This window comes from Ambystoma mexicanum, chromosome 12 (genome assembly GCF_040938575.1).
Source record: "Ambystoma mexicanum isolate Mex_15411 chromosome 12, UKY_AmexF1_1, whole genome shotgun sequence".
NCBI lineage: Eukaryota > Metazoa > Chordata > Amphibia > Caudata > Ambystomatidae > Ambystoma > Ambystoma mexicanum.
The window spans coordinates 285,363,112-285,507,290 of NC_090936.1; the positions used below are offsets into that span (position 1 = coordinate 285,363,112).

Consider the following 144,179-nt stretch of genomic DNA (forward strand, 5'->3'; position numbering starts at 1 on the left):
CATTAAGATCTAAGTATGGAAAACAACTCCTATCAAAAGCAATAGCGGTGGATACAATTCAAACAATATTTTGAAAAGGCTGGAATTAAGAGATTTGTGGATATATTTGTAAAAATGTAATTTGTATTAAGGACAAGACTATTTAAACGGTATTACCCAAATTGTTCATTTACAATTGTTGGAAAGAACAATTGACTCAATTTAAAGGGTCACAATTGACCTTTTCACATATATATATTCAATGAAAAAACGTTGTTAAAAGGGATGTTATGGTTAAGTTGCGCTACTAAAAACCTATCAAATTCAGTAAAAAAACTTTGTTAAAGGGACGTTATGGTTCAAAGTAAAACCGAAAAACCCCTGAAATTCGGCAGCTATGGTAATATAAGCAACCATAACTCGCGCCACCGTGCACCGCTAACACTAACACCCAGGACATCAAAGATGACATCACAAATGTCATTGATGACATCACTGATGACATCACATGGCTGGCTCTCCCTTTTTTTCCTTTACTGACATATCTAAGCCACATAGTTTTCTTCAGTAACAGTCCGGAAGTAAAAATTGAAAAGGTACCATATTTGTAGACTTAGGGTCAAGTCATATCATATGAAACATATATATAGCGGAAGACACAGGCTTGAAAGAGAGCAATCCTTTCTGTGCATGAAGATAATCATTAGAGTTATCAGCACTTTATCATAGTTTTATTTTTATTACTATACCTTCCCTGTATATGCTCATATTTGTATACATTGTACTCACACTCCTTTCCTTAGGGTTCACTGACATCATTTGATACACATACATAGAGTAAGTAGCAGCTTTGAAAAAGAGCAATCATTTCTCTGCATAAAGATAATCAGTTAGGTTATGAACTCTTTCTGCTACTACTTCTGCATTTTTGCTTACTTCTCTGTCCCTGTTAATACTCATATTTGTATGTGTTGTTGTCGCTTTGTGTTTTGTCTGTATTAAGTGTAATTATGTATTAAGTGGGTTTTATTAGCTACTTATTACATGTTAGATTATGAATATCGCACCTTCATCATGTATTCCTCACACACTGCCTAAGTTTCTGCATGAGTTGCTTAGTATACTGGATAGAACTTCATAATAGAATGCTATTTATATCAATGCATTGCTTAATCCACTAATTAGCTCATGATATCATTCAAATGATCCTTGACACTTTTTGGTCAACATTATAAGAATCCCTCCTACAGAGTTTTCATGAAAAGTAAATGCACATGTGATGTCATCAGTGATGTCATCAATGACATGTGTGATGTCATCTTTGATGTCCTGGGTGTTAGTGTTAGCAGTGCACGGTGGCGCGAGTTATGGTTGCTTATGTTACCATAACTGCCGAATTTCAGGGGGTTTTCGGTTTTACTTTGAACCATAACGTCCCTTTTAACAACGTTTTTTCATTGAATTTCATAGGTTTTTGTTAGCGCAACTTAACCAAAACGTCCCGTTAAAGTTTTTTTTACTGAATTTCATAGGTTTTTAGTAGCGCAAGTTAACCATAAACTCCCTTTAATAAACTTTTTTCATTAGCACGCAGACAATATACAAAGATGGAGTGTAAAAAGCAATTTCTCAGGGATGGCTTTACACAGAATGTTGCAAAGTAAGAATTTATGCTCGTTCACAGTGAAGGTCAGCTGCTTCCATTTTTTGCTCGCAGGCCGGAGTGGCCCACGACTCCCACTATAAGGTTCAATTGTTTTTTGACCTTGACAGACAGGGATCGTGCCAAAAGACTTCTTTTGAAGGAGGGGTGCAAAAACGTAAGAGACGATAAGGATGACATTTCTGTAACGAAACCGCTTTTATATATTATATCACTATGAGAAAGATCGTTGGCACAGACGGAGTCGCATTTAGGGACTGCATTATGCATAGACAATGGAAAATGCCAATATAATGTAAGTAACCCTTTAAATTATTTTATACCGGAATATAATAACAATAGCGTGGTGTTAAAGCCTGGTTAAGTTGTACTTGTTCGTTCAATATGGCATATTGTTTTGTACCGCGCACTATCACCGCCAAAGTGGTCCGCTGGCGCTCAGACGGCTCTGAAAAAGGCAGAGGAGAGAGGGTGGGTTAGTGGGAATAAGTTAACATACTCCGTTGCACTATCCTCGCTAGCAAATAGTTTCATGCCCTAATAAATAAAATTAATATTTTTAATGAAGATCGGCTCGTGAGACTAATTTATGTTTTTAAAACAGATACATCCTTCCCTACTGTCAATGCCACGATTTTCAGACCCCGGCCGACGCATTTTTTAACTGCCAGGTGCAGCTCCGAGTAAACAACTTCATGACCCTCACCATTTTATGGGACAATCGCCAAGGACCAATATGCCCTTACGCGGTACTAGCGGCTAGAAGCAACATACCAACCGTTATGGTGGTCTAATGCCTCTTTGTTGGAACAGCCTTCCGATTATCAGTGCGACCACAGTCCTTCTTTTATCATAAACCAACACCCTGTGTAACGCAAGGAACAGCGCGTGACTCAAGATTAACTTTTGCAGATCGACAGCAAAGACAAATGCAAATCGCTGAATATTCTCTAAACATTTGATGTCAAATAAATGTACTTTACGAAATGTACAATCTTGCTGTTTGCTTTTAAATCACAGTTTCTTATTCCGAATTGTGGCGCGCTGTGTTGTGAGATGATCTGTGTGGTTTTTCGGATTCTGTATGAAGTCGCGTAAGAGCAGTGTTGGCAACTCCTTAGTAAGAAAAGTAGCTATTTGCGATCATAAAAGTAGCTAGAAGTAGCTGAATGACGTCATAACCTAATTTGCATAATTCACCAGGTGCATGATGGGTGATTGCCGAGGACATGGTTGTTATAGCCTCTCCTTGAGCTCACCCCTTTTTTGTAATGAAAGTCGCGACTGCACAGATGCAAACTCATTACATCCATATGCATACATTCACATGCAAATGCACTAGTATTTAAATAAACCCCACAATGATTAGGTTGTTCTGTTGTCGCTTCTTAAACGTCTACTGCCATTTTTAATATGCTAGTATTTTATAATCCATAATACCTCATTGTTGGAACAGCCTTCCGATTATCAGTGCGACCATAGTGCTTCTTTTATCATAAACCAACATCCTGTGTAGCGCAAAGGAACAGCGCGTGAGTCAAGATGAACTTTTGCAGATCAACAGCAAAGACAAATGCAGATCGCTGAATATTCTCTAAACATTTGATGTCAAATAAATGTACTTTACGAAATGTACAATCTTGCTGTTTGCTTTTAAATCACAGTTTCATATTCCGAATTGTGGCGCGCTGTGTTGTGAGATGATGTGTGTTGTTTTCCGGGTTCTGTGTAAAGTCGCGTAGGACTGGAGACGACAGGGCGCATTTGGCTACGCACCCTGTAACATCACGGAGAGAGACGGGGAATATGAATGCTTTGATAATGTCAGGCTTAGGGGCGGGAGATATGATTTAGTGTCTCCAAAAACAGGTCAGCCAGGTCGATGGGGCAAGTGATAGGATTATCAAATAATGTCGGCGCACAGCAGCCTGATTTATCGTTTGTTTAGTGAACAAAAAGTCGGTTAAGGCCCATAGGAAATTGTAATGTCAGCGGACACAAGGAGGGCTCTTAGAACACTTTCAACCTGACAACGAACAATACGAACAGCCTTCTCAGAACACCCCCATTTTGTTTAATTGCAAACATTTCAGCACCGCAAGTGTTCTTAGCTTAATTTTAGCTTGCTTACGAACAAAACGGACACATACTCCGTCCTCGGAACACCCCACCATTTAGTTTATATAGAAAATTTCAGAACAGCCGTGTTGTCCGCAGACAAATCGAACACAACAAAAGCGTCTAGTGTTAAGATGGATTTCTGAACTCTGTCCTGGAGGGGCAGAGGTTCATCAGAAGGCCAGCCTAGTTTCTTGGAACAGGGTAACCTCTGGACAAGCCAGACCAATCAGGGTAGCGATCTCGGCGGTCCAGACTAGGTCTCAAGAGGGGTGAGGGTGACTGAAAGCCCGCAATGAGCACACAAAGCAAGGACACTTACAAATTACTCCAAGCAGGTGTTATATTAAAAATATAGACACATTTATTACAAGGCCTTTGTAACATTGACCATAGCGAGAAATCACAATAAAACTCAAGTAAACCAACACATCACAATCAAATACAATATATATATACAATTACCAACGAGTCTAATGAGTGAGACGCACGAAATGTGAAGACCACCTAGATGGGGAGGAAAACAGGCAGTGCGAATAATAGTTAGACCCAGTCCGCCTTCAGAGGCACCTAACTAAAAGGAAGTCCAAGCCCTACGAAGAGTGGAGCCTTGTGCTCAAAAGTACCTGCACACGCTGGTGCCAACGGGCAAAGGGGAGTCTCTTCGAGGGAATCAGGCAGATTAGTTTGATGAACAAATGAAGATGAACAGAGCTCCGCGACTCAAGCGCAGCCTCCACTGTGGGCAGAAGCAGAGCACGAGTACGGAAAGGCGTGCTGTTAGACACAGCGGGGAAAAGCTATGGGCTACTGCAGGAGGACGACCAGTTCCTAGCGATGCTACTCACCGGTCCCCGATGCAGACAGACCCAGGCTTCTCCGCGTCAGTTTCAGTGCTGGCAGGTTCAGATACGAGCAGGGGACGTCTCGGCGTCGTGTAGATTCTGCAGCAGCAGAAGTTAGATTTGAGGATGTCCCAAACGCAGTGAACTCGCACAGTTTGTTACCACAGCAGGGGAACGGAGGGGCCATGTGTATGTCAGCCCAATGTACACTACTCACTTCAGACCTGGGAATGCCAAGTGTACGAATCGTGTGAGAGTGACAAGGACTCGTAATACAACACAACCTGACGGCGGTTACAGAGTGTCATGCCACTTACCTGGGGTGCGGGGCGCATCTGCAGGTCCCGGCACTTCCTGTCTTGGCGCATCTACCCCCGATACAGGTTGGGGGGACCTCGGTCATCTGTGGCTCATGCCGCTTCCGGGTTTGCCCGTTCGCGTGGTTCGCACAGGCGCGGAAGGCCGTGTTTCGCCCTCTGCGCATGCGCCGTCCACAGAGCGCTCGGAAAGTTGCAAGCTTGCTTCTCAAGCCTCGTTTTGGGCGCGTCAGCACCCGGGAACAGCACGGATTGCCTTCCAAGCCTCCCGGGTGCTGCCTGCCCTATATTAAGGGCCAGTTTGTTTGAACAAACCGCGTCTCAACGCGGTTTATTTCCTGATCGCATCCTCGCCTGTGTTACTCTTGAGTAGCACCTGTTCAGCCTTACCAGCCTCTTGTTCCTTGTCCTTCCCTGCTGGTGTTCCTTTCCTTGTCTGCCTCTGGTAGCTCTTGCCTCTTTCCTTTCTTGACAGTCGATTCCCTGGGCCTTCTTCTTCCCGCTCCCTTCCTGCCTTCCAGCTCTTTTCCTTGTTCTGCCCCAGGGTTCCTAGTCCCTCCTGCCTCCTTGCCTGTTGGTTCTGTGCTTGGCCTCCTGCCTTCTCTGGAGTTCTTTGCCTACATATCCATCCACTGGATCTGCCAACTTCAGCTCTCTTCATCAGTCTACTGTTACTTCTGGAGCCTTGCTGTTGTATCCTGCTGTGGATTTTCCATCCAGTCAAGATCCGCCTTCCCTGTCAGTGCTTGCACTGTCCCGACGTCACGCAAATCAGGGAAGTGCGCATCCGTGGCGTTGGGAGCTGGTTCACCACTGACCTTGTTTGAATTCAGGGTAGGTGTTGAGCTGGTTCCTCGCGTTACACATTCAGCAACCATCAGTCGGACAGCCTGAGTACTTCACCACGACCATCAACTGGACGTTCAGGTATTCAGCGCCCACGAGACGCCTTTCTTAACACAGAGCAAGACTCCTGGGTAGTCTGGTCAGTCCACTGGATGGCCCAGAGACACTTCCGAAGGCTTACGTGCAGGAGATGGTGAAGATGCCGAGAATTGTTGTTCCCACTATTCCAAGGGGTCGAAGTACCAGTACAGGCCTTCTTGTTCGATCAGAGGTAGAAAGGGTTTCACCAAGCGACAGCAGTGCAGAGGAGCAGTCCTCCAGCGGGTCACCAGCGATTCCTCGGTTCAGCCTCGTAGTTGCAGGATACTTGGCTCCTGTATTCCTTCAATCGTGAGAACTCAGGAGATCGACATGGTAGTGGTGTTTCCAGCCCCCTCTTATCCACGGTTCCCTTCGCGCCAAAACGGAGGGGACCCAATAGGAGATCTGCTCACAAAACACTCACACCATACGTGGACCTATCATGGACCACGGTGGTCCCAGGCATTCACGACACACTAGACTCTCTGGCATCCATGATGTGTATTGGGACCAGACATCCCAGCCCACATCCTGGAGGCACACACAAGGCCTGTAGAAGCCCGCAAAAGCATCTGTGATTCGCGGGAAAGTACATGCCCAAATAAGGAAGGCCCCGGGTCAGTTCGACCTGGGGAAGGTGAAGGGGGCTAGACGGTCAGTGGGCAGGACAAAGAGCCTCGTGGTCTGGCCATTTTGGGAGCCAGGAAACCATTTTGGGCTAAGCGTGAGAAACTCGCTTAAGCAGCCAAAAGGAGCTCAAAACACAAGAAACGATCGCTGCCACCAGTCCCGTCCGTGATTCACTTGCACCTGTCGTTAACAATCCAAAGAGAGTATCTAGGGCCTGTAGAAGACTAGAGACCCAAGAGAGCAGTAACTTAGCTTACAGTGCCCTCTTGTGCCATGTTGCGCGAAAGCTGCAACATGATAAAAGAACTACGGAAAACGGAAACAACGTTTCCCGGTACTGACTGTCTTAAGGGCATGTCAGTTTCCCCGTAAGAATGGAGCGAAAGCCCAGAGGAGTGTGGCCGAAGGCTGCACTTCTCTGGCAAAGTCTAGATCATAGTGAAAACAACAGCAAAAAGTTTAGGGGTTGCCACATGGAAGGAAAATTACCCACAATTAAGAAACCTTTCCTAACATCTAGCACATAAAAAAAACAGAACATTGAACCTATCTCATACTCGCCCACCCTCCCCAAACACTCTTACACACCAACACACTCCACTAAATACAATTTTTAATCCAGGTTTCACCGAGCTGTCCGCGGTCGTCCGCGAATGCAAGATGGCGGGCGCCAGAGAAAATCTGACGCGCTTCACGCAACACGCCGTCCAATCAGCGAACACGTCGCCTGTCCGCGGAAATCACGCAAGCCGCTCAGCCAATCAGGGCACTGACCGCGGAGCGAACCGGGAAGTCCGCCCGCGGAGCGAACGGAGATATCACTGATTTTTTTGCCTTTGATTTTGGTCATTTTAAAAAAAACTACTGGACGGATTTACACCAAATTTGCAAAAGCACCCATTCGGGACCAAGCCCCCGCTCCTGCTGCAAATTTGGAGTAAATCCGTCCAGCGGTTTGGGCTGTAGGCGTGCGCAAAGTTTTTTTCCCATTATGTCTATGGGAAAAAACAAAAGTTTTGGGACCCCCCCCTGGAACAAAATGAGTGATATCTCCGTTCGCTTCACGGACGGACTTCCCTGTTCGCTCCTCGGACAGTGCCCTGCTTGGCCGAGCGGCTTGAGCGATGTCGCGGACATCCGACATGTTCGCTGATTGGACGGCGTGGTGCGTGAAGCGCGTCAGATTTTCTGTGGGACCCGCCATCTTGCATTTGCGGATGACCGCGGACAGCGAGGTGAAACTTGGTTTCAAAATTGTATTTAGTGGAGTGTGTTGGTGTGTAAGAGTGTTTGGGGAGGGTGGGGGAGTATGAGATAGGTGCAATGTTGTATTTTTTTATGTGCTAGACACATTTGTTGTGTTTGATTTGTCTGCGGACAACACGGCTGTTCTGAAATGTTCGTAAATAAACAAAATGGAATCGGTGTCAAGTTGAAAGTGTTCTAAGAAGACGTGGGGTCCTGGAATGTTCAAAGGGGGTGTCCTGAAGACGTTGTCTGTATTGTTTGTTGTCAAGCTGAAAGTGTTCTAAGAACACTCGCGGCGTCCTGAAATGTTTGTACATAAAGAAAATGGGGGTGTCCTGATGACGCTGTCCGTATCGTCCTCTGGCAAGTTGAATGTGTTCTAGGAACTTCCTTGTGTCCGCGGACATTAAAATGGTTCAAATGCTTGAATCTATGGGTGTGATATGCTGCGGTGTTTGTGGCCAGGGTATAGAATGTTGGGTGCATGGCCATTTGGCCATGCACCCAAGACTCTATGCCCTGGCCACAACCACCGCAGCATATCACACTCATATGCCATGCACCCAAGAGTCTATGCCCTGGCCACGAGCACCGCAGCATGTCACACACATAGTGCCTTATAAGTTTGGGTCAAAAAAAAAATTATAAGGAACAATGTTATAAGCCAGTATGGGTGTGATATGCTGCCATGGTTGTATTTATCATGTTATACTTACTATTTGGTTTAGTAACGGGAGTCCATGTTTTTTTTGTTCATTTCTGTGATAAAAGAAAATAGCATGTTAGTATCAGTATTTTATAAAGACTTATTACATTGTACAATCACATTTTTTTCTTTTTTTTGACCCTCAGATTTAGTAGATGACAAACCAGAGTACTGTGCAATTTGCTCAGTTTCTGTGTTTTTTGCTAAAATCATTGGGTCTGTGGGAGAAAACAAATCCATGTTGGATTAAAAATAAAACTTTTTCTGTTATGCTACAGTTTATTTGTATGTTTGTTTTCAGTGTTTACTTGTTGTTTCTGGCTAATGCTTTATACATTGGATTGTTCCAGTTTTTGGGAGCAGTAAGATATTAGGTATTTGTTTGGATATTGTAAAATTTTGGAGCAGTGAGATACCAGTAGGCGTATTCTGTTTATTTTTTTATATAATTACGTGGTATTGCTTTATCTATTTGGATAGTTCTAAATTTTGGGACAGTTAGATACCAATTGGCGTATTCTAACTGTTTATTTTTTGCTCTTATTTGGATATTTCTAATGTTTGGGACAGTTAGATACTAATTGGCGTATTCGAACTGTCTATGTTTTTCTCTATTTGAGTGGTATTAATTCATCTGATTAGTTGTTGTAGCATCTTTGGGCAGTTAGATAGCTTTTGGAATATTGTGACAGTTTGGGCCTCATCACGACCCAAGCGGTAAGGGGTTTACGGCGCCGTAAACAGCGCCAACCCTTACCGCCTGAGTACGAGGTCCCTTAGCGCCATGGCAAATTTAACACCTGCTTTTAGCAGGTGTTAAAATCCATGGCGCTAAGGGACCATGGAGTTAATTACGCCACCGTAATTTACGGTGGCGTAATTAACGCCTTCCCCACTCCCATTATGCCCTATGGGGCAAAAATGGGAATGGGGAAGGGTAAATGGGGATTGGGGACTTACCGCCCCGCCAAGGTCCGAATGGGGCGGTAAGTCCGCCAACCACCATGGCGTAAACGTAGTTTACGCCATGGTGGTAAAGTCACGGCCCAGGCGGTAACTTACCGCCTGGGTCGTGATGAGGCCCTTTATATTGTTTTACTACAAGTGTACTTAAGGTTTAAGTACAGTTTAGTTATCAAATTTTGGTTTTTAGAACATTAAATAAGCGTTTGTAAGATTTGCTGGTAATCTCTGTTTTAGAGTAACGGTACTATCATTACATTCGAACCATCCACATTTCTTTTTAATATATGCAGTGTAGTGACCTGCATTGGTTGTGGCTCCTGCGTGGTAGATTATACCTATTGTTGTGAAGGTTTTCCTACCAAGTGATATTTTACCATGTGTGAATCCAGTCAGCTTGCAGTTCTTTTTGGTACCATCTGTATTGTAACGTAGAAGCATTAGTATTACTTATTTACTATGTGTTTGTATTACTAACGTGGAGCGATTATCTGAATTGCAGGTCGAACATAATCTACTGTGGTTTGCATTGTGTACAAGTTGCTGAAATGGAGCGGATTCACAATTAGGTATTGATATATACACAAAGCACTCATTGGGGATTTGTTCTTGTGTCACATTGTTGCAGAGAGTGCATGTATGTTTCCACATGTATCTGGAAGATTTCATTTATAGGTATGTTTTTGTTTTCCAGTACTAATAGTAAGTACATTAGAAATTCTTGTGGATCTTCCTGTGAGTTTATAGTGAATTTCACCATTCCAGCACAGTAGTCCAATTGTTGTCTTATTCCATAAACACTATGGCCCTCATTACGACCCTGGCTAAATGCACCGCGGAGCACGGCGGAAAGCTGCCGATAGCGCCATGGAGGATGGCGGATTTTCCGCCCCATGCCGACCTTGGCGGGGCGGTAAATCCCCATCCCCCATTTTACCCTTCCCCATTCCCATTTTTGCCCCATAGGGTATAATGGGAGTGGGGAAGGCGTTAATTACGCCACCGCAAAATACGGTGGCGTAATTAACATCAAGGTCCCGTAGCGCCATGGATTTCTCCGCCCGGAAAAACCAGGCGGAAAACGTTCCATGGCGCTACGGGAACTCGTAGTAGGGCGGACGGGTCCGCCGCGAATAACGCTGGCGTAAACCCACTCCGCCAGGGTCGTAATGAGGCCCTATGCATTTTGTCAGGATTGTTTGCTGCATTTCTGTGAAGTACTAACATTTGCAAACGCAATGGGTCTGTACTGTGTAAGTAAATGTTCTCAACAATTGGTGGTAATTGAAATAGAATATTCATTGCTACATTTGCGTAGCAACTTACACAAACTATATTTGAGAGTTTAAATGGACCAAGTAGTTCTGTATCTGATGGTTTTTTTTGGAGTGTGTCTTCCTTCTTTGAAGAAGTACCTGGTTTACTTTCCCTAATTGATTCTTTTTTGTTTGTGGCACTTGATGAAGTATTACTTTCTTTCACTCTCTTTGGAGGATTTGCAGTGACATCCTGTTGCTTTTCTGTTTGATTTATTTTTCTTTTATAATGTTTTACTTTTTGTGGAACAGAATATGTGTTTAGATGGGGAGTGTATAGTGAACAAAGTCTATTGTATTCTAAAATGCAAGGAATATCAGCGTTTATTTTACTTGCATCAAAGTTGATTAGAAATAGACCCTCAAGTGTACGTAAGCGTGATAGTGCTACGTAGCTCATGCCTTCTTTAAAGACTGTGTTACCAATGTCTATCATTGCTTTGTCTAAGGTAAGGCCTTGTGATTTATGAATGGTGACTGCGTATGCAAGAGTTAGAGAAAATTTTTCTCGCCGTACATACATGTCTTTGAAGAGAAGGAATCGAGCTGTTGAGCGTCCTATTCTTTTTACTTCTGAAAGTTTGTCAAAGAGAATATTGACAAACTGAATTTTGTTGTCACGTGGGTATGTTTGAAAGCCAAAAACTGTACCCAGTGCTCCATTAACTAGCCCTCGGTCCACGTCAAGGTTACGTTTCAGCATTACTCTGCAATTTAAGGATAATTTTAATATCTTTTCCAAGCCTGCTGTGTTTGAGATTGATTTTTCTAAACTATTTAGTCTTGTTGTGGCTTGGTCACACATGGGTAGTGTCATTCCATGTACATCTAGTTTGTCTGTGGCGCTAATTTCCATTATTGGTTGCATTTCTTTACTTAACATTATTTCATTGAATTTGAAACAGCTTGCAAGAGTTGGCATTAAGGCCATACAATTGACATTTTTGTGGGCTAATTGTTCCATAACATCTGTAGCACATGCATTATCACCATAAAGTGCATGAATGTGCCGGGTTTTCAAGATTGCTTCTGCTTCTTTAGAAGGTATACCAACTCTGATACTTTTTAAGATGTTGGCATAAGTGAGATCTGCAGATTGGTGCATGTTTTCTGTTAATTCTCTGTATTGGAAATGTTGCCAAAGGTTGACATTTCCAATGTTGCCAACAGTTTTACGGCAGAGTTTGTGTCCTAATGTTTTAAAAATAGGCTCACCTTTTACTGGTGTCAATTGAAGAAGATCTCCGAAAACAATAATGTGTTTTCCTGCAAAGAGCTCTTCATAGTTTGTTTTGAGTACTTCTTGTAATCTGAGGTGAATCAAAGCCAACATTAGGTTGGACACCATGCTCACTTCATCTATTAGTAGCATTTGCATTTGTTTCAATACTCTGCGTAGTTCCATTGCAGCTTCTGCAGAAAGTTTGTAATAATCTAATTTGTTTTGGTGTTCTACTGGCAGGAGTAGTAATCGGTGTAAAGTGACACCACCTATGTTGTAGGCAGCTAAACCTGTGGGCTCAGTGACAACAGCTGACAGTTTGTTGCTTGTCAATTGTTGAAGGAACTTACTGATGATTTTGATTAGGAATGTTTTGCCAGAACCAGCTTCACCACTGACATACAATAGTATAGGTTTGAAATTTTGACAGGTGCATTCTTAGTTTTCATGTTGTACACCATGTGCAATTTCTTTTGTTACTTCTTGAAAAATGCTACGTTGCTCATTTAGTTTAGCTTTGATTGTAGTATAGTTAAATCTTCTTTTTCTTCATACTGACACATGGTGATTTCTCCTTCTATCATAGCTAATTCTGCCTCATTTGTTATTAGTGGGTCTCCAATTGGTTCTTGGCTTCCTGTGATAGAAGGTTGACTACTGTCAGGAGTGTCCTTATCTAGATGGGCCTGGAGTTCTTCTTCCTGTTGCTGTTCATTGTGCAACATTGTTTTGTACTGTGCAAAGTTTACATCAGTTATACTGCTTTCATTTGCTTTGAAAGCGTCTTCATATGAGTCATAGTTATCTAGTAGTTCTTCTTTCATCCATGGTTTAAAGAGTTGTAGCAAGGACATGTAATATACTTCTTTATGTTGAGGAGTCTTTAATGACAATTTGATATGATTAATTAAATTTGGTTTGGTGAGTTTTACTAAGCTGCCTTCACAGTTTGTAACTTTGTATTTACGGTTTTGTTCATCAGGTTTTATATTATTTTTGTATGTGTAGTTTCGGGCTATGTGGTATAGGCTCATGGTTTCCAAAGTGGTACTCCTGTTTGGGTAGTATGTGTACAATAAATTGCTTTTTAAAATGTCTTGGCTGTTGTGATCTTGTTTGGCTATTGTTTCTATATCTTTGTATGATTTTAGAACTCTTTTTCTAGATTTAGCTGGACCAAAACTTAGCCATACTACATTTGCAGATTTACCATACAATGCAGTACCAGTTAATCGATCCGCTGCTTCATAGGATCCATATTCTCTAAGGCACAGCATTTTTATGCCCAAGCTGTATAATTTCTGAGACATTGTTTTATCTGATGACAGGTCATTCCAGAGGTCTTGGAGCTCTGTCTTTTCTGATTTGGTTAAGTATGCTGTGACATATCGTGCAACTGCAGTAGAATTGTCTGCAATGTACTGCACGTCTATGTTTGCATTCCATAAGTGGGCAATGATTGCATTGTAATCATTGATATATTTTTCTTCTCCTTTTCTTTTTATGCAATATGTATTTTTAGGTGACTTACCTTTAACACTATGTCTAACTGAAGTCATGAGGTTGTTCACTTGACCTGTATTTGTAACTGGTCTAGGGAAACCAAATCGGCATTTGGTGTAGTATTTCCCTTTGTTTTTGTATTTGCGACGACAATATTTGCCACATTTGTGTCTTTGGAATTGTAAAATGTTTGCATGAAGATCACTATTTGCGGATTCTGATGGAATTTCACAAGGGACATATTTTTCAATAAACTGTAAAACAGTGGCATCACTGTCTTGATCAAATTTAGGAGCATCTTTAATCCATAAAAGCATGTGGACATGTGGTGCTCCTCTGGCTTGGTATTCTTTTCTCCAAAAGAAGTGTTGCACTTCTCCAAGGGGAGGAACAGTTTTGTTACAAATAAAATGTAGCATAGCAATGAAGCGATGGTGAAAATATCTTGAAACATTAACAGGATCCTGTGAACAAAGTTCTCCAGGTGTTAGTATATCTATGTTTGTTTTGTTTTCGTTTGATATGCGTAGGAAAGCATGTAAATCTTCCTATGCATATTCTGCACAACTTAATGTAACAAACCAAGTGGGTTGGCCAAGGTTTCTGATCATACAACGTACATCTCCATGACGTTGAAACCAGTACTCTTTATTACCACGCATATTTGCTAATAGATTTGTAAGATTTGCTTGTAAAATATCATCTTTTTGTTGAACTTTTTGTAATAATTGTGTAGCTGTCATATTTTGAAAGTGTGATCCTGATTTTAATATGTGTGCAACTCCGTAACATAAAGTTGCTAATTCACTTTCAAGGAGTAGGTGGAATATGTATTCCACATTTTGTCGAAATCTGGGATCTTCAGAATAGATTCGTAATGAGCGATATTCTGATGCTGATATTTGAATAGTTCTATCATCATATCTTCCTCCTTTGCCAGTAGGAAAGAGTAGAGGAAAATCACGTGCTTCTATACTTTTTTCCCATATGCTGATTGGTGATCCTTTTGTTTGACGCATTTGGTACGTTTCCAGTGCATCTTCTATGGTGTCATTAGAGTGCAATGGATGAATTGTATAATGGTCTAAAGTGTTTGATATTGTTGCAGGATCTAGGAGCTCAAACTGAACAGCTTCTTGTGTCTCTTGAATTATTTCAGTTGTATCTTTCAAGTTTTCTTCAATATTAATTTCTTTGTAATATTCATTATTCTCTTTAAGATATTGCAGGGCTTCTCTAACTTTATGTAAATCTACCAGTTGTTGCCACATTTTTTTGTCTTTTGTAGGTACTCCATTTACCAAGATAATTAAAGATTGCTGCATTGGACGTTGCACTCCTAGAGTGTGCACATTTTCTTTTAGATCTAATGGTAAATACACTACTTTTCCACGAATACCTTTTACTAATTCAGAGGGGGGTAATTTTGCAGTTTTTGATTGAAGGCGTATTATTGCTTGAAATGGTTGCACTGTTTGAATTATGATGCTCTCATATAAATAAAGTTGTTGAAGGGGTTTTGGTAGTGGATATAATTCCAAGTTATTTGTGATAGCACGTGAAGGAGTTTGGTTGTTGTCAAGTTTTGTAGTGCAGTAACTGCAAAGTATTATGGGGTCAGATATTTCGTATTTGTTTTCTACTATAAGGTACAGAGCTAAGTCAAACCATTTAGAATCTTCATTGTCTTCTATTTTGTATGATAGGTCTACATTTTTGTGTTACTTTTATAAAAAGTTCTGCGGCAACATACACACATGTGGTTTGGTACTTCAGCTGAAGTACTTTCAAATTTTAGTATTTCTTTTTTGTATGTGTGTAGTGAAAGGTTGCCATGTGCAGATTTGTTTCGAAGTTGTTTTATAGCTAATTCATCTTGTAAGTGGGTTTCACTTCCAAAATATTTTGTCTGGATATAGTCGATTTCTTCTAGTAGGTCTTTTGCTCTACCATGTAGAAGAATGTTATTTAAATTGACTAGTGCTAAAGCAGGACTTTTAGCTAGTACAGTTTATAAACTAGATTTCTTATACTTGCATGATGTGTTGATATCCTTTTGATATCATGGAAGGGTGTTTTGCAAGTAGGTCCTGTAATGCAGGCCAATTAATGTCCTTGTAGTCCTGTGTACTTGCGTACTGGACAAGCATCCATATTTTGCAGTAGTTTAATTTTGATTTTGTCTTTACTTTTCACATATTGATTGAGGAATTGGCGTAAACACTTGAACATTTTTTTGGGAATGTTACACATTGACGTGCATGGCCATTTGTACACTAGATGTTCTGATTCAGTTGAATGGAGAGGTAAATCTACGTTTTCAGGGCATATTTTTGTAAGGAGTACTTCTTGTTCCATTATGGTATTATTAACTTTTTCATAACCTCGACCACTGCTATGTATGGCAATTGTATTTGTTTGCTTTTCTTTGTAGGCGTCTTCATTAAAGTATGGTTCTGTGCTTGTAGTGTGACTCCATTCACCTCCACAGATATTTAAGAAGTTATTTCTGTTGACATTTTGTTTATTGAGAAGTCTTTTTTGTAATTTAGTTATTAGTTTTGTTAGTGGTTTCATTCTGTTTAACACTAAAATAAATAACTTTCTTTTGAGAAGAAGTGCACTGTCTATCAAAGCTTCTAAGATTACTTTCCTACGATAGGTTTGAAGTGTTGAACCTGGTTTCTCACATGTTTTTATAAGATTTTGAAGGACTTTGTGACGGAACATTTTGGCTAAAATACTTTTCTTGGTATGCTTACTTTGTACTATATCAAGATTTATAGAAGAAGTTTTATTTGTAGTGATAGTTGATTTTCTGTTAATTGTTTTTTGGGTTGTTTTACTTTTTGATAGAGGAGGCAAAGTTTTTGTACTAGAAACTTCTTCTGTTTCACTACATGACTATATTAGCTGCTGTGTTTCAACTTTTTTTTACAAATTCTGCTGTAGATGGATGTTTATGTTGGAGACTTTTCTTTTCATTTGCTCTACTTCTGCGTTCCTTTCTACAGAGTTGCTTTGTGGTAGGCATGCTTTAGGGTCTGTTGAAAAAAATACAGAAGGTATGGGTTGGGGTGTTCTGCAATGCATGTGTGTTGTGTGCATGAGTGTTTGAGTGAGATGATAAAGATGTATGTAATGGTGTGTGATTGTGCATTGGGAAGTACAACTACTAGGGATGGGTATTCTTGAATTAATGTGTTAATAAAATGGGGTTCAGATGACAGAAAAAAGTAAGCCAGTGGTGTGGAGAAGTATAAATAGTATATCTAAAGCTATACAATTAAAACAGTTGTTTCTTCTACAACATCTAAATTCTAGTGGCTGAGTTGGGTAATTTGTGTGGCGAAAAATAGGAATTTTTGGGCCATTCTGCCAGTAAATCACTGTTTAAGACGGGAGGATTTTTGGTCAGAATGGTGCAGAATGTCTATTTTTAGGCACAGAAGTAGCATGAATTAACATTACAGCGTGTTTGAGTAATAATTCAAATATTATGGTAACAATCTACTTACTTTTTTTCTAAAATGAGCAGTTTGCTTCTTAGTTGTTCTTTGTAATTCAAATTCGGCTTCTTATTTTCAGGAGAATGGTCTTCAATGCAATTGTAAAAGAAAGAAATGAGTAATTCGGTTTGTATATAGCACTATTTTTAATTTAGACATAGATTTTTTAAATTGAAATGCTCAGTGCCTTCTTCAAAACCATTAAAAGTATCTTATGACTAACTGTAGGAAAGAAAATATCTCTACTATGGCTTGTTAAAACCATATTGTACCACTGTATACCACTATTCCTGTAACTAAGCTTTTCCACGTAATAGTGAGTCCATGTGATAGCCAGCTTTTCCACGTAAGAGGGAGTCAATGTCATAGCCTGCTTGTCCTATATAAATGTAAGTAATTATATAAATTAAAAAAATTAAAACCAAGTATGTGTTTGTACAAATATTATTCTTTGAGATTTGATGATAGAGTGTGCATGTAATTGTGTTTGATCATATGTAGTCTATATATTTTATTTCAAAAATGTTAGTTTAACATTATTTGCATGTGTGTGTGTGTGTACGAAGAAATTAAACGGTATAAAGGTTTGTAAGTCACAGTTCATTTTAGGAGAATGAAAAAATGATCGTAGATTCATTTTACAGATTCTACAAGGTAAAAGTCGGTTAGAAAATGTGTTCATGTACTGTATAGAAAATATGCATACCTGTAGTTTGTGTTCATGCATATGGATATGGACGAAGCTGCAAGTAGAAATCTTGGAGACTTGTCTAGTATTTCTCATAGATCGTGCTTGCCAATGGTATGAGTCTTGTAGTCCGAGAGATTCACCTTACATTTGCAGTGCTGATCTATGATGATGCAGTTACATGTAGAGGTCTTGGATTTGATTGGTGGATGGTCATGTGATTTCTTAGCTACATCCAATGAGGGAATGGCACAGAGAGTGAAGTGGAAATGGTAGAAGGGCTGTTCATGTTACGATATGTTCGCGGACATGGCGGTAGTTCTAGGACACCGCGTATTACATCCGGGGATTTTGGGGTGGGGAGGCATGCACATGAGATTGAATGTAGCAAGGGATTGGTCGATAAAGTTTAGTGAGTGTGTTGTGCTAGGAGAGGTTTTCTCAGATATTGTTTTTGCTGAGAGAAGAACAGATAGCTATGGCTGAGTGTTTTAAAAAACAGATTGTGTGGATTTTGGGAGACTCGTGGATACATTGGTTGAAGGTGCATGCAGAAAGCTGTGGAGTATCTATAGATCTTGGATTCCCACATGTGGAAGTGCACTGGCATGGAGTCCGTGGAATGAAGTGGCTGGATTTGGTACCTCTCTGTGCAACTTTGAAGATAGAGGAACATCCATACATAATTGTAATTCATTGTGGAGGGAACAGTTTATGACATGTGTCTGGAATTTCTTTGCAATTTGCAATGAAAGAAGGACTTCAGAAGATCATGGACATGTTTCCAAACGCCAAAGTAATTTTTTCACGGATGTGAGACAAATGTGGCTTCGTTTTTTCTCATGTGGTCCAAAAATGGAGAAAGCAAGGCGTAATGTCAATAAGGCTTTTTGTGCCTTCCTAAGAGATTTTGGCATGTCCTCTTTTCACAATGAAAATATTATGTTTCATAGTACATACATTTTTCTCAGAGATGGTGTCCATCTTACCTATGCTGGCAATCAGATTTTTCTGAGAAATGTACAAAATGCATTGCAACCTTTTTTAGAAATGCAGCATGCATTTGGAAGTATGTGTTAAGTATTTATAATTTTTGACATACAAACACCTCCCAAAGGCTCTTTTCAGAGCCACCACTTCCTCCCAGAGAAAAATGCAATGGTTACAATAGGGTAGCATCCCAATTTTTATTTATGTTCACGAACTGCCCGCAGACTTTCAAGAAATAGAAAGGGCCCTGCGTTATTTATCTTTACTTCTGTTTTTTAACTGTGAAAGGAGGCTCTGAAAAGAGCCTGATTTTTTTTTTATTTTTGTTATTTTGTAGTTTTTTTGTTTTTTTACACACGACACACTAGGAGAGGAGGGGAAAGGAGGGCAAAGGTGGGGACACCAACCACAGGGATAAGAAAGGGCGAGCTGAGAGAGGAAGATGTAGAGTGGGTTTTATTTGGGTAGTGAGCAGGTCTTCACGTGCTCTGAGACGATAGTCTCAAAAGCACTGCGAAGTCGCTCCCCCCTGCAGAGTACTGTGTCACAGTACATACATACAAATGTGACCCTCGAAAGGTACGGGTCATCAGAATTCTGTATGGCTTGTGAGGCAGCTTGAGGAAGAAGCTGTCCCAGAGAGGTGCTCCTTGTGGTGACAGGATCAGAAACGGAGGATGAAGTAGAGGCAATCAACCTACTACACTCTTCGCAAGGTACAACCTTGCGAATGGCCCCAGTGTGGAATGAGTTCAGGTGTCGCTTCATGGTCATAGTCCCAAAGCTATACGAACCATGCCTCCCGCTACTGAGTACCATTTTGCACTCATTGAGGGTGACACGGTTCGCCCGAGCCTTAGGACCATTCCCATGAACAGTAAACAACCGCCACACCCAAGAATCACGCCGAGGGCGTGTAGTAGGGTTTTCCTCTACCTCATTCTAATCATCCTCTTATTCCTCCTCTCTATCCTCACTCCTGTTCCCCTCTTCAGGCCCTTGGGAAGGTGGTGGTGGCGGAGGGGGTGGGGGTGGTGCTGAGGCAGATACAGCACCAGGTGGCAGCAGTGGAGCCACAGAAGCCATCAGGTTGAAGATGGAAATCTGCAGGTTGCAGCAAAAATCTCTGTGCTCTGTAGGATAGCCAGAAACACAATGAGAATGAGCTCTAGGGCGTGGTCTTTTATAGGGGTGCTTGTGCTTGGTTCGCGGACAAGCGTGCCGTCCGCAAGATAAATCGAACACCAAAAAAGGTTCAAAAAGTCACAAAAACTATGTGGAAACTTAGGATTAGTATGTGGGATTTGTGGTATGTTGAGTTTTTAATGAGACATATTGCAGATTACTTGGAAATGTACTTTTGAAGTGATCGGGGACACGAACAGTGTCCGCATTCAGAACACGTGATCAGCGTGGGCGCGGTCACATGATTGTTTCATGAGCATGTTCGCTCAGGTAGCAGTTGTCCGCAGGACACCCAATGTACGGACATTGTTTTGCGCATGGATGTTGATGTTCTACGGACAGTGTTCGGGTCCTGAACTAATTAAAAGTGCGTCACACGTAAAACGAACAGTTACGGACAGCTGTTTGTCATCAATGGCATTTGTGATGTCATCTTTGATGTCCTGGGTGTTAGTGTTAGCAGTGCACGGTGGCGCGAGTTATGGTTGCTTATCTTACCATAACTGCCGAATTTCAGGGGTTTTTCGGTTTTACTTTGAACCATAACGTCCCTTTAACAAAGTTTTTTTACTGAATTTCATAGGTTTTTAGTAGCGCAACTTAACCATAACATCCCCCCACATATATGTTACAATTGACCTTCACAATTAGGTCAATTGTGAAAAGGTCAATTGTAATTCGAACAGTTATAAAACGAACAATTCGTACACAACCATTTAAACACTGTTTTAAAAGTGAGTAAAGTTAGCCACACTGAGCTTCAAAGACATTCCACACCTTCTACCCAACAAAGGAATTGTTCTCACTCCTCTGCTGAGAAACTGGCAGGGGTGTGTGAAAGGAACTGGGAGGGGGACTTTAGCCTGTAGCTCTGCTAAGAGACAATCAGATTCTTGAACTGAAAGGGATGTTAGGGAGAATTCTCTGTTTAGGCTGAATTTCCTAACCTAGTGAGTCCCCCAGCAGCTTTGCTGGATTTCTGGAGTTTGTTTTTTCCATCCTGCCAAGAGTGAGACTCTTTTTCTCCCACTCTTGGACATGAATGTGGTTAATTCCTTTGAATGTCAATGTGTTCTATGGGCTATGGGGTCTTTTACTCCATAGGGTCTCATATGTTTTTCTATGTGTGTTACCCCGCACCCTCCGTGCCGTAACACTGGGGCGTCCTAGAGGATCCCCACCATAGACTCCATACCCTGGGACTGACTACTGTCTCCCAGGGCATGTAAAGTCACCATTGGCTTTACTAGACCTAAATTTACTAACAGAACTAGTACAAACCATCCTATTGTGGACCTGCTAGTAGGGATAATTCGATTACCCCCTGGGTCTGTTATTCGAGGGGGCACTGTCCCGTCCCCCCCTCGTCGAGTTTTGGCTGGTGGCAGTGGAAACTACTCGTTATATTCGACCCCGAATATAACCCTATGGGATTCTTCCGATTGTTGGAGGTTAATACTCTTTCTCGTTAATCTCTAACATACCACCGGTTTATTTATCTTAAATAAATCTATCGGTTGGTATTTTCTGCCAGAACTCGGTTTTTAAAATGGCGTCTGTGTTTGTCTCTGTGACTCCTAAAACAAAGGTTGATCCCTTTGTTCCACTTTTGGTGGGCTTCTGCACAGAGGCCCACCAAAGAGGTGCCATTCTGTCTGGGTACCACAGGGGGTGCGGGAGGGGGTTTAGGCACCCTGGACTGAGTTGCCTTGCCAACTCATGTCGCACTCTGGTGTGATTGGCCCAAGTGGTGAGCCACCCCGCTCACCACTTAGCGTGTTTTTATTGACAGCTAGGCTGAATGAATGGGGGTTTTCTGCATAAAAGCAGGGCTTTTGGGACTGGATCTTCAGAAGTCGCCACAGGACCTAAGAATACGACGAGGGTAAAGCTGAGCCAACCTGCAACAACGACACCTCCGGTGGAGCCCTGCTGAACCGACTCACTATTTCCCAACGACAGAGGAGATCTCCCGGCTGGAGAGTCTTCTTCCCCTGACTGGTGGGAACAACCAGTCCCCTTTGCTTTTTCTTCGTTCCAGGACGTAGTGGTCGAATTGCCCTCGCTGAGCACCCCAGCAACCGGATAGCCACTACCCACTGTACCACAACCAAAAGGTGGTGCCTTGTGACAGAGCACTCCACGGCTGGTCTCTTCCCTGGTGGTGCAACGATCTTCAACTTTCCTTCGACGACGAGAGCATCTCTTCTCTTGGCAAAGCCCCGACTTGCATCCACCACCAGGAACAACTGCCCCCGCCGGAGCTGTCTCTCCACATACAAGGTACCGTGTCTGCCTGGCTTCCCTTGTGTCGGTTAGCGTGAGGTGTCTTAATCCTCGCCTCTCCATTGGGTCGCCTCCAAGCCTTCTTAACTTTCTGTTCTGAACTGGTCCCATCTTTCTATAACTATTTGCTACAAAGTGCATTTCCACTGTGATACTTTTTGGGACATATCACCTTGCCTCTCTGCGAGTGGGCCTGGCCTCTGAACTTTGCGATCTACAGTAGACCCTGCCTTACTTGCCTTGCATTTGTTCGTAAAAGTGTTGGTCCCGAGTTGATTTCATACCCTGCCTTTTCTCTCCCGTCCTAATGAATACTAGAGTGCCATCTAGGTTAAAGCATTCACCTCTGTCTGCAAATAAGTGGTGCCGTTGAACCTAGACTTGTCAAACTATTGTTAGGGGGATTGATTTACTTATAGTAATTGTGATTGAAGTTGTTTGCCGTATTAGTGCCAGTGTGTTTTCCATAGATGTGTTTTTATAAATAAATAACTATATATCTTTACACCGAAGCTCTGTTCCGTGTTTGCTTGTTCTACTGTGTAAATTGCCCTATTTTGTATACTCCACATACTGCCTAACTCTTCTTGAGGGAAGTCGGACTGCTCAGCCACAGCAACCAAGTGAATCTGTGTGGTACAGGCTGCTACCAAGTGGGTTTACTGCCAAACACCTGTAGTCCTAAATCTTTTGCAGTGGTCCCAGAGGGAACTGCACAGGTTTCCGCCTAACAAGAGAATGCTAATTTGGGGCGTCAACAGAAACCAGCCCTGGCAGGAACAAGCTCAGGTTGCATCTCTGGCTCAGCCAAATCTTGGAGGCGGGGCTAGACTGAAAATGTGGATTGGGAACGAAAGAAACTATATGTTTGAGAAAAAGACTTATAGAAAATTGTGCCAAACAGGTAAAAATATGGTATTTAGAGGTTATTAAAATGAAAATGTTGCTCGCAAGTAGAAACTACTCTGGAACTTGTGCGATATTCAGAGACAGAATTATCAAAATGTGGACTTTGTAGCTATTGTGATAATGTTAAAAATATCAAACTTTACAGGAATATGCCCAGATGGTATGTGCATGTATGTGGAAAAATTGGTACAGAACTGACACTGAGTAACCAACCAAAAGCGCGACAAACTGTCATTTGTGAACCAAAGCTCAAAGTAATATTAGCAAGTTGGGGATATTGTGAATATGTTTTTTGTGAAAAATAAGATATACTATACAGAAACAAAGGGGAGGGTTTTCTCCCTGGACCATAAACATGACACATCATGACACACTGTTGCTTCTCAAATCAGGGGAGAGGAAATTCTCTGACCTATGGGATTCTTAAAAGGTTGGGCATAGTATAATCAGCCTACCCACCCCCTTGAGAAATACATAAAGAGGGACTGTTGAGGGCACAGAAAGACACACACATTCACCCATCACTGATATACTGGTGAAGCGCGCTGAAGGAGAATCCAGACTCCAGAACTATCCAGACTCCAGAACTATCCAGACTCCAGAACCCTAAAGCAAAAGGCCCAATCCAAAAAGCTGAACCCTTCTCAGCTGGCCTTTAGAATCTTGCAACCTGATTTTAACCCCAAACTTCCACGGGGCCCAACCAATTCAACAGCCTAGCTGTGCTGTTTTGGCTGCTTCTTGCCAAGAACCCTTGCAAGAACCCAAAGATCCAAACCGGTAGAGCAGAGCTGTGCCCAGAACCAACCCGTCAGATCCAGAACCAGAGGCCGTGCAGACCAGAGTGCCTTGCTGAGAGCAGAACCAAGCGCCTGAGACCTGTCCGGTGGAAGCCATCCACGCCATCTAACACCAAAACATGTCACAGGAGCGCACTAGAGGCAAGACTGCCCTGGACAGGGTGAGAAAGCCCAAATTTAGCGACCAGGAGCTAGCTGTACTGGTGGAGGAGGCTGAGACACATCATGAGGAGCTGCAGCAGCGCAAAACCAGTGGCCAGCGCAGAGCACAAATTTGGCGCACCATCAGCCAAAGGGTCACTGCTGTGGGGTGCGTGCCCCGGGATGGGGAGGATTGCCGCAAGCGCCTCAACGACCTGCGTGTGCGAGTCTGCGGCATCCTGTCACAGCACAGGAGTGCAAGCAGGGCCACCACCACCCAAACCCGAACTCACACCTTGGGAGGAGAAAATGACTGCCCTGATAGATGTTGGCACCATTGAGGAACTGGTGGAGCGGAGGCAGGCACTGGCATCAATCCAGCTGCAGGTGAGTCCCACCCCCGAATGCATGCAACTGAAAGTACCACACATGCAGACCCTGAGTGAATGAATGTGAAGAAATGTGTGTGAGGAGCTGCAGACACCCATAAGTGAGGCCTACATCCATTGAACCGTAGTGCTGCCTAGACGACCCTGCACGTGCAGTGCATCAATGTCAGGGGCAGGGGATAGACATCCATAGCCATGGGACAGCTACGTAGAGTTTGAGTGTGCATGAATATACCCCCAAAACCCTGAGCGCAGTGCACCCCAACCACGCATGCAATCTTGTCATTCAAACATTCCCATGCAGTGTACCTCCATACTCACTCACACCAAGCACCACATGGCGACTGAACGAAATGCAAGTTAAATGCGTGATTGATATTGTCTTCAATCCCACTTGTTAGCATGAACTGCATTACACAAATGTAGGTAGCATTGAACTCAGACCACACCCTATGTACCCCACAGGCACACGTCAAACCCAACAGGACGAAGATGATGGGGAGGAGGCCACACCAACACAGCACCCACGGCAGCGAGCCTCCACCAGCACCACCACCCCACAAAGAGGCTGCACGGAAGGGAGATGACCCAGGCCACCCCTCACTTCACCCCAATTCAGCCCTACCAGACGGCAGCAGCACCCACATGCCTGCAGGGAGGCTACCACCAGCTCGCCCCAAGCCACCAGACACAGCCCCGATGCAGAGGGACTGACCTGTGGATCAGAGCCCGACGTGGGAGTTACACCTCCACGTGCTCATCATGCAGGAGGACAGCATTCACCCGGAAGCAGTGACTCAGAAGGGATGGTCACACCACAGGGAACCTCAAGGCCTGGAACACAGCAAGCACAAACCCCACATGTGCATATGCGTCGTGTCCGCACACCACAGATGGACGAGGACACGCCATCATATGGCAGCCCTAAAGACCGGCACACAGAGCCTGGCAGCCCAATCCAAGCAAGCGCCATGTCCCCATGCAGCCCCCCCGACAGCGCACAAGTGGCAGGCCAGCACATGACACACCAGGGGTGCCCTTCATCACAGGGGCAGCAGTGATGGGCTGACTCGACATGATTGAGGCCAAACAGGCCAGGGGAGAATCAATGGCCATGGTGCAGAGCCGGCACATCAAGGCTGTCAGTGCATCTATACACCATGGATGCAAATATATAGCGCGTGACAATGCGCGCACACGCAGAGTCATAGAAAAATGTACCGCTGCCCTGACAGGGTTGAGACAACGAGTGGGGGAGTTGAGCGAGGCAGTGTCAGCACTTGCTGAGCAAACAAGGGAGGGAAACAACCTCATGCGACAGCACATGCAGACCACCGGGTCAGTCCCTTCAACATCAACCACACCCACGGAGGGTTCCCTTGAGCCATCTCCTAGGCGCCGGTATATGCGCCACCTGAGGTCACGCACACCAGAGGGACCCGGAAAAGGAAAGCGCCCACGACCATCCAAGTCATGCACGGCATCGTTGTTGGTGCCCTGATAAAACACATGCACCTATCTGCACAGTTGTGGGTAGTTCACTGGGGAGAGGGGGGATTGTGTGCTGGGTGTTCACTGGGGGGAGGGGGGATTGTGTGCTGGGTGTTCACTGGGGGGAGGGGGATTGTGTGCTGGGTATTCACTGGGGTGAGGGGGGTTTATTGGACTGAAAATAAATCACGTTTGAAAAATCACAAAGCATGGACAGTAGTGATTGCTGACAAATCCAATTTAATGTTGAAGTGACATCTGTTCAATTTACCCATCACCCGTGTTAGAAAAATGCATCAATCAATCCCTATCTGGCCAACCTCCCCTCCCTCGGCCCAAACCTTTGTGCATGTGCAACACCTTCTGGCACGTCATCACCCTCACTCCCATCCTCAGGTGGCTGCACTTGAGCGTCAGGGGGCAGTGGCACATTTCTGCGACAGCAGATGTTGTGCAGAATGGCACGTCAGTACAATTTTGCCAACTTTTTCTGGTGCATACATCATTGCCCCTCACGTGCGGTCGAGGCACCGGAAGCGTGCCTTCAGCAGTCCAAATGCCCTCTCCATGCAGATCCGTGTACGAGCACTGCCAGGGTTGTATGCCCGCTCCACTGCCGTGTGTGGATGACGCACAGGGGTCATGAGCCACGTGTACTGGGGATACCCAAGAATCACCTACAGGGGAGAGAAAGCCGGTATGGGGACAAGGTAAGTCCAGTGGGTGTACAGAGCTCTGTCATCAGTGTCATTTTGCCATACTTGTCATTAGGTCTACAACATTGTGGAGTGTGCTGTTCTACGGGCACAATTGAATCAATGAGGTACTCTCAACTTGGTATGCCTATGTTTCAGGATGTAACAGTACTCATTCACTTGTCCCTGGGTAAGGGGGCCCTTCCATCTACTTCTGCATAACAGAAGTGGCTGCCTCATGTGTCATTGCCATTCCATTTGGCTGCAGTTGCATTTGCTGGTTGTCACTATTCTGTACTGTTCAAAGTGCATTTGCTTGACCATTCTGGGGACAGTGTTTGTGGGATGTACATTGCCATTAATCAGTCTGCTCATGTGTGGTGTGGCAACTTATGGGTTAGATTTTCATTACTGTCGGGTGGGTAGGGTGAGATTTCTGTACTGTGTCAGTGTTGGGAGCCATAATGCTACTCACACAGGAGGCTTTATGGTAGTGGGCCTTCCATATGTCACTGTGCTGCCACATGTCTTTTACATCCTGAATGGGTGTGTTCTGCTGTGTTGGACATGTCCAAGGTTTGTAGTGCAAGCTGCTTGAATGTGAATGCTGCAGTAATGGTGCTGCCTATTGGGAATCATGGATTTCATTGTGTGTGACCAGCCCCATCAGTTGTGGATTGACATGCATTATGGTATACATTTCTACTCACCCAGCAGCCATGTGTTTTGCCCTCGGTGCCTTTCCATGTATGCCGGCAGGGTACTGTTGCGCAGGACCATGGAGTCGTGGGTGGATCCTGGGTAGCGGGCACAGCAGTGGCTGAAGGTGAGGTCAGGACCACATGTCATCTGCACATTGAGGGAATGGTACTGTTTCCGGTTTCTGTAGGCTACCTCATGTGCCTGGGGTGGTACCAGTGCCACATGTGTGCAGTCCAGGGCTGCTATTACATTCGGGACCTGGGCAATGGCATAGAATTGACCCTTCAGCTGGTGCACCTGTGCCTGTGTGGCTGGCAATGCGATGTGCTCGTTCACATGATTCAACAGTGCATCGAGCACCTGTCCCAGCATGGCACTGAATGTGGACTGTGCCATTCCATACATCATGGCAACGGTATGTTGGTAGCTGCCAGTCCCAAGGAATTGAAGCACAGACACAAGCTTCACTAGGGGAAGTACTGCTCTGCTGGTGGCTTTGCGGCTGCCAATGTCGCCCTGGATTGTGTCCAGCAACTGGGTGATGGTTGCCCTGTCCAGCTGATATTCTGTCACCAACTGCCCATCAGTCAGGGACCAGGGTGTTGGCCTGACCCTGGGGATGGCTGGCCGTCTTGCTGGTGCTGCTCTCCTCCTCCTTCTCCTCATCCCCACCACCCCATGCGCTCCGAGGCCCTGGCAGGGTTGGCTGGCCTCTGTAGCTCCAGGCGCAGCAGGTAGAAGTCAACATCAAGGCTCCCGGCTCCAAATGGCAGCATGGTGTTGGTGAGGGTGTGTCCTTTGTAGGCCTCTGATTTGCATTGGTTTCACCTGGGCCCTTATTGATGTCTCCTCCCTGCTCCTGCTGGTGTAATGGTGTTGGGGAGGGTGTGTTGTGCATGGGTGGGTCCTTTGTAGGCCTCTGAATTGCATTGGTTTCACCTGAGCCCTTATTGCTGTGGCCTGTGTTCTGTTACCTCCAGCTTTTTGCTGGGGGTATTTTCGGCGGATTTTCCACCGCTTTTCAGGCGCTAATTGCGCCTACGCCAGACTCGTGATTACTAATGTTTAGCGCGAATGGTTACTGGCGCTTTTACAGCCGATGCTTGTACAGCCGGCTATACTTGCGCCGGCTGTAATGGCGCCGGCGGTATTTGGACTCGTGATACGACGGACCCTTAAAATCGGCACTGATAGCGTTACAGCCGATTTTAAGGGTTACCGCCAAACTCGTGATGAGGCCCATTGTCTTTGATTGAATTCATATCAAGTTTTATTTCTGTGCTTCATTAATTTCATATCATTGAATTTCATTGAACCCACACAAAGTTATTCTCTGCTACATTATTCTTCTCACCCACACTCCTATTGATTAAAGAGATTGTTGATTGTTGTGATATCACCCATTGCTGATCAGTGTATAAATATTAATAAGTGTGATATTACATGGACGCAGTAGCGTCCATGTAGTTATGGTTAAGTTGGTGTTTCCATAGGAAGAGCATTTTTTGGGTGGCTTATAACTTCGCTCCCTCTGGACGAATCCTCACCAAACTTTGCAAAAAAAGTATATGGCCCACTCTGAATTTCTTTGCAAAGTCTGGAGAGGTTTTGTCCAGGGGGGGCAAAGTTATAGGGGGGGTCCCAAAACTTTTGTTTTTTCCCATAGACATAATAGGAAAAACCTTTGGACGGATTTACACCAAATTTGCGGCAGGAGCGGGGGCTTGGTCCCGAAAGCGTGCTTTTGCAAATTTGGTGTAAATCCGTCCAGTGGTTTTTTTTTAAGATGACCAAAAGGTAAGGCAAAAAAATTAGTGATATCTCCGTTCGCTTTGCGGACGGACTTCCCTGTTTGCTCCGCGGACAGTGCCCTGATTGGCCGAGCGGCTTGCGCGATGTCCGCGGACATCCGACGTGTTCGCTGATTGGACAGCGTGGTGCGTGAAGCGCGTCAGATTTTCTGTGGCGCCCGCCATCTTGCATTTGCGGACGACCGCGGACAGCGAGGTGAAACTTGTTTTAAAAATTGTATTTAGTGGAGTGTGTTGGTGTGTAAGAGTGTTTGGACAGGGTGGGGGAGTATGAGATAGGTGCAATGTTGTATTTTTTTATGTGCTAGACGCTTTTGTTGTGTTTGATTTGTCTACGGACAACACGGCTGTTCTGAAATGTTCGTAAATAAACAGAATGGAATCAGTGTCAAGTTGAAAGTGTTCTAAGAAGACGCGTGGGGTCCTGGAATGTTCGCAGGGGGTGTCCTGAAGACGTTGCCTGTATTGTTCGTTGTCAAGCTGAAAGTGTTCTAAGAACACTCGCAGTGTCCTGAAATGTTCGTACATAAAGAAAATGGGGGTGTCCTGATGACGCTGTCCGTATCGTCCTCTGGCAAGTTGGATGTGTTCTAGGAACTTCCTTGTGTCCGCGGACATTAAAATGGTTCAAATGCTTGAATCTATGGGTGTGATATGCTGCGGTGGTTGTGGCCAGGGTATACAATGTTGGGTGCATGGCCATTTGGCCATGCACCCAAGACTCTATGCCCTGGCCACAACCACCGCAGCATATCACACTCATATGCCATGCACCCAAGAGTCTATGCCCTGGCCACAAGCACCACAGCATATCACACTCATAGTGACTTAAAAGTTTGGGTCAAAAACAAATTTATAAGGAACAATGTTATAAGCCACTATGGGTGTGATATGCTGTGATGGTTGTATTTATCATGTTATACTTACTATTTGGTTTAGTAACAGGAGTCCATGTTTTTCATGTTCATTTCTGTGATAAGGGAAAATAGCATGTTAGTATTAGTATTTTATAAAGACTTATTACATTGTACAATCACAATTTTTTCTTTTTTTTTACCCTCATATTTAGTAGATGACAAACCAGAGTACTGTGCAATTTGCTCAGTTTCTGTGTTTGTTGCTAAAATCATTGGGTCTGTGGGAGAATAAAAATCCATGTTGGATTAAAAAAACCCTTTTTCTGTTATGCTACAGTTTATTTGTTGTTTGTTTTCAGTGTTTACTTGTTGTTTCTGGCTAATGCTTTATACATTGGATTGTTCCAGTTTTTGGGAGCAGTAAGATATTAGTTATTTGTTTGGATATTATAACATTTTGGAGCAGTTAGATACCAGTAGGCGTATTCTAACTGTTTATTTTTTTATATAATTTCGTGGCATTGCTTTATCTATTTGGATATTTCTAAATTTTGGGACAGTTAGATACCAATTGGCGTATTCTAACTGTTTATTTTTTGCTCTTATTTGGATATTTCTAAAGTTTGGGACAGTTAGATTCCAATTGGTGTATTCTAACTGTCTATTATTTGCTCTATTTGAGTGGTATTAATTTATCTGATTAGTTGTTGTAGCATCTTTGGGCAGTTAGAGGGCTTTTGGAATATTGTGACAGTTTATATTTTTTTACTACAAGTGTACTTAAGGTTTAAGTACAGTTTAGTTATCAAATTTTGCTTTTAAGAACATTAAATAAGTGTTTTTAAGATTTGCTGGTAATCTCTGCTTTAGAGTAACGGTACTATCATTACATTCAAACCATCCGCATTTCTTTTTTATATATGCAGTGTAGTGCCCTGAGTTGGTTGTGGCTCCTGCGTGGTAGATTATACCTATTGTTGTGAATGTTTTCCTACCAAGTGATATTTGACCGTGTGTGAATCCAGTCAGCTTGCAGTTCTTTTTGGTACAATCTGTATTGTAACGTAGAAGTATTAGTATTACGTATTTACTATGTGTTTGTATTACTAACGTGGAGCGATTATCTGAATTGCAGGTCGAACATAATCTACCGTGGTTTGCATTTTGTACAAGTTGCTGAAATGGAACGGATTCACAATTAGGTATTGATATATACACAAAGCGCTCATTGGGGATTTGTTCTTGCGTCACATTGTTGCAGAGAGTGCATGTATGTTTCCACATGTACGAAATCTGGAAGATTTCATTTATAGGTATGTTTTTGTTTTCCAGTACTAATAGTAAGTACATTAGAAATTCTTGTGGATCTTCCTGTGAGTTTAAAAGTGAATTTCACCATTCCAGCACAGTAGTCCAATTGTTGTCTTATTCCATAAACACTATACGTGTTGTCAGGATTGTTTGCTGCATTTCTGTGAAGAACTAACATTTGCAAACACAATGGGTCTGTACTGTGTAAGTAAATGTTCTCAACAATTGGTGGTAATTGAAATAGAATATTCATTGCTACATTTGCGTAGCAACTTTACACCAACTATATTTGAGAGTTCAAATGGACCAGGTAGTTCTGTATCTGACAGCTTTTTTTGGAGTGTGTCTTCCTTCTTTGAAGAAGTACCTGGTTTACTTTCGCTAATTGATTCTTTGTTGCTTGTGGCACTTGATGAAGTATTACTTTCTTTTACTCTCTTTGGAGGATTTGCAGTGACAATCTGTTGTTTTTCTGTTTGATTTATTTTTCTTTTATAATGTTTTACTTTTTGTGGAACAGAATATGTGTTTAGATGGGGAGTGTATAGTGAACAAAGTCTATTGTATTCTAAAATGCAAGGAATATCAGCGTTTATTTTACTTGCATCAAAGTTGATTAGAAATAGACCCTCAAGTCTACGTAAGCGTGATAGTGCTACGTAGCTCTTGCCTTCTTTAAAGACTGTGTTACCAATGTCTATCATTGATTTGTCTAGGGTAAGGCCTTGTGATTTATGAATGGTGACTGCATATGCAAGAGTTAGAGAAAATTGTTCTCTGCGTACATACATGTCTTTGAAGAGAAAGAATCGAGCTGTTGAGCATCCTATTCTTTTTACTTCTGAAAGTTTGTCAAAGAGAATATTGACAAACTGAATTTTATTGTCATGTGGGTATGTTTGAAAGCCAACAACTGTACCCAGTGCTCCATTAACTAGCCCTTGGTCCATGTCAAGGTTACGTTTCAGAATTCCTCTGCAATTTAAGGATAATTTTAATATCTTTTCCAAGCCTGCTGTGTTTGAGATTGATTTTTCTAAACTATTTAGTCTTGTTGTGGCTTGGTCACACATGGGTAGTGTCATTCCATGTACATCTAGTTTGTCTGTGGCGCTAATTTCCATTATTGGTTGCATTTCTTTACTTAACATTATTTCATTGAATTTGAAACAGCTTGCAAGAGTTGGCATTAAGGCCATACAATTGACATTTTTGTGGGCTAATTGTTCCATAACATCTGTAGCACATGCATTATCACCATAAAGTGCATGAATGTGCCGGGTTTTCAATATTGCTTCTGCTTCTTTAGAAAATGTACCAACTCTGATACTTTTTAAGATGTTGGCATAAGTGAGATCTGCAGATTGGCGCATGTTTTCTGTTAATTCTCTGTATTGGAAATGTTGCCAAAGGCTGACATTTCCAATGCTGCCAACAGTTTTACGGCAGAGTTTGTGTCCTAATGTTTTAAAAATAGGCTCACCTTTTACTGGTGTCAATTGAAGAAGGTCTCCGAAAACAATAATGTGTTTTCCTGCAAAGAGCTCTTCATAGTTTGTTTTGAGTACTTCTTGTAATCTGAGGTGAATCAAAGCCAACATTAGGTTGGACACCATGCTCACTTCATCTATTAGTAGCATTTGCATTTGTTTCAATACTCTGCGTAGTTCCATTGCAGCTTCTGCAGAAAGTTTGTAATAATCTAATTTGATTTGGTGTTCTACTGGCAGGAGTAGTAATCGGTGTAAAGTGACACCACCTATGTTGTAGGCAGCTAAACCTGTGGGGGCAGTGATAACAGCTGACAGTTTGTTGTTTGTCAATTGTTGAAGGAACTTACTGATGATTTTGATTAGGAATGTTTTGCCAGAACCAGATTCACCACTGACATATAATAGTATAGGTTTGTAATTTTGACAGGTGCATTATTTTGTTTTCATGTTGTACACCATGTGCAATTTCTTTTGTTACTTCTTGAAAAATGCTACGTTGCTCATTGTTTAGCTTTGATTGTAGTATAGTTAAGTCTTCTTTTTCTTCATACTGACACATGGTGTTTTCTACTTCTATCATAGCTAATTCTGCCTCATTTGTTATTAGTGGGTCTCCCAGTGGTTATTGGCTTCCTGTGATAGAAGGTTGACTACTGTCAGGAGTGTCCTTATCTAGTTGGGCCTGTAGTTCTTCTTCGTGTTGCTGTTCATTGTGCAACATTGTTTTGTACTGTGCAAAGTTTACATCAGTTATACTGCTTTCATTTGCTTTGAAAGCATCTTCATATGAGTCATAGTTATCTAGTATTTCTTCTTCTTTCCTCCATGGTTTAAAGAGTTGTAGCAGGGACATGTAATATACTTCTTTATGTTGAGGAGTCTTTAATGACAATTTGATATGATTAATTAAATTTGGTTTGGTGAGTTTTACTAAGCTGCCTTCACAGTTTGTCACTTTGTATTTACGGTTTTGTTCATCAGGTTTTATATTATTTTTGTATGTCTAGTTTTGGGCTATGTGGTATAGGCTCATGGTTTCCAAAGTGGTACTCCTGATTGGGTAGTATGTGTCCAATAAATTGTTTTTTAAAATGTCTTGGCTGTTGGGATCTTGTTTGGCTATTGTTTCTATATCTTTGTATGATTTTAGAACTCTTTTTCTAGATTTAGCTGGACCAAGACTTAGCCATACTATATTTGCAGATTTACCATACAATGCAGTACCAGTTAATCGATCAGATGCTTCATAGGATCAACATTCTCTATGGGACAGCATTTTTATGCCCAAACTGTATAATTTCTGAGACACTGTTTTATCTGATAACAGGTAATTCCAGAGGTCTTGGAGCTCTGTCTTTTCTGATTTGGTTAAGTATGCTGTGACATATCGTGCAACTGCAGAAGAATTGTCTGCAATGTACTGCACGTCTATGTTTGCATTCTATAAGTGGGCAATGATTGCATTGTAATCATTGTTATATTTTTCTTCTTCTTTTCTTTTTATGCAATATTTATTTTTAGGTGACTTACCTTTAACACTATGTCTAACTGAAGACATGAGGTTGTTCACTTGACCTGTATTTGTAACTGGTCTAGGGAAACCAAATCGGCATTTGGTGCAGTTTTTCCCTTTGGTTTTTTTATTTGAACGACAATATTTGCCACATTTGTGTCTTTGGAATTGTACAATTTTTGCATGAAGATCACTATTTGCGGATTCTGATGGAATTTCACAAGTGACATATTTTTCAATAAACTGTAAAACAGTGGCATCACTGTCTTGACCAAGTTTAGGAGCATCTTTAATCCATAAAAGCATGTGGACATGTGGTGCTCCTCTGGCTTGGTATTCTTTTCTCCAAAAGAAGTATTGCACTTCTCCAAGGGGAGGAACAGTTTTGTTACAAATAAAATGTAGCATAGCAATGAAGCGATGGTGAAAATATCTTGAAACATTAACAGGATCCTGTGAACAAAGTTCTCCAGGTGTTAGTATATCTATGTTTGTTTTGTTTTCGTTTGATATGCGTAGGAAAGCATGTAAATCTTCCCATGCATATTCTGCGCAACTTAATGTAACAAACCAAGTGGGTGGGCCAAGGTTTCTGATCATACAACGTACATCTCCATGACGTTGAAACCAGTACTCTTTAGTACCACGCATATTTGCTAATAGATTTGTAAGATTTGCTTGTAAAACCTCATCTTTTTGTTGAACGTTTTGTAATAATTGTGTAGCTGTCATATTTTGAAAGTGTGATCCTGATTTTAATATGTGTGCAACTCCGTAACATAAAGTTGCTAGTTCACTTTCAAAGAGTAGGTGGAATATGTATTCCACATTTTGTCGAAATCTGGGATCTTCAGAATACATTCGTAATGAGCGATATTGTGATGCTGATATTTGAATAGGTCTATCATCGTATCTTCCTCCTTTGCCAGTAGGGAAGAGTAGAGGAAAAGCACGTGCTTCTATACTTTTTTCCCATATGCTGATTGGTGATCCTTTTGTTTGACACATTTGGTATGTTTCCAGTGCATCTTCTATGGTGTCATTAGAGTGCAATGGATGCATTGTATAATGGTCTAAAGTGTTTGATAGTGTTGCAGGATCTAGGAGCTCAAATTGACCAGCTTCTTGTTTCTCTTGAATTATTTCAGTTGTATCTTTCAAGTTTTCTTCAATATTAATTTCTTTGTAATATTCAATATTCTCTTTAAGATATTGCAGGGCTTCTCTAACTTTATGTAAATCTACCAGTTGTTGCCAAATTTTTTTGTCTTTTGTAGGTACTCAATTTACCAAGATAATTAAAGATTGCTGCATTGGACGTTGCAATCCTAGAGTGTGCACATTTTCTTTTAGATCTAATGGTAAATACACTACTTTTCCACAAATACCTTTTACTAATTTAGAGGGAGGTAATTTTGCAGTTTTTGGTTGAAGGCGTATTATTGCTTCAAATGGGTGCACTGTTTGAATTATGATGCTCTCATATACATTAAGTTGTTGAAGGGGTTTTGGTAGTGAATATAATTCCAAGTTATTCGTGATAGCACGTGAAGGAGTTTGGTTGTTGTCAAGTTTTGTAGTGCAGTAACTGCAAAGTATTATGGGGTCAGTTATTTAGTATTTGTTTTCTGCTACAAGGTAGAGAGCTAATTCAAACCATTTAGAATCTTCATTGTCTTCTATTTTGTATGATAGGTCTACAGTTTTTGTGTTACTTTTATAAAAAGTTCTGCGGCAACATACACACACGTGGTTTGGTACTTCAGCTGAAGTACTTTCAAATGTTAGTATTTCTTTTTTGTATGTGTGTAGTGAAAGGTTGCCATGTGCAGATTTGTTTCGAAGTTGTTTTATAGCTAATTCATCTTGTAAGTGGGTTTCACTTCCAAAATATTTTGTCTGGATATAGTCGATTTCTTCTAGGAGGTCTTTTGCTGTACCATGTAGAAGAATGTGATTTAAATTGGCTAGTGCAAAAGCAGGACTTTTACAGGACTTTTAGCATAGTACAGTTTATAAACTAGATTTCTTATACTTGCATGATGTGTTGATATCTTTTTGATATCATGGAAGGGTGTTTTGCAAGTAGGTCCTGTAATGCAGGCCAATGAATGTCCTTGTAGTCCTGTGTACTTGCGTACTGGACAAGCATCCATATTTTGCAGTAGTTTAATTTTGATTTTGTCTTTGCTTTTCACAAATTGATTGAGGAATTGGCGTAAAGACTTGAACATTCTTTTGGGAATGTTACACATTGACGTGCATGGCCATTTGTACACTAGATGTTCTGATTCAGTTGAATGGAGGGGTAAATCTACGTTTTCAGGGCATATTTTTGTAAGGAGTACTTCTTGTTCCATTATGGTATTATTAACTTTTTCATAACCTTGACCACTGCTATGTATGGCAATTGTATTTGTTTGCTTTTGTTTGTAGGCTTCTTCATTAAAGTATGGTTCTGTGCTTGTAGTGTGACTCCATTCACCTCCACAGATATTTAAGAAGTTATTTCTGTTGACATTACGTTTATTGAGAAGTCTTTTTGTAATTTAGTTATTCGTTTTGTTAGTGGTTTCATTCTGTTTAACACTAAAATAAATAACTTTCTTTTGAGAAGAAGTGCACTGTCTATCAACGCTTCTAAGATTACTTTCCTACGATAGGTTTGAAGTGTTGAACCTGGTTTCTATCCTGTTTTTATAAGATTTTGAAGGACTTTGTGACGGAACATTTTGACTAAAATACTTTTCTTGGTATGCTTACTTTGTACTATATCAAGATTTATAGAAGAAGTTTTATTTGTAGTGATTGTTGATTTTCTGTTAATTGTTTTTTGGGTTGTTTTACTTTTTGATAGAGGAGGCAAAGTTTTTGTACTAGAAACTTCTTCTGTTTCATTACATGACTGTGTTAGCTGTTGTGTTTCAACTTTTTTTTACAAATTCTGCTGTAGATGGATGTTTATGTTGGAGACTTTTCTTTTCATTTGCTCTACTTCTGCGTTCCTTTCTACAGAGTTGCTTTTTGGTAGGCATGCTTTAGGCTCTGTTGAAAAAAATTCAGAAGGTATGGGTTGGGGTGTTCTGCAATGCACGTGTGTTGTGTGCATGAGTGTTTGAGTGAGATGATAAAGATGTATGTAATGGTGTGTGATTGTGCATTGGGAAGTACAACTACTAGGGATGGGTATTCTTGAATTAATGTGTTAATAAACTGGGGTTCAGATGACAGAAAAAAGTAAGCCAGTGGTGTGGAGAAGTATACATAGTATATCTAAAGCTCTACAATTAAAACAGTTGTTTCTCTACAACATCTAAATTCTAGTGGCTGAGTTGGGTAATTTGTGTGGCGAAAAATAAGAATTTATTGGCCATTCTGCTAGTAAATCAGTGTTTAAGACGGGAGGATTTTTGGTCAGAATGGTGCAGAATGTCTATTTTTAGGCACGGAAGTAGCATGAATTAACATTAGAGTGTGTTTGAGTAATAATTCGAATATTATGGTAACAATCTACTTACTTTTTTTCTAAAATGAGCAGTTTGCTTCTTAGTTGTTCTTTGTAATTCAAATTCGGCTGCTTATTTTCAGGGGAATGGCCTTCAATGCAATTGTAAAAGAAAGAAATGAGTAATTCGGTTTGTATATAGCACTGTTTTTAATTTAGACATAGATTTCTTAAATTGAAATGCTCAGCGCCTTCTTCAAAACCATTAAAAGTATCTTATGACTAACTGTAGGAAAGAAAATATCTTTACTATGGCTTGTCAAAATCATAATGTACCACTGTATACCACTATTCCTGTAACTAAGCTTTTCCACGTAATAGTGAGTCCAGTGATAGCGTGCTTTTCCACGTAAGAGGGAGTCAATGTCATAGCTTGCTTGTCCTATATAACTGTAAGTAATTATATAAACGAAAAAAATTAAAACCAAGTATGTGTTTGTACAAATATTATTCTTTGAGATTTGATGATAGAGTGTGCATGTAATTTTGTTTGATCATATGTAGTCTATATATTTTATTTAAAAAATGTTAGTTTAACATTATTTGCGTGTGTGTGTGTGTACGAAGAAATTAAACGGTATAAAGGTTTGTAAGTCACAGTTCATTTTAGGAGAATGAAAAAATGATCGTAGATTCATTTTACAGATTATACAAGGTAAAAGTCGGTTAGAAAATGTGTTCATGTACTGTTTAGAAAATATGCATACCTGTAGTTTGTGTTCATGCATGTGGATATGGACGAAGCTGCAAGTAGAAATCTTGGAGACTTGTCTAGTATTTCTCGTAGATCGTGCTTGCCAATGGTATGAGACTTGTAGTCCGAGAGATTCACCATACATTTGCATTGCTGATCTATGATGATGCAGTTACATGTAGAGGTCTTGGATTTGATTGGTGGATGGTCATGTGATTTCTTAGCTACATCCAATGAGGGAATGGCACAGAGAGTGAAGTGGAAATGGTAGAAGGGCTGTTCATGTTACGATATGTTCGCGGACATGGCGGTAGTTCTAGGACACTGCGTAATACATCTGGGGATTTTGGGGTGGGGAGGCATGCAAATGAGATTGAATGTAGAAAAGGATTGGTCAGTAAAGTTTAGTGAGTGTGTTGTGCTAGTAGAGGTTTTCTCAGATATTCTTTTTGCTGAGAGAAGAACAGATAGCTGTGGCTGAGTGTTTTAAAAAAACAGATTGTGTGGATTTTGGGAGACTCGTGGATACATTGGTTGAAGGTGCATGCAGAAAGCTGTGGAGTATCTATAGATCTTGGATTCCCACATGTGGAAGTGCACTGGCATGGAGTCCGTGGAATGAAGTGGCTGGATTTGGTACCTCTCTGTGCAACTTTGAAGATAGAGGAACATCCAGACATAATTGTAATTCATTGTGGAGGGAACAGTTTACATGTGTCTGGAATTTCTTTGCAATTTGCAATGAAAGAAGGACTTCAGAAGATCATGGACATGTTTCCAAACTCCAAAGTAATTTTTACACGGATTGCACAGAGACAAATGTGGCTTCGTTATTTCTCATGTGGTCCACAAATGGAGAAAGCAAGGCGTAATGTCAATAAGGCTGTTTGTGCCTTCCTAAGAGATTTTGGCATGTCCTCTTTTCACAATGAAAATATTATGTTTCTAAGTACATACATTTTTCGCAGAGATGGTGTCCATTTTACCTACGCTGGCAAACAGATTTTTCTGAGAAATGTACAAAATGCATTGCAACCTTTTTTAGAAATGCAGCATGCATTTCGAAGTAGGTGTTAAGTATTTATCATTTTTGACATACAAACACCTCCCAAAGGCTCTTTTCAGAGCCACCACTTCCTCCCAGAGAAAAATGCGATGGTTACAATAGGGTAGCATCCCAATTTTTTTTTATGTTCGCAAACTGTCCGCGGATTTTCAAGAAATAGAAAGGGCCCTGCGTTATTTATCTTTACTTCCTTTTTTTTAACTGTGAAAGGCGGCTCTGAAAAGAGCCTTATTTTTTTTGTTGTTATTTTGTAGTTTTTTTGGTAATTTACACACGACACACTAGGAAAGGAGGGGAAAGGAGGGTAAAGGGGGGGACACCAACCACAGGGTTAAGAAAGGGCAAGCTGAGAGAGGAAGATGTAGAGTGGGTTTTATTTGAGTAGTGATCAGGTCTTCTCGTGCTCTGAGACGATAGTCTCAAAAGCACTGCGAAGTCGCTCCCCCCTGCAGAGTACTGTGTCACAGTACATTCATACAACTGTGACCCTCGAAAGGTAAGCGTCTTCAGAATTCTGTATGGCCTGTGAGGCAGCTTGAGGAAGACGCTGTCCCAGAGAGGTGTTCCTTGTGGTGACAGGATCAGAAATGGAGGATGAAGTAGAGGCAATCAACCTACTACGCTCTTCGCAAGGTAAAACCTTGCGAATGACCCCAGTGTGGAATGAGTTCAGGTGTCACTTCATGGTCGTAGTCCCAAAGCTATACGAACCATGCCTCCCGCGACTGAGTACCATTTTGCACTCATTGCAGGTGACACGGTTCGCACGAGCCTTAGGACCATTCCCATGAACGGTAGACAACCGGCACACCCAAGAATCATGCTGAGGGTGGGTAGTAGGGTTTTCCTCTACCACATTCTCGTCATCCTCTTCTTCCTCCTCTGTATCCTCACTCCTGTTCCCCTCTGCAGGCACTTGGGAAGGTGGTGGTGGTGGAGGGGGTGGGGGTGGTGCTGAGGCAGATACAGCACCAGGTGACAGCAGTGGAGCCACAGAAGCCATCAGGTTGAAGATGGAAATCTGCAGGTTGCAGCAAAAATCTCTGTGCTCCGTAGAATAGCCAGAAACACAATGAGAATGAGCTCTAGGGTGTGGTCTTTTATAGGGGTGCTTGTGCGTGGTTCGCGGACATGCGCGCCATCCGCAAGATACATCGAACACCAAAAAAGGTTCAAAAAGTCACAAAAACTATGTGGAAACTTAGGATTAGTATGTGGGATTTGTGGTATGTTGAGTTTTTAATGAGAAATATTGTGGATTACTTGGAAATGTACTTTTAAAGTGTTCGGGGACATGAACAATGTCCGCATTCAGAACACGCGATCATCGTGGGCGCGGTCACATGATTGTTTCATGAGCATGTTCGCTAAGGTAGCGGCCGTCCGCAGGACACCCAATGTACGGACATTATTTTGCGCATGCGTGTTGATGTTCGACGGACAGTGTTCGGGTCCTGAACTAATTAAAAGTGTGTCACACATAAAACGAACAGTTACGGACAGCCGTTTGTTCTTAGCAAAGTTTAATTTACTTGTGCACAATACGGACAGGCATAGCGTCTCAAGCACACCTCCATTTTCGTTTATTTACGAACAATTCAGGACACCACAAGTGTTCTTAGAACAGTTTCAACTTGCTAGCGAACACTACGAACAGGGATAGTGTTCTTAAGGACACCTCCATTTTCGTTTATTTACGAACATTTCAGGACACTACGAGTGTTCTTAGAACATTTTCAACTTGCATGAGAACATTACGGACAGATATAGTGTCCTCAGGACACTTACATTTTCGTTTATTTCCGAACATTTCCGAACAACCGCGCTGTCCGTGGACACCTAAATTGGTTTTACCACAAAGAACTGAAAGTAATTACAACACAATATAAAAAAGTTACTTTATTTAACATATACAAACAATTTATGACTGAGAAGGTGGGGCAGAAACGGAAACAAAAACAGGAGAATTAGGGTTTTCAATATAAGTGGGATCAGGTGAAGAAGGGATGGAAATCTCATCAAAACGTTGTGGTCCATGGAGAGAGTTTGGGGTTAAATGAATGGGATATGGTGAGGGGGGACAAGTACAGGTGGGACAATGGTATGTTGTTGGTGGTTTTAGGTGATCTTCCACAAAGTTCTTTAAATCCGTAAAATGTGCCATAGGTTGGTCCATTTTGTGGGTAATGTGTTCAAGAGTTATCCACTGCTTCTTTTTCTTTGGAAGTTGCAATTTTTGTAGGGTCTGTAAAAAAAATGAATATGTTGAATGTATACAAAATAATATTTATTAATTGGTTTATATAGTAAAGTGTGTACCATTAGGTGGACTATCTTCTAACATTTCGTCTCGTGGGAAATGGTCCTATAGCCAGTCCAGAGTACTACACATTTCTGTGAGAAAACAAAGAAGTAATATGTTTTTTTTTCTAATATAGACAGTTTATAAATATATGAGTAAAATGAAGTGCACTTACTATTTCTGGTAAGATATGTAATCAGTAGTCTATACGTCTGGTCTTGCTGTTAGTTGTGAAGTGTCTGTGAGGTAATTATGTTGGAAGCTACTTTATCTTCTTTTGGTATATTCCATTTTAGAACATATTGGGCCTCATTACGACCCAGGCGGTCCGGAAATAACGGTGGCGGTAAACCCGCCGCCACCGTTGTTTCCGGACCGCCTGAGTCTGACCCCTGCAGGCGGGAGGTGATGTTCCCGCCAGGTTTGACCTGGCGGGTTTAACACCGCCCGCCTGCAGGCGGACGAGGAAACACCATTTGTGATGTCATCTTTGATGTCCTGGGTGTTAGTGTTAGCAGTGCACGGTGGCGCGAGTTATGGTTGCTTATCTTACCATAACTGCCGAATTTCAGTGGTTTTTCGGGTTTACTTTGAACCATAACCTCCCTTTAACAAAGTTTTTTTACTGAATTTCATAGGTTTTTAGTAGCGCAACTTAACCATAACGTCCCTTTTAACAAAGTTTGTTTTACTGAATCTAGATATTGTTCATATTCATAAAAGTGTGATATATATATATTGTTTAATTCATCAAATAAATCTTTTAACTTTGCAAAACAAACCTACTTCTTGGTTCAGTGAGACCGGGGGATTCAAAGAGAGGGGCGTTATATTAGGGTACATCGTCCAGAAATAAAAGAACTTTTGACATAAAAATGTATAAATTAAGGGTTCCAGCTGGTCATCTCACGCTAAGCATTGACTTAGTTGGAGTGCTGGGTTGAAACCACTTACAGATTGGGGGCTCGTCGCGGGATTTCTGGATTAGAAATACCACTTATGACAGTTTAACACAGTGTGCTAACTAATAGGATACATAAATCCTGTTGGGCTACCACGCTGTTTTATGCTGTAAAAGCACCCTTCAAAAGGGAACGCTCTAAGGAAACGGTTTGTTTTGCAAAAATAAAATAAACTTCTGTAAATCAGGAAGGAAATTAATATTTCCAGAATGGCGACATTGGTAGACATCGATATGGCTAGAGAACACCTTTTGCATAAGTTATTTGTGAGAGGTGAATGGACAGAGCAGGATCAGAAAGTGTGGTTGCAGGCAATCACACAACAGATCACTGCAACAGGGTTAGATATACAGAAAGACCATGGTCCCTTACATGTGGCGCTGAGCGAACTATATATGGCCCCTAAGGCCAAGGAAGAACAAAATAAGATTGCCAAGATAGCTGCATATCTATATTTATCTATTGGAGCTATACAGGATAAATATGCTGAAGGCCAAGATCTGGCAAGTAGGCAACCGATGGCGTTAGAAAAGGCCCAAACTGATCTGGACTCTTTTGAGCAGAGGCTGCAGAGGAGCCAGGAGTCGGAAAATGAAAGTAGGCAGTATATAGTCAAAATAAAATAGGACATGGGTATCATGCAGCAGGAAAAGGCAGAACAGGATACCAGAATTCTGGCCCTGCAGAAGGAGTACCAAGAAAGCTTGGACTCCCTACTGCAAAGCCAAAAAAAGCTGGAGCAACAGATCAATTTCAACAGAGCATGCACAGAGCAGGTAGTTACCCTGCAAAGCGACCTAGATAGAGAGAAGGCAGTGAAAAACAAATTAATTCTGAAAGACCTGGACACCCAGGCAGAATTTGATGAAGAGCGCCAGAAAGCTGGTGCGCTTCAAAGACAGAGGGATGACCGGGCGGCACAGAGGCAGGCTCTTACTCAGGAAAGGGACATCTTAGGCCAGGAAGTCTGCTATTTAAAAGAGAAACTGGAAGAAAATCACCTGGCCCTCCAGGGATTGGGTGACCTCCAAAAAGACCATCAAAAACTGTTAGAGCACACCAGGAGGGTGGAAGAGGCTCTAGCAAGGAAGGACCATGCCAGTCTGGACAGGACTCAGGAGGTAACCCTCCTGCAGCAAACACTGGCCCAGTACCCAAAAAGAACCCTGGAAGCACAGAGAGAAAATGAGGCTCTCTGTGAGAACAATGACAGGCTCCACAGGCAGGTAGCCATGCAAGAGAGACTGATAGAGGCTAGTAAGGCCTTGATTGAGGAACAGAAATTTCAGGTTCTTGCATGGCAACAGGGAGCAGGGGCTGGTAGAGATGAGGTTCGCTGGGAAAGGGAAACACCTGAGCATAACCTCAGGAACCCTAGTACCAGAGGCCTTCATCTCTCCCAATCCCTGGACTCTTCCAACCCCATGTCCACTGGTGCACATGAGCCCAGGGCCACGGGGACGACAGATTTCAATCCAATCAGATGTATGGGGCTCATAGACCAGCACCTCCCAGGAATGGATGAACGGGCATCTGCGTATGGGTACCCAAGCACTTTAAAATTTAGTGGGGAACTCCAGGAGAGTAGGCCCACTAAAGGCATCCTAAAAACCTCTGCACAGCTAAGACAGTGGGGAGGGGTACCCATCAAATACTGGGAGCAAGGAAGAATCAGAAGACTCCTCTGAGCGCCCCAGGACATAGGAGACTAGGTCCCCACATTCTGCCAGCCATTCCCAGGCTTGCATAATCCGGGGGAACCTAGAAGACCAGAGGGGCACCTCTGGGAGCAGTGCCTCTGACTCAGAGGAGGATTGGACCAGGGTAACCTGAACCAAGAAAGCCAATAAGGCAAGAAAAGGGCCTTGCTTAAGGACCCCTTAAAACAAATTAATGTGATAAGGAGCGTCATCACGCCTTATCATAAGAACACTAAGTATTCTGTTTGGGAGCACTTAGAGCTCTTTGAGCAGATGATGGAAACTTTCCATTTGAAAGACAGCAGTAGCTGCATTCAGTATGTGAAATGGACCTTCTCACCAGAATACTACAGTTTCATTGCGGGGCTGGAAGACCAAAATCATTCTAGATGGTCCACCTATAGTGCGGCCATCTTGAAGCATTTTTCTGTTCATAGAAATCCCCAAGAGGCTGGCAAGGCAGCCTACAACTTACAATGTGGGGAGGATCAGGCCCCACAAGAATGTGTGCAGGAATTAAAGCGTGCCTTTGCGCAGACTACCAGAAGGATGCGCACGGACACCAAATAATTTGTCAATACTTTTTTTCACGCTCTACCAAAGTACATCATGACCCAGCTAGTGAGAGATTTTCATGAGAAAAGATCGCTAGACTGGGTCATTGAACATGCCACCTGAATTTATGAGGTGCAAAAGCCCATAGAAAGCAAGAATAATCCTAAAATCCCCAAACCAACCAACATCCCCTGCTGCTGCGAAGGTGGCAGAGGTGAAGGTTGCCCCCATTTAAGATTTGGAGATGGGGGGCCTAAAAACTCGCCTGCACAAAATCAGAACAATCCCAAGCCCAGAAGGCCCTCGGGCCAGTCACAGACAGGGAGCCAAGGAGGTAGTCCCACAAACGGGATCCTTCACTCCCCTGACTATGTAAGTCCCCGCTACAAGGGGAATAGACCCATTCTGGGTTATGTGTGGACTCCTCCAGCCCAAGGGGGGGAATACAACCAAACAGCACCTAACCCACGGAACTTCCCTCCTCACTTCCCTCAGGAGGGCAGAAATTCCCCAAATCCTGGACAGAACTTCTTCCCCAGGTACCCACAAAACCCACAAAACTTTTAACCCCATAACAATCCATCCTTCTTTCCCCACTTTCCTGAGCCCAGACAACCTAATCCGGGAGAGGGGAGGCCAAGGGTGGTGGGGTACCCAAATCTTCCAAACCCGGGGTATTATCAGAGAAGGGATAGCTACCGTTCCCGGGATCAGCCCAGAGGTGAAATGAGAACCCCTTATTAGCCTGAGCAGGTTTCCCAGTTAGAGCGCCAGGTCCAAAACATGCTACAGGATCTGGGTTGCATGCTGAGGGCTCACAGGAACCCTCAGATGAGCATGCCGGCACAGAATGCCTCAAACTCCGGACCTGGTGCTCCAGAACAATGGTGGGGGCAGCACCCCGACAACCAACCGGTTCCCAGGGAGGAGGCACAAGGGGAAGGGGGGTGTAAAGCCTTGGAGGAAGCTTCCTTCCCCACTTGTAAAAAGCCCCTGGAAACCCAGGAACCGGAACCAAAATCTCCTGCCCCTGAAAGTCTGCCACCCAAGGAGCAGAGGGGGTGGGGGCAGGAGAAACAAAGTACCCAAACAGACCCATTTTGTGGAGGAGGTACAGATCTTCCAATTTCAAGGAGAGGGATCCTCAGAGGATCCTGGGAAAAGGATCTTTTCCTTCAGATATGGGGGAACTCCTCGCAAAGAAAAATGGGTCCCAAAGGATTCAAATCCAGACTGAGTAGATGTGGGGACTGAGCTAGCACCGACCATCATCCAACCCCAGAACCAACAACAAGAAAATCCCCTGGTTCAAACCCATCCTGGCGACTGCCTCCAAAAAGGGGGGGCAGCCCAGCACTAGAACCAGGGGAACTCAAAACTTCTCCCGTCTCTAGTTGCCACCTCTTTTCTTTTCAGATTCCCTAGACTCCGAACAGAATTCTGCCCAAATCACCTCCCTATCAGTGTCCAAAACTAGAATACTAACCCACTAGTTGTCCAAAAATGTGCATTATCTGTACCCCCTTGCGGAGAAGGAGGGAAGATACTATGCCCCGGTTCAAGTACAGGGGCAGGGTACAATTTTATCACTGGTGGACACTGGATCCCAAGCTACCCTTCTGTCCAAAAAGGCCTTTGATGAACTGAATTCGAAAGGGGGGAGAAATACCAAATTTCTCTCACCCCTCTTCCTGGACAACTTCAGAACTTTGACAGGAAGGAAATTCCCGTCGAGGGGACTGTGGATTTGGACATTAAAATTGAGCGAGACAAGGTGAAACACCCGGTCATAGTTATAACTCCAGAGGCCACCCCTGGTTTACTAGGGAATGACCTCCTGCGAAGGTTGTCACCCCTAATAGACTGTGTAAACAAGGTCCTCTGGACCCAGGACCCAGACTAGCTGACCAATAAAATTGAAACAGAGTGTCACCCATGTTAGTTTAAACGGCACCTGCCACATGGTTGAACAAAAATCTGACCAAGTAGAATTTCACTTCCAGAACAACCAAATTCCAGACGTGACAGTAATAGCACTAGGACAACAAACTGGTGATGGGGGGGTCTTCTCTATTTCTGAAAATCAACCTTCTTTCCAGTTTAAGGTGGCATTACACACTGGAGAAAACACTCTGAAATGCTTTACCAATCCACAATCAAACCTTCCAACTCCTATAGTCCAGAAAGATGAGAAATCAGCTCAGAGCCTGGCTGATATTCAGTAAATTGGAGAGCAGTTGTTCATCCCTGTTCAGTTAAATGAAGGGAAGGACTCTGTTCTCGCCTGAGTGTGTGTGAACAACGGTAAGAGCTTCATCAGCAAAGCCATGTTAAGCCAACTCTCAAAAGACCCAGCCATTCCCACATTCAAACTGATAGACAAATGGGAAATGGATCTGGAAACACCCAAATCCAAACATCTCCTGCCAGGCAGGTGTATGCTCAAAATCTACATATGCAACAAGAGCATAGTCCATAATTGCTGGGTCGTGCGAGACGTCACTGCCGCCTTTTACTTAGGCGGTGATATTCTCAATCGCTTTGCCATTAGTTTGGACCTAATAAACTTCAAAGCTTGGTCCTGATTAGCGGATAATCCCATGGGCTTTGATGACCCAGAGAAAGCATTTAGGTCAGCTCAACTGCTGCCTTATGCTGTTGAAATTCAGATTGGAGAGGAAGTCACCATCCCAGAAAGGACCCGAAAATTCTCCCTGGAAGTGAAAGTTAAAAGAGGACAGAAATTGAAAAACCCTGATGCCTACGTTTATTTAAATGCTTCTCTACAACAGCAAGGGTTGGGGGTAAACCCAACACCACTAGTCAATATAGAACATGACACCATTCCAATAGAGGTGGATAACAGTGACTTAAAGAGTATCACTCTAGCCGCAGGCACCATTATTGGAATGGCAGTTGATGACCAACATTTTTCCATAGATTTAGGAAATTAACTGTTAGGACCAATCCCCAAGGAATGTTTTGACAGTGATAGTGATTAAACACAACAACAGACAGGATCTTTACCCGGCATGGGCGGAACTTTCTGGTGTCACCTCCTGTCCTTATGGTAAGGGGGATGTGACCTGTGACTTCAGGAGGGATGAGGTGATTTTCCAGGTCCATGAGGGCTGCCTTCCCCACCTGAAGCCCCCAGTCCAAATCAGCACTTTAACTAGGGACTTCTCCACCCAGCTGGAGGAGGCTGATGAGATAGCAAAACCAGAAGTCTTTCCAGGCTTCAGGCAGATGGTTGAAGAGAGAGTCAACCTAGCTGATACCTGTGAGACTCTAGAGCAGAAGCAAAAGTTCATCCGTCCAATCCACAGCACCTTTAATAATCTGGTGCTGGGGATATTGTAGCCAAACGGCCAGTGCAGACTCTGCGCCGACCTTAGGGAGCTCAACAAACGGGTCCATACTTCCCGATGGCCTCTTCCCTACATTGACCAAGGGCTGGCCCAGATCCGGGGGTCACAGGTATTCACTGCCATAGACCTGACCAATGGATACTGGACTGTACCTGTCAGTAGGGAGGACCAATACAAGCTGGCATTTACCTTTGGGGGGCAGCATTAAACACATAGACCCGGACTCCCTTCGGATACATGAACTCCGGCAATGAATTCAACATTTTTCTACATAAGGCAATGCCCGACCTGGGAGAGAGGGGTGACCTGGCCTATGTAGATGATGTTCTCATCAAAAGCTCAACTGTGGAGGAACATATAGCAGAGATCTGTTATGTTCTGACCCAGTTGAGGGCAGCCGGAGCAAAACTTTCCTTTCAAAAGGTACAGTGGTGTAGAACCCGGGTAAATTTCTTGGGGCATGAGATTACTCCTCAGGGTCTCTGTCACCAGGAAAAGAAAGTGGAAGCACTCCAGAAATTGAAAGACCCCACATATCTGTGGGAACTAAGGAGCCTTCTTGGACTGACTAATTACAGTAGGAAGTTCATTGAGGATTACGCAGAGATCACAAGACCCCTGAATCATCTTTTGAAGGGAGGGTCAAGTAGCAATGGGGTCCAGAACAAGCCAAGGCAGTAAGACAATTCAAAAGAAGCCTCTCACAGGTGCCTTGCCTAGCTTACCCTGTCAAAAACAAGGAGTTCTTCTTGGAGACAGGGTTCTCTAATACATGCTTGACTGCAGTATTATACCAAAAGCATGACAATGTCAATAAAGTAATCTCCTATGCGAGTAAATCTTTATCCTCCGTGGAGGAAAAATTCAATGATTGTGAGAAGGCACGCCTGGCAACGGTGTGGGCATTGAAGAATTACCGCGCGTTTATCCAGGGGGCACACATCATAGTGGAGACTCCATACCAGACTCTGCAATATCTACAAAGTGACAGAATCCGTGCCGGAAATGTGAGTAATTCCCGAATTACTTCCTGGATTCTGTCAATGCAAGGCTTTCCTGTGGAGGTCAGATATGGCCAAAACAAGAAGAGGCCCCTCGCGCAAGGTCTGGCTGACTTGCATGATTGTGCCAAAGAAAACTGTCTCGAGGACGAGAGTCTAAAAATCAAGGCAACATGGAGGCATACCTCAATTCCCCATACAAATTCTTTGAAGAAGACAAGTGTCAGGGAATGGCCACTGTCTATGTGGATGGATGCTCCTACCATGTTGACAACAACGGGGAAAAAGAACTTGTGGCCGGCGTAGGGAATGCATGGGTGAATGAGACCCCCAGAACCCTCCGCTGGGTACAAGATTGGTCTCCGAAGTAGTCAAGTGGCAAAGTTAATGGCTGTGCATCAAGCCATCCTCACTGCTATCCAACATCAACTCCACAAACTGGTCATAATCACTGATTCAGATTATGTACGGAACGGGTTCGTGGAGTACCTGGTTAACTGGAAAACCAGAGGCATGTTATGTGCTAATAATAAACCCTTGAAACATGGGAAATTAATTCAAAATATTGATGATCTGGTCACCTCGAATGGGATGAGCATCTACTGGAAAAAAGATCAAGGGTCATTCTAAAGTAGAGTGACCAGACAAAACTGGAAATGACGTAGCTGGTCAGCTGGCCAAAAACAGAGCCATCCAAGGGGTTCCACTTGAGATCGAGTCCCTGTTGGGGGAAATCCAGGTCACTGCTATCACTAGGTCCCAGACAAATGCTCACAATGAACTCTCAACTGCACAATGGAGTAAGGAGACCCCAGATGCTGATTTGATTATGACTCAGAAGGGGGATCCAATAATTGGTACGTTTTATCAACACATTGAGGACACTGAGAACTTTCCCCTGACGGATACCGATTACATTGGGAAGGAGGACCTCAGAGTGTTGATGAAATGTCCAAATAATGTTCTGAATCCAAGACGGTTTGTTGGCAAGGAGATCCCTAGCTGGCCATGATCAGTGGGTGGTCTCTACCTCATTCCGAAGCCTGATGTTAAGTCACGCCCATGATGCGGCCACAGCCGGTCATAGGTGGTTTCATACAACATTTGAAATCTTAAGAGAGGTTGCATACTGGCCACACATGCAGCAGTACCTCGACCAATACTTGAAGGGGTGTCTTGTGTGTGCACAATTTCAGCCAACATCCCTCACAGACCGTGCGCCTCTCCAAAAGAGTGGGATGACACTGCCGTGGTCAGATTTACAAGTCGATTTCATCGGGCATGTGATTCGCTCCTCTAGGGGAAACAAGTGCATGTTGACCGTGACATGCTTGTTTACTAATTGGGTGGAATATCTCCCGGCCCCAAACTGCAAGGAAGAAACAGCAGCTGCCCTGATGATCAACCACATCTTTTCGCGTTTTGGACTACCCCAAGGATCGAGTCAGACCGAGGTAGCCATTTCACCAGCGAAATAATGACAAAGATGTGGGAGATACTTGGGGTCAAAAGGAAGCTGCACATTGCTTACTGGCTAGCCTCTAGTGGTGCAGTAGAGAGATAAAATAAAACAATTGTAAGCATATTAAAAATGTTTGTGGCAGATTCTGGGCAAGTTGGGATATTCGATTACCTCTTGTCCTAATGGCCATCAGATCTACCCCTTCATCTGCAACTAAAATGTCACCGTTTGAGCTGATGACTGGGCGCAGGATAGTGCTTCCTCAGCATCTGCTCTACAGAACCCAAGAGCAGACATTGATCAATGCCTCCACAACTCATGAGTATGTTGAAAATCTAAGGAAACACCTTCAACATGCTTTTGCCTATGCTGTGCTAAATCTAGAGAGATCTGCAGACAGCATGAAGACCCACGATGACTTAAAGACTACCAGAAAAGAATACAATGTTGGAGACCAGGTCTACTTATACAATTTCCAAAGGAACCATGCCAAACAGTGCACATTTTTGCCTACCTGGAGGGGTCCTTTTGAAATTGTAGACAAAATCTCACCAGTCGCCTACAAAATCTGCATCCCCAAAGGCAGTTTGGCAGAGGGGGAAGATAATTGGGTCCATATTAACCAACTAAAGTGTTGCCATCCTAGGCACACTCTGCAGCAACTGGAGGAGTCTTCTGGAACCCCAGAGGGGTCACTCCATCTCCTTAAAACTCCAACTATAAAATATTCCATATATAGTCCATACCTTACAACAAAAAAACATTGTGTCCTCATTTATCAAAATGTATATGTCCGCCCCACTACACTAATAGTGGTGGGAAATGTCTACAAATATGTTTTTGCTTTGTCATCCTTGTATTGGAAACCACAAAGAATCAAACCAAGGAGGACAACCCAGGGACCGGGAGCAAAGATCCAAGGGCCCTGGAGTATCGCTCAATACTCACATCAGGAATGGGCGAGGAGAACCGGTAGATCCACCCCTGATGGAGGAAAAGATGATGAATGTTGCCATTTTTGGAACCAAAAGAGATGAGACTGACATCCCAGTCTTGCGATTTCCCATTGATGGACGATCAATGCCAAATCACAAGAGGGGGGCTTGTGGGATGTTTTAACCCACTAGTCCATGCCCTGCAACATTACTGCGCACTGCTTGCATCAGAAACCTCAGAATGGCTGCTGGAAAGCATTATGCGTGCTAAAATCACCCCGAAGTGCGCAGGAAAACCTGAAAAATAGGCCTCCAATCCACTTTTGCCTATGTCAGTGGTAACACACGAGACCACTGCCAAAACTGATCATTTGGCTGCCCACAGAGGAAAATTAAACTATTTGAAAAAGCAGTCCTGCATTGCAAGAGAAACACAGAGCTGCTTCAACATCCGTTTTTCTTGGCTGTTTAATTTGCAAAAATCATGGTTCCCAAACCTCACAAAAGATCCAACCTCCTTGTTGGGTGTTAAACATCACTTTACTTCAAGAATCCATCTAAGTACAATGTCATCAGAAGTACATTTATCGGAAGGAAATCCACATTGAAGGATGCTTGCTTGGAAAAATATGTTAAAAATGGGCGCAATACCGCTGCTCGCCTGTGTCAGAAGCTGGCGAATTACTTATACTGTCATTTAAATTTCTACATTTAGCTCTAAGTATGGAAAATGACTCCTATCAAAAGCAATAAAGGTGGATACAATTCAAAACTATATTTTAAAAAGGCTGGAATTAAGAGATTTGTGGATATATTTGTAAAAATGTAATTTGTATTTAGGACAAGACTATTTAAACACTGTTTTAAAAGTGAGTAAAGTTAGCCACACTGAGCTTCAAAGACATTCCACACCTTCTACCCAACAAAGGAATCTTTCCCCCTGCTCTGCTGAGAAACTGGCAGGGGTGTGTGAAAGGAACTGGGGGGGGGGACTTTGGCCTGTAGCTCTGCTAGGAGACAATGGGATTCTTGAACTGAAAGGGAATGCTAATTTGGGGCATCAACAGAAACCAGCCCTCGCAGGAACAAGCTTGGGTTGCATCTCTGGCTCAGCCAAGCCTTGGAGGCGGGGCTAGACTGAAAATGTGTATTGGGAACTGAATAAACTATATGTTTGAGAAAAAGACTTATAGAAAATTGTGCCGAACTGGTAAAAATATGGAATTTAAAGGTTATTAAAATGAAAATGTTGCTCACAAGTAGAAACTACTCTGGAACTTGTGCGATATTTAGAGACAGAATTATCAAAATGTGGACTTTGTAGCAGTTGTGATAATGTTAAAAATGTGAAACTTTACAGGAATATGCCTAGATGGTATGTGTAACTATGTGGAAAAATTGGTACAGAACTGACACTGAGTAACCGACCAAAAGCGCGAAAAACTGTCATTTGTGAACCAAAGCTCTCCAGAAGATGGGACTTTGACGGATGCGTGCCTCATTTAATTTGGGATGTAAATATGTAATATTAGCAAGTTGGGGATATTGTGGATATATTTTTTGTGAAAAATAAGATATACTGTACAGAAACAAAGGGGAGTGTTTGCTCCCTGGACCATAAACATGACACATCATGACACATCATGACACACTGTTGCTTTTCAAATCATGGGAGAGGAAATTCTCTGACCTATCGGATTCTTAGAGGGTTGGGCATAGTATAATCAGCCTACCCACCCCCTTGAGAAATACATAATAGGGACTGTTGAGGGCACAGAAAGACACACACATTCACCCATCACTGATCTACTGGCAAAGCGCTATGAAGGAGAATCCAGACTCCAGAACTATCCAGACTCCAGAACCCTGAAGCAAAAGGCCCAATCCAAAAAGCTGGACCCTTCTCAACTGGCCTTTAGAATCTTGCAACCTGATTTTAACCCCAAACTTCCACGGGGCCCAACCAATTCAACAGCCTGGCTGTGCTGTTTTGGCTGCTTCTTGCCAAGAACCCTTGCTAGAACCCAGAGATCCAAACCGGTAGAGCAGAGCTGTTCCCAGAACCAACCCGTCAGATCCAGAACCAGAGGCCGTGCAGACCAGCGTGCCTTGCTGAGAGCAGAACCAAGCACCTGAGACCTGTCCGGTGGTGAGCGAATTCCTATCCAAACCTTTGACCAGATCTTGATGGCCCATTCCTATCCCAAGCCATAGTTGTGAGTATTTAGCATAGAACTGTACATAGCCATCTCTTTGTTTTAAGTAATCCTATCCAACCCATTCCAACATATCCAGATTGTATTGTAGAATCTCTTTTGTCTATCCTGAATCCTTCTCTCATCTGCATAATTCTGTGAGAATTGTAGTGATAAATCATCTTTGCGCTAATATAGTTGCTGAAGAAGGCAAGTTTCACAGTGGACAAAGATCAGACAGAGGCGCCTCTGACTAGTGGCTGTACCCTTGGTATCTCGCATCTTCATAGCCTCACTTAGTGTTAAGAAATCCTTGTTTATAATCTTCAACAGCACATCTCTCATTTGAAATTTTAAATGTCAAATTGAAGCTAACATCCTCAGCTTTCAAAAAAACTAAGAACCGCACTCCAACTCCTTATAGTTTTTCTGTAATCGCGCTGAAAAGCTTGCCGCGATTCTGCATTTGGCTCAATTTCATTCCATATAAAATTGCTATTTCTTGCATGCAATTTCTGAATTCAGTTTCCTATCTGCCAGTCATTCAAACATCATTGCTAGGTTCTATCTGAACCTATCTAAAGCGGCTCCCACTAGTTTTGAATCCCATTTAGCGAATTAAAGTCATTTTTAGCATTTTTCAATTAATTACAAATCACATTCAAAGCATTTGACCTGTTTAAAATCATTCCTGTTCTCTCTAAGCTTGCTGGGGAATTGGGATTAAACTGCATTGTTGATTGTATATTCCTGAAACCTGTTTTCCCTCATTCCCTCTCTTCATATTGCATAGTAGGGGGGATTGAGTAGCAACAGGGGGAAAGAGTGATTACATTGTCTTTGATTGAATTCATATCAAGTTTTATTTCTGTGCTGCATTACTTTCATATCATTGAATTTATTGAACCCACACAAAGTTATTCTCTGCTACATTATTCTTCTCACCCATACTCCTATTGATTAAAGAGATTGTTGATTGTTGTGATATCACCCATTGCTGGTCAGTGTATAAAGTGTGATATCTAGATATTGTTCATATTCATAAAAGTGTGATATATATATATATATATTGTTTAACTCATCAAATAAATCTTTTAACTTTGCAAAACAAACCTACTTCTTGGTTCAGTGAGACCGGGAGGGATTCAAAGAGAGGGGCGTTATATAAGGGTACATCGTCTAGAAATAAAAGAAGTTTTGACATAAAAATATATAAATTAAGGGTTCCAGCTGGGCATCTCACGCTAGATATTGACTTAGTTGGTGTGCTGGGTTGAAACCACTTACAAGACGGCACAGACATCCCGATCTCCAGAAAAGTAAAAACGTTAGGTGTTTATCTAGATTTCAGTCTTACAATGAATACACATATTATTGCCCTCTCCTCTTCCACTGCTTATACTGCTAAACTAATTCCATTGAGCCGACCCTTCCTTTCACAACAAAACTGTATCACTCTTGCCAGAACCTTAATACTTGCTAAAATTGATTACTGCAACACACTACTACTAGGGACCTTGAAGAAAAAAATTATTAAACTGCAACTACTGCAGAATAAAGCACTAAGAGCAGCTCTAGGCATAAAAAAGAGTGAACACATTTCTCAACACAGAAGAGAAGTTCACTGGCTACCTATCCAAGCAAGGATTCTGCACAAAATCCTCACAATTACACACAAATGTGTTACAGGCAACGCACCCAACTATCTCAACAAAAGTATCATCCATAAAACCACTACCAGAGTGCTTAGATCCAACAACAATACATTAATTCACATCCCTAAATTCAAGAACTCTAGAACGGGGAAATCTAGTTTCCCAACATCTGCACCCGGAGTATGGAACTCCTTCCCAAACTACATCAATAATGAACCATCACTAACTAAATTCAAGAAACTCCTTAAAACCTGGCTATTCAACAAATATTGAATCCCACTCATGCCCAACAGGCCTGCCAGCCTCAGCGCCCATCCTTGTTTCGGTAGTGACAGCCTCACCACCTGAAATCCACACCCGCAGACAGGAACTAACAGGTATACTTAAGGGGCCGGCCCCTGGTCAAATCCGGCACTTAGCACTGTTTCATTCTCTTGTATGCCTTTCTTTGTCTATATTAATTACCAGGCTATCTCTCACTGCTCTCATTCCTCTATATGCTTTATTAGTTACCACATTGTCCCTCAGGGCATCCACCCTCGGGTTTGCCCCCTCTTTTTCTATATTAAGTACCATGGTATTGCTCATAATAATGCAACATATAATGCAACTGTAAAGTTAACCATGAATATGTATAACCCTATGTAGCTGCAACCACCAAGTCTCATACCAAGTATTCAATGTACAAATTCTTCTACGCCGTGATACCTCAGGGTTTGGGCGTATAACAAATGCAAAAAATAGAATTAAAATAAATAAATCGGGTGTGGCTGCTGGGGTCAAGTCCCAGTAGGTGACGGAGGCAGGGGACACCTCAGCAGTGGTGGGACAGGGTGATGCTACACAGGGGCCATCCTGTAGGGAAGACACCCTGGAGTCATCCATGTTGATTAAGGTGGAGGTGGAGGAGGCCATTGCAGGCTAGCCCATGAGGTCAGGTGGTTGCGTCGAGGAGGGTGTTCATGCTGCAACCCGGTCCCAGAGGCATGATGATGTGCAGGCCATTGTGGCAGTTCCGGCACACAATCCGGTCCCTGGGCCATCTGCTGCAGCAATTGCCAACTTCCAGGATGCCTCCACTCACACCAGCATCCTGATGCCAGCTGATGTGTCCATCCGGGATCATATGCTGCCCCTGCTGGCTGGTCTCATGTGGCGAGTGCAGTCATTCGTGATGATGGACTTTTCCTTGGCCTCAAGCCCAAGGACCACATCTCTCCAGCCCTATAAGCTCTCCACTGGCTCCAGGTGAATGCAAGTGTTAAATTCAAGACCCTCTGCATCATCCACTTGGCTTTCTGGGGCCTGGGACCATGCTACCTTCAACATTCTCTCACTAAATACCGCTCGGCTAGAGTCCTTCAGTCCTCCAGCTCTAACGCTGCAGAGCAGTGGTTTCTTCAAGCAGAGAGTGGGTGGTAGATCTCTTTATTCGGCAGGAGCCTCCCTCTGGAAAGGTCTCCCTGCCCCTCTCACACTTGAGCCGGATTTCCTTAAGTTCCGGAAGATTCTCAAAACCTCTTCTCCTCCTCCTTCCCTCTCCCCCTTCCTCGCTAATGCACCCCCCCCACAGAGATGAGTGTCTGCCTGGTCCCTTCTGAATTCCTCAGTGGCAAGGCCCCCTCCTCAACCAGTCTACATCAGCACCCAGCACTTACCTTCGGGCACCTCTCATTGAACAGACTATTGAATCTGATCCACACCAACCTTCCTTGCCCTACCTCACTCCCACCCCTAACCCGTTAGCACTTACCCTCCAGGCCCACCTAGCACTTGCCCCCCAGCTCCCCCTAATACTTACCTGCACCTGCCCCCTTCCCTCACTCATCCTCTTACCCTCCCTGTACCTTCCCCTCACCCAGTCCTTCCATACCCCCTGCACTTCCTGTTGCTGCACTTCCATTATCCAAATGTCACAATGCCTAGTAGGACCGTGTGTTGTTGTTTTTATCCTTCGCTGTCCCCTACGCTTTAGCCTTGTGGTGCCTGGAAACCCTTTCTGCTGTAAAGGTGCCAAACAAATGCTCAATAAATAAACTAAAAATAAAACATGTACAGACTACTCACAGTCAGCTTGTACATCATCACAATGAGCTGTGCCACTTCATGGCCATGCTGGCAACAGCACTTCTCTCGGGTGAGCTCTGTGGGTTGTTCCATGTATTGGCTCCCTCCTCCACTTCCTCCTCTGTTCACCAGTCGTCCTCCAGGGTGCCTTCCAGGCCACATTCCAGCACGGCCCCCTGTGCACCAGTCCCACCACCGCCGCCCCACCCAGTTGAGCTTTCATCCCTGCCTGAGGTGGGAGTCCTGCAGAAGGCAGATGAGTTGGTCACTGCTACTACACAGAAACCAATCCAGGCACAGGCAGTGAATGGTCAGCAGACCCCTCCGGGCAGTTCAAGTGCTATATGTCCCTGGCCACAGTCATCAAGATGGAGGGCGTACTTTCATGGTTTGCCCTCTGCACAGCGTCAGCAAGTGGAGACCATGAGGATACAGAATGTTGGATGAGTTTCCACCCGAGGGGACATTTGACACAAGTAAGGCAGGAGGACTAAAGGGGGGCCATGTAGACTTTGTTGTCTGTATTTTGGAGGTAACAGAGGCAGCTGGTGGCAGAGAGGCAGTGGGCAAGGGAGGCAGCAGTGATGATGGCCAGGGCTGAAGAGGCGCTGAGGTGAGCAAGGAGGTGGCTGCCATCTTGAAGGTTACTTGCCGGTCAGCAGAGGAGGCAAAGCAGCAGATGGTGGCCAACCTGCAAGCCCTCCAGGCAAAAACGGAGACCCACCTCAGGGAGGAGGCTGTTGCTTGTGACCCTGGCTGAGGCTTTGTCTGAGATCAGAGAGGAATATCTCACAGCCTGTGCAAATAGTTCTTTAGGATTAAGTTTAATTTTTGACTTTTATTTATTTTCTTTCCCTGAACTATTTTCACATTCCTTCCATTTTATTATGCATATAGTTCTATTTTAATTCAGGTTTTTTCATCAGTTTATGCCACACTTCATGCAGTCTATTTTTCAGTCTAAACATTTAGTTTTTCATGTTCTCCCAGTGCATTTGTTCATTGTCGATCATATGTGTTGTGGCCTCACTGTGTGTGTTATGTTGATGCTCTGATGTTTGCTGGCCGAGGTATACACATGTAACTGACATGCAGGAGTGTGGCCATCAGACAGCTTCAGGGTGTACTGGATGATTTTCAGATTACATTCTGTGTGCAGGGGCACTGCGAGTTTGGCATTAGTGTTTTGGTGTTGTTGGAGTAAAGGCTTCAGTTGTGTTGGTAATGGTGTACATACGAGTATGGTTGTGGTGATGTGTGGATGTCTCATAATGATTTTTGTATTCTCTCATTGAGGATAGACTGCCACTTGTTAATGTGTCATGCCACATGTTCAACATGTTGTGTGTTGTATCTGATGTCATCTCTATTTCCTCTGCAAATTTGCTACTGGAGGTGGAGTTTATTGTGCATTGATTTCCTTTAAGGTCCATTGTTGTTTCAGTCTTCCCTTGGCACTTTCTTAGGATTGTGTATGTGCCCACACATCATTTACTGTTATGTGTAATTGACATTGTGGGTATTGCAGTGAGATGTGGCCTCGCTGTGGATGGGTGGCCAGATGGGTGGCCTGGACACATCACTTGGGTATTTTATGGTAGATTGCTGTGTCACTCCCCTTGCCATGGTCACTCACCCACACACATCTGCAGACACAAACTACCTGCTATCATGTCATGCATCACCTCTGCCACTAGAATGCAACTGAGTCCCATGATTGATGTTTCAGTGTGGCAGCACAGACTTCCTGTCTCACTGAGTCACCACTCTCTGACTGGCTTCCCATCACCCCCACACAAGCCTGTCGTCCCTGGCAGGGACTTTGTCACCCCTGCCTCCCTGGCTACTTCTGCATGGTCTGAAATGCCCCCAATCATCTTTGTGATTATGCCCAATCTATGATTCCATGTACTTCTGTCATCCAAGGGCATTCACTTGCAGTGTTTTGGCGCCATTGCAATGGCACATGGGCACTACACACGGGGCACTTTGTAGTGCATTACCATGCCACATGTACATGGGGTGGTCACAGTGTAGGTGGTGCAACAGTGTGCTGTCCAGCTGAGGTGTTGCAGATTCTTGTCTACCAAGGAGTGATAGGAGCTGCTCTAGTCCTGGATTTCACAGCAGTGCTCCCTGGTGATAGTGTTGGTGGAGGATATGTCACAGGTATACTTCATGGTGGATTATTGTCACTGTGATATTAATAATGACAGTAGTATTTATCTACTAATAACTTTGTACTTGGTGTTAAGAAATTTTCAATCGAGCTTATGAAAATCGAGTACACTAGACACAAGTATTGATTGAATAAGACTAAGTGCTAGTTTGAAGTGTTACATGTCATTTTTTAGATGGTCATCCCTCTGATGGGCATTATTTGATTTGTTTTTTTAAAGGGAATGTTTTTGTTAGGCTTTTTCATGTATGTCATTTATTTTTTAGGTTTATGGTGAGGGCTCCAACACAGTTGATTTTATGTTTGGGATTGTTAAGTTTAAAGTGGTGTTGAGTCACCTTTCTAAATATATATGAAGAGTAGGTGTTTCACAAAAAAAAAAAATCACTATGTGTTTAATAATGATTAAATGAACTTTTTGCTCTTTTTGTTGGTTTTATAAATGGATTTTATATTAAAAATGTATTAATAAAAGTATTTTAGAGTCTATATTTATCAAACAGACTTTTAGTGTGGTAATTTCCATACATATGAGTAAAATGTCTTTCTGTTTGCGTGATAGTGACAGTCCTTGCAGTGGGTTGGTCTCTGAAATAGGGGCCCTCGATACTATGGAGGATAGTTTAAAGAGGTGACAGGTCTTTTTGAAAATATTGTTGTTTTTTTAAGGGGCACAGTCCTGTCCTCTGTTATATAAAAATCCCCAGGTCCTTTTTTAGTTGATTAATACTTCATGGTGGAGGCAGACCAGACAAGCTGAGGTAAGTTTCAGCTCCACATTGGACTCCTCGGGGGTCAGACTCTCAGGGGGCTTCCTGGGGGTTGTGGCGGAGGTGAGCGGTTGGTGGGTGGTGTCGGGACTTAAGGTGGCTGCCTGGGGCAAAGGCGGACGGAGGTGAGGAGGGCTGGTGGGTGGTGTCAGGACTTGAGCGGGCTGCCTGGGGGTTATGGCGGAGTGAGGGGGGCTGGTGGGTGGTGTTGGGACTTGAGTGGGATGCCTATGGTAGTGGCGGAGGTGAGGGAGGGCTGGTGGGTGGTGTCAGGACTTGAGGAGGCTGTCTGGGGTAATGGCAGAGGTGAGGAGGGCTGGTGAGTGGTGTCAGGACTTGAGCGGGCTGCGGGGTGTTATGGCAGAGGTGAGGGGGGGCTGGTTGGTGGTGTTGAGACTTAAGTGGGCTGCCTGGGGTAGTGGCGGAGGTGAGGGGGGCTGGTGGGTGGTGTCAGGACTTGAGGGGGCAGCCTGGGGTAGTGGCATGGATGAGAGGAGCTGGTAGATTGAGTACAAAAAAGAAGGTGGGTGAGGCGCGCACTCCCGGTCCTGGTCAATTGAACCTGTTGCAAAAAATAAGTAGCTGGGTCACATCCCAAAATGGACAAATATTCACAGGGTTAGATCCCTTCTGCTGCAAATCAGGTACTCAGTATTAACAGGTTTGGATCCCTTGCTGCAAATCAGGTACTCAGTAATAACAGGGTTAGATCCCTCAGCTGCAGTTCTGTGGTCTGTAGTTGTTCTCCTCCTAGCGCTTTCTTATCTCAAATAATCATCAGGGAGGCTTTTGAGCAGGTGTGTCTAATTAGACTCAAAGGATTCTGGTAGCTGTAGTGAAAACGTTTTTTTCTGTTCAGGTGACCAGCAACCGACACCCCTCCAAAGCACAAGTCCTTCCCAAATTTGGGGGAGGGGAGAGAACCATCTTTATGATTCTCCAAAGTGGGGCACAGTCACCCCGTGGCGCTGCCTCTGGAGCCCGGGACTCCCATAGCATTCAGTACAAAAAAGAAGGTGGGTGAGGCGCGCACACCCGGTCCTGGTCAATTGAACCTGTTGCAAAAAATAAGTAGCTGGGTCACATCCCAAAATGGACAAATATTCACAGGGTTAGATCCCTTCTGCTGCAAATCAGGTACTCAGTATTAACAGGGTTGGATCCCTTGCTGCAAATCAGGTACTCAGTAATAGCAGGGTTAGATCCCTCAGCTGAAAACGTTTTCACTACAGCTACCAGAATCCTTTGAGTCTAATTAGACACACCTGCTCAACAGCCTCCCTGATGATTATTTGAGATAAGAAAGCGCTAGGAGGAGAACAACTACAGACCACAGAATTGCAGCTGAGGGATCTAACCCTGTTATTACTGAGTACCTGATTTGCAGCAAGGGATCTAACCCTGTTAATACTGAGTACCTGATTTGCAGCAGAAGGGATCTAACCTTGTGAATATTTGTCCATTTTGGGATGTGACCCAGCTACTTATTTTTTGCAACAGGTTTAATTGACCAGGACCGGGAGTGCGCGCCTCACCCACCTTCTTTTTTGTACTGAGAGCTGGTAGATTGGTTTTGGGACTTGAGGAGGCTGCTTGGGGTTTGCGGCAAAGGTCAGGGGGATACAGAGGGGGATCCACAGTCTGGGGGCTGCTTGAGGTAGTGGCAGCGGTGAGTGGGCTTGTAGGTGGCATCAGGTCTTGAGGTGGCTGCTATGATTTAGGGGTGTGGGTCAACAGTTTGGCTGCCTTGAAAGTAGGAATGAAGGTCCTGCAGCCTTGATTTACGGGGGCTGCATGCATTTTTCCACACGATGCAGCCTTGACTCATGGGGGGCCACATGCAGTTTCACTGGGGTGAAGCCTTGACTTGGGGGGACCATCCACAGTTTCACCGGGATGCAGCCTTGACTTAGAAAGCATGCAGTTTTGCCGGGGTGCAGCCTTGGAATTACGGGTACTGCACACAGTTTTGCCGGGTTACAGGATGGTGGGGCAAAGATAGACACAAAGGGAGGCACGAAGGAAGGTTGTCATTTGGCAATGTTTTTTTTTGCGTGGGGCCATGTTGTGGGCTCTCCAGGCGCAACTCGATTTACTTTGCGCATGGAGATATATTGCGCTTTGGAATCCATGAATACACGGACTGCGAAAAGAAGATTTTGCGCAGAAGCAGGCGGATCGTTGTTTTAGCGCTAAGTACTTTGTGGGGACTTTGTGCATTTTTCTACGAATCGAGCCCATGGTATCTTATTAAAACTACTTAAAAAGAGAGACTCCAGGACTCTGCGCCAATTAATCAAAATTGTTGTACTTTATTCAAATAGGTGCCCTTGGTGATAACACGTGTTTCGGCTCAGCAGAGCCTTTCTCAAATCTGGGCTAACGTTCCAAACTATATTTTCAACTTGAATTCAAACTATGCCATTCGTAAAGACCAATCTATTTTGCGTCTTCTCGCTCATTAAGCGAGCAATTTTCCTTTTACTTGGGATTAATCCCTGAATTCCTTCCTTAAGCAAAGTAATCACTTGCGTTGTCTAGGCTTGATTGACTTCTTACTGAAACTAAATCTTGTCTGCAAATGTCATGGTTGTTTCCCTGTCTGGGTCTGCAAACAGAATGTTCAGAATGAAGTCAGTTCCAGTAGTTATTGACTGGACTCTACATTTTGGCTGGTTGAGAGCATGACAACAACGATTTGCATGTGCCAATAGAATCTAAGCCTCAACACTACATTGCTCCATTGATACTGACAAACATCGGTCTTCCTTAAACTGCAAGCGCACCTTGTGTAGTATGCAGTTACGTTTATAACTAGTCTTCCTCCTTTGAAATAAGTGCTAGCACAGCTTTAAAAGGCACCTGCGGTGGTTAAGTGACTCCGCTTCACTGCAAATCGCGCGTCTTTCTCTGGTGGAGTCTGCTGGCCTGTGATGTGGACTGGCTCTAATTAGAGCCAAGGCTTTGCCTTAAAAGGCACATTCTCCTTGGAGTATGTCTCGATGTGGCTACGTCCAGCGCGCACTGTTACAAAGTGACGCCGTTCCGCAGAATGTGTGTGGTCACGTACATTCGCCTGTTCTGCCCCACCTGGGCAGCCCTGATTTCCTCGGCAGGCGGAATGTGGGTGTAGCACAAAGAACCCGGAGAAGGCGCGCTTTGTGTTAGGAATGGGAGGGGGCGGGGGCCGGGTGGTTCTTTTCAGGAGATTCGGGGTTAGGTACAGAAGGACAACGTCATCTCCACCAAAAACTATAATTTAAACTGCGTCATCATGCTGGAGGAACACGCATTCAATTCCGGTATAAGAACATGTACAGACGCTCTAATGAACACACGATCAAACATATATATATATATATAGATGTCCCCGGTCAGCAGCCGGTTTGTTATACCGTGTTTACTTTGTCACATAAGTAAGCGTGCGCCTGTTTACTGTGGCTTGAGTTATGCAGCTGAAAGTGCGGCACAGAGACGGGCTTGAAGCTTGCATTATCTACACAGTACAGATATTAAAATCAAACAACAGCCAAAGTTAGGCACTCGTGATTATAAAATGCTTCCGCATGACGTGCAATATGTAATCATTCAATGCGATGCAAGCACTGATAGGAGATATTCTGAGGCAGTTTACAGTGGACTTTTTTTTTTCCTCCGGTTGCACTATGTTGTCCAAGCACAGTTCGTCTCTGCCTGGGACATCCATCATCCCAGATTTATGCGGCAGAGATAAAACACGAAGAAAACAAAATCCTCCCCCTTACGTCAGTGGATTTTAGACTTAAGAAAAGGCGATGGGGACTTTTCCCACAGTGCAAGCATGACACGGTGGACCGCCTCAGAACGCCGCACGCCGACGGGAGCTTAGAGAGTCCACGCCTGGAAGGCAACATTCCAAAAACGGCTCCCTCTCTCAGTCTGGGCAGAGCGAGCGCACAGCTCCCACTGTTGGCCGCGGGCAGCAGAAATGAGACAGCTTTGAGCCGGGGTCACTGCGCTCTTTCCCCCTGTTGCGGGATATTTTCAAGCTGGTGGTTGTTCTTCTTTTAAGTTCATCTTGGGGGACCAAAGGACATACAGGCAGCATGTTGGGTTTTTCATGAACATGGAAAAAACACACCTGTAAACGTAACTTTATTTTCCAGAATTCCACGTGGAATTGTGTTTACTTCACTAGAATTCGGTACCTGCAAAGCTGACAGGAAATAGCGCCTGATCTTGTAAGTTTTCATGCTTAAATGTCAAGAACATCTTTCTTCAAAATTCGGATTAGCTAGTATGTTATGTTAAAAGACATTTTATACATTCGGATTAGCTAGTATGTTATGTTAAATGACATTTTTATAGCGCACGTATTCTACTGATTTAGCCTCGTAGCGCTGTACATGCTTAATTGAATATTAGACGAGGTGTGCCTTTCCGGTTATAAAAAAGCGTTTAATATCTTGTTTTTTTTCAGTGAAAGCACCTGCTTTTCAGAACAAGCCACTATAACATAACTTTATTTTAAACAACTGACAGTGTTTACAGGGACAGTGTTATTTATATTTCAAGTCATATTTCATGGTACATTATTGTAATTTCAGCTGAAGGAAATATGCTTTATGATAAACTGGGAGTGAAAAGGCTTGTGACTGTTGTCCATACATTGAAAACATGACGAGCTTCTTCAAGGATAAAGAAAAAAACGTAATCAGAATACATACCATTACGTCCTTCCATGGTCAATGTCTTTGCATGTGCCACATACTTCTAGTTTTAAGAAATACATGGGTACGTCATCTTTCATAGTGCGTGATGCCCAGGAGGCCTCCGGCCAACAGAATAAACATCTGATGGCGAGTGGCAACAGGGCATGCTTTCAGTGCCTTTGAACATGTTTCGGATACTCCCAGCCGAAGTGCCATTTTTTGCCCCCTCTCCTTTTGAATGGGCCAGATTATGGGCCTAATTCACAGAAGCGTTTTATAATGGCAAAACCCCATTGGAAAACGCTCTGTGAATCAGGGCCCAAGTGTGTTAAAGCCGCGAGGACGCCTCCTAGAGCCCCTCTGATGTTGCGCCGTTGGTGGGGCCCTAGAATGTTCTTATTGGAGCATCAACCTTGCGTGCTTTTCTACGCAGTTGGATCCCTTCAGCATATAGGTGGCAAATGAAGCATATATGCTCAGTCAATTCCTGGCCTCTCTGGAATTCCTGGCCTCTCTGGAATGACAAGCAGTACGAGTCTCTAGACATGCCGATTGGGAATGATGGTTGTGGCAGACTAGAGACTTGCTAAAACGCTACACATTTCATGTACAACGTACAGGTGTCCCAAACGAGCATACAACTACAAGCTGAGGAACGCTCTAAAATTGCCAGACCCCTTTTAACACTGCGGTCATCATAAGGTGACGTAGCTTCAGAAGAAAGCGATCTAAGAGAGTTCCTGTGCATATCAGAGGCGGAGCAAGGGAGGGAAGAGTCTGGAGTGTGAGAACGTGTGAAAGAAAGAGAAAAGGGACTGAGTGACAGACACATGCAGAAGAACACACAGAATCCCGGTTTGGGGATGCATTTAAAAGGGTGGTAGAAATTGGGAGTAGACTGAGCAGCAAAGAAAAGTATCGCTATTATTTGAATGTGAACTCTATGCATGATCACATCACAACAAGGGATAGAGGAAAAGTATGGATGAGAGAGTGGGAAAGTCACATTACTGAATTAGAGTTTGATTTTTCTCAATTTTGTTCTGCTGCCTCTCTTTTTTAAGGAATGTCACCAAGTGGTGGTTTGCTGTACAATACAACATTGAATGAATAATGTTGATGGGTTTACCTGTCGGCATAAGGGATGTTGTGGAAAATTTTAAAGTGTTGTGCTGTAAATAATGTATAGCTTAAAACAGAAAAATTTGCATCAACAAGTGATTTTCTCTTTCGCTTCCAGAATAAAGACAATATTTGATCACAGAGTGTCGACGAGCCCAGGTGAAAGCTCGCCTGATCTTCAGCCTGGTGTTTGACTCCAGATTATGGTGGCAGGAGGAGGATGTTGGCCCGCAAGAGCATCATCCCTGATGAGTTTGTGCTCGCACGAATTGCCGCAGAGAACCTTCGAAAGCCACGCGTCCAGGACCGTCCACCCAAAGCACGCTTCATCAAAAAGAATGGAGCTTGCAACGTTTCACACAAGAACATCAGAGAGCAGGGGCGATTTTTGCAAGATGTCTTCACCACTCTTGTGGACCTAAAATGGCGGCACACCCTGGTCATCTTCACAATGTCCTTCCTGTGCAGCTGGCTTCTTTTTGCAATGATGTGGTGGCTTGTGGCCTTTGCCCATGGAGACCTGGACATGATTAGCCAGAATACAGGATTCTTGGAGCCTTGCGTGACACAAGTAAGGTAAAATTTGAAGGATTTTAGCCTTTTTTATATTTATTATGATATCCAGTCCATGTGCATAACCACATTGTGTTATATTACCCTATTGGGTTTTATACTACACTTTACTGTCATTTGCATTGTATCTTGGCACTCTGGTGGGTCAGAAGGGGAGGGGACTGGTTTTGGCTAGTGGAAAAGGGGGGGACATGCAGGATAGGTTTGCTGTTGTGTTGATGCATGCAGTTCAGCATTATGCAGTTAGTCTGTGGGGGTCTGCTTCTAGGCAGCCCAGATTGAAGGTGCTTCAGGTATGTCCACCCAGAGGGGAGGTTCTTTTGCCATAGTAACAGGAACCATTGGTTGGTACTGCGATGTTTGACATTGTTGGAGAGGTATATTGTTCTGATCTTTGAGGTCTGTTGGGGGTGTTCAATTGCTTTGTGTGGGCAGTATGCATACTATATACTAGAGCATGGAATCTGACATTGGGAGCAGTCCATGGAAACTTCAACAGGCTTTTGGATCATCCATCCAGTGTGACTGTGCCAGCATCCCGATAATGGAGGGTAATTTTGAGGAGAAGTTCTAAGGCACCCTGAAATGGCCGCGTGTAACTAGGAGCGAACACTGTGCAGTTCGTGTTATTAACCATGCTGTAGAAAGACAGGGACAGGACCAGGCTGCACTGGCAACTAAGTCAAAAGTGGCGTGGGATCACTCGAGGGCAAAAACTAAGTGGTGACACATAGGTTTAGAGTTGTAGTGGGGCTCCTGGGAGCACAATCACATCTGGGAAAATGGACAAATCAAAAAGGATTAAAGTGATAGTGCGCAATACAGGAGCAACATCAGAGAGGGGCAAAGTTACAGACGGCATTTGGGCGAAAACCTTTGTGGGATGAATGTTAGCTATCCCAGGAGGAGCAAAATCAGGTGTACACTTGAGAGCAGAGTCACAGCGGAACACTTTGGAGCAATGTAATATAAGGTGAAAAGTAGAAGGGTGAGTTTATTGGCCAGGAGCACAACCAAGTACCGTCTATTTAATTGATATGTCAATCTTGGATGCTTTGGATTTTTAGTTTTGGGTTACCAAAATGAATAACATGAATCATTTTGGTTTGACCTTGATCATCTTACTGGACTACCCCAAATGTTTGCACCAATAAAATGCAAACGCTGATTGATTGATAGAGGTGCACTTTAGTTCCATCTGATTTAATTATATTTCTTTATGGGTTGACTTCTTGTCAAAATATACACCACTGGCCCTATATGCTTAGGGACATCTTTGCTTCGGAATAACCTGTGCAACTGATCTAGTTGACTTATTTGCACGGTTCAAACACTCACACAAGTATATAGACAAGTTGATCAAGGTTGGGCACAGAAAAAGCGCATACAATGCTAAACTAGTATTACTTAGTGAAAGGGTTGAGTAGAGAATGACTCATCAAGTTTCCCTGGAAATCAAACATTTCATACATGGGATAGGTGACCACACAAGTGTCTCAGGAAAACCTCCCCAAAACTCTTCGTGTGTTATCGGTATTACAGCATGGTACCAAAGCTTGTCTGTCAATGCATTACTTACCTTAGAACCCGAGAGGGGCAGCATAGCTAATCGGGTTGCTTGGGATCAGGCTCCCTGAGTGGTTCTACGTACCTTCCCTTGTCATCTGGCACACTCGGAATAGCCCTGGACACCCCCCGCTTGTGGTTCTACATTTCTTTCCTTCCCCTCCAAACTCCAGCCCCCATGAGCCTCTCAGCTCTCTTCACATTACTGGGGCTCCTGTGCGGGTTTGCTGCGTTGGGAAGTGCTGCTGCTTCTTTATTTGCAATGCTTGACACTGCTGATGTGCTCTTTTTATCTCCAAAATCACCGATATCCCTTTCTTAGTGGATTTCTCTAGCCGGATATCATGTCTGCATTCCAACCGCCTTGCATTAGAATTGGTTATTTATATCACGCTTCACGCCCAGAGGTTTCTAAAGGCAGACCCGGGGATCGAACAGGTGTTGCTTAGCGCCATCTTGCTTCCAAGGCGAGCACGTTGCCCCTCCGCCATCCTCCGGAGCTCCATTTTTAGCAGGAACAAGTCCAGGTCCCTCATGGCCGGTCCAGCTGTTCTGCTGTCAAGGATTGAGAGGTGATAGTACATAAAGTGAGGGGTCCCATCACATAATGTCTTCCTGACTGAGTTCAGATGACACGACAAGCAAGCTAGCTACGACTGCACCTGCATTGTAGGCTATACTACACAAGAGTCACTCTTTTGATTAGATATTACCAATGGGAAAAACTTGTGGATTTCATGTGGGCCCAAATACATTACGTTGAAGCTCCTGTCCAATTACTCTACAAAAACGAAGTACAAGATTAGGCGAAGAACCTTGCAATATTTGACAATAACGTTGTGACGGCAACGTCGCACAGGCTAATTTAATTTCTGCTTAAGCGCTTTTTCTATTTTTCAGGTGAGTGATCACACACTGTGCGATTGGGTAGCCCTTTTCTTGTAAACATTGAAAAAAAATCACTACACTACACATTGACAAGCAGATCTAGGGTGATATGATATGGCATTTATAATGCACATATACAAAAGTGTTTAAAGGCGTGACAAGGCAAGCGGGAAACAGAGGGAGGACACAGACAACGATCTTACTAGGCCAGGTGACATTGAGATTGCGCAAGTGCAGGGGAAGGGGGAAGGGGAAAAGTGCAGGGGAAAGGGGGAGGGGACAATGCAGAACATGGGATCAACAGTAAAAATAAATAGAATAAACAAAAAGCAATAAGTAAAAGGTGCAGCGAGCTAGTGACAAGTGCATGGATAAGTGCAGGCATCAGGTGTCAAGTGCTGGTAGGGGACTGTAGGGATACAGAAAACAGTCCACGAGTATGGGTGGCAACCATCTAGTTGTATCTCTTGAGACAAAATATGGCATGTAATGTATTTTTTTGTAGATGTAATGAGATACTGCCACTGACGATGCTTGAAAATAACCTGAAAGAGTCTGATGTTTTAAGTGCTACAGTTTGCAATACTATGATGGTAGCCTAGATGGTGCAGTAAACACATTGCAAAGTGCTATTAGGTAGTGCTGCCTACAAGCAGAAACTACCATAATAGGAAGTGAAAATAGGCTGTCCAAGCTTAGGTCCTCTGCACCTGGATGCTGGCAATGCCCTTTTGAAAGGCATTCAAGCCACTACCATAGCAGCCCGCAGATGTGCCCTACACTGCAGCAGCACGACTCATCAAAGGACTCCCCATATTCGACCACATCGCCCCGATCCTCATTGAACTGTACTGGCTCCCACTGCAAGCCTGTATCATCTTCAAATCATGTTGCATCATCTATAAGGCTGTCACCTTATAGTCCCCAAGCTACTGCACCGACAAACTCAGCATCTCCGGTGACCTGCGATCCAGCCGGAGTAATGGCATATGGATTCTTTAACTCCACTGGTGGAGGAAGGAAAGAACCAGAAAACAGGCCTTCTCTGTCTACGCCCCAAGCCTCTGGAACCTTCTCCCCCCAAAATTAGACTCACTGTCTCTGTCTTCGGCTGGGGCCTCCCTCTGGAACAGCCTCCCTGCCACTCTAAAACTTGAGGAGAACCATCTCTGGTTCCGGAAGCACCTCAAGACCTTCCTCTTTTCTTCTGCCTTCGCTCCCCCTCTCCTCTGCTGATCTGTTCTCTCTTGGCACCATGCCCCTGCCCATCCTCTGTTCTCTGGGCCCAGGTACCTGCTCACCCTGCCACCCTCCCGCACTGCCTCAGGGCCACCCCTTGCACTGGGGTCTGTACCTGTACCCACACAGCCCCCCCCCTTTTTCTTCCTGCACTTATCAGACCTTCCCTGTCTGCTGCCTTAAACCTGGCACTTGCAAATTGCTGGCTGCACTACCACTGTTTGTTGCCTTTATTATTTATTTATTGTTATTTATCTGTTTCTCCAATGCTTCGCACTTTCCACTTCTCCCCCTTCCATGCACTTTTCCCCTCTCCCATGCACTTGCGCGTTCTCAATGTCAATGGGCCTAGTAAGATCGCTGTTTCGTTCTCCCCTGTTGCCCTCCCTTGCCTTGTCGCGCACTGAAACATTTGTGTACGAGCGCAATAGAAATAAAATATCAACATCAATTTCAATATCCCACTGCTTCTACAGTTCAGGAAAGAGCTCACAACTTCCTCTTTAAGGAAAGAATCCCTAAAATCTAAGTCCACACCCTCCACTCTCTTCCCTTCCTGAGAATCAGTGATCTGCCCCTCGCTGTTTCCTCCCCTGGCTGCTTGTACATCCCCTGCTGCCAATTGCCCAACCTACCCTGTTGTTAGTTGCCTGCTCATTTTTCTCTGATTTTCTCACTGTGTTCTTCTCTTCTGATTGTAAAGAGCACAGTTGCTTCCAGAACCTTGTTCAGGAAAACAGGCAGTGGTTATTGTTTGGCTTTTCTGTTTCTGTTTGGCACAAACACACCCACCTAGGATCTCTGAGCCAGCTCTGAGCTTTTTGAGATCTCTGCTGATAGGGAATGGGTTAATTGAAGCTATGCAACAGCTAGACCAGGTCCTGCTATAAGTAAAATGCCATAATCAAATGTGCCTTTGCAGAACTGCGAGGGACACCCTACACAGCCGGGAACTTGGGAATTACAAGAAATGCAAGTAATGTAGCGAGGCATGCACAGATGAAAGCGTGATAGCAGAATTTTACCATTTGGTAAATGGCTTATTCCCGCTACTAACCCGCCGGACGGTTGACGTCAAGGCACTTGCCTTGAAGAAAGAGGGGTGGTTTGATGAACATTGTAGATCTTCAAAGAAAGAACAAATGAATTTCCTCGCTACCAAGTCACTGTTTGCTAAGCCACAATTAAGGGATGTTAGAGCTAATTAGAAATCTGTAGTAAAAGCAAAGAAAGAGGCATTTTTCGAATCAAGGTGGGAGGATCACCTAGATGCAGCCAATAAGGGAGACTCTTCAGTATTCTGGAAGCTTATCTCAGGCAAAGAGGTATCCAGTGATACTGCCCAGAAACGTGGTGTAACCACTTCCAGGCACTATGCTATTAACCATACTAACGTTGATGATTCAGAGGCGGTAGCCCAGGCAGAGGATACATCTCAGCCTGGTGCATGGGGCTTCACCCGCACTTTGGCGAGGTTGAAGAAGCCATTTACAAGTCGAGGGGGCACTAGGTCCAGATTGGGTTCCCATAGACTTGTTCAAGAACAAGCCCTCCGCGTTGGTGCCTGTTTTTAACAGTGATTAAGTTGAATAAGGTCCCAGAATCTTGGTGCAGTGACGCAGTAGTGCCAATTTATAAAAAACCTGGGAGGGAGAATCCAGCACATTGTCGACCAATATCACTTAATGCAGCAGGGAACATGTTTGCTGAATCCCTACTTAAACATCTTCAAGACTGGGTTTTCTGAAACATGGTTATTAATCACCTTTAGGCCGGGTTTCAGCCAATTATGAGTACCAAAGACCAGTGTTTTTGTTTCTTATAGTTTTTGGAGGAAAATACTATTTTATACAAAGCAAATGTTTAGGTGGTCTTCGTCCACTTGAAGACCACTTTTGTTGGCGTCCCTAGAAATGTACTTTGGCAGGTATTTGCGAAGAGAACTTAACCTACTCACCTGATGGCTGCAATTTGACAATTGTACATCGGAAATAAGGTGGTCGTATGCTGGGGCTTGGCAGGGGAGGTGACTGGCTCGTTTGCTGTAGAAATAGAAGTGAGGCAGGGCCGTGTCCTTGCCCCACTCTTCTTCTGCATCTACATCAATGAAGTTATCACCAAGCTGGTTGCAATCTGTTCTGTGAAATACTTTGACTCCTTTATATTAGGCAGTGATGTGACCTCAGCACTGTTTTTAGTTGATGACGCAGTATTGCTTGTCACAACTCCTATGGGCCTTAAAGGCACCTGAGCTAACTTTGTAAGTAAGTGTAAACAGTTAAGGCTGGAATTGAACAAATGCAAAACTGAGGTTATGGTGTTCAGACCTAAATGTTCCAAGCACTGTAACCTGAAGATCGAGGTGGATGCTCATAGGCTAGAACAGGTAGCGTTTTATGGTTACCTGGGTGCCAGGTTTTCAGATAACGGTTCATGGGTTGCTCAACTTGTCAAATCGTCTGTCACTCTGGAAAGGAATAGTGGGGGCATTGTGAGGTTTTCCACGAGACCCCCCTTTAGACATTTATAATTTGGAATCTGTACCCCCAGCATTGTATGGTACAGAGCTATTGAGTTATACCAACTGCCTGACCTTAGCAGAAATAGAGAATAGATTTCTGAAATCCATATTAAGCCTTCTGAGGAGTTTCTATAGGGCTCCATCACACATGGAATGTGGCCTGCGGCCAACAATTGATTCTGTAGGGCTCAGGCTGGTCTTGCGTTGGGATAGGTTATGGATGACGACCGAACTGGCGAAGTATAGGGATGCACTTATCAATGTGCTTGGAACTGAGGGTGGTCAATCCCTTTCTTGGACTGCTCACATTAACCAAAGGTTAATAGCCCTGAACTTGGGTAGTTTGTGAAGCAACCTGTTGGTAATGCCTAGTGGTAGCAACTGATTGGTGAAATATGCAGTCTCACTTTTATTGAAGAAAACCTTTGAGGACTTGTGTCTCCAATTGAGTTCAGGGGTGCAATATTTGCCCCTCGAGCAGGAGCCTGGGTTGGAGGAATGCCTTGATATAGTCCCTCCCCCAACATGCACATGCCATTTTTCTTGAATTCAGAATGAACACGCTAACGGTTGCAAAGTTTATATTTGCCCTGTATGTTGAAATTGTGATGAGACACTAATGTGTTTTATGTTATTCTGTGAGGATTTTAAGGATCTGAGAGCCATGTACCAGTTGCCACTGCTTAGAACAGACTGTATATATCTGCCATGCAGTTGATGCAATGTCCTTCTATAAATCCACCTTTGATTTGAATGTCATTGACTTTGTGGCCAAATGTATCCATATTGCATGGATTAGAAGAACTCATCAGATTCAGTGTGGAGCTGCTGATATTACGAAGCCATGACATCGCAATAAGATACTGAATCTAACTGTAGTTCACAACAGGATGTGTAGGCTCTTCATTGATCAGTTAGGGAGATCTGTGCAATAGGAGCCAGCTAACCAAATTGCCTCCAATCTATTGTTGATGTTTTTGATGAAATCTTTTATTAACTAACGTTTTTCTACAGATGTTGTAGAATGGTTTTAATAATTTGAAAGATTTTTAATCTTATGAGTAATAGATATTGTTTACTTTTAGGTCTTATTAATGTCTGTTTTGTTCTGTTGTTTATTTGTGAATTGTTTGTATTAAGTGTTAGGAAAGATTTCGTTATTGTAGGGAACTTTCCTTCCATGTGGCAACCCCTAAACTTTTTGCTATTGTTTTCAACCTGTTTTCTTGACTTTGCCAGAGAAGTGCAGCCTTCTGCTGTACTCCTCTGGGCTTTCGCTCCTTTCTTACGGGGAAACTGACATGCCCTTAAGACAGTCAGTACCGGGGAACGCTGTTTCCCGTAGTTTCTTTTATCGTGTCGCCATTTTAGTGCAACACGACACAAGAGGGCACTGTAAGCTAAGTTACAGCTCTCTTGGGTCTCTAGCCTTCTACAGACCCTAGACACTCTTATAGGATGGTTTTTGGATCGGTGCAAGTCATTCAGGGACTGGGCTGGTGGCAGCGATCATTTGGTTTATTTTGAGCTCCTTTTGCCGTTCTGAGCACGTTTTTGCCGCGAACACAAAAGGGTGGCCCGGCTACACAAAATGGCCGGACCACGAGGCTCCTTTGTCTAGTCCACTGTCCGTCTTGCTCCCTTTACCTTCCCCCGGGTCAGGCGACCCGGGGCCTTCCTTATTTGGGCATGTAGTTTCCCGCGAAACACGGTTGCTTTCGCGGGCTTCTACATGTCGTTTGAGTGCCCCCAGGATGTGGGATGGGCTGTCTGGTCCCAATACACATCCTGGGTGCCAGAGAGTCTAGGGTGGTGTGAATGCCTGGGACCACTGTGGTCCGTGATTGGTCCACGTATGGTATGTGTGTTGATGAGCGGATCTCCCATTGGCTCCCCTCCGTTTTGGCGCGAAGGGAACCGTGGATAAGAGGGAGCTGGAAACACCACTACCATGTCGATCTCCTGAGTTCTTACGAACCCAGGGATACAGGAGCCAAGTATCCTGCGAACACGAGGCTGGACCGAGGAATCGCTGGTGACCCCCTGAAGAACTTCTGCTCCTCATTGCTGTCGTCCGGTGAAGCCCTTTCCACCTAAGATCGAACAAGAAGGCCTGTACTGGCGCTTCGACCTATTGGAATAGCAGGACCAGCTATTCCCGGCACCTTCATCAACTCCTGCCGTAAGCCTTCGGAAGTGTCTCTGGGCCATCCAGTTGACTGACCAGCTTACTAAGGAGTCCTGCTCTGTAATCGCCGACAGGTTGGGTGGTATTCCAAGTCCGGGGCACGCTCACACGCTTCGTTTGCTTAGCAACCCTAAGCTAGAGGTGAACGGTGCTCGTTTGGCTTGAATACACCCGGCCGTTCCGTTGCCCTGCCGTGGCGACAAAACTGTGCTTGTTTCTTCGATCGGGACGTCTTTTTACTCTGCACGACGACGAGACGTTCCCTGCTCTTCAGAACCTGCCAGAAGCTGCATCTATCGAGGAGAAGCTCGGGCCTGCTTGCTTCGGGGACCGGTGAGTAGATTAGCTAGGATCTGGTCGCCCTCCTGCAGTGCCCCTTGCTTTTCCCCGCTGTGAATACAGCACCCCTTGTCCGTACTCGCGCCCTGCTTCTGCCTCACAGTGGAGGCTGCGCTAGAGTCGCGGACCGTGTTCTCCTTCATTAGAGCTCCCTACAGAGCTGTTCAACGTCCTCCGAAGAGCTTCACCTTCTGCCCATTGGCACCGGCGTGTGCAGGTACTTTTGAGCGCTAGGCTCCACTCTTCGTAGGGATTGGACTACCATCCAGTTAGGGGCCTCAGAAGGCGGACATATCACTCGCATTGGTTCGCACTGCCTGTTTTCCTCCCCCTGCAGGTGGATAACACATTTCGTGCTGCTAATGCTGTGAAACTGTGTATTCTGTATATATATTGGGTGGATAGTGTATGTGTTGGTTTAATATCGTTGTATATTGCTGCTTTTACTGTAGTTATTAGTTTCAAGGCCTTATAATAAATGTGTATCTATTTTTGATATAAACAACTGTTTGGAGTAGTTTGTAAGCGCTCTTGCTTTGTGTGCTCATTGCGGGCTTTCAGTCACCCTCACCCCTCTTGAGACCTAGTCTTGACCGCCGCGATCGCTACCTTGATTGGTCTGGCTTGTCCAGAGGTTACCCTGTTCCAAGTAATTAGGTTGGCCTTCTGAACCTCTGCGCCACCAGGACAGAGTTCAGAAATCCGTCTTAACAAATTGGTGGCAGCGGTGGGATACGACTGAAGGTATCCAGTGTTGCGCACGAGCTAAGGCGTTTTCAGGTTATTCCAACCAGGACACGCAGTAAAGTATTGAATATAACGTTAAAAAGGCCATAGTCCTATCAACAGTATGGAAACGAATACTTTATTAACCTTAAATGCTTCGAAATCTGAAACATTGAAGAAGATGTGTGCGGAGAGAGGGGTTTCCTCTCAAGGCACTAAATTGGAAATGATCCAGAGAATCGTGGCGTGGCAAGAAGCGCAGCTTGACGCTATAACTTCCGAGGACAGTGCAGAAGGTGGTGGGGCTGCTCTCACTGGCAGAACCGACGGTTCTGCCGCTGCACTGATCCATCACGACCACGAGGACAGGGAGGATGTAATGTCTAACGTTTCCTCTGCCAGTGTTGATGGGGAGGCTATGCTTGAATTCAAGAAGCAAGAGCTGCGGTTTAGGCAGCAGGAGCTTGAATTCAGCATAGCCAAACTGAAAATCGACCAGGCAGAAAAACAAAAAGACAGGGATCACCAGTTGGAACTGGCCAAGCTTCAGTTCGCAAATGGGTCCAAGGGTCCTGGACATGGTTCTGGGGCTTCCTCTCATCCACGGTTTCCAAAAGATCTGCTCAGTGTGTATGAGGAACGAAATGACATTATGGACTGGTTAAATGCGTTTGAGTATGCATGCGAGGTTCAAGAGGTTGATAATGCGGATAAGATTGCATGGTTACTCAGCAGACTGCCCCATTCTGGTTGCAGTGCCATTATGGAAATGTCGAAGGCTGAGCGCGCTGATTTTGCAATGTTGAAGCAGACTCTCATTTTAAAGTTTGGGAAGACTCCGACCCAATATTTGAAAAGGTTTAGAGAGTATAAGAAAAAGGAAGGTGGTACTTGGGTGTCGTATGTAGCTGAGTCCCTGAAAAACTTGACTGGCTGGGTTGAAGGTTATAAGGTTTCTACCTTCGAAGGCATGATCAATCTGGTCATGCTGGAACACATTTTTGCTTCTTCTTCCCCGGAGCTTAAGCAGCATTTGGCCGATTCGAAGGAGATAGATCCTAAGAAGCTGGCCATTGCAGCAGATTTATGGGTGTCACATCGAGTGTCCCATAAGGACAAAACTCATCCTGGTAAGCAGGAGGAAGGGAAAAAGTCCAAAGATGTGGAGGGTGGGGAATCTGCTAAATCTTCTTCCCATAAGGGCCACAAAAAGAAAAATAAGGGTAAGCCATCCGAGAACTCACAGGGTAGTGGAGGTTCGCCTCCGAAACAGAACTCTGGTTATAATAAGCCTCCCTACGTAAACAGACCCAATGGGGCTTGTTTTTCTTGTGGAGCAACTGACCATGTGAAGGGGGATCCCCGTTGTAAGGTTAGACCTTTGGGGGTCCACTCCGCTAATCTGGCCTTCTCCTCCTACGAGGAAGAAGAGATTACAGGAGCATCCTTCTCCTCAGACTCATTTCCCAGCGGAATAGAGGCGGAGGTAGTTTTAGTGTCCCTGGGTTCCTGGGAGCCTAAAGTCGCAGAGGCGTATGCTAGGATTCCGGATAATACCAAGCACTACTTTAAAGACAGTGTGCTGATCAATGGAGTGGATACTCCAGCTCTTAGGGATAGTGGGTGCAGTCGAACTGTAGTGGATTCTACCTTGGTAGACTCAGAGGAAGTTGCCAGAGCTACTCTGATGCCCACTAAGTTGGCTGACGGCCCCCTCCGTATGTTTCCCGTGATCCCTGTTAATCTAACTTTAAATGGTACAGCAGTTAGGATTCCAGTGAGCATTCAGAGAAACGTCCCGGGAAAGGTCTTGTTGGGCAATGATCTCAGAGCTCTAGGGCTCGTAGGAGACACTGCCGAAAGACCCTACACACGGTCTCAAACACGGGCAGCATTGGCCAAGTCCAATACGCCGCCCCAGCCGAAGGGGAAACCCAAGGCGAAAGGAGTCAACAAGTCCCGACGGGGGAAAGAGAATATTCCCCCGAACTCGCCTACCACTGCGGTGGAGGGAGTTGGTCAATCGCCCGAGCCTGACGAGGAGGTGGCGATGCCTGAAGTGTTCGACCCCAACGACCATCCTGAACTAAAAGACTTGTTAGTTGAAGGAGGTCCTGATAGGGACGACTTCAGTAAGGGCCAACGTGAGTGCCCATCTCTGGAAGGCCTAAGGAGACAGGCCTGCTCCCAGCTTGAGGGTGAACCTCCTGGGTTGCAAAGGATTTACCAGGAAGGTGGACTCCTTTATAGTGAGCCCACAGAGTCTACAGAAGGAGACCATAGGAGGTTGGTGGTTTCCCTTGCTGTTAGGCCCTTCCTCCTGCAGTTGGCGCATGTCGTTCACCTTGCTGGTCACCTTGGTATGAGGAGGACCAAGCAAAGGTTATCCATGCACTTCTACTGGCCCAAGATGGGGGTGCAAGTAGAAAGTCACTGCAGGAGTTGTGCCTCCTGCCAGTTGTCTGGTAAGGTTGGCGCGACAATCCAAGCTCCGTTGGTACCGCTCCCAGTTGTGGGGGTACCATTTGAAAGGGTAGGGATCGACATGGTTGGTCCCCTTGACCCGCAAACATCCTCAGGCAATAGGTTTATCCTGGTGCTGGTCGACCATGCAACCAGGTATCCTGAGGCCGTCCCATTTACAACTGTAACTGCCAAGCCAGTTGCAGAAGCTTTACTCGGCATGTTTACTAGGGTTGGCTTCCCTAAAGAAGTTGTGTCGGATCATGGCAGCAACTTTATGTCGAAGTATAGGCAGGCTATGTGGAAAGAATGTGGGGTCACCTACAGGTTCTCTTCTGCATACCGCCCCCAGACCGATGGTCTGGGGGGGCGTCTTAACAGGACGTTAAAAAGCATGATTGGGGCTCTGGAGGAGCCTCAGAGAAGAAAATGGGATCTTCTTGTTTCATGCTTACCGTTTGCCTACCGAGAGGTACCACAGGAGGGTGTTGGCTTCAGCCCCTTCGAACTTCTGTTCGGTCATCCCGTACGGGGACCCTTAGCCATTGTCAAGGAGGGATGGGAGATGCCCACTCCCCCTGTTACTACCAATGTAGTTGATTATGTGCTAGGGCTCAGAAAACGGATGGTACTTCTGATGGGCTTGGCTAGTGCTAAATTGAAGGCAGGGCAAGCGCTGGTGAAACATTGGTACGACCAGAAAGCTTCCCTCATCAACTTTACACATGGCCAGCAAGTCCTGATCGTGAATCCCATAAGGCCTCGAGCTTTACAGGACAAATGGTCAGGCCCTTACCCAGTGGTGGAGCCCCTGGGTGAGGTTAGCTATTCAGTGGACCTTGGAAGGCCTGGACAGGCTCTAAAAGTGTTTCACGTGAATAGGCTGAAGGCTTTCGTCCCAAGCGGCGAAATCGCAGCACTGCTATTGGCTTCAGACGTTGAGGAAGAGGAGTCTGAACCTCTCCCTGACCTGTTCCAAAGCAGTCCTTCAGAAAGCTCTTTTGAGGGTGTCCGAGTGGCCCCTCACCAAAATGGACAAGGCTCAGTGGTTTGCCTTGGACATGAAGTAGGTGGAGGGAGGAGACAGCCTCTATCCAGTAAGGTACCAGCGGTACAAGACTGGCCTACCCCCACTACGCAAACCCAAGTGAGAGCCTTCTTAGGACTCACGGGTTATTACCGCAATTTTGTGGCAGACTATGGCACCATAGCTGCTCCTCTGACTGCCCTCACAACTCCGAAGAAACCCAAGAAGGTAACTTGGACTGACGAGTGTGAGAAGGCCTTCAATGGCTTGAAAGACTCCTTGTGCCAGGCCCCTGTGCTCAGGGCCCCTGATTATCAAAGACCTTTTATCGTGCAGACGGATGCCTCTGACACTGGGATAGGAGCTGTACTATCACAAGTAGATGAGAAGGGTAAGGAACACCCTATCGGTTTTATTAGTCGCCAGCTTAAGGACAGAGAGCTCAGATGGTCCACGGTAGAGAAAGAATGTTTCTCTGTTGTGTGGGCCCTAAGGAAGCTGCGGCCCTACCTCTATGGGACCCACTTCACTGTGCAGACTGACCATAAGCCGTTAAAGTGGCTAATGAACATGAAGGGGGAGAATCCAAAGTTGCTTAGGTGGTCCATAAGTCTACAAGGCTTCGACTTCACTATTGAGCATAGGCCAGGTGTCCAACATAGCAATGCTGATGGGTTGTCCAGAATGTTTTACCGACCTGAACAAGAGACTCATCCAGGGGTGGATTAGTTCCCCCTGTCCATAGTCTGGGAGGGGCGAGTGTTAGGAAAGATTTCGTTATTGTAGGGAACTTTCCTTCCATGTGGCAACCCCTAAACTTTTTGCTATTGTTTTCAACCTGTTTTCTTGACTTTGCCAGAGAAGTGCAGCCTTCTGCTGTACTCCTCTGGGCTTTCGCTCCTTTCTTACGGGGAAACTGACATGCCCTTAAGACAGTCAGTACCGGGGAACGCTGTTTCCCGTAGTTTCTTTTATCGTGTCGCCATTTTAGTGCAACACGACACAAGAGGGCACTGTAAGCTAAGTTACAGCTCTCTTGGGTCTCTAGCCTTCTACAGACCCTAGACACTCTTATAGGATGGTTTTTGGATCGGTGCAAGTCATTCAGGGACTGGGCTGGTGGCAGCGATCATTTGGTTTATTTTGAGCTCCTTTTGCCGTTCTGAGCACGTTTTTGCCGCGAACACAAAAGGGTGGCCCGGCTACACAAAATGGCCGGACCACGAGGCTCCTTTGTCTAGTCCACTGTCCGTCTTGCTCCCTTTACCTTCCCCCGGGTCAGGCGACCCGGGGCCTTCCTTATTTGGGCATGTAGTTTCCCGCGAAACACGGTTGCTTTCGCGGGCTTCTACATGTCGTTTGAGTGCCCCCAGGATGTGGGATGGGCTGTCTGGTCCCAATACACATCCTGGGTGCCAGAGAGTCTAGGGTGGTGTGAATGCCTGGGACCACTGTGGTCCGTGATTGGTCCACGTATGGTATGTGTGTTGATGAGCGGATCTCCCATTGGCTCCCCTCCGTTTTGGCGCGAAGGGAACCGTGGATAAGAGGGAGCTGGAAACACCACTACCATGTCGATCTCCTGAGTTCTTACGAACCCAGGGATACAGGAGCCAAGTATCCTGCGAACACGAGGCTGGACCGAGGAATCGCTGGTGACCCCCTGAAGAACTTCTGCTCCTCATTGCTGTCGTCCGGTGAAGCCCTTTCCACCTAAGATCGAACAAGAAGGCCTGTACTGGCGCTTCGACCTATTGGAATAGCAGGACCAGCTATTCCCGGCACCTTCATCAACTCCTGCCGTAAGCCTTCGGAAGTGTCTCTGGGCCATCCAGTTGACTGACCAGCTTACTAAGGAGTCCTGCTCTGTAATCGCCGACAGGTTGGGTGGTATTCCAAGTCCGGGGCACGCTCACACGCTTCGTTTGCTTAGCAACCCTAAGCTAGAGGTGAACGGTGCTCGTTTGGCTTGAATACACCCGGCCGTTCCGTTGCCCTGCCGTGGCGACAAAACTGTGCTTGTTTCTTCGATCGGGACGTCTTTTTACTCTGCACGACGACGAGACGTTCCCTGCTCTTCAGAACCTGCCAGAAGCTGCATCTATCGAGGAGAAGCTCGGGCCTGCTTGCTTCGGGGACCGGTGAGTAGATTAGCTAGGATCTGGTCGCCCTCCTGCAGTGCCCCTTGCTTTTCCCCGCTGTGAATACAGCACCCCTTGTCCGTACTCGCGCCCTGCTTCTGCCTCACAGTGGAGGCTGCGCTAGAGTCGCGGACCGTGTTCTCCTTCATTAGAGCTCCCTACAGAGCTGTTCAACGTCCTCCGAAGAGCTTCACCTTCTGCCCATTGGCACCGGCGTGTGCAGGTACTTTTGAGCGCTAGGCTCCACTCTTCGTAGGGATTGGACTACCATCCAGTTAGGGGCCTCAGAAGGCGGACATATCACTCGCATTGGTTCGCACTGCCTGTTTTCCTCCCCCTGCAGGTGGATAACATATTTCGTGCTGCTAATGCTGTGAAACTGTGTATTCTGTATATATATTGGGTGGATAGTGTATGTGTTGGTTTAATATCGTTGTATATTGCTGCTTTTACTGTAGTTATTAGTTTCAAGGCCTTATAATAAATGTGTATCTATTTTTGATATAAACAACTGTTTGGAGTAGTTTGTAAGCGCTCTTGCTTTGTGTGCTCATTGCGGGCTTTCAGTCACCCTCACCCCTCTTGAGACCTAGTCTTGACCGCCGCGATCGCTACCTTGATTGGTCTGGCTTGTCCAGAGGTTACCCTGTTCCAAGTAATTAGGTTGGCCTTCTGAACCTCTGCGCCACCAGGACAGAGTTCAGAAATCCGTCTTAACATTAAGTACCTTTTGCGTGTATTTTGTACAGTTTAATATTATGTATATTTTATGTGCTGAAGATTTATGTGAATAAAGCTTATGAAATGGAAATGGTAATAGAGACATTGGGGTGTATTCCCATTGGATTAAGGCTAAACAAAAATGTGTTCATTATTCAAGTGTCACAATCAATATTTGTCTAAAGGCAACCGTTTATCAAATATTTTTTGGAGACATTTAATTTAATTCTCAAAATGTATAATTTATTTTAAAAAGTGACGAGAATTCTTAGAAAAAAATCCACTGAAAACCAGTCAGGCACAGAAACATATCCAGGTTTTGTATTTTTAATAGGCACACAGACCAGATCACACATTGACTAACACCAAAGGAAAATCAAAATTCAAACACATCGAACAGGGAACAGAGCATAGGCACAATATCAAAATGAATGAATACCAATGCTTACTGCACTTAACAAATTAGTATCCTTTAAGTGATTGAATATCCAAAATATGTGAATAAAACCAGAGACATTAATTGTACTTTAATGAGGAAGTAGTTCAACATATCAAGTAAATAAGTCAATCATATTCTAAACTCAAAACTATCAATTTGTTGTATGTGGTCCTGAAGAAGCTTGTAACAAGAGCAAAACATGTGTAGGCCATTCTCTGCGCACTAGATCAATCTTACACATTTTGTTTAAAATGTTATATTCAATACATTAATTTTTGTATCAAACTCACTGGATTCTAGCACATGGTTATAAATATTGTTTGACATGCCTGGTTGCATTTGGAATTTAGAATGTTCAATAGCTAAATAATTCAGGAAATGGTGCAAATAGCCATCTGTTTCTTTTTTTTTTAATTAAAAAAGGTTTCAAACTCATCAGATATTTAAGTTAGGAATGTCTTGGATAACCTAATGCAGCCCACTTGTTTGTCTTTCACTCTCTGGCAAGCACAATACTTTGGTGTTTTTCATACCACCCTTATTTGGATATAAAAATAATATTAAGTTCCACTTTTTGGCAGTAACACTTATACTGTGGACGTCAAGCCAACTCAACCCAGACCAACGGCAATGATCAATTTATGTTGGAAATAGCACAGAGCCTGAGACTAGTGAGTTCCTTCTTTTCTAAACATGTAGGATACATTTCTGAGAAGCTGTGATGGGATGCCATCTTGTGAAGTTGCAAAAGCCCTGGCTTTTTCGAATGTTATTTAATAATACAATTATGCAGTTAATCCGGTTTCTGAAATGGAGGCCTACTAAACAGACCCCCCTTCATAAAACGCTCCATGCCAAAAGCACAGTGCATACATGTGCCCTTGCTGTGCCTGTCATCTGACTACTGCAGCACCTGCTCTTCAGTGGCACAGGGCAGGTTCACAGGCCACCTCTCCATTCCCGACAGTGGCTATAACCCAAAGTCACAGCAGGCAGTGGTGCCATTTTAAATTCTGCACCTCTGATTGAGAATATCATATCTGTTGCACTATCAGTCTGGTTGCAGAGTAGTTTCTAAAAATAGGTCGTGGCTGGTTATGGTATGGTGACTAAGAGAATACAGTTACTAAAGCCACACATATTTGATGCAATACAAATGTCAACTCTGTTCACCCAGGTCAGTGATGTTGAGGCAATCAAAATTAATGGCAAGCCTGGCTTTCTCCTCTGCTATCATAGAGACAATAGACAGGATGCTGCTTTCCTTTGATTCCCCGAGAGGTAGGGTAACAGCTCCCCTCAGGCACAAGGGCTCTCATCAAGGGATCCCCTGTGACCCTGCTTCAAAGGGGCACTCAAATAACAAAGGCCAGCCTCACAGCAGGTTATTGAACACCCAGTTGCCTTCAAAGGTATCAGTGTGGGAAGGGGGAAGAGTTAGAGTAGTCAGAAAGGGGAATGTGGGCCTTACAAGGGGGTTGCACCATCTTGGTTTTTTGTTGTCTTTTGTTTCCTGGCCCTCCATTTCATGCAGGGCAAGGCACTATGGCCGTGACTCAAGAAGGCCATGGTCACTGTTGGGTGCACTGAAACTAGATCCCTTTCACTTGAAATGGAGTGGTAGTGCATCAGAAGGACTCACTTTGTCCAAGAACCCCTGGGTTGGGACTTCCAGCAACGTGAAGAATTCCAAAGCACCCTGGAATCCTAATTCGCTGGTTTGAGCAGTATTCAAGCTGCTTTGCCTGTGCTCAATGTCTTTCAGCAATCACATGATGCACAGTATTGCTTTTGGAATTCTTTGAATCTGCAAACATCTGCTTGCAAATTTGAACCGTTTTGATGTTGCCCTGCACCAGTAGTGCTTATCTCTATCTTGACTTGAACACCGTCTCACCGCTGCAGAAGCCTTTAACTCACTGCTTTTTTTAGCACCACTTTGAACAACCAGGACCTTGCCTCAACCCAATTCTAAAACAGATTCGAACTACTAGAAGCCCATGGGTCACGTGCCGCCTCGGCTCTGGTGGTAACATCATCACAAACTGAATCAACATCCATACTTGTTGGATTTGTCGATCCGCATTGCATCAAACACTGACTTGCACTATACAGAACCTCACCGCGACACTGATGTATCTTGCCTGATCACCCATGCTCAAGTACCCAGATTGATACGCCATACAAGTTTTGCATATTCCGTGTCCTTTCCACGGGGGTGCATTTTTGTGGGCATTTTTAGTTATTTGCATTTCTGATTGTTTATTTAAAGTATACATATTTTTATAGTGAGAGAAACATATTTTATTTTGGGGTCTTTGTACTATTGCTGTTTGGGTTGCTACTCCTATAACTTCACACTCTGCCTGAAAGTATACCCTGACATTGGCCCATGTTAACAAAAAAGGCAAAGGAGGTATGCCCTTCTCCCGGGCCTGTTTCCCCTTTATGATCGCAATCACTGATGGACGCAGTGTGGGGCTAAGTAGGCGGTTTAGCTGAAGTTTGAAATTTAGTTTATTTGTAAAGCGCAAAACCAGGCTCAGGGCCAACCGGGTGCATACGCTTGAAAACAAGTTACAATAACATTACATACATAATAAATTTACACAAGTACATAAAAATACCATTTACAAATTATAATACAAGTACATTATAGACTGTATACACACGTAACCTATATTACATATGGAAGGCAGGACTGGGTTAGAAGCCTCATAAGTCATGTCATGGGGAACAGCCAAGATTTAGCGTTGTTCTTGAAAGTTTGGAACGATGGTTCAGTTCTGATGGGAGTGGGCAGAGTGTTCCAGAGTTTGGAGGCTAGGACAGGGAAGCTCCCACCACCCACTTTTTGGAGTTTGAATCTAGGCAGGGTGAGGCTGTGAATTTGGGCTGATCTAGTGGGTCAAGAGGAGGTGTGAAGTGTAAGGTGAGAGGAAAGGTAGGGTGGGGCATTGTTATTCACGCATTTGTGGGTCAAGGCCAGAGTTTTCAGGGCAATTCTTTGTTTAACCAGGAGCCATCGTAGGTCAGATCTGACGGTGGAGATATGGGATCGTCTCGGGATGTTTAAGGCTGCCCTTATGGCGTTATTTTGTACAGTTTGCCATTTATTGTAGTTGGACTGACTGGTCCCTAAGTAGAGAGCACTACAGTAGTCAATTTTGGCCATAACGAGTGTTCTGGCGAGGGTGATGCAGTTAGGAGAGTTTAGAAAGGGTCTGCAAGCGGTGATGGGTTTGCAAGTATAGGCTGATGCCGACTTTACAGCATTTGTTTGTCAGTTCAAAGAGAGCGTGGAGTCCAGATAGAAGCCTAACGTTTTAGTGTCTTTAGAGACCTTGATATCATTGCCGTCGATGATGAAGGACTTGTATGTTTGATCTAATTTGTTAAGACGGTGGCTTGATCCTAGTAGTAAGAGCTTAGTCTTCTCAACGTTAAGGCACAGTTTGCGATGTGCCATCCAGGCCTGAATGACCAGGTAGACATCATTCAAGGCTTTAGTGTCGGTTGTGTAATCACCAGTGATGGGAATGAGTATCTGGGTGTCGTTCGCATAATTGGTGTAGGAGACAACCAGATAGTCAAGCACATCGAAGAGGGGCTTGGTGAATACGTTATACAATGTAGGGGACACACACAAATCTTGCGGGACGCCACAGTGAATGGGGGACGGGTCGGCTGATGCTGTAGGTGAAAATACCCTCATGGATCTGTTGCTCAGGAATGAATGGATCCAGGGATTGGCAGAATCAGAGAAATGGGCTGCAGATTTAAGATGTTGGCAGAGTATTTGGTGGTTGACCAGATCGAATGCCGCTGAGAGGTCAAGGAGAAGGAGTAGTGCTAACTTCGCATTGTCCTTTAGAGTCTCCATCTGAGTTTTCAAATCAATAAGGGCTGATTCTGTGCCGTGTTTAGGACGGAATCCTGATTGTCTTAACCCCACGAGATTTTTGGAATCGAGGTAGTCTTGAATCTGCAAGTAAGCTGCACGATCCAGGATCTTGAGCAGGAACGGGACCGTAGTGATAGGCCTAAAGTTAGTTGGAATGTTAGGGTCAAGGGAATGTTTTTTGAGAAGTGGGATTACCCATGCATCCTTGAGGCTGTCAGGGACTATACCTGTTTTGAAGGAGGCATTTATGAATGCTGTGATGAAAGGGGCTAGTTTGTGAGATGCTTCCTTGATGATAGGTGCCGGGCAAGGGTCACCTTGGCAGTTGGACGGTTTGAGGTTATTTATGATTCCTTCTACTTTGAGGGTGGTGAGAGGGGAGAAGGAGAATGGTTTATGAGAGGGATTGGCTTGGTGGGTATTGGGTATAGATGTGGTCAGTGGTTGATCAGACTGTAGGGATTTTTGTTTATCTCTAATTTAAGTTTGGAGGATGGCAATTTTACCTAGGAGTGCTGTTTGAATATTCGTACACCAAGTACTGTCTTTGAGGCACGAGTCAGGGGGAGCTGCAGGTGTCTCCAGTCCTTAAGAATTTTGAATAGTTCCTTGGTATTTGATTGGGCTGACACGATACGGTTGTTGTAGGAGTCTTTTTAGCCTGGAGTAAGGCTTCTTGTATTTGAGAGTTGCTAGCAGAAGACAGTCCTTATGGGCGTCAGATGGGTGGCTTTTCCAAGGTGACTCTGCCATACGTTTCTCTTTGCGTAGCACTCTAAGCTGGGGAGTGAACCACGAGTTGAGGTGAGCACATTGTTTAGGTCTCCTAAGTTTGAGCGGGGCAATAGAGTTGATGGCTGCAAGCACTGACTGGTTGTAGATGTCTGCTAAAATAGTAGGGTCCGAACAAGTGTCAGGAGCATTGTTAAGGGAGGGAAGGATGAGGGGGAGTAATTTTTCGGTGGTTAAGTTCTTTTTATTTCTAGTGGGGCGGCTGGGGCAACAGGAGGTGTGGGTGGGGAAGCTGCTTCAATGCTGAAGGTGATGATGTGATGATCAGACCAGATGCAAGGAGCGTTCGAGAGTACGATGTGATGATCAGACCAGATGCAAGGAGCGTTCGAGAGTACGTGGATATTGTAATTGGTATCACAGAGCCAGTCAAGGGACCACCCTTTGGTGTGGGTGGGTTCCTGTATATGGTGTGAGAATCCTAGCTCTGTTAAAGTATTGGCGAGGTTGAGGGCCTCGGGATCATTAGGGTCTTGGTAGCCTAGATTAAGGTCACCAAGGATAATGGTTTGAGAGTTAGATTTCGCTTTATCAAGTACTAAAGCGGAGATGTCATCTACAAAGGTTGTAGGCGGACCAGGGGTTCTGTATATTAAATGGATTGCGACCGTTTGGTTGGCTGACAATTGGAGTTTGACAGAGAGTAACTCTGCAGATTCCACATTGATGCTCGGAATAGTTCTGAGTTCTAGTGAGTTTCTATAGATAAATGCAATTCCTCCGCCTCTAGAGGTACGGTCGCATCTGATGATAGAGCAATCTGTGGGGATAGCCAGTGAGAGTGCAGGACCTGATGCAGAATGTAGCCAGGTCTCAGAAATGGCGATGAGGTCAAGCGCCTGAGTCTTGATGAGGTCTGCTACATCAAGTGCATGAGCAGCTAAGGACCTTGCGTTGATAAGGGCGGCCTTGATTAAGCCGACGTTGCTTGTTGAAGCAAAGTTGGTCTGAGGGCATTGGGGCGTAGGTGAGGTGGACGTTTGGGGGGCGGGCTAGGCATCAGGGTTTTCAGGTGTAGGCTTGGGTACATAGGGTGACCCTTCTTGCCCATGAGTCTAGAACCTAGTCTTTTGTTTCTTAGGGCGATGGAGGAAGGTTGGTTAGGTGTGGGTTTTTTAGCGAAATGGTCAAGCCATAAGGCAGGAGCATTAAGGTAGATATTGGGATTCAGAGGTAGAGTACTTGAATAGCTGTCGGCAAGTCTTTAGGTGGAGGCCATGGGTGTAGTGTGCAAGGTGCTAAGTGCAGCTAAGTTGGTAGATGCAAGGTAGAGTGTCCAGGTAGATACCCACACTAAAAGTGGTGCTCGTAATAGGGAGAGCAAAGGCCTTTGGGCAGACAGACGTGGCACCATGTTACTAGAGTTGGAGAGGTAGTAGGGCAACAGGTCTGTGTAGGAGTCGCTAGCTAGAGTTGCAAGAGCTACTGGGCTAAGCAGTGTGAGCTCACAGGTTGAATTGCTTGTTAGTGGTGGGCACAATGAGGCAGTCAGGTTAAGACTGGGTATCAGTTATATCGTGCGACAGCCTGGACAGGAGGGGCACATCCACAGCAGGAGTACAGAGGCAGTACAGATACCAGGGCTTGCAACAGTTGTAGGCGTATCAGGCAGAGAGCAATGCAGCAAACAAAGGTACAATTCAGAATGAGGGCGCAACAAGTTGGGCAATGCAAAACACAGGGGCTTGCGACTATAATGGGCATATCAGGCAAAGAGCAAAGCAGCGTACACAGGCACAGATCAACTTGTGGTCGCAATAAGTTTGGATAGTGCAGAATATAAGGAGGCTGACTTAGACATGGTGCACATCAGACTTGTAGGCAGGCGCAGCAGGAGATGAGCATGAAAGCATTAGCAGTATGGGTAGTGTTGTGCTCGGCTGGGTGAGTATGGTAAAATCCTAGGCATTGTGTGCTACAGTAAGCATTAGTCAGTGCAACAGTGAGCCTGTTTTCAGGCTAGATTATAGGCAAAGTTACAGTACAATATCTCATGCAGTGGGGTAGGTGGCTAGCCAAGGTCTGGTATTGACTTTGTCAGGGCAATTTAAAGTGACAGTGCGGTGACCCCTAAGCAGGCATAGTGACAAGAGTTCTACAAAATCTCAGTGCAGGCAGATCGGTGGGGCAGTGCAAGCGAGCCTATCAAGTCAAACGAGGGCGAGAAGTCACAATCGGCCACACGGTGCAGTCTTATCAGCACTAGTTGTCTCGATGGAGTTCCTAGAGGGGCGGGGCCTGGAGGGGCAGCGTTTCTGGCCCAGGCTCAGATGGCTCACAAAGAGGCACAGAAACAGGCCTTAACCCAGGTAGGCCGGCTTCTGCCTCGCCAGCGGATGCTGGATACTGATAAACGAAGCGTCTCCTAGCAACGGAGCAAAGCTTTTGTTGTGGTGGCCATTTTGGGTAGGCCATCGTGCGCGCGGAGCTTCGCCAGCTGATCCAGAGATCGTTAGTGAGGATCACGCTTCATAGGCTGCCGCTGGTAGAGTGTGCTTCATAATGCACACGAGGAGATCAGATGGGCATCAGGTGGGGCTCCACATCAAGGAGGCCCACAGCCTCTTCTCATCCCTTTACTACTGCAGAGCAGTAGTCATTTTGCCACAAAAGCAAACAGAGCACAGACCTAAGGGAGATTGCCTATACCACTTTACATGGGCCGCCCTAATTGAAGATGCAGTCAAAGCATACTTTAGATCCAAGCGCCCCTCTCTGTTCAAACTAACCGCGATGTGTATTTAGCCATACAGGGTACTTAAGCCTTTATTTTGCCAAAGGAGCTTGCAAACAAAGCCACCAGCTCTTCCTTTTCTTCCAGGGGTCCATTCACAAAGGTAAAGCATGACATGTAATTTATATAAAAAAATAAGTAACGATCACCTAGTTTTGATTGCAAATAAGGCCTGGGCATGACATTCCCAGCAAACCATATGGAGCATATGCTGTGCATACACATGCCAGACATCATGAAATAATATAATAGGCTATTTATAACACGGTTAATTTCCAGAGGTTTCTAAGTGCGGACCCCAGGGATCGAACCTGTGTTGCTCTGCGTCGTCTTGCTTCCAAGGTTGCCGCTCAGCTATCCTACCGAGAGTCAAAGGAGTGTAGTGTAACTTGAAAGAGCTTACAAAGGTAGTTCACTGATAAATGATTGTTCGTTTTGTCATGTGTATGCACAAGTACCCTTATATAAAGGAAATTCAAGCTTGCCGACTTTGAATTTAATTTTCTTGTCCTGTCTACACATCGTTCAGGATATGTTTCCCCCTCTTAAAAAAAGTCACGCCATTATCACACCAATTGCTTCACCTCTTCCCTATACTTGTTGCATCACCTTACGCCCACGCCATTCATGCAATCGTGCATGCAAATGCGGGAAATGCACTGACAAGTGTTTGTGAATAGTACCCTTGTAAGTTAAGATTACGTGAGGGTTCAACATTAGCATTGACTCTCCCTCTTCCCTCTTTGACACGCCCCTCCGGGCACACACTTAACTGCCCAAGTAGGCGGAGCCTACAAGGATTCCTTACGGGAATTCAGGACCGACATAGACGCCCTAAGCACTTACTTGAAAGCAGATCTGAAAACAACTTACGTGTGCCTATTGCATGTTGTCACACAATCATACGCACTCGTGAATTACACGTATGCACAAGAAACTGTGAGTAATGCCTGCATGTGTAAATTACAAAATGTTCCATTTATAAGTCGCATTTACTCCTGAAAATAAAAAAAATACATTTGTGAATTGGCCCATCTCATTGAGCGCCCCCCACCCCTCGCCCGCCGTTCGATTTCTGCAATCGACCCGCCCTGCTTCAGATCCCAGACTGCCTTCTTCAAACTCACCTCGCGTCACTCAGTGATACATTGTTTGTGTAGCAATGCCAAGCTGGGAGGCGATTGCAATGTTTCTGCAGGCAGCTGAGATTGGCCCCGAGAAGGCAACATTACCAGAACTCCCAAACAAGCTCATTAGGAAGAGGCTATTTTTGGATTCTGATGTCTTTGGCTCACAATGAGTGGAAAGTGCAACATGTTTCCCCAAGAGCAGCAACTGAAGGAAAACTGCATTGCTCTCTTTATAACTGTTTCATGAACAGTAACCACTTCGGACTAAATGTTACTCCTTCATTTGGATTGTTAAGTACACGTTTGGTACAGGCTCGGAGTAGGCCCATAGCCGAACCAAAAGCACAAAATGCTAGAGTGGGACAGTTTTTTGGGTTATAGTGGGCCACTTCTTTACCAATTTGGGCAAGTTCGACGAGTTAATTTACTATGCAGCTAGTAGTTTTGTCCAGTGTTGCTCAATAAATATTCTTTAAAATGCACAATTTGCATCACACTTTATCCCAAAAATCCCCCTTGGTTACTATTCAAACAGTGTCACAAAGGAATGGATTGCTATTTGCAACTGTGGGCAACTTTTTCATTGACGCACAAGACAATTTTATTGCCTGGTCCGGCCCTGGTTTCATGAGATGTCAAGTGACTTTAAGGCCATGGACCCATCAAAGGAAGAAAGTGGGACCGATAGGGGCATAAAGGAATACGTGGTGTATTTTGAGGGATTGCAGTCACAAGGGACCGAATCTATGCACCCAGGTGTGTGCAAAAACTGTTTAACAGTATGCATGCACGCTAGTTGCTTTGTGAGCGTGCTCATCATGTATGTGAATAAGTATGTGGAAAAGGCCGGCCCGATTGCACATCTGCAAAACCGTGCTCCTTCGCTTGACCCTGAGCCACCTATGGCAGTGATGGGTTTGTGAAGTACCGCACAAGTGTGGGGAAGGGGCAGATACCGCCTTTCTGCACTCTCCAATGCATACAGGCAGCCATAATAGGTGCACAAATCCGGAATAAAGGCTTTCATTGCAAAAATAGCATCCACAATTCCCCCATCTATGCACTGCACCTGGACTCAGCCGGTTCAAGATAACCAGTGGAAGCAGGATTCCGCCCCCTGATTGCACAAGGGTTTTCCACATCCATTCAGAATCCGCATTTGTGTTACGCAATAATTACCCATACTACTGAGGATTTACATAAACGAATGCACAGGAAATCTATGCACAGCGCGTTGCACAGGTTTTTTCTGTGTCTGCCTCAATATGAACGAGAGCTGCAGTAGCTGGCTTCCATCAGAAGTGCACGCACAAGTAATATCTAGAACAAAAAAGCTGTCAAAATGTATCCTCGTAAGCAAGATGGCGGCATGACCGGCAACTGCAAATTCCGATTCTACCTTAGCTACCAACTAGCCGACTCTTCTGCAAGCGTATCCACTGGTCAACTAGTCTTCTTTTCGGAGACATTCTATTTTAACTTTCTGAAAGCTTGCACAAGATAGGATCTGAAAAAGGCAGCAATGATACATGCATTTGAACTCAAGGAGGATCAGAAATTGCATTAAATTATTAGACATTTGAAAAAGAGACTCTTCCACGGATGAGTGGGAAAAGACACGGATCAAGTAAGGCATGAGAGTTTCTGTATGTGGCAGTAGAATTCTTTCAGGGGATAAAAAAAAATAACTGCTACTATTGTGCGTTTTCATGGACCCTGCTTCTGGAAGTGAAGGTCAGCGGCACTTGAATGAGCGCAGAGACTGCCGCAGATGAAAGCATATGTTCCTGTGAATCCTTGGTGTGCTTTCATCTTTGTCAGTGCCTTCATAACAAATGCCCTGCTCAAACTCTGCAGGTGCAGTGCTTCTAGGCTGTAGGAATGTGTTTGCGCATCGCAGTAGTGCATGTCAATACGTGTTCCCGCAGAATGCATGTGGTTTCTGTACTTGCAAAAGTCTTGCAAGCACAAATGAAGAAAACAACCTGATCTATCAACTGGCCCCAAAGATATGTTCCCCTTCCTAACATTTATACAGCCATGTGGGCGGGGTAATGAATACTGTGCAAGGCCAGCAACGCACAATGAATTGCTTTCCCTTCAACCAGTAGACGCAAGTAGTGACACTAATCTGTAGAATAGGACCAAGGCAGAGCTCTTAGAACCAGTAAAATCCTATGGCGTGTAGAGTAACTTGCAGTGGAAGATCACCAAGCTTCCTCTACCACCTCCAGAATCTCAGCTTGGTCTGCCATCTTGGAATAATTGTACTTAATATATATGGACTGCCTAAGCGAGCATTGTAAGGCAATATTTGAGAACTTGATAACCTGAGACAAAGAAAGGTACTAACCAGTCAGTGTTAACTGGTTTGTGGCAGCTTAAGCCTGCAAGGCTGACAATCACATCAGAGCGTACATGCTGACTATATCTCTATGCAGGATACACAGTAGCAAAACTATGGAATGGTTCCTGCAAAGAATGACACAAAATGGCTGCCAGCTCCTGTCATGATGCATTGCCACAATTAAAGAAAGTTCACAGTGGATTGACAAACGTTGTCAGCCTTTAAGTTTCAAATAACTTATTAGTCACTCTTTTTGAGGATTCCAACAAGTGATTTGATCATTGGAAAATAGCAACACATTCCAAGCGTGTCGAAAGGCCTTCGCTGTTCAGGGAAAGTCAAGAAATAGAGCTTATGTAGTCCCCTAATACGTCTTCTCCATGCAGCGCAGAGGCTCCCCTTTAATGGAGTGTTACACTATTGTTCGATACACTGTTCAAATACTTCGGAAAGTATAATAATAAAAGTCTGTCAAGGACCCAACAAATCTTGTCAGAAGAGATCGATTGCTACCACTTCCTTGTTGAGTGCTCATCCCGAGTTATTCTAATCATTCCCCTAAAAATGAGTACCCTGTATTCCCACGTGTAACACTGCATCATGCAGCAAACCATCTTCAACGTCCACTGTGTGTGAATGCTTGCACACTGTGCATCAGTAGTGGAAGCCTCCATATAAAAAAAATGTGGTATCCGCCATTACAGCAGCTCCTTATGGCTTCTGCCTACTTCAAAGACAAGATTAGAAGGTGGCACATACTCTGAATATCTCTGTATCTCCACCTGCAAAGGCATTCAGATTCTCTTTCGCCAGAAATAGGTAGGCCCTGCATGGTATTGCGACAGTGGCTTCATGTCTCACAGTAGGGCTGTGGCTTCAAGCACCATCAAACCTCCTGAACCACTTGAGTTAATTGGCTAAATGGATGGCCTGGGGACCCTCCTCATGCAGATGTAACACATTTGGTACATTTTCTTGCTTCACTTTCATCTTCAGCATATCATACTATTAACACACATCCGTTGTCAGTTTCTACCGTTCGCCAGATAGTGGAGCGGTGACCCATTTGGGCGCATCCTTTGGTCTGATGCCTCCTTAAAGGGGTATACATTTTGTTTTCTCTCTCTTTAAGGCAGGGTCTGTTAATGATAGCTTGTCTTTGCAAGAACTTTCAGATACACTCTTGATGTGTTTTTCTGCCGTGTGTCAGATGTGCATGTTTTGGACCCCTCCAGCAGGTACTTGATGACTGTTAGAGTTAGGCTTCATGTTTCCTGTAGGACCAAATCCCATTCCTCTATCATTGCATGTACCAACATTCTAGATTATCCAGCACTGGGTACGGCGCATTCTCTAGATACTTATGAGGACTGAACAGCTGCTCTGTGGTGTTTCTGTGACCAATTGTTTATTTCCTTCTGGTGACCTCTTTGCCCGGTCTGTTTCCTCTCCCACTCCAGCTCAGAAGGGGTGGGCGGTCATGTTTTTGGCAGATGGAGATCTCTCATCCTTTGGGACTCACTCAGCTAGGGGTGCCATGACCTCGAAAGCCTTTTGGGGTCTTTGCTAGCCAAGAGGACATACTCAGGGCAACTGATTGGTCATGGGATGGAGTGTTTCATGCTATCTGTTGTAAGCCCATTCTGAATGCATCACTTGTTACTGTAGCGAGGCGTTTGACTTGCAGAATAGGAAACCTTTGTGACGTGCAATAGAATGTTGATTGTTCATAGTAATTTCTGAAGAAAAAAAAGGAATGTGTCTGATCGTGTGGAGGCGATATTATACCGGCCTGCTCACACTCTTCATGTGCATTCATGGCACCTTAAATGGATTGGCTTGGAGCTGATAGGTTCAGGCAGTATTTTGTATTTGATTTTATCTGGATTTTATATAGCACTTTAAGGAAACAAATATTAGCAGCACATAGATAATAGTATTAATGTCTTTGTAGTGGGGTGGTCCTAGAGGGTAACAGTCCTAAACGACTTCCAAAGCCATTTCTTCCCTTTGCGAAAATCTATAATATGGCTGTGAGCGAAAAAACCGTGGTAATTCCGATATCGCAAAAAAGAAAGTGGTGGTAACAGAATTACTGTCACTTGTTTACCATACCACCAAACTTGTAATGAAGCCCTTTGTCTATTGTCTGGAGAAGGTCATATAACCATAAACAAGTAAGGGTGGAGGAGTCGCCCTAATTATTCTTTTTTTTATTGACCACAATTTTTGCAAATCCCTAAACATTCATAGCCTTGACTTAGTAGGCATTGATGGCTGCAAAACCTTGCATATAAAATGCTACTAGATCCCAATACTACTGTAAATGGCTTTCTTCTTTACAGTCCGCCCCAGAGCATGCCTGACTTTCTTATCCAATTCAACGACTGGATCCCTTCTGCCCTTAAGCCCTCATCCAGAGTCATTGTACTGGGAGATTTCAACCTGAGGTTTGATGACCCAACATATCCCTTGGCCCAGGCTGTTCAGTCTTCACTCAAGGGCTTATCCTTCCCACAACAAATCCTGCATCCGACTCCCAATGCAAGTAGAATTCTGGACTGTGTGGCCTACTATGGTTTATCAGTGGACAACGTCAGAGTAGACCCCTGTCCCTGGTCTGACCATCGCCAAACAATCAGGTTTCAGAAGCTATCACAGCAGGAAATCTACCCTGATTGATTTGAAAATCAATCAGGGTAGATTTGAAAACCAATATTATGAAATCCATAGATAAGGGCCAATGCACTCTATTGATGCTCCTGGACCTTACAGCCGCTTTTGACTTGGTGAATCATGAAATGTTAGTCACCAGGCTTTAGGAATCTGCCTCCTTTTCTAAGGAAGCGGCTGGTTGGGTCTCCTCTTTTTTGTCGAACCAGTTAGCTAGGGTGTACAGTGAGAAGGCTACTGCAGAGGGTTTTGTGATCTCATGTGAGGTACTACAGGGGTCTTTTATATCACCTAGCATATTTAATCTGTTTACTACACCTCTGTTTGATAAGCTGGACTCAGACGGGATAGCATATGCAAACTATGTTGATGACACCATAGTGTCTCATCCCTCCGGTAATCACACAGCTGACTCCCGAACCATCAATACAGCCTATGCCCTCATCCACAGATGGATTCTGCATAATGGGTTGGGTTTGAACAAATCCAAAACTGAGATCATGGTTCTTGGCACCACTCAAAAGCTGCGTAGGCTAGACCCAGTATTCCAGTTCTTCTCAGTAGCAGACTGCTCCCTGAAGTCTCTACCCAATGTTAAGACCCTGGGAGTCATCTTGGATCAGAACTGAGTATGAAAGCTCATGTGAGTTATCTAGTTATCTAGTTTCCTGCTCCTACTACTTGAGGCGGTGCTGCTGTGACCCACACTATTATTGGCTTTCGCATTGACTACTCTTCCAGCCTTCTGCAGGGACTAGGGTAGGGTGAACTAAATCGCCTTCAGGTAGTGCAGAACAATGCAAATTTGCACCATTTGTCGTATGCACAAATTGGATCATACCTCTGTGGCCACAAAATCTTTGCATTGGCTGCCCATGGGAAAATGGATCACCTTTCGCACCCTCTGCATTGCGCACTCCTGTCTTCTGGGAAAAAGTCCTAGTTATCGCTCATTATTGCTAGGCTGTCTCCCTGCCAAGAGAGTCTTGAGATCGAATGACTCTAGTCTCCTGCTGATCCTTAAAGCAAAGCTCTCCCTAGTTCTGAAAGGGTGCTTCCTGATGGCAGCTCCAGGACTTTGGAACTCCCTACCGTTGAACGTAAGGACCTGCATGTCCTTGGGACTGTTAAAATACCCTCTAAAAACGTTTTTTTTGTAATGCTTCTCCATTGCCTTGAGCTAAATTCCTCTTGAAAAGCGTTCTTTTTCTATCATGTGTTTCTCTTGCCCGCGTTGCTATGCCCACGGGTCTTTGTTCCAGCGCATGATAAATAAAATATAAATAAAACTCCCAATTGCATGGGACTTTCAATAATTATATTAGCACATTCGGTTTTATGTTATTTGTCTTTTTGTCATGGTATTAAACCTAGAGTGACTTAAATATGCAGAAAGAACTGCCACATACGTTGTAAGGGCGTGATGCCAGAAATCCTCTTTCAGACCATAATGTGTCTGAAAATCAAGGGTGTATGTATGCACACTTTCCATCTCCTAGTCCCACTGCTAATGTATCAGCGTGCAGACTCATTACAACGGGCCAAATAATGCAGGGTCTCCCAATCATTGACAAGGTGTTCTTCAGCAATACTTTGCCGTAAAAAAAGCGAATGCCCAAATAAATAAATAAATACATGAATAAAATAGTGATCATGTAAATATCGGGACAATGTGCAATATCTCCTAAAAGACAGCCATATGCATAAACAAAATGCATCATATAGTCCAGTAGACTCCCACGGATGAAGACGCAGTCTCTTTGCAGTAGTTATTACATTTCCCCTTTAAATGTTCATCACTTCGAGCAAGACTTTATGTAAGTATTGCCTGCATAGAGCTTCTTTGTAAAAACGCTAAAGGCCTAATTATTTGAATACCAGTAGCATCATGTGGTATTTTAAATACCATTTGTTGTATAATATCACTAATTCTGAGTTAGAATTGCATTGGATATTTACTACATTGGGCACATGAAAGTACTGCATAGTAAACATACGTGACATTAGACCCATGCAGTCCTTTCTATGTACGCCATGCATTAATTATCCCATGACAGCACATCTCATAACAAGGTGTTATTTTAAAAACAAGTGGCATTTAAAATACCACACTTTTTTTTATATTCATCACCATATTCATAATGGGCCACTCAGTGTAACACACATTGTAAGAATTACATTAAAATACAATGTTTGCACTAGTAAACAATGTGATTGAGTTATAATGCTTGGATGACCATGTAAAGTGGACAAGCTGTGGTTTCACTAAGTGTCCTCAATGCCCCCCAGCCACAGAACTGCATAAAGTGACATGTGAAAGTTCCATGATCGAGCATGTCCAAAACTGTTCCTTTGAAGGAAATAGCAAAAACAAATGAGGATGCAACAGATTGTAAAAAAACAACATTTTGAGTTTCAGTAATTAATCATTGACTTGAACAATTGCTTTGTTTTTCAATTGCATATTGACCCCTGTTTAAAAACACATGTCTCACATGATCCCTGTTCCTTTTTCCGCAGGTCGTTCACATCTGCGTTCCTTTTCTCCATTGAGGTCCAAGTGACAATTGGCTTTGGGGGTAGAATGATGACAGAAGAGTGCCCCCTTGCAATCACTGTCCTGATTGTGCAGAACATTGTGGGCTTGATCATCAATGCGGTCATGCTCGGGTGCATCTTCATGAAAACCGCACAATCGCACCGGCGGGCAGAGACACTGATCTTCAGCCGCCATGCAGTGATAGCTGTGAGGAACCACAAGCTTTGTTTCATGTTCCGGGTTGGAGATTTGAGGAAAAGCATGATCATCAGCGCTTCGGTGCGTATTCAGGTGGTGCGGAAAACAACCACACCAGAAGGAGAGGTTATCCCCATTCATCAGGTTGACATTCCTGTGGACAATCCCATTGAAAGTAACAACATCTTTCTTGTGGCCCCATTAATTATTTGCCACGTCATAGACAAGCGTAGCCCTCTGTATGAAATTTCGGCCTCTGACCTCATCACACAGGACCTTGAACTCATAGTGATTCTTGAAGGTGTGGTAGAAACCACAGGCATTACGACTCAAGCAAGAACCTCCTATATAGCAGAGGAAATTCGCTGGGGCCACCGTTTTGTGCCCATTGCAACGGAAGAAGAAGGGGTGTATTCAGTTGACTATTCAAAATTTGGGAATACAGTCAAAGTGGCGGCTCCGCGCTGCAGTGCCCGCGAGCTGGATGAAAAGCCATCGATACTCATTCAAACTCTGCAGAAAAGTGAGCTATCTCACCAGAACTCTCTGAGGAAGCGCAACTCCATGAGGCGAAACAATTCCATGAGGAGAAACAACTCCATGAGGAGGAACAACTCCTCTCTCTTAGTGCCCAAGGTACAATTCATAACTCCAGAAGGAAGTCCGATCCTAGACACATAATAAAAAGCCAAGGCCTCAGGCCTAGTCAGAACCACAACTTGCACATTGAACTATTCATGGCACTGAAGAAAGCAACAGTACTGAAGCTTGTTATTGACAGCCTTTGCTTTAGAGGAGACTCTCACGAACATCAATAGGAACGCACTTGATCCAGTGACAATAATATTAATGACTTAAGGACAAGTACTCAATAATGAGATACAGACTCTTACTGTATACATTTTAAAGGTATTATCAAGGAAACCTGTTTAGATTATGTTTGATTACAATATTTATGTTGACCAGGTCCATTGTGTACAGTATCTACTTTCTAAAACTGCTGATTTGAGCCCATAGCTGCACAACAGCATCTGGACACTATATTGTTTTAGGACCTTACCGATGAATGCCTTCAAGTTAAGGCTACAGTCAATTCTATATTTTCTTTAAACACAGTGTTGCGAGCTAGGCTTAAAACAATGTTCTGTTCTTTTTTTATTTCATAGTTGAATGGCCAGTTCAGTTCTAGACCCTTGGGATGCCGAGCTGTTTTTCAATGGCAATACCAGACTGCTTTTCCTTTACAATGGTGGTACACAATGTTCTTTTACACAGGTATCAACTTTATTGAAAAGGTCTGAAGGGTTTGATTCATGGCAAACTAGAAATCCCAAGAATGTGCCCTCTTTGGGCACAATATAATGGGGAACCAAACGCATACAATACATCTATCTGCAATACCCTACCCACAGGGATGCCACAGTCTTATAAACTGTGCTTAAACAGATATAGGGTACATGCCCACTGCACCGGGAATGTAAGAAAGCAAACTGGCGAGCCCGCCCCTCCGTAAAATCTATTTACAAAGAAGTGGGTACAATCGTAAACTGAACAAGAAAAAGTAAGGATTTCAATTCTATCACAAAACTGCAAAAGGTTGTATAACATTTCTGTGGATGTCATGTGATAGATTAATAGTAGGTGAGGGCTGTGGATGCAGAGGGTGTAGATGTGTGTGATATGTCACGGCTTACTGAGAATTGAAAACCCAAGCAGGAACCCCATGAAAAAGCTAGTTATGAAAACTGCAAGTTGCATTTAGGTTTCAGGCACTCCCTGAAATGGGTAGGGTTTCAGGTGAATCGAACGCAAGTTAAGACCTTCGCACACAGCACTCAGACCAAGCAATGGGAAGACTCACACAACACAGATATGATTTTATTGTTGAAAGAAAGTCTGAGGTAACCTGTTTGCAAAGTGTTTCAAGCGCTTCCTATTTTGATTATCCCTGTAGTGTCAAGCAGGGGGAACAGGACTCACAAGCAATCGAGGGGTACTGCGGATTATCAAGAATATCAGGGTTGGTCCCTTGAATGCTCAGAGCTCTGTATGAATACGTGCGCACCTTGAATTTGGGTGAATTTCTGCAACATCACAATGTTCTTTTTATCTGTGCCTACACTGTCGGTGTCATTTGCATTGTCACACGTTTAGTTTTGTCCTTTTTTAATGAGAGAGTCTGAACTATTCTTTATTTTAAATAATACTTTTAAAAGTTACCTTTGTACTGATGCTAAGACCTACCTGCAGTACTGCACCTATGTAAAGGCATGGTATGACAATCAGATTGATACGAGAATAATTGATCAATTACAATGTTCAAGTACAGACTTATGTGGCGTGTACATGCTCAGTGGTGGCCCTACCCTCACCCTCCCACAGTAAGTGTTTTGATGAACAGCTTAGAGCACCAGCATGAGAGCCAGATATAGTACATACAGTGAGAGAGACAGCCACTGGAAATACCCCGAATGTTACCAAATCTAACACAATCTGAAAGATTGTGTAGCTATTTGCCATCTCTGTTGGGATTCCTGAAGTTGTTAGTTGGATAGGAAAGAAGTGAAAAATTCACTAATTTAGAGTCGTCCTTGTTGTGCTCCGATTGGGCCCATAATGTTTAGTGATCTACCAGTGGGAGAGGCAGCTTCTAGTGAAAGGTAGGGAGACTGGTAAGTGGCTGATGAGGGGGCCCTGGCATTGTGAATGACTGAAGGTCAGTTCTGGATAATCAATATGTTCAGTGAAGGGGCATACATAGCTGTTCAAATTAGCAGATGCGAGACAGTCAAATTAAACTAGAGAGGTTTGGTTGGCAGAGGAGGGGCTCTCCACAAGATAATGTTTATGAATGGGGTAAAAATCATACAATTCACCATTGGTTCTCTAGTGTAACACATGAAAGAAAACAATAGATGAAGATCATCAAAAGTAGAAATAATAGTTTTACAGCATTTTTATAATGCCTGTGCCCAAGACGTATATCAGCATTGCCACTGTAAATCCCTTTAGTGATACTGCCCCCAAAATATGTGCTGGCATATATGTCAGCAATGCATCTACAAATCACTTTCATAAACCAGTGTCCACAGTATTTGCAAGCATTGCCATGGTTAATCACTTTCATGAGGCTTCAGCCACAATATATGGCACCCTTGCCATTGAAAATCCCTTTCATTGAGCTTTCTATCCCAACATAGACTGGCAATGCTATTGTACATCACTTTCATGATCTTGCACCCACAATATATGCTAACTTTACACGTGCACATTTATTTCATTTTGTTGTGCTCACAATATATGTTAGCATTGCCAGGATAAATCACGTTCATGATGGTTCGCCAACAATATATACACGCATCCCTCATGTAGATCATTTCCATAACGTTGCATGAACAATATATGTCAGCATTGCTAGAGTGAATTAAGTTAATAAAGCTGCACCTCACCAGGCGTCAGGGACTTCCATAATTTTCAATTGGGTCATATTACTCTGACAAAGAAAGCATTAACACTTGTTTAAGTGCCCATTTAGATGTTGCACGCTCCGCTGACTGCCTTTCTTTATTCTGTTATGCAGAGGCCAATAGACCTGTTATGTGCTAACCAGCAGCTACTCAACCCTTCCCACCATTGCTTTATTTAGGGATGTTGTCACACAATTAAGCCATAAACTGAGGCCTATGGTATGCCTACACTCCCTAAGGAAGCATCAGTTAGCACAAACTAAAGGTTGTGTCTCTTTAAAAGTGTACTTGCTGGCCGAATACAGACCTCTTTAAACGGTGTTAACTTATCAGACATGTTTACCCCGCTTTCAGCACTTTTGTGCGGGCAGAAAATATGCTTGGAGATTAATGAAGTTCAAGGAGGGGCTCATGTCATATAACCTCAAGCACAAACATGGAAACTCACACATTGCAATTTGCATTAGGAAACACAATCTTTATTAAAACCTATGTACCACACAACTAGCTTCCCAAACCAAAGTCATTTACCTAAGTTGCACTGAATCCATTCTACCCATTCTGTATATTGTATTGCTTGTGTGGTTAGCTATGTGCTAGGGATACAGAATTGCCCCAACTGAAACTGCTTGTGCCCCAAAAAGTTTATTTACCATTTTCCCACTAACCTTATGCATTTGAAAACCTTAAACATAGCAATTCATTTTTGTTTACACACGAAGGCAGTATTTCTCTGCTGTAGGCATAGGAGGCCTCCAAATACCAAGATGTGCATTCTGTGTAATCTGATCTGACCCACATTATATCTCAGCGCCTTGCTCCTGTAAATCACTTTCATGAAGATGTGCTCACTGTGTATGCCAAGGATCTAACTGTAAATCTCTTTGAAATGTTGCACTCACAATGTAGGCCAGCATTGCCACTGTACGTTTAACTTTCATATTCCCCTGTTGCCACAAAACACATGTCCATATCCATGGCACATGCACGTGCGCACGCGCGCACACACACACACCCACACACACTGTGTCACAGTCACACCCACTCATTGCAAAATACAGATATATAAGGGCAAACAGCCAGTAACACAAGCTCGCTCACTCACTCACTCAAACTAATTTAAAGTAAATACACACACACACATGTAATACCATGCAAAACACACACGTACAATTTTACCGTCATCAAATAAATATCAGATCTGCTGCTTCAGTCAGCAACCACCCTCCTGTTGGGGCACAGAGCACCAGAACTCAGATTCCACCTCAGGGAGGCAAGGGGGAGGGGGAGCTGGCAAATGTACTGCAGTAGGGACTCCACAGCTGTCCCCCATCCTCACTTATGTGCAGGTTCTTTTTTTTAAATTGACGGTGATCGGTCCCGTGACAGCCCCTGCACTGTAGACACCACGGGTGATGTACTGGGTTGAAGGTGGGCTTTAAGGGGGCCAGTCGCCCTCCAACCCTTCTCATGGCTCAGTCACTGTGAGAACATTGTTGAGTTGATGACAATAACACCACAACGGGGTCATCAATACCTTCAGCTATCCCTCCGCAAATACCTCCCCTCTCGAGCTCTTCGCTCCTCTACCTCCAACTCCCTCAGGGTCATTAGTTTTTCAAAGAAACGAGCTGGGGGTAGACATCTGTCTTTGGCTGGGGCCTCCCTCTGGAACAGCCTCCCTGCCACTCTAAAACTTGAGGAGAACCATCTCCGGTTCCGGAAACACCTCAAGACCTTCCCCTTTTCTTCTGCCTTTTCTCCCCCTCACCCCTGCTGATCTGTTCTCTCTTGGCACCGTGCACCTGGCCACCCTCTGTCCTCCAAGCCCAGGTACCTGCTCACCCTGCCAGCCTCCCGCACTGCCTCAGGGCCACCCCTTGCACTGGTATCTGTATTTGTACCCATACAGGCTCCCCAATTTTCTTCCTGCACTTAGTAGACCTACCCTTTCTGCTGCCTTAAACCTAGAACTTGCAAATTGCTGGCTGCACTACCACTGCTTGTTGCCTTTATTATTTATTTATTGTTATTTAACCCCTGTTCCCCTCCCTTGCCTTGTCGCGCTCTGAAACACTTGTGTACAAGCGCAATAGAAATAAAATATCAATACCAATATCAATATCATTAAACATTTACTATATGTAATCTGTATGCAATGTTTAAACCGATGTGCAATTTAGTGGGAAGAATGTGCACACTTTTCAGAAGTAAAAAAAACAACAAAGTAAAACTGCATGCCCAAATTCTTTTCCATATGGGGTTTTGTCCCTGACAAAGACGTGTGTGTGTGTGTCAGCCATTTTGATGGATGGACAAGTGCATCCCCGAAGATATCAGTTATTAAAAAAGAGACGTACTCACGTCACAGCTCCTTCCCATATTTCTAATCTGCCATATCTCATATCTCATGCCAGGTGCAGGAGAAAGAGAGGTTCAGACAGTCATCCTTTCAGAAACGTTCCTGCATTGCAGAGTTTTGAGTGGAAAGTCTCATGCTGTGCATGAGCGTTTCTATGATTTGTCTGAAATGACTCTCTGCACCATGGATGTGGTTGGGCTTCCATTGCCCATCTAGGTCTCTGAAACAAGTCCATCATATATATATGCACGGGGCTGTATGCAAGGCATCGGCGCTAACAGCAAATCTATTCTGCATGCAATTTTCATCTGCAAGTTAAGGGTCCTCCATAAAGTGTGTTAGTCACAGGATGCAACTAGTGCTTCGCTCATTCCAGCGTGCAGCCACAATATTTGGTTAATTACCTGCAATGTAAATAACCAAAACACACCATGCAATCAAAAGGACTTCCATTTGAAGTGCCAGCCCAACCCATGCACTCGTCTGCCATGATATAATACGCCCCACTGAATGGTTTTCTGGGTGTAGTAGTAACAGCAGTTTTCCATTAAGACCTTCACTAGAGCCACTGCATTAATTTGACATAGTCAAACACATTTCAAGCAGTAACTAGCAGGGCCTTTCTTGACCCTGGAGTTGCTTGTGTCCTCATGCAGAAGGGAAGTGACCTAGCAGTTTGCGTTAGACTGCCCCTTCAGTTGGTGGACCAATCCTTATATGCATTTGGGCTTTCTCTTCTATAATGACATGGTAGGCTGAAAAACGATTGCACAGTGGCCTCGAGGAATTTGCAGTGGTTAAGATTAATTCATAACCTTTCAGCCATTAGTCTTCAGAGAGTGTGGTACATAGTGGAGCCAGAAGACCAGTGCAGGACCACACCAAGTGAAGACTCCCCAGTCCCAGAGAGAGGTGCTGGCCTTCTCTTCCCACACCCTAGTCAAGGTGATGCAAGAACTGTCTGGGGGTGCAGGGATGCAGCGGTGCACCATGCAGCCTTTGTCGCCTGCAGCTGCCTGCACTTACCTCCCACAAAAGCATTTCGCCTGGAGTTGTAAGACCCACCGCCTAAGGGTTGCTTAAGGATTTATAGTGACCCAGGCATATTGTCATTTTTTCCATAATGCTACCCTTAACTTGCGGTCTCATTTGATATCTATAGAGACAATATAGCATGCTCGGGTACCCCTCAGCTGTTGGTTCCTTAGGGGGCCAACTCAAATGTCCTCATAGTACCATAGTCATGCTCAAAAGCAGATACATGTCAAAGCATTCATTATTAATTAAGCAATAATCCCCGAGCTGGGGGTTGGGGGGATTACCGCTTCAGGTAATGCCCCAGGGGTCTGTCGCGAGGGCCTTAACGCAGGCAATGCTGCTTGGAATGTTTTATAAGACACTGTCCACTCGGTAGACATTTTAGCAATTAGGGGTAGCCAGAGGTCTGGATTCTTTTATGGTTCAGACACTCCATAAGAAACACATCTGTTGGAGTGCACAACAAGCAACAATAACAATGCCACCATAGAGTCAACGCCCTTGTGCTGACATGACTGCGTGGGTTATACACCTGATATTCACTGACAAGTGTTGCAATAACCATATTAGCAGACTGATCAGTTTGAATACTTCCTCCCTTCACTCCCCACCTTTCACCATTGCTTTTCCACATTCCCCAGCACCGCGAATACTCATTTCCAACCCCATGTGTGCCCTTGAGTTAAAGTTTCCTCATTTCGTTGTGACTGTATCTTTTTGAAAACCTACTACCAGGAAACGGGGTGTCTCTTTTCCCTCTAGAGCATGGTTCTGCAACCTGCCGCTCTCCAGATGCTTTGGACTACAGCTCCCATGATAACTCCCCGTTGACTATGCAGAGAATGGCCAATGGGAGCTGTAGACCAACACATCTGAAGAGCCAGAGGTTGTAGACCCCTAACCCGGAGCTTCATTTTACTTTTTTACTTTCACAGCACAGCCTGCTTACCTTTACCAGGCTCTGGTGGGGAGCTGGGAGTGAGCAGCTAAGAGTGAGCAGCTGGGAGAGGTTAACAGGAAAATCACATGATGCATAACTTAGAGGCAAGCAGAGTGAATGTGCAAGTCTGCATAACAGTTGATCTGTGAGACACCATAACACAGAGTACAAATCGTATGATCTGCACTGGCACCCCTTTTATTGTGAGACTTCCCTTTGTTGTGCAATGTGTATTTAAATAATGTGATTTTGTATTGACAGGGGATTGACCTGTTCCAAAGACGATATATCAGAGAAGGTATATGATTTTGGGCAATAATGATGTTTACAAGGTTTTCTAAAAAAATAAAGCCTAAAAGAAGTCTCTTGAGTTTCCTTTTTGAATAATTACTGATTTTTTCCTGATTGCATTCACAATGGGTACACAACACGAGAAGACCTTCAATAACCTGCATTGAATGGGCGATGACGTGTGAAGCGTTTTTTGGAGCAAGATTACAGCTTGCAGAAGTATTTGTGGAAGATTGTACTGTGTCTGTAGAAGGCAGACAAGAGTGCAGGCTTGTGAACCCAATGGCTTCCGGAGCAGTGAGTCACAAATTCCATTGGAATGGAGTGTGTTTGTGTGCGTGTTTGTGTTTGTGTGTGATGCAAAGAGTTGTCAAGAAAAAGATCTCCCAAACAACCTCTACGTTTTTCAAACTGTAAAACAAACGAAATTCTGACTATTTTTAGTTTGTGGAAAATACATCTGAACAGCTTCTGATTCGTTTGGGCTCTTTGCAGGGGCAGCCAGCAAAGACGAAAGCATTGCTGTGTGTCAGTTTTCAGGGATTTGCAATGTGGTACAGCAGTGTGGCTCAGGAACAGTTGCTGCACAGTGCCGCGTCCCTCCACGAATCTCAGTCTGCTGAGCCCAGAGGTCGCCAGATGTGGATCCTGATTCCATGTCTCCATCCCACTTCAATCATATGGGTCTTGCTGTAAAAGGCAGTGGTAGAAGGGTACTGAAAGAAGTAGTGGAACGGTGGTCTCGGCAGGGCAAAGGGTAGGCAGAGGCATAGCGCAACATGTGACAAGGTGCTGCGGCTGGGGCACTGCAAAAGTCTAACAAGTCACTCATTTTTATTTATTTTATTTATTTATGTAGCGCCGATTGCTCGCAAGCATCTGGGCGCTAACCTAAAGACAATTGGTACAAAACATATCATCACGGGACAATTAGATCGAGTCTGAGGTTGGGTTTATGTCTGGTACGCAGTTATGTCTGGTGCGCAGTGTGTAGTGGAACTGTGGTCTCAGCAGGGGAGGGGTTAGGGGGATGCCTAGTGCAACATGTGATAAGGTGTTGCACCCAGCGGAATTGTAATAGTCAAAATGACCAATAACTAGGCTCCTATTACAACTTTACACTTGCACAAGGACATGAATGTGCAAATTCTCTGCATAGAATAGTAAATATGGTCGTAAAAAGTAGAGGAGTGGCAAACGGAATAAAATAAAAGTAGTGGAACACAGCTCCTGACCGTTCCCACACTCTTCGAACACTGGTAGAAGGGAGCGAGGGGCAGAGCAGGCATACCAAGCACATCTACCGTCAATATCAGTGCTAAAAGAATATGCGATCAATTCTCTCCCTTCCTGTCTACTGGACTCCACAGGACTCTATCAGCCTGACCCACTTACATGGCATGACTGTCTAATACAGTGGCATAGTGAAGGGGATGGGCACTGAAAGGGCATAACGCTTGTTCCCTGTATGCTATGTATCACTGTCAATAGTAGTGAGGCAGGGGAGCCCTTATCATGCCATCACCTGTTACTTACTGTGCTAATTAGACATAATGGAGTTTGGCCTTGCTGTGATGATGCACACCATGCAGTCATGCCTTCCTGAGATATCTTGGCATACTGCAGTCATGTGTCAACAGAGCATAATGTAATCTGGCAAGACTCTGCTTACTGGGAATAAAGGACTCTGGGACTGCTCTGATTACAGAAAATAGAATCTAGCCTTGCTTTGGTAACTGGATATAATACAATCTGGCCTTGACGGCTGCACTAATCATGCATAAAGGAATCTAGCACTGCTAATACCAACCAAGCAGAATGCAATCTGTACGGGATCTTGCACTGCTTTGCTAAATCGGTAGAATAGATTCGATCGAGCCCTACTATTCTCACCGGAGGTAATTGAATATTGGACTGCTACGCTAGCTATGATTACTCGTATCTGGCCTTAGTCTGGCAACTGGTCCTAATTTATCTGAAACTTCTGTGCTGACCATGCATAATGGAATCTGGCCTAGTTGTGTGCTAAATGGGCCTACAAAACCAGACACCACTATGTTAACTGTGTACACTAGAATCTGACCTTATTGTGCTAACTGGCCATTGTGGACTGGTAATAATGGAATCTGACCTCGCTGTGCTAATTATACTGAATGGAATGTGACCTTAATGTGCTAATTTGCATAATAGTATGTGACCTTGCTATGAGGACTGAGCATAAACTAGCATGCCCTCCATTTGAAACATTTTAAAAAGCCAAGTTACAAACATTAAAACAATGTATCAGCAGTGCTCTCCAGGATCCTCAATTGCTCATCTCCCCACTTCCTCAACTATCTCTCTCTTACCTCACCCAGTTCAATCCTGCTTAAGACTCAGACATCCTTAAAACAATCACAGACCCAGGCCCATCTGGATCTCCTAATGCCCCCTTACATCATGGTCAAGGTGGCTGAAACTCTGCTTAAGAACTACTCTGTGACAGGGACGTCATTTAGGGGTCGCCAGAGGTCGCAACTGCAACCTCTGAGGTCTCCCTTGCGACCTTTGTGGTCTCCCCTGCAACCTATAAAAAAAATATATATATATATATTTTTAATTAATATTATTTTTTGTAATGCAAGCTCCTGGGACGGCGCCAGCACCATGTGGCTCTTTACTTCTGGTGTGGCTGGCTTTCTTGTTCAAGCCCCTTACCAAAAAGAAGAAAAATTAGAACAGGAGTGCCACAAGTCTAACACGTTCAGCACTGACCCTAAATAAGAAAGAATAGGAATACCAAATAATGTGTCTTTCTGGAATTCTATACAATAATTGCAAGACTCATTAAAGGTTTATTTCAGGCACACTTCAGGGGGTGAGTCACTGATTTAGTCTGTTCTTAAACGCCTCAACTCAGCCTTTCAACCTTCTGAGGTCGATAAATGAGTACCAACACAGGTTAGGTGATATTAGGTGCATATCTTTTCTACATAAAGCGCTTAAGCATAAGTGCTATATAATAACACATCATTATCACTTAGTCATGGATGTCTGCTTGCATTCACAGTAATATGGTAATATGGGCCTATACACACTGATCTTAACGATACATATGGCGATCCATTCTTGTATGAAATGTACCTCAGATTATAGTGATATCATGACCATATTTTTCGTAGGGTACAATGCTATGTGATGCCACTTCCTGTTTTGTCAACTGGTGAAAGGTCGTGTTTCATCGCTATCTGTGATATCACTTTGGGGTGGGGTCAAATGACATCACTTCCTGTGATGTCATCAGGGTTCAAGGGTCGTGTTATGTCACTTCCGCTACCCCTGGCATTTTGGTGAAATGACGTCCCTGCTCTGTGATCATCACAAATGATTCCAGGAACAGCAGTGCTCCTCTTTACTAAAACATGCAACCAGTAGCCCACTCTTATTGTAACTGTTGTTCCCCCTGGACCACCCAGAGAGCTCCCTCCATATCTGAAACCTTCCTTGACTTGGCAAAGTAATGGAATAACTGGTAATTAAACCACTAATATTCCATCTTGGGCAAAACACTCTTCTCAATGCAAATAAATCTATTTTTTAGGTCAGCCCATGCTATTGAATTGGCATTGCCGAACCTCAGGGAGAGCATCGTGCAACAATGGGGCACCTCCCAATCAGTCACCATTGTCCTCCTCATTCGCCTCATTCAACACTGTTTATAAATCCACCATCTCAGAATGACTGCGAGCCTCAGTCAATATCTCAGGCCTAGAGCTGCGTTGGATTAACTCAGTTTTGAACCAAAGATAGCAACATGTTAAACAAGGTCTTTTCCTCTCTCCTTACCACACCCTTGCCCAGTGGTAGAAGTGTACCGAAAAAAAGTAGTGACACTGTGGTCTCAGCAGGGTGGAGGGTAGGGGGAAGACCAGTGCAACATGTGACAAGGTGTTGCACCCAGGGGAATTGCAACAGTCCAAGTGACTAGTAACTAATGCTACTATTACAACTTTACACTTGCACAGGGACATGAATGGGCACATCCTTTGCATAGAATGGTGACTATGGACGTAAAATGTAGAGGAATGGTAAACAAACAAAAACACTGAAATAATAGTGGAACACTGCTGCCGACCGTTTCTGCACACTTCGAACACTGCCCTTGCCTGTGATGTGCCCCCGGGCTCATCCAACTCTCAATGCTTATAAGTGTTCCCTTGAAAATATCAACAGAGGTGGTTTGAGAGAGTTGCTTTGGACTTCCAGAAATAGGCAGGTGATATGCATCTACTCATTCACCAGGATGAGGCCCCTACCTCCTCCTCATTATTGACATATCAACCCAAATTGCCTCAAGGCCATTCAGAACTTGATGAACATTACCATGCTCGATTTGAAAGCAAACAAATCCAAAATCCTCTTCTTGGACTCAAAAGTCCTAATCCCCCCTCCTCACCTGGCCCGGGGAGCTACAGAGAGTTACCAGTCCTACAAGTTTCGCTGAATGCCTGAGAGTCATATCCAATGCCACATTTTCCCTGGCAAGCCTAGTCTGTCTTTTGTTAGAAATTGCACTTACCGACTCAGGTTAGCAAAAACATTTCCCCTTTCCTAGTAATCTACTGCAAGATGCTCTTATCAGAGACAACTTTCCAGACATACATTTGGCCACTGATTGCATGTAGGCTGAGCATTTTCCCATTGCCTTTCAGATTTTTCTTCTAGCCTATTGCCCGAAGCAATACAGATCTCCCCACCCTCCCCTCCAGCAACAACACTGCGTTACTTGCCAAGCCCAATTCTGGCACAATCCTGTTGTAAATTACTCCACTGTTCTTGAGCTAAGTTTGTGCTATAAGCAATAAAATAAATATATATATTCATATAGTGCAGCTTCCCCAATGTTCTTTGGCACTCATCAGTTCAAGTCACTCAGATGTCTTTCAGAAGCGTCTCTCGCCTCTGTATTAGCCCACTGCTTGACAGTAATTATCAGCCTAATGACTGCAATGACGTAGTCACTAGGTATATCAGACTATGAAGGGAGGGTTCAGCACTCTGGCCTCTGTACGAATGTATCAATCCATGATAGGGAGTCTCGTGGGTTTGTGAAATAGTGAAGTAATGAAAGAGCCAGGCAGGAACCTTAGAAACCAAGTGGAGTGAATATGACCCTGACAAGGACACGACACTTTACCAACTGGCGTTTGCAAAATATCATCAAATTATAACCAAGGCAAAAGTACATTTGTATTATAACACCAGAATCTGAGCAAATTCATCTCCGTCAGCTACTTCAGACCCCTGGCTGCATCTACTGAACTTCATGATAACATTCATAGGGCCTCATTACGACCCTGGCGGTAGCCGTGCCCTTATTAAAGTCACGGCTGCCGCCGGTAATGATTTTTTACCGGGTCCAAGAAAAGGGCAATAACCGGGTCATGCCTACCTTGGCAGACCCGGTAATTGCCCTTTTCTTGGACCCTGTAAAAATGTATCCCCATTCCCATTTTAGGGCTCAATGGGAATGGGGAGCATGCTAACATCGGGCCTGTTAATGACGGGCCCATTGTTAGCATGCGGGGCCGCTCACGGGACCCTCTAAGGATGTCTGGTCATGAGGCAGCATGGGGTTAACGGTGCAGGTAGCTCTACTGGCGCCGTTAACCCCATACCGCCAGGGTCCTAATGAGGCCCAAAGTTTCGTTCTGAATACTATTGATACACCAAAGGAGCCCACAATGGTCCCACATCAAGAATTGTCTTCAAAGAAATTGTTCTCCTTTCATGAGGGTTCTAGCACCAAAGTTAAGACTAAACCATTACCTGTTAAGTCCTATGCAAATAATTTTTTGTGCCACGATAGTCCAATTTTAAAGTCACACAACACACACGTTTTTGATACGTTTTATTGCACTACTTGAAAATGCAATGCAGAGACAGAGCAAAGCATTCACTTGCAAAGTTCCGCTTACGTCTTCATCGGATTGTGCCCAGCAAAAAACGTATAAAGGGACGTTATGCATGGGATGTAGGTCTGGAAATACACCCTACCTAAAAAAAAACATTTAAAAAGTACTACTCGAAGCAGGAAGCACAGATCATGGTTTGGAAACAGTCCACATTTCTAGATGAGGTGCATTTCAAAGAAAGCAAATATTCATAACATGCAACGGTTGAATGTAATAAGGTTTGAAAGTTTGGCACAGGCAGTCTTAAAACGGGCCCCAGTCATTTCTTAAAATTACTGATGTTATTTTCCAAATTTCCAGTTAATAGTTGCATTTTAAGGAAACAAATCTGTTTACGTGTAACACATACAACTGTTGAATTTTCAAAAATCTAAATTAAGCAAAGGCAGTCGGGGGCCCCAACGTTCACTCCTTCTCTCACTCGTTTCATGTTTGATTATGTTGACACTCTCAAAGTCACTCAGCCTTCCCCAAATCTATATCTGACATAGAAACTCAAAGGAATTCAGAAAAAAGCAGCCGGTTCACCCGAGTCCCCTTGATCACACACCGCGGCACTGAAGCAGTGACATTGGCTAGAAGTGGCCTCCCATATCTTCTTCAAAGCCCTTTGCATTTCCTGCAAAGCCATGCACAGATCTGGACGTTCCTTCTGCAGGACCGTTTCCGGTAGCACTAACTAGCTGCAGGCTCTGCCTTCCTGTAAGTCCCTGCCTAGAACGTAGAGAGGGAGGCCGTAGGCTTACAGCTAATGCCTTAAAGATGTGGAATGGCTTACTGATCCACCTTCAGAGTGAAGGAAACCTAACATTTCACAAACACCTTAATACAGCGCCACTTATTGAGCCTTTCCTTTCTCCAACCCCCACCTCTGCCTGGTCCTTGTTACCGTTGTGCTCCTAGGCAACCCTGTTTTCATTGGCCACCCAACAAATGTAAATAAATCAATGACCACCCTGGAGTATGGCCTTAGTGGGCTAACTAGGTCCAAATATAAATGCCTTCGATTGCAAGCTGGACGTATTTGAATCTGCCCTTAATGTAGTAACTGAGGATGTAGGGAATATTCTGGCACTACTCTGCTAACCTCACATGATGATAGTAAGCGCTGCTATGCAAACTGTGCATGATGGAAACTGGTCATGATGGAAACTGGTCTCAAAGGGAAACGGGCCAGTGGTACATGGCTTTAATGTGCTAATAGAAACTAATTAAATATGGTCTAAATGTGGCAACTGGTCATAATGGAAGGTGGTGATGTGCTAACCGGACATAATGAAATATGCCACTCCTATGCTAACTGTGCATGGGGGAACCTAGAAAAGCTATCCTGGATTATCATGTTGGCTCTCTAGGATTTTAACCAGCATGGCTTGTTGAATATGACCAGACTGAACTAACTTGGCATAAAGGAATAAGGCGTTATTGTGCTAACTTGGGAAAACAGATCTAACGTTTACTATTTTTATTGGGCATAATTGACGCTGAGCTGTCTTTGCTAAATCGGCTTGATGTAGATGATTGAGAATAATATTATGCAGGCTCACTGTGTTAACTGGGCATAATGGAGCATGTCAATTAAATGCTTTCTGGGCATAACAGGACCTGCTAATTCTGTGCTCGCTTGCCTTAATGACATCTATCTCAGCTGTGTTAGCTGGACACAATGGAATATGGTACTGCTGATCTAACTGTGAATAATGGATTTTGGCCTTACGGTCATATTTGTGAATAGTGGAATATTAGTGTATTGTGCTAAATGGGTGTAATATAATCTGGAACTTCTGGTCTTACTGGCCATAATGGAATCGTTCCTTACTGTACGAGTGGAGCATAATGCAATCTGCAATTGCTGTGCTAATCTTGCATACTGTTACCTGGTCATAAAGCACTACCTGGACCATACAGTACCCATGCAAAAGCTCGAACTACTATCTTTGCCTGTTTTTGTTATTAGGTATGGGTGATAGCACCCATGTGCCAGGGTTCACTCCTAAACAATACTAAGAACACTTTATGATGAGTAATCAGTCCAACAAACGATAAAATGTTGAAATAATCACGTATATAGCAGACCCCTCAATTCAGACAGATAGGCTCTCGTCACCTCAAGGTGACAGCTCCATCTATTGTCTGCACATCACTGCATGCAAAATAATTCTTAGTGAACCTGCCATTACCTGAACGCCATGAGAATGTGGCTTGTGATGGAAAGAGGAGTGGCAAAGAGAGGGTGAGCATTTCCATCGTAATGCACATTTTCATGGCCTCTCTTTGCTGCTCCCCTTTCCCATTTTTGCTCTCCATATTCTTATACCTTATAGAGTTCCTTTGAATTCTGTCACTTATGACAGTTGCCATGGTAGCCCCAGGTTAATTCATTGGGAACTGGTATGGGACACCAAAAAAACACTAACTGGAAATGTAGCCTCAATGATTGAAGGGCCAGCTCATGTACTATGGGACATCACACAACCACGCATTGACTAATTCTAGCAATACCTTCCAACGACTAGAAACTGACATCACTGGAAAATGTTTGATGTAATGAGTTTCTGTTCTTTTTCTGATTAGCATTCCATCTGATCAACTGCCTATGAGTAAACCTGCACTCCTACTATGGCAACCACATACCCTCTCAATCAATCTCTTTGATCCTATCATTAGTTGCACTTTTCCTTTGCCCTCATCCTCACCCTTTTCCATTTTCTCCACAATACAAGTTGTGGTTAACCTGGACAGGGGCACAATAAGCGACTCTCGGGACAAGTCCTGGCGCAGTAACACCAATATGGTGTAAAAGTTCCCTCACATACATAGCATAACATAACATAACTTAAAATGAAATAATATAGCATAACATATTATAACATATGTATAACATAACATACGTAATTCATTTTTTTAATAAACAATGTGATAAAATTGTTAATAGTAATCAATCACAACATTCAAGAATATTATCTAATGTTATTTCATTAAGTGTCAGATGTGTTCAAAATAGGCAGTGTGGTAATGGAGTGGTGATCCTGCATGACCAGACTTGGACTGCGCTCTGTCTTTGGACCTTTTGAGACTCAGGGCCCAATTCATGGAATATTTGCCTTGAAAATCAGGAATTTGAGTGCCAATCCGCACGCAAATCCCTGTTTGTCGATTCATGCAACCAACTGCACAGGACTTTCCTTGGACTTGTGTAGTGTTCATGCAGGCCTGGCACGTCTCTGCGAGTCGACAAGTGCCTTGCGCGAGACTCCACAGAGTGTGGCCTGGGCCTATGCATCCATCAACCAAAATAGGTGACAGAACATGCAGAATGATGAAGAGCTGGACAAAATGTGGGCGTGTGGAGGGCAAGTACACGGGCAAGCAATCGCACACCCATAGCCGTGCAAATATAACCATATACAGGGATTTGAACTCAGAACGTCCAGCCGCGAAAAAGAACATGCGAACCCATACGCCACATGATAGCAGACGTAAACGTCAATGTGCATAGGAACAAATGACTATAAAGCCCCCTATACACACCAAACAAATGTCTACAGCCACATTGAATCTCACACTAGCCAGAGCTATTGTGCACCCACACCGCAGGAGGAGAAGAATGCCCAGGCCCCGGATCTTCACAACATGAGCTACACTTTTAGGGATGCCGGATGATCAGGTCTATGGCAGGTACAGGTTCCCCCATATAATGCTAGACCTTGTCAGGGAGTGGGAAGATGGCGTAACATCACCCACCATCTGCTCCCAGGCCCTTACCCCGCTAGAAAAAGTGCTGGCTGCACTCACTCTATTTCCTTGCTAATGGGTCCTTCCAGCAGACCAATGCAGTAGTTGGTGGGATATCACAGGCCACCGAATCATGCTGTGTACACCATGTGCTGTCCTGCATAACACCACGTGCATGTAGGCGCAGACACATATATGTGCCCTGAACACTAGTGAAAAGGCAGAAAGTCATGCAGGATTTCTTTGCTGTGGCACGCTCCCCCTGTGTACTAGGTGCAATAGGCTGCACATATGTTGTGCTACGGCCACTCCGATTGACAGAGCACATCTTCTGGAATAGAATGCACTGGCACTCCATCAATGTGAAGGTAGTGTGTGATGCCAATGGAATCATTATGGAAGTTTATGCCAATTTCCCAGGCAGCACATGTGACAGCTACATCTTCCGCATGTCACCATTGCACCGGGCCCTGGTATCTGGAAAACATGTCAACGCATGGCTCATTGGTGAGTATGAAGGCTCATGCACATGCATGCATGTTACACACTGAACAATAGACCGTGCCAATAAATTAGGACAACCAAGTACACATTTACAGGGGACAGTGCATATCCACTGTTTACCGTCATGATGACATCCATCAGGAACCCAACAAAGCCAGCTGAGGTGAGGTACAATACTGCACATGTAGCCACCCGGGCATAGTGGAGTGCACATTTGGAGTGCTAAAGTCACAAATCCACTCCCTTGACGACTCTGGTGGGATGTTGCTGTATGCGTCACCAGTAGTCTGTATAATCATTGCGGATGCTTGTGTCCTGCACAATGTTGCCATACGGAACGGTGTACCAGTGGACGTGCAGGTGGGACACTGGCCACATCCAGAGGCACCACCTTTTCCCATGGCTGCCCAAAAGGCGCGTGGAGAGGCCACATGCACACAGCTGGTGCAATCATACTTCATATAAATACCAGCCCATGTGGAGTACTCACAATTAAGCCACCTCTGAGGTGCCACTCAATGATAAATTGGGGCCCATCCTCCGTGCCCACAACAACACCCTGAGAATGTGCCACTGGGAAGGCAAAATTGTGTGTGTACCTTAGACATAAAACAGGATGAATAAGCATAGGCCCCAAAAACGACTTGTAAGTCGGAGTATAACACTACCACTTTGCAAAGTATGTAGTTAAATCATTATGGAGGCTCAAAAACTGTACACATGGCACAAATATATGAACAAGTACAAATGTGTTGCTATGTAAAAAGGCATGAACTAGGCAACAATCAAATCATAGCACCTAGCCATTTATGGACACCAAAATCAACAATTCCACCAATTCCTATAAGCAAACCAAAATTGTATTTAAGACCTGTAGGACCATGTGCACAACAGGCGCAAACATATCCATGTTGCTGTGAGTGTGAAAACAGGGGTGCATGATTCCACATGTGACATACATACTGGGAATAGGGATATATTGCACCCCATATCAAAACAACCACTGAATAAGAGCCAATTTGTAAATGAGCAAACATGTTCTACACACCCCAAGGACCACATTCACAGGAACATCAAATAAAGGTGCAATCACACATGAAAACAGCTTGTGACTCATGCCCATAATCGGCATGTTTGTGCACAAATGAACAACACAGGCATAGTAACTTTACACAACAGTGTTCATGTAGCACACCCAAAAGCACGCAGCACAAGCAACAGCGTCCCAGACTGCTGTTACATGGCCAACAACTGGACTGCACGTAGACACCAAACTACACACATGAGACCACAACTAGGAAGGCAGACTACAAAATGGATGCTAACAAACTCATGTGAGGACAGCCCTGGGCCCACCATGCGTGTTACCCAACAACAAACATGTTCAGTGGCCAAACCATTCCCTGACAACCACTATGCTCACAATAGACAGTCATATTAAAGCAGTCCCACTTAAACAGAAAAACAAACAGTGCACTACAAGAGAAATACACATCTACCTCATCACATGTGAGCCTGCATCATCTGAACCGTGCAGTCCATCAAAATCCCCTTGGTTGGCCTGGAAACCACCAAACACTTATGCTGTTTCCTGTGGATGCATGGAGCTGCTACTTCCTCCACAATTTCTGAATCCATCATTCCATGCCAAATTCATCTGTAGATTGATATTTGTGCCACAGCGGAAATATGGAAATATTTTATGAAAAGCGATGATATTAACCTTATCACTTTATAGTGAAATTTTATTTGAGAATTGTTGAGATTTCAAAATGTTTATTATGAAAAGGGCTATAACTATAATCTTGGATGATAAATATTTTAAAAAATGGGATTGTGTAAATGTATGCATTGTTTTAATTGTTTACATTTTGTATTGTTTTTAATTGTTTTATCTGTTGTATATACAAAGCTTGGTAGCTGTATGTATATTAAATAAACTAAACTAAATACAAATCAATGTGAGGGCCTCAACACATCCATGCACCCAAACATCCAGCAACATGTGCCCCCCTGAGTGACATGCAACAATTGCATACAATAACTCACCATACACCCATTACCATGTGTCCTGGCACACATGCAGCTACATCCATCCACCCACCTCAAGCCAATGCAACATGAACAACCCACACAATGACACCTTTCCCACCTGCAAACCCTACACTGCCCACCCCCAGCCCCTGAGTGCCATGCAGTGATTGACCATGTTACACTTACCCATCATCATGCTGATAGTACATTCCCAACACATACATCAGGCCACAGTCTCATACCACTGAGACAACCCCCAAAAAGAGAACACTAAGAGGATGGAAACCCAGGAGCGCCTTGGTAGTATTCTCAATGCCATGATATGCCATCCCATCATCAATGTGGCAGTGGGACATTGCTGTAAACACTAGCAGGGGAGCCAATGATGCTGGGCCCAAGAACAAGTGAACCACAAATCTCACCCATTGCACAGAAGACAGGATTTTGCAGAAGGCAGCACTTCACAGAGGTAGTTGTCAGTCTGGAAGGCAGGGTACCGAGGCAACTGGCATAAAACACACACGCAGACATGAGAAAGCAATGAGAAACAGAAGCCAAGAACAAACACACAAAAGGGAGAATACAACAGGAAAGTGCAGGGGAAGGCAGACATCACCAGGAATGGATTGAATTGGGTCAAATGTGCATTGAACTGAAGGGAGCATTGAGATGCACCTATAGACTGTCAATTGGCCTCATAATAAGTGACAGTGCACCCTGCATGGTACATGGTCACCAGGCAACCAAAGAAGAATGGACAATCATGTGTGCCTGGTGTCTGTGGAGTACATTGTATCCCACCGATGAACAGCAATGCTGTTATGTCTGTGGATTTGTCTTGGGACATTACCCCGAGAAGGGGAAAAAATAGCAAGATTGGATTGCCTTTGTGGGTAGAAATTACTATTCAAAAATCATTGTATGGGATGCCATGTGGCAGCCAACACACATGTTTAAAGTGCAAGGAAACACTCACTGCCACCACCTTAATGACGTGTCACAGCACACAAACAACCAGGCCACCCACTCTCATGACAACTCACCAACTAAGGGGCACATGTGAAAGGTCAATATCTGCTCTACATCAGAAAAAACATAGGCAACACCCACCATGGCACAAAAAGACCCATGTACGCAACATCCCTGCAAAGAAGGAACTCCAACCATATACCCAGACCCCTGTACTACAACACTGCAAATGGACCCCTGGACAACATGCAGCCGTTCACTCACCCCAACACACCACACACCCTGATTGAGACTGTACCAGGAAGTATGCATGGATTCCACGGTGCACTTTCAATTCACGCAGGGGGGAATAGATGAAGACAGACTGTGGGGAGTGGACAATGTCACACATGCATGGGGCCACAATGTAGGAACGCAATGTACATTCACTGACAGTGGCAGATGGCATAAAGAAGGTATAAAAACCAAACAACATGTATGCCACTCTGGTGCAGATAACCAACAGAATCAAACACTGTACAAAAAGTCACCTCATTAGGTAACACAGAAGCAGTCAGTCATGGGAACACATATGCATATCTGCGCAACCAGACATGCATCAAGAGTGAAAAACATGCCAGGTGGAGTCAATGCACACAAAAGGCCAGCATTGAGTCACCATAGGCTACACCATGAAGTGCTGCAGTGGAGGACGAGGATACATGTCAATTAACGTGTGTGGTACATGTTGAACAGTGGCATGGCTGGGCAGGTCATGTAAGTGGAAAAGGGAGTGGATTGGGAAGTGGCACAGGTCAAAGAGTATGCACAGGGAGTACACCTGCATGGCATGGTATGAAACATGCGGGCGGGGGAGTGGAAGGGTGGCAGTAAGGAGACATCATCACGGTCAGTGAGGCAAGTTTTGGAGTTCAGAAATACACAGAGTGCAGATGCACAATGAATGTATGTCATCAATCAGTACATACATTCAGAGTCAATTAAACGCTGCCAATGGGTGAAGTGTGAATAGTGCTGCACAATCCCTTCCAATGATAGGGTCACTTATCTAAGTGAATCCACCAAAACAATGCACACACATAGAAGTGTAACTGCACATACACACACAGGCCTGTGTGCAGACACACATCTGCACAGATATTCACCATAAGACAAGGTTAACACCCCAGTTTGTCAAGATGTGTACTCCATGCAAATACCAAGGTGACCAAGAACACTGACCCAACACCTGAGACAGTGGACATGCTTACCTGCTGACTGAGCTGGCATGATGTGATTCCCTTATCACCTGCGACAGGAACTGTGCCTCCAAATGCATGAGAGGAGGACCAGTGGCTGGCAGAGGGCATGTGGACTAGGGATGTGAAAGGGTGCATGTTGGACCTCTCATGGAGTGCAGTCACCACATAAATCTGGGTCACTGCAACAACATGGGACAATGCATTACAACAGCCAGAGATCACAATAACACATACAGTAGACATTCAATTATATTCCCTCCACCCAATGTTAGCTGAACATACCATCCTGTTCACCACGAGGCAACCATGCCAGTTGACGTCACTGTGCATGGCTGCTTGTCCAAAACTGCATTCAACGTGCCCTTGGGAGGTCAACTGCAAATCTCTCGGGGGGAGGGAAAGAAAAATCTACCTTGGAAAGGGCAAAACAAAAACACATGCCAACATCCGGGCCAGGGGAATAGAAAACAAAAATGTCCTTCATGGACTGGGGGGTCCACCCTGGAAGGGGGAGGGGTAGGGTGCATGTCCCGTGTACACATGAGAGGACCACAAATGAGACAAAAGGAAACAAAAAATCCCCTCCATGGACTCATGGATCTCACAGCAATGGTGGATCAGGAGGCTGCTATGTGCTGGGACCCCCCTCCTGCGGTTGATCTGCAGGTGGACGTGGTGTTGGAGCCTCACCACACTGTGCTCAGGCCTGGTTTTCACTGGCCACGGCCAGCCGTGACACAGTGGAAGTGCACCAGCACAGTGAGGCCAGTGAAGTCTCCATGCATTTCATCACTGATGGCTGCAGAGTCTGCATGCATGCTCACCCATGATGCATTGAGTTGCTCTGAGATTGTCTGCCTAAAGGCATCCATCCTATCATACATCAGTCTCGTAGTGGCTGTGAGTTCATCATGGATAGCAGACCTCATTGACAACATCTCACGTCTCAGGGCTTTACTGTGTGCCTGAAGATCAGCCTCTTGGCCCTTGATGTTGGCCTTCATGCGCAGTCTGTGGGAACGGCATGAGGAACACATGACCTGCAGCTGTCACTTTACCCGGGCCGCTGGCGGGATCATGGACTTGGCCATCTGATCCATCTCCTCAGATATTTTGTCCTAACATATTCCCATGTCGGAGGGCGGCACCCAACATCTGCTGCTCCCACTCTGTCTCCCTAGGCTGCACACTTCCCCCAAGTGTGCGGGCCCACAGCGGCCTGATGCAAGGGACCATGCCCATTGCTGTGGTTCCCTAGTCATTGACTGCAGGTCTGCAATCCTCCCTTAGATATCAGTCCCAGGACCTGAAGCAAAATTATGGGAGTGTGGCCTTGCAGCCGTAACCAACACAGATGGGGGCACAACCACTGACTGGTCTTGTGAAGTCAGCTGCCCACCCATAGACTCACAGGCACCATCTGATTCGGCTTTCACCCTCGCCCTCTTTGAGGTATGCATATCAGGTGCAGCATCAAATCCAGCTGAGTCAGAAGAGTCTGAAGAGTCTGCAGCACAACTGAGGATGGTCTGGAGCTGGTACTCACGGCCTACCACACCACGTCCTCCACTGGTGGTCCGACACACCATTAACTCTTGCTCCTCCTCCTCTGCATCTTGTGCATTTCAGATGTACTGAGAAATTCATATTGAGCCATGTTCAAAGAGAAACAATGCATATATGCTTCAAGGTGCACTCTAACAACAAATGGCAGGACATGCACCAATCAGACATTGTGCATTCACGCACTTTGTTCAGAAAGCAACAGATGCATGGCTTTTGCTTCCAAGTGACCCCACCCCCTACCCGTCATGTCCATGCCAGCAATGGAAATATTGAAATTCAAGAGTGGTGGAATCGCACAATGAGGGGCCATGCAACTGTTGAGTCACCACACATAGCACAGGAATAGTAATGCACATGTGAAATTCGAATGTTCAATGACATCACATGACAACAGCCAGACATCCATAATCATGGACAACACCACGGTCAACACATGACACACTAATCAGGTCTGGGGCAGGGAACTGGAGACAATGAGGACCTGCAGGAAGGCGTGGAAAGGGAAAGATGGACGGGGTGTTGGTGCTACCTCTGTCTGGCTGGAACCACGTTGGCATCCAGGTTCCGGGCCACCTGTAGACTGGGGATTGCCATGTCCTTCTGTGCCTGTGGCAGATGTCTCCACACCATGTGCCCAACACCCTGGGCCTGGCGCAGGTGTCTTCACACCACTTCCTTGAACCCCTGGGGCTGGGGTAGATGTTTCATCCCCATGCCCATGACCCCGTCTGCCTCCTTTTCTTCTTGGGGCCTTTCCACTCATGTCACAGGTGTAAGGGGTGAATCGAAGGCACACCAAGTTATTCTCCTGAGCAATATGAGTAAGGGAACAATCTACGTGATGTGCGATATAGATGTGTGGTCCAGCAAGGCTCAAATGTACCCCAAAATGACAAGAAATACGGTACACGATACGCAGTGGCACCCGAAAAAGAAAATGTTGTACGCCATACTCGGAAACCTTCTGAAAATTGAAAAGCAGTACACGATACTCAGTGGCACCCAGAGATAAAATAAATTGCATGCGCGCCACACTGTAGGCCTCAAAAAGTCCACAAAAACATGCACGTATGCGCAGAGGCAAAGCCCCCTCAGAGGTTCCTGAAGGAAAGGATTTCGCAGCACAAAAAAATACGTCTCCCAAACTAGTCAGGATCGTAACCTTCATGCGTACGACAAGTGATGCACGTCTCGTGACTAATAATAACCCGTCATTGCCGTGAGCCGCATGGGCATGCCGCATAGTTGAGCAGCATCACCGGACGCAGGACATAACATACGCGTTAAGGGCCTTTCCTCTGCTACCAGCTGCTGTGGATGTAAGACACACACCACTGTTCCTTCTACCCACCTGCTGCTGAATTTGCCTCCTCTGGCCCTGATTTGCCTCAGTCACTCCTAAAGTGCTGCTGCCTGCTCGAGAGCGAGTGCCTCCCTGCAACCAGCACTGTCTTGGTGTGCCAACTGTGCCAGCTGTCCCACCTTTGCCTGTACTCCTGTGTTGGGCCTGCAACCACCTCCTCTGTACTTGCCGGGACTCCCACCTCTGCCAACACCACCAAAGCTCCACAGCACCTACCCAGGACCCAGGAAGCCCATGCCTTCCTTGGGTGTGCCATGTCTGCCCCATCCAATGCTACGCTGATGACACTCAACTAATTTTCCGGCTGCCCTCGGCCACCTCCTCTCCCTCTCTCATCTATGGCTGCCTAACTGCCATTCAAGATTGGTGTGCCGCCAACGATCTTTGTCTGAATGCCAGCAAGACTGAGATCCTCCTCATCGGCACACCATCTCCATCCTCTTCCCTCACTCTCTGGCTCGCCTCCCAGCCCTACCTGCAAAGCTAAGAACCTCGGGGTCATTTTTGACTCCACACTTTCCTTCTCAGCCCATACCTCAAAGTCAAACTTCCAATTATACCCACCTCCTCAGAGGTACTGTGCCTTTCCTCTCCTTCCCTCAGAAGCTCACTGTCTCCCAAGCTCTGGTTCGCTCTAGGTTGGACTATTGTAACAGCCTCTTTCTAAATCTACCTGCCTCTACTCTCCGTCGTCTGCAACTTATCCAGAACAGGACTGCGAGACTTTTCCTTGGCCGCAAGCCCTGGGATCGTATATCTCCAGCTGTGAAATCTCTCCATTGGCTCCAAGTGGATGCAAGGATTAAATTCAAAACCCTCTGCATTGTCCACAAGGCATTCCGGGGCCTGGGTCCAAAATACCTTCAGCTATCCCTCCGCAAATAACTCCCCTCTACCTCTAACTCCCTCCAGGTCAATTGTGTTTCAAAGAAACAAGCTGGGGGTAGATCTCCATCTTTGGCTGGGGCCTCCCTCTGGAACAGCCTCCCTGCCACTCAAAAACTTGAGGAGAACCATCTCTGGTTTCGGAAACACCTTAAGACCTTCCTCTTTGCCTCTGCCTTCGCTCCCCTTCTCCCCTGCTGATCTGCTCTCTCTTGGTACTGTGCACCTGGACACCCTCCGTTCCCTGGGCCCAGGTACCTGCTCACCCTGCAACCCTGCCACCCTCCTGCACTGCCTCCTGGCCACCCCTTGCACTGGGGACTGTAGCTGTACCCATACAGCCCCCCCACCATTTTCTTCTTTTTCTGCACTATAGTCTGCTGCCTTAAACACAGCACTTGCCACTTGCTGGCTGCACTACCACTGTTTATTGCCTCCATTTTTCTTTTCTTTTATTTATTATTATTTATCTGTTTTTCTCCTTTGCTCTGCACTTTCCACTTTTTCCCCCTCCCATGCACTTTTCCCTTCTCCCTCTCCCATGCACATGAGCGTTCTCAATGTCACTGGGCCCAGGAAGATCATTGTTTTTGTTTCGCCCCTGATTCCCCTCCCTGTCTGGTTGCGCTCTGAAACACTTGTGTACGAGCGCAATATAAATAAAATATCAATCAATCAATCAAAACTACTTCCTCTACTAAATATGTTACTACTTTCTCCTGTTATCTTACTGCCTCCTTCTGTTTCCTCACCAACTTCAACCTCCTCTTGTTCTGCCACCGTCTCCTATGGATATATTTCCTCCTCCCCTTAACCCTGTTGTCTTATAATTTTCTCTTGCTCACACAAACTCTGCTCCGCACTTTCCACTCTCCCCTTCCATGCACTTTTCCCCCTTTTCCCTTTCCCATACACTTGCGCGTTCTCAATGTCACTGGGCCTAGTAAGATCGTTTTTGTGTTGTGTTGTTCTCCCCTGTTCCCCTGTCTTGCCTAGTAGTGCTCTGAAACACCTGTGTACGAGTGCGATACAAATCATATCATATCATATCCATGTCATCCGGGGCGGGCTGAACCCCATGTTGAGGCAGAGGGCAGCCAACTTCACCAACACTGAAGTTGGCATCCTGGTGGATCGGGTCCTGGGTGTCAATAATGCCCTCTTCAACACAGATACACAGCTGGGCACTGACGCAAGGCTGAGGATCTGGGACGACATCACGACTGCTATCAACACAGAGGGTGTAGCAGTCTGCCCCAGGGATACATTCCAGAAACGTTTGGCAGACCTTAAGACCTGTATCCATACCAAGGTGGTGGCAACTCTCGAAACGGTACCCACAGTGGAGGTGTAATGTACTGGCAGCCGCAAGGTCACACAGATACAGCTGCTGGTCTTGAGAAGTTCTATCCAGACCTCCACTCCTGGTTCTTGTCCTGGAAAAGTCATCTAGATTCCACTGGTGAGTACCCATGTGGGACAATGCTGTATGGGGTATGTGTGGCATGCATTTTTGCAGATGCCACATCCTGCTTCTGTGTGTTGTGTTGTGAGATGCAGCTGATTGCTGACTCATGCCAATTTAAGCCATTTGTGGCTTCAGACATTTTATGCTGGCATTTGCGTGAAGATTAGCAGATTGCGCATTGATGGCTTGTTGTTTTTGGTCATGTGCAGTGTTTGTGTGCATGGAGCAAGTGCTTGGATATGACAAGACATGCTATGTTGTGAGCACGTGAATGATGTGCATGATATCTATATCTATATATAGTATATGTGTGGCACAACTGACAGTGCATCCATGCAGGCACATCTGATGATAGTGGCACATGTGCTTTGATGCCTATGTGTGTGGAGTTCATGCATCAACACCTCTGGGACTGGGATGTGACCTATCATTCCACTGGATTTGTAACACAAGTGAATGAGTGTACATACAATATTTGTATGGTTGGGCAACTGACATGTGCAATTTGTTTAAAGAAATGTGTGGAGGTACATGTTGCTTGTGCAGATTGGTGACTCTGTTTGTGTGTGCAAGTGCCCCGGGTGCAATCCCCATGACGGTGGCTGCATGTTGTTCGTGACTTGGTTGGTCATTGCTATGGTGGTGTTGCAAGTGTTAGGTGATGTGTTGTTGGGCACTGTAGAATGTGCTTTGTTCACAAGTGCATGGGTCATGACTTTGAATGAGCCTTCAAACTACACTCATGCAACATTTGCAATGCAGTTTGTTGGGGCACATACATGTGTGTGTGCATTGTGTGTGTGTCAGTTCATGGATGATACACGATGCATGATTTCTCATGTTTATTTTGTGTATGCCAGACATCCATTAATGAAGAATACTGAAGGCAATATTTTATCTCTGGATTTTCAACAGTTTCTGCAGCTCGTGAAGAGGGCAGAGGCATCATTGTGGTGCCAAAATGCAGGGACACACCCACCAGATAAAAGCGCACAGCCCGGCCAGAAGACTTGCGTCAACGGTTTATGGTGATAAATTCGAATGAGATTATGTTGAAAGTTATAATGTTGAAAAAAAAATAATTCGAAAAAAAATAAATTTGAATCTCTATTTTTAATTGCTTTTTGTTCGTAATGGGGGGAACAACGCCCCATTTTTTTAACCCCTTTTTTTTACTCGCGGAACCCAAAAAAACATAAATAAAAAATAAAACATTCACATTTTTTTTTCAACATTTTGTTTCTCGACATTATGTCTTTTGACATAATGTTTTCGACTTTTTCACTGCCTACCTCCCAGGAGGTTGTTGTGGAGTTGGACTCTTAAGTGCCTGTGGGCCAGGCTGCAGAGATGGAGGGGACATCCAGGGAGGAAGGCTCTCTGGAGTCATCCAGAGAGATGGAGGTAGTGGTGGAGGAGGAGGAAGATGAAGGTCAGGTGGGGGCCTCCAGGGGGGTGTTCAGGCTGGACCCCTGGGACAGGTACAGGAGGATGTGCAGTGCACCGTGGAGGGAGCTGACCTACCTCCTGAACCTGCTCCATCTGATGCAGCTGTGACCACCATCGTGGATGCCTACACCCAGTTCGGGCCCTCCTTTGGGTCCACAGAGATCAACCCTGAACTTTCGCAGGCCATGCTGGCTGTGATTGCAAGGTGGACGGGCTTGACTTGTGATGATGTGAGAGTGATTTGTGAACTGCTCTCAGATAATCATGGATCTATGCCCGTCTCCATGGCCCAGCTGGCATGTGCGCTTCTCTCGGGTGGTCTCTGTGCGCTGGTACCTTCACCTGCCTCCTCTTCCCCTGCTCCCTCTGTGTTATCATCCGGGTGGCCTTCCTTGCTAGTTCTAATCACAGCCACCTCCACTCGTGTCCCATGCACACTGCCCAGTCTGGTGGTCAGCACGTCCCTGAATAAGGTGGGAGTCCTGCAAAGTACAGTGGAGGTGTTCGCTTTGCCTGCACAGGCACCTACACAGGAACAGTAGGGCAGCTGGCACATCAGGACAGTGTGGGTACTGTAAACCCCCATCATGCAGCATCCAGATGGCGGGAGTGCATGCACAGTGTACGTTTGGCCAGGCAGTAGCACTGTAGAAGGATCCAGGGCCAATCATCACAGGGCCCGACTACTTCAGGGAGGCAAGCTATGCAGCGAGGTTTGGACACTTGGCAGGAGCAGTAACACCACTTTAGAGAATCAGTGTGCGTCAGGATGGAGTTAAGGATGCAACTGATGGCGGAGATGCAACAAGCTAGGTTGGCATGGGTTGCCAGGGCCAGGGCAGAGGTGGTGGAGAGTAGGACACAATGGCAGGCTGAAATTCTGCAGGAGGCTTTCAGGGATGTGGGTGAGGAGGAGAGGAGGAAGAGGGATAGCTTGCAAGCCATCGAGGACCAGGCTTTTACCCGCGTCCAAGTGCAGGACGAGGAAAGTCACTCTGCCCTGGAGGACATAGTGGCAGAGTTCTGAGCCTGCTGCCTATGTAAATAGTTCATTGTGTGATTTTGTTTTTTTGTTTCATTTTCCCTTGGAGATTTCACCCTTTCCAGATAGTACTTTTGGATAGTGTAAATAGTGTTAATACAGTTTTCCTTTATTCATCACACAGTTGTTGTTCGTGAGTGGCATGTGGTTTATTTTGATTTTGCTATGCATTTGTAATGTTACTCTCAGGTGGATTGTGGTCAAACTGTGAAGGTGTGGCATACAATCATGAATGATGCAGTGTGGTGGTGGCAGAGATGAGAGGGGCTGGTGGGTGGTATGAGGGCTGCCTGGGCGTAGTGTCGGAGGTGAGGTGGTCTGGTGGGTGGTGTGAGGGTTGCCTGGGGGGTGGCAAAGGTGAGGGGGGCTAGTGGGTGGTGTCAGGACTTGAGGTGGCTGCATGGGGTGGTAGCAGAGGTGAGGGGGTCTTTTGGGGTTGTCAGGACTTGAGGGGGATACCTGGGGTTGTGTTGGAGGTGAGGGGGGCTGGTGGGTGGTGTCTGGACTTGAGGGCCATACCTTGGGGTGGTGCTGAAGGTGAAGGGGACTGGTGGGTGCTGTGTGAACCCGAGAGGGCTGATGGGCAGTTGCAGTATGTGCCAGCCCATTTTGTGCGGTGGAAGTATGGGGGACGTTTTACAGGGGTACAGCCATTAGTTATGTGGGACCTTGCGCAGAGTAGCTGGGCTGCAGCTGTTACTTACGTGGGACCTCGCTCAGAGTAGCTGGGGTGCAGCCATTACTTACGTGGAAACTTGCCCAGAGTAGCTGGGGTGAAGCCGTTACTTACGTGGGACCTTGCGCAGAGTAGCTAGGGTGCAACCGTTACTTACATGGGATCTCGTGGAGAGTAGCTGGGGTGCAGCCATTACTTACATGGTACCTCACAAAGAGTAACTGGGGGGCAGCCGTTACTCATATGGTACCGCGCTGAAAGTACCTCGGTTGCTGGATGTTGTGTCAAAGGTGGACACAGTGCTGTGCGTAAAGGTTGGTCTTTGGCTATGTGTTTGGTTTGCATGGGGGCGTGTTGTGGACGTTCCTCGCGCAGCTTGATTCCCTTTGCGTGTCAGCTAGAAATGCACATTGGGGTCCATGAATACATGGAATCACAGGGTTTCCCAACTTCCTTGGAATAGTTCCTGAGTAGTACATGCTGCAAGATGGCTGAGGCATTTTGCATCGGATGCTGACACCTACTTTGAAATTAAAGTCTTTACTGTATTCGTGGCATAGGGGATGAGAGAGCAGACATAGCAATTCTCATCAGAGGCTCTTTCCCCCACCTTTTCCTGTGTTGATACCCCATATTTCCCAGGTGAGCTATATTATCTAGATAGGTATTTATCCCCTGGTTATCTTCCTCTGAATCCCTTGTATGCCTTCTAACATACCCATAGAGATCCAAGAAAGTGTCATCATTTGTACTCATTGTAGGGAGCTCTTCTTCAATGAGACAATTAGGATAATAGAGACTGTGAAATGTAAGATACAACAAGATACAGAGGATACACATGTAGATGTATATTATGAATAGAAGTCTGAAGAAACATTTGTTGTGCCATCCCAGCGCTTGCTGAAAGTGTGCTCTCTCTATAATCACATTATCCTCCTCACAAATAATTTTTAATACAAATATTCAATTCTTTTACGTTTGTAACTGCACAATTTGTTCATTTATGGCAATAAGGAGTCTGCTTATCACTGGACCGTTTTTGGGATCCTGTAAAAAAGTCTGAATATTGATGTCTCTTCTGACAAGAGCAGGGTAACACTGAGGTATAAACGCAAAGATAGCAACCACAAGCCTATGTGTGTCACTGCAGACAGGTATCATGTACTTTTATCAATTAAAAAAGATATACTCCACAAAATGAATGTGGATACTGATCTCTCTTCCAATTTTTAATCAGGAGCTAACGTTTAGGTGTAATACTGATGCAATATTTATTTCTTCAAGGAATTTCTAAAAGGTTGTTTCAGCCTCTGGAATTTCTCTGCAAGTCTATGCACTTCCTGATAACATATATAAGGAGTGTTCACTGAATTCCAGTCCAAAAGTAATATGTGCTAATCACTCGCTGCTTTATCCTCCTTCTTCTTGGTCATTGATTGAGTCTGCACACGCAGACATAATTCTTCTTGCCTTGCTTCTGGATCAGCAACCACTGAAGGGAGGGTCTCACCTTTATACATTTTCACATCACCTAATTATAGCAAATCTTGTCTTCTCAATTCCTTAACTGCAGAAGGGGATATTTCCTCAACGCTAAAGGGGCCATTAAACCTCGGTTCGTGCCACCTTCTAGTAACATTTTTCATGATAATTAAGTCACCAACATATTCATTTGGTGGTGATAATAGTTAACTGGATTGTCATCTTCCATGTTCCTTGACCCCTCCCTACGATGCTTGACTTGATCTGAAATAAAAGAAACACTGGTATCATACATGTCAAATAATCGTGCATCTCATCACCTAGAGTCTTTGCTACAATCTCCCTGGACATTAAGGTACCCAGATTTTATATTCCCCGTGCCATTTTCCGGCTTTCTCCAAATTTTTATATTCATTCTTTTAAAGGGCACTATCATTGTTTGCCCATGACCTTCTTTAGTGCCCCAAATCTCGTCTTTGGATGGTGAATACAGCACAACTATGGGCCACTCACCTTCCAACTCCAATGCACGCCAGCTAGGCAACCCCACCAGTTGCTACCCCTGTCAAGGTCAGTGAACATTTGGAATTGTGTTTCCTTTAGTAAACTGTATCCCCCCCTTTTTTGTTCTAGAAAATAACTTAACCTTTTAGTCTGTGTTAACCATGTTGTGCCACTCTTGTTGATAGTTACATTGAACAATAACTAGGATGGTCAATATCTCCACCCATCTTATGGTCCCCTCTGCATTTTGCAGGGGATCAACGCCTTGGCTCCAGAAGAAGGCTTATCCACAACAGTTGACGAAACATCTGCAAACACCAGCATAACCCTTTGCTGCTGCTGAATGTTTCAAACCCGCTTTGGGGTTCTGATTTACAATCTAGACCGCGACTTATCACAAGGTCACCTTACAGCCTGGCTCAAATAGGTCCTAAAAGGAGAAAATCCCCCTGAAAATAACATTATACACAATGTCCACTTCCTAAGCACTAGATGCAGAATTGTGTGTACCTGAAGGACTCTATTCTCGGGGACTCTTTTTGCATTTTATATACTTACCTACAGTGTTCACATGAAATGACAACCTTGCATGAAGAAATGCATTTGTAGTTGGAAACGTATTTGTTCTTTTTCTTCCACTATGTGTGTAAATAATTAACACTGTTGAGATTTCATTTCCACATGTACACTGAGCATGAAGTAATGCTGGTACATATTTGGTTTGGGTACTCTTGTACTTAGATGATTTACCTTTACATGTACAAAGAATTTATTTTGTTGGAATCATCTTGATACTTGGACCTCTTTGTTTATCATAAGACAACCTGTCCTTTGCTATATGAACCCTCTCGGGTTCTGATGTATGGTTGCTCATAGAATTTTATTTAATTTCAATGTATGTTTTCAATAATGTATGTGCCCACTACTAGTAAAACAAATTGTAACTCACTCTGAGTGCCTGTACTGCATGTTTGACATAGCCTTGGACAACTTGTCAGTAAATAATATACTGCCATTGTGCCGTTCATGTAAATACATTTGCACTGTGAATAAGTGTGCAACCAAATAGCATTCCCACAGGCAGGACCCTTTCTTGTTTAAAGCCTTTGCTACACTCTGGGCATCACTCCTCACTCTAGATGTAGGCGTGAGAGGCATTCTGATGCAACTCCCTGTCACTAACCATGAGGGGTGAGCTGGTGGGCAGAACCTGGCTGATTCTGAAGGGCTTATAAGGCTATGGGTAGGCAGTATAGCCACCCCTTCTTTAAAGTCAATTTAATCTTGGCAATCCTCTTTGAGGAGGCCATTGAGTCTCTCAAATATCCAGTTTGCTTGTGGATAACAAGCAGAAGAAAACTTGTGCTTCATGCACAATAGAAGTCCTACCTGTTCATATAACTCATTGACTAAATGTTGCCCATTATCAGATCTTAGTACTTTGCACACACCCCACCTTGAGAAGACTTTGCACACTAAAAACTTTGCTGCGCAAGTGACATCAGGGTGTGTACATGGACCAGCTTCGAGCCACCTAGGGAAGGGACACACCACCACTAATAGATACCTGTATGCATTACATGTCTGCAACATATCGACATAATCGATAAGTAAATGCTGAAACTGACCATTTGGTCAAGGTATTACTCCTCTGATTGTTCTAAGTGAATGCCCAGCAGTAAACATTTGACACATGATGCAATTCACCATGAACTGTGCAACGTGTTCCAACAAATTGGGAATGAACCAGGTCTTCTGCAAAGGTGGTAGCAAGACTTTCTCTGGTTATATGCGCGGGGTAAAACAGTTGTTCAAGAATGACTTTCAATAATGCTGCTGGCATCACTGGCCTTCCAGTGCTCTCCTGTTGCCATTATGCTTTCGGGGGGATAAAGAACACCCCCTATATTTCTATGGTTCTTGCTCCTCTTGTGGGGCTCTACCCTGAATCTCTATTAGTTCTGTAATTGATAGCATGATATACCCTTCTAATACTAACATGCTTCTAATTAACACTTCTTTAGTATCTTCAGTGTCAAAACTCAAAAGGTCTGGAGAATATGCAACCCTTTTGGCTTTTACATCTGTGGCTTTGTTTCCGTGAGAAATAAAATCTGATCGTTTAGTGTGGGCTGTGTATTTTAAGACCGCTATGGCTCCTGGGAGTTGTAGTACCTTAATGAGACTGTCCAATAAGGACTGGAGAACCATCTGCCCCTCATTTTCTAACATGACTGCCCTGCATGTACAGTTGATGTCCGTAGGCAAAGTCACTGTACACCGTCACTTCCTGCCCTTCTTGTTTCTTGAGCGTGACAATAATTGCTACTAATGCTACTGCTTTCACTGAAAAGTGAGATGTAGTCTTGCACTTGCTACTACCTCACCATTTAATCAGTGTCTTACAACTGCATAGCCTGAATGCCTCTCTCCACTATCAAAGAACCATCAATAAAAATCTCCCCTCCCGCCAAAGCATTCTATTTCACAAGGGGTATATCATCACAGAATTCAAAATAGCTTGCACAATCATGCACATGATCACCTTCTTCTACAGGTAAAGCTACACACGTAGATGGGTTCACTATTTTACACCTCATGATTTTAATGGCTGTATTGGAAATTATTACCTAGAATGCTGAAGCTCTTTGTGACATTAATGTGCCCTTGAGTTTCTCTAAAATGAAAAATAAGGCATGTTCCACGTAAAGAGTCATAGAACAGGCCATGACAATCCTTGTGGACCTCTGAATTGCAAATGCGGCAGCAGCCAAAGATTGTTCACATGGGAAATGTGCCCTCATAACAAGATCTAAAATCCTGCTGTAGTATGCCAAAGGTTTCTACCCCTATGTTGTTCTTTGTGTGGCACTGCTGTCATTACTGCCCCATTTGTGCGTGAAAACAAATAAAATTCCTCAGTGTAGTTGTCATTCACTAAGACTGGAGCTGTACAAATTGCTCTTTTCAATGCCTTAAACCCTTCCGCCATTTCTTTGGTCCATTCTATATTTTCCTTACCGACTTAGGCTTTCTTTAACACTTGCAAAAGTGGCTATGTATCCGTGCTGTCATAAAATAAAAACAGGCTCTCAAATAATTGCGCAAGCCCAGAAACTGCTACATTTGCCTCACTGTGTTTGGCTTTGGTGTCTTCATAATATCCTCAGCTCTTTCAGGTGTCCCCTTCTTTCCTTCATGTACAACACTTCTTGCTGGCAATAGTGAAATTTCTCATTGTCCACCTTGTATCCTTCATTTGCTAATATAGTCATTATCCGAACAGAGTCTTGTCTGCATTCATCTTCCATTTGACTGCACATCAATATGTCATGTATGTACTGAATTGCTGCACTTTTGAGTTCAATGTTACCAAGATCCATCTATAGGACCCTGTTAAAGATCGACGGGGACTCCCAATACCCTTGAGGTAAACAAGTATGTTTTAGTCTCTTTTGTCTATTCATAAAAGTAGTCAGGTCTTGTGAGTCCTTAGGCAATGTGGTTGAGAAAAAAGGATTTTTCAAATCGATCACCGTGAAATACTAAGCCTCAACTGCGATAATACACAATATTTTTACAGGACTAGGAACTAAAGGAAACTCTGCCTCTACAATCTGATTAAGAGGGTGCAAGTCTTGGATAAATCTCCATGACCCCCCTTTAGATTTTTTATTCGGATACACCGCAGTATTGCACAATGATTTTGATGGCAGTAAGATTACTTGATTCATCAGTGCTGAAATAGTCTGCAATATGCCCTCATCAGCTTTCCCGGACATTGTACTGTACCCCTAACAATACATTGGGTATTGTATTGTTAGGGGTACAGTTGCTCCTGGTTTAAGCTTTTTTTTTTACCTTCCCTATTCTCTTCAATAGGCATATGTCATAGGGACCCGTGGTCCATAGGACACTCAGCACAATTTCTAGATCTTCCTGGAAAAATGCTGGTCATTGCCACATTATTGCCATTCACAGTGGGATTTCTCTTTTCTCAATCCTTATCCAGTATGTAATGCTCATAAAGAACACCATTTCATCATTGCTATGTTCTTCTCTTAACATACCTTCATCGGTTATGTCAGTCAATCTGTACCACTCTTCATGAGCTATCACTGTTCTCCATGATCTGTTTTTGTCATCCACCCCTTCAAGCATTACTATCCCTCCTCGTACCATAGCTGCTTCCAGTTCTATAGGAATGGTCTGTCTACATTCCTCATCCATAGGGATTTGTAGTCTAAATAAGAACTCATCAGGTATCCTCCCACTCTTTCCTACTAGACCGCGTAGCCCTGTCAATAAAATGCTCACTTCGCATAGGAAGACTTCTGGATCTACCGGGATGCCTCAGAGGGCCACTTGCCTTGTGAATGCCAGTATGAACTTTCCTCCGTTTAAGTAGTGTAGTCCTAGAGTAGAGCACATTATTCCCTGATCAGAGAATCAAATTGTCATGTTAAATTCTGTCATCAAATCTCTTCCTAAAATGTTAACTGGTCACATTCCCCTATAGAAACCAGTAACTTATCTGTAAAACAAAAAAAATGTGTAGCTCCAGAGAACACTTGAGCATTCATGGCAATACCTGACATTGGAAATGTTCCCTCCCATATACAAGAGCGGGTCACCTCAGTGTCTACAAGAAAAGAAAAGTGAGCGTTAAAGCCCTTTTGAAAGCATGCATGCAATGGATGGGTTTGCAGGATAACTCTGACACCAAATAATCAAACCAGCTCAGAAAGATGGCAAAGTATTTTCTGTTTTAATATCAATTATCTAAAACAGGGAGTTACAACTGACATCAATGGATGTCGCACAAGCATTTCTCAAAGCATTTCATAACAAATCACACCTTTATACTATAAATGTGTCATATGTGATGTTATACTACGTGGCATCTAAGAAAAAATCTTTGAGGGGTTGTAATAGGCTTAAGGGGAACATGTAAGTGTACTTTCTATAAGGGGCTCATTTGTGATTGGACATCTACTATCAAGTAGACCACTTATGTCCACCTCTAGTGCAAGTCATTCTTCATCATTATCAAGTACGTAACTTATCATTGGTTCTCAAACTGTAAGGCCCTTCATTATATGGCCCTCTATAATTGGTTTCTCACATTTTACTGCCTTGAGAATAGCTATCCGATTTTGGCTTGCCCCATATTTGATACCAGGCCAGACAGCTTCACCATCCAAGTCTGCGATCTCTGCTACTTTCTTGTTGTGACACAGCTCTAGATCCGTCTTTCTCTGTGGGTTTGAGCTCACTAATGCATGACGCCGATGTCCAGCTTCTATATAATGGCAGCTCTGCCTGCAATCTATTCACTACGAATAGCCAGCCTCTATGATCACTTAGTCTTCTTGCAATACTGCGTCTGTACAGTTATCAAATGATTTTTGTCTCTTCAGTGCATCATACACACAATCTACTTTCCACATATGGAAGTTTACTCAATCCTTAACTTCATCATCTTTTGATAAGGTCCATACATTCTCTTCAGCTGAACTTGTTAGTGCATCACATTTCTTCCCTCGTGACGTCACTAGCTCCTCTTTCGCTCTTTCTCATATTCCTTCAGGGAGTTCCTCCCTATCATGGTCATGAAGTCAGGGGCACAGGCATGCAGGGGTCGCATGCACAGGAGACCTGGGTGGACACTGCTCATGAACAAAAGTAAACAAGAACATCCATTTAACACCAAGAAGCATTTATTATGGACATAGCACTTCAGATGCATTAACCTTGAACATTCCATGCATTAAGCAGGATTCATTATTCTTGAACACTCCATCCATTAAGCAGCCCCAAGTGTATTCTTGGGTGCGGCTGCTGATGGATTGCCTTCGCACGTGCTCACTCTCTAGGAGTGGCAGGGTGTGGCTTGTAAGCCGGCCCTAATGGGCGTGCCCACGATCTCAGCTATATAAGTTGCCCCGATCCACAAGACAGACGCTTTGCATTATTCTGCACTTGCAAGCAGCGTAACACTCACCGTCCTGTAAATGCCAGTATAAATTTGCCCATTTAAGTAGTGTGTTCCTGGAGTGGAACAGACTATCCCTTGGTCAATAAATTAAATCGTCATGTTAAGTTTTGTCATCAAATCTCTTCCCAAAATATTAACTGGTGTCTGTTTATTTATATTTATTTATTTTAATTTTTATAACACTCCGCATGCCCGTAGGCCTCAGGGCACAAAAAAAAACAGAGATATAGACAGGACAACAAGAGAGAGCAAGCAGGATCAGAAAGGGTCATAAGGATTACTCCATGTTAAAAAGGTAGGTTTTTATGGCTTTTCTAAATAGGAGATAGTTTTTGATTTGTCGTAGCCCTGCCGGCAGACCATTCCAAAGTAGAGGGCCCTGAATGTCAAGTGTGGTGGCTCCAAATTTTGCGGTCTTAAATCTGTGGGAAGCAAGGACTGTGGCTGAGGAAGAACGAAGATTTCTTCCATTGCTCTTGATGTTAATGCGTTCAGACAAGTAGATGGGACTTCTGAAAGAGAGGCATTTATGTGTCGTAGTGAGCATTTTATGTGTAATGCAATGTTTGACTGGTAGCCAATGAAGCTTCTTCCTGAAGATGGAGATATGGGAGCGATGAGATTGAGTGAAGATGGTCCGCACAGCAATGTTCTGGGCCACTTGTAAGGATTGGATATTTGCAGCAGTAGTACCAGACAATAGGCTATTGCAATAGTGTAGTCTGGAATTTATCAACGCTGTGGATAGAAGAGCACAGTTTTCGGCTGTTAGAAATGGACGGATGTAAATGATTAGTTTATTGATCTGTCCGCAGCTAGACCTGATGTAAGAGACATGCGGCTTCATGTATAATTCGTCGTCTAAGACAACTTGCAGAGATTTTACCTTCCTCTGGATTGTAATGATGTTGCCTACAATAAGGAAGTTGGAGTAATCAGTATCCAGTTTTCTCCGGGTGTTCTTGGAGTATACTATCATTAGTTTGGTTTTATTGTTGTTTAAGGCTAGAGAGTTACAAGCCATCCAATCCTGGATGGCTTTGTAGATGTTATTGATGGCCTCAACATCATTTCTGTTATGACCACTAAGCTGTATGACCACCTGTGTGTCATCTGCGTAGTTGGTATACTGAACACCAAGTTTGTTTAAGAGGTCCAAGAGAGGGCGAATGTACAAATTAAAAAGCAGTGGCGACAGGCAGGAGCCTTGTGGGACACCACAGGTTTGAGAGATAGGAGTGGAGTGGTGACTCCCTACACAAACCCTAACCATGCGAGGGCCCAGAAAGGAGGCGATCCAGTTATATGCCATCGAGGAACAATTTGCGACCTCTCCGAGCCTGTCACTAGTAAGCTGTGATCTATCAGATCAAAGGCGCGGAGAGGTCAAGAAGCATCAGTAGTGCGGCTTGATTCTTGTCAGCAATGCTCACCAGTGCTGTCCGGTCATTTGGTCGACAGAAAATTGGTCGACAGACAAATGGTCGACACAATTTGGTTGAAAGATAAATGGTTGAATTTTTTATTTTATTTTTATATATATTTTTCAGGTTTTCGTTTAGGAAAAAAAAGGGTTTTTAAGCAAAAAAAGGGGGATGAAGGGGGGGACCCCCCCCCAAAAAAAAAGAAAAATGTGAAACTAGCAAAAAAAAAAAAAAATCAACCATTTGTCTTTCGACTAAATTGTGTCGACCAGTTGTCCCGTCGACCTTTTTTTTTCGACCAAATGACCCGTAACCCTCACCAGTGTGGACTTCAGGTCGGGCATGGCTGTTTCAGTACCATGCCGAAATCCTATAACCCGACTGTCGAGTGCCGAGGATCTTGTGTTCTTCCACATGAGCCTGGTGTTGTTTGTAGGCCAGTTTGTCCAGTATCTTCAGTATGAAAGGCATGTTGGTTATTGGCCTTTAATTATCCTTATTGGTGGGGTCTACATTTTCTTTTTTCAGCAAGGGTGTTATCCAAGCTGATTTTAGCACATCTGGTACCACACCTTCGTCAAAAGATAGGTTTATCAACTTGGTGATCCAGTATCCAGTGTTGTGAGTATAACAAAGGAAAAGACATGTCACACTCTCCTATAGAGACTGGTAATACATCAGTAAAAGGAACTTGACTCGTAGCTCCAGAGAACCCTTGAGCATTCATGGCAGTTCCCCACATTAGATATTTTCCCTCTAGTATACATGAATGAGTATCCCCAGTGTCTACGAAAAAAGAAAAGGATTTTCCTCCTATCATCACATCGACACATGGTTCCTCTTGGGGGTACGGTGTCACAGATAGTACTGAACACATCAAGTTATCCTGTGAGCTGTGCTATTGTAGCTGTAGGCGTATTTCCGTACCTGTGAAAGGATTTCCTCCTACCACAGTGGCACCTCCAATTCTAGGTGTCAGTAATTGTCCTGTGTTTGCATATTGTTGTGTCTGCATAGGGGCTTGTTTGTGACTGTCCTTGCAGTGGATTCATCTGTTACTTTCTCTGGTTGCTGTACCTGCTGCTCTAGCAGTGCTTGTGTCTGATATACTGTCTGATCCTGGGCAAACCCTTCCCTCATTTGGGTGCTGTATGTTGGAGGATAAGCTGTCCCCCCTCTTGATGATTGGCCATTCTGCAAGTTCCCTTGGCTCCCACATGTGTGCACAATGTTCCCTGTCATCCCGGAAGTCTAACATACTGGGGGTGCTCTTCTGACAAGTCCCCCTTGGTTGAATCCTCCCTGCACATTTTGATTCTCATTCTGTGCATTTTGAAACCCACCTTGATTATTTTGGAATCCACCCGTTCCTCCTCAATAGCCCATACCTCTGTCCCTTGGCGCAAGCCCATATCCTCCTTGGTCCGTTGGGCACTGATTATTCACCTGCGGTGCACCCACTGCTTGCTGCATTCCCAATCCTTCTCAACTTGTCAATACCGCCCCTTCTATGGCATATTTGGCAATTTCTTCTGAACTAATTTAGCTTCCTCCATTTTCCCAGCCTCATCTTTCTTCTTATTTGTCTCTTGTAATAGCTGAAAGTGCTGAACTATTGTCAGCTGTATCTCAGCCCATGGCTTTGCTTCCATTCCCATTTGTTTCTTCATTCGCCTCTGTACTGGCTCGGACAACCCTTGACATAAAATGTACTAAACTAATGCCACTGTTTTTTCCCACGGCTCCCGCGTTTCAAGCTCTCATCGTTCTTGAATATCCGGAATGTAAGCAATAGGGTTTCATCTTCCTTCATTTTACGTGTCATGAATGCACCTATATATGAAGTGGCAGTATATTGCACCCTGATGGCCCTCCAAACATCTGCTGTGCAATTGTTAAACGGTGTTCCGACCATGCGCTGTGTTTTGTGCTGTCACACTTGAATATCCTGCTCTCCTCCATATGTCATCATTTCTTTCCCCAAGAATAGCTGCCAAGAGACCCTTCATGTTCCCTGTGGCCAGTGTATTTCCTCTTGTCATTTTTTCTAATTCATAGATCCATTTCCCAGCGCTCAACGTCAGTCTCTGGAGCTTGCACCTTAAATTGTCCTTGTGCATCTGTGGCCATGGAATATACTGCAGTCTTGCTCTCTCTTTTCCAGTAAGGAAAACTGCGTAAACCCCAAACCACAATCAGCTCCCTTTGTTGGCCTATCCATAGCCAGGACAATGGCCCTGACCGAATCCTTACTGGTAGCAATCTTAACCTGCTCACATATTCTAGCCTTAGGTTTTTCAATATCTGACCATCTTACTTCTTTATCCAATTTCAGGCTTCCCCTAAGGAAGGATTCTCCCTCCTCATCTGACAATACTTGTCCCCAAGAAGCATTACTATCATCCCCTTCTTCACCCTTGTCCAAGTTCAATTTACTTAAGGACAATGCTCAATGCTCGTGACTGAGCAAGCTTCCCTCCTCCCTCTGCACTCGAGGCATTAGGGATCTATCATTGCTCCTTCGGGTTTGACACTCGTTAGTTCACCTCAACTGATAATAAACATTATAACCTCTTTCCCCAACACTCTCTGCATCAAATCTTTCTTCTTCTAGTACTACACTAGATGACCCTGATGTTGCTTCCTTTATTGGAAGGAACTCTTCTATTCTATATCAACATATTGCGGGGCTAGCACTACTGATCCTTTACAAATGACACTGGCGTCAAGACCCTGCTGCCACCTTCTCTGTTCTATTTCTTCATCTAATTCTCTTCACTTTCTCGTTTCCCATCTAATTCTATCTTCCTCTTGTCTTTGTTCTTCCATTCTCACTCCTGCCCTTCTTTCTTCCTCCTCTCTTCATCTCTGTATTCTTTTATCTCTTAATTTCTGCGCTTCTTCCTCCTCGCTCTCCATTTCTCTTCTACCCCTGTCTTTCATTGCTCTCTGTCTATTGTCATATTTGCTTTGCTCCTCTGCTCTTTCTTCTTCCTTTTGTTGCTCCTCCTGATACATCTGCTCTTGTTGCTCCCTGCTCTTTCTTTCATGCTCATCTTCTTTCAATCTCTTCTCCCGTTCATTGTCCCTTCTGTCTTGTTTGTCCTTACCTTCCCTTTGCCTGACTTCCTCAATGCTTTTCACATCCAATTTGAGTAATATTTGTCCACCCATCCATTTGTTCTGCACAAGTGCTACCTCGTCAGCTTTATCCTTCTCTCCTTCCCACCTCTTAATTTCTCTTTCTATCTCTGTCGATACGTTCAACCGCTCACTCTTCTTTTCTCTGTCCTGTATAATCTTAAAGATCTCTTCTTCTCTCTTATTCTCCTCTGGACTATCGTCACTGCTATATGCGGGTGGTTTGTAAATTGGGTTACTATACCCCGTCGCTGCTTTCAGTTCCTTTAGAGGATACAACCCTATTTCTTCCAGCCTAGAGCCTTTTACTTCGGGTGAGATAAGGGGAGCTGAAGGCTTGACAACTTCCTCCTTTCGCTAACTAAGCATACACTCCTCAGGTGGAAGATGCTCCCCCCCTTCCTGGTACATTTTTCAAAGCTCTAGAATAGCTAATCTTTTCTCCAACTTCTTCCCTGTGTAAGCAGCATGCAAGTATGTGGTTATGTGTTGCAATACCACTTTTGATAGCAATCCCCATTGTGGCTATGGCTATCTGCCGTGCCTTTCACTCCTTCCGCACTGTACTGTTTGAGATTGGGCATATGCCTTGGCAGCATCTTGCATAAGTGCATAAGTGGAGTGTCTCCCATGATGAAAGTCTCAATTGACTGTCAATACTTACCAGATTTTCTAAAATATTTTCACCCCTTTATCAATACTTTTAAAGCAATAAATATGAGTGTGTCCCATCAATCGCCACTCAAACCTCTACTTTCTCAATCATCTCTGTCTATCTTTGGATTGGTACCAACCGCTTCACTAGGATCATTACTATAACTTCACAACTTCTACTATTTTCTTCAATATTTCTTCTGAACAAACAGACAAACTAGTCCACTTTTCACATTTAACAAAAACTCCCTGTGATCACCTTTTTTTTCCTCCACGGCTCTATTTAAATTCCCTGTCACAGGGTTTAAGACTTGTCCTTATGCGAACCTGTTTGTACATAGCCTATTTTACTCCTTTTGGAGTCTGAGACGTATTCTTCTGAAACTCTCTTGAGTCAAGACTCTAG

The 144,179-nt window shown here is 44.3% G+C and overlaps 1 protein-coding gene across 1 annotated transcript; it reads left to right on the top strand.

The window, feature by feature from the left end:
• The first annotated feature begins 64,449 nt into the window (after positions 1-64,449).
• Positions 64,450-107,757, top strand: KCNJ8 (potassium inwardly rectifying channel subfamily J member 8). Its single transcript, XM_069628443.1, has 3 exons — positions 64,450-64,846; positions 66,558-67,015; positions 99,370-107,757. The coding sequence occupies exons 2-3, from the start codon at positions 66,660-66,662 to the stop codon at positions 100,265-100,267; spliced, it is 1,254 nt and encodes a 417-aa protein (XP_069484544.1). The 5' UTR covers positions 64,450-64,846; positions 66,558-66,659; the 3' UTR covers positions 100,268-107,757.
• Positions 107,758-144,179: the final 36,422 nt, after the last annotated feature.

Coding starts and splice junctions, on each gene's coding strand:
- KCNJ8 (XM_069628443.1), top strand. CDS start 66,660: ATGTTGGCCCGCAAGAGCATCATCCCTGATGAGTTTGTGCTCGCACGA. Junction 67,016..99,369: donor CCTTGCGTGACACAAGTAAG/GTAAAATTTGAA, acceptor CTTTTTCCGCAG/GTCGTTCACATCTGCGTTCC.